We start from the raw sequence: 144,179 nt of genomic DNA on the forward strand, positions 1-144,179 counted from the left end.
GAGCACCTTTTTTTTTTTGTAATACATGTTGAATGAGATAATAAGATATGACGGATGTTCCCCAAAGCTGACAGTGTCCACATGAGCATTACTGAACCCTAAAACATGTTCCCTTTCCGAAGCTCTTTCCAGACGATCTGGTGCAGCAGCTGCGTGGAACATATTCGGTTTATTACAGAACCATTGACAGTCTGCACGGCCAAACATCCAGATTAATGGCTGAATTGAGTAATTAATGATAGTGACTCTCTATGCATGGTGCATTTACATCAAGTTGAGAGTGTATTAAATCATGAAAATAATGGCATCTGGACTCTGGCATAACAGCGAGAGAACATAATCCATTTGTCTTTCCTTTCATTTTGTCTTTGTGTGCCAGAGGAACTTTGTAATTCTGAAATAATAATTCTCGGAGATTTCATCTTCACCATAACCAATTAAATATTTCAGATCAAATATCTTTTGTAACCTTGCGGTCTCTACCCATCCCCGTTATAATTACAGATCATGTGCAAATAATATGAATAATTTGTTGTGGGGATTCTTTGCGTGACCTTTTGCCTGGCCGCACATTGCGTGTCCTTGAATGATCATAAATTAACTAAAGTAGCGTAGCAAGGTTAAAATGTATTTTTAGGCGAAAAGAAGAGCGAGAAAAAAGTTTGTTATTAAAACTTAAATTTTTTTTTTTTCTTAGGAGCTTAGACATTCGGATATTTAAAGGGAATCTATCAACTATACCTGCTGATATTTCCCTGTACCACCAATAAACAAATGCCAAACCACTGGAAATTACGCAAAAATATACAAATTTTATTAATTAAAACTCGTTTAAATGGAGTAAATACCACAAACAATGGTCCACGACTGATGACACATAAAACAGAAGCCAGCTATTGAGGACCACTACGGCTGGGTTCACACTGCGTTTTTAGCATACGTTTTGAACGGATCCGTTTTTTTTTAACGGACAAAAAAAAATAGTGTCAGCAACGTTTTTGTGTGCGTCAAAAAAAAGGATCTGTTTTGATCCGTTTTTTTGTATAATGGGAGTCAATGAAAAAAAGGAACAAAACGGATGCACACAAATGAATCCGTTTTTGCAATCCGTTATTCATCCGTTTTTTTTTTGGTTTTTTTTCAAAAAATGGATGAAAAAAACGCAGTGTGAACCCAGCCTACTATGGTGATTTAAAACCTAAATAAACAGTAGATGTGATATAAAGCAAGTTTGCAATTTACATTTATTTATTTATTTTTTATGTTAATTTCGATTGTGAAAGTTATAACGACAGGTACACTTTAAGGTGGTCATATAACTAAAATATCCGTTGGCTAAAGGTTCCCAATGACCTAGTTCGGCGATAGAGGATCCAACTAGTGTCCAACATCTCTGGGAGCAATTTATTTCCTGGAATCAGGAATATTGAAATCCAACATGCCCAATCGTACTTTCCCCAGGCATCCGCCGGGAAGATTCCGACCTGTTGTTTATGGTGAAAATATATCAAACCCTACCAGATAAGAGAAAGATAATAGAATATGGAGTTGTTTCTCTGTGTCCCTCAATGTTCTGCATACTGCAAGGAAGTAACTATGCTTTTTTGATGAGCATGGCAAATGTCTACTTACTTATGTGTTCTTAAGGACTTGACTACATGTACTGTATGAACCTGCAGTGTTTCTCCTCTTGGGGGAGAGGACAACAAAGAACAATGGAAACCTAATGAAAACACTGATTTAATATACCATGAGATTGATTTTAGTCGATATTAGTCACTAGAGGTGCACAAAGTGGCCAAACATGATCAATGATACCATTATGTGAATATTGTGTGAAAGTCCTAAGAACATTCTTTCTCCTAAGAGAATAAAAGATCTTTTATGAATAAAGGATTTTTCATCCCGAAAAATTAGAACCCAAAAAAATAAACATGGCAACTTCTTTGACCGATAACAGAAAATAACAGTCTGCCCATCAGCTGGCTAAAATGATCATTTATTGGTAAATTTCACCAAAAAAAAAACATTATTTGAATGTGTGCTGAGCTTAGATAGGGGTTTCCCAAGTCAACCACTGGCAGAAGAGGATGACCTTTCTACATTTCTTCAGAGGTTCCAGCAAAACTTGGACAAAGGCACTACTCCACCAGAATTTCCAGACACCCTTCTTATGGAGGTGTGCACAAAGAGGTGTTAGGTAATGTTCAATGGGGTCCGGCATAAAGTAAGCATACCCGACTTGTACTTCAGTCTTACATACATCCCAATTAAATCATCAGCTATAGTATTTGTAGAATAGAACCTTGGGGGGCAGTACATGACATATGTTGTCATTGGAGTCCTTTATCCCTGTGTCCTACCCCGGCCCATACCCCTTGTCCTTGAAGCTTGCCAGTATTATTCTGATTGTTTCTTTAGGTCTCAATTTAAAGGGGCAATTCATCAAAATGTTTCTCTTTCAAATCAACTGGTGCCAGAAAGTGCCAGAGATTTGTAATTTACTTCTATAAAAAATTCTCAATTACTCCAGTACATTTCAGCTGCAGTCCTGCAGGAACTGGTATTCTTTCCAGTCTGGAGAGCAGGAGAGGTGTTCTATGGGGATTTGCTACGGCTATGAACAGTTCCTGACATGGACAGAGATGGCAGCAGAGAACATTGTGTCAGACTGAATAGAATACACCACTTCCTGCAGGACATACAGCAGCTGATAAGTACTGGAAGGCTTGAGATATATATTTTTTAAAGAAGTAAATTACAAATCTCTGGCACTTTCTAGAACCAGTTGATTTGAAAAATAAAAATTACGGCGAACTAACCCTTTAAGTTGTGATCCTTTGACCTCTAATATAGCCACAGCTTCCATCCACATTGAAAATGATCTCATAAAAGTAATATAAATGCAAGGAAGGGAGACATTGTCAATGTCTAGACGGCAGACTAATTCTTACAAAAAAAATATTTTCACTTGTGCCAATGCCCTTCAAGAAACTTCTTTAAAATGAAACCCGCCACATCCTAGGTTACACAGATAATGCAGGCAGCTTATCTGTCACCTTCTGCATCTCCTTAACACATTCAGACTCTGCTTCGAGTCAAAAGATAATTACGCAAATTTATCACAATTGCCAATCAAGGTGCAATGAACGGGGCTCTCATTTCTTCCACAAAATTAGCTCCCGCCACATGCAAACATGCTGTTTTCTCTCCGAAAATCAATGTCAGGGAAATTACACCTTTCAACGAGATGCACAAACAGCCGTGACATGGCATGACCCGCCTGGCGGCACAGTTTAGAGTTTAACCCCTTTTGCAGATTGCCTGCATGCTTAGTGTTAATTTAACAAGTGGTGTCATTTTATCTGTGCGTATGATATTAACATAAAAATGCAGGATTATTCATCTGGTAATATGCAAGTTAATGAAATATAGATGTGGGGTCTAACTCAATAAATAGAAGGAATTCTTCTGTGTCACTGGGTTCATTCTGCTAGAAGCCGGGCTAAAGAGCTATTGTATTAGAAGGATGTTTCGCAAGACCAACTATTCAAGTGCAGATATAATCAGACTGGGCTGGTAAGAAGGCTGTGAGGTTGGGACTAGTCACATTGGTGATCCTACATGATGACAAAACAGTAACATGCCATGTACCTATGGGAGCATTACCTAGCTCATCCACTGGATAAAAGCTGTAAGGGTATGTTCACACTATGTTAAAAACAGAAAATTGCTGCAACAAACTGCAAGTGTCATATAGCATTTTAGTTTTTTTAGAATTTTTTTTTAAAAATGAGGTTCTTAGCAAACGGTTTGATCAAACAGAATGTGCCATCTCACCACGTTAAGGTGCCCTTCAGAAAGTTGGACCCTACACAAGCAATGGCCTCTCTCAGACTATAGGTCTTCATATCTGGGCATATAGGAGCAACCGAACTCTATGTAACACACCTACCTATAGCCTTGCATTCACCCAGCTCCTGTAGGTGTGTTACATAGAGTTCAGTTGCTCCTATATGCTCAGATATGTAGACTTACAGTCCGAGAGAGGCCATTGCTAGTGTAGGGTCCAACTCTTTGAGGGCACCTTAACGTGGTGAGATGGCACATTCTGTTTGATCAAACCGTATGCTAAGAACCTCATTTTTAAAAAATGTTTCTAAAAAAAATCTAAAATGCTAAATGGCACTTGCAATTTGCTGCAGCAATTTTCTGTTTTTGATTTATTGTTAGCCACAGCTATGTGCAAACTGCATAGTGTGAACAAGTGTTAGTATGAATGTGCGGGTTTAATTGCTTTGTTATGTTCACACTATGGAATCGGGGAGGAATTTCAAGCAGAGTTCACTCCACAGACTCCGCTTGAAAGTCTGCCTGTCCCATACATTCAATGGGATTTCTCAAGTGCAATCCGCCCAAAGAACTGACATGTCAAATCTTTGGGCAGATGGTGGATTGGGCTTGAGAAATCTCATTGAATCAATGGGACAGGCCACGGCCCAAACTCCACTTGAAATTCCTCACTGATTCATTAGCGTGAACATACTCTTAAGGTCACAATCTGTTTAGCAATCCCTTCAATATATATTTACATATGATCTGATTTGCTGTCAGCTACTGGTGTGTTTCTTACTCTGTTTCTTCTCTGCTCATTTTTCAGTAGTTAGGTCCCCCCAGTGGGTAGTATAAAGCCAATACCCCAGTGTAGGTAGTCTCCCTTTTAGGCAGGAATCACCCAGTAGATAGTCCTCTCCCCATAGAGAATATCCTTTAATGTAGCAGGTAATATCCCCACCCCCTCCAGTATATAGAAAAAACCCAATTTGAATCCTTCTGCTGGTAACCCTCCTGTTTACCAGTTCCCCCACCCATGGCCCTCTCCCCATCCCAGCTGAGAGCACTCCCATGTTGAGCACCTTATCTGTCAGCTAGCCTCCCTCACACCAACCCTTTGTTTCATTAAAAAGAATAAGTAAGTGTACATACTCACATGAGCTTAAGCCCTCCAGTGACATCTCTTGTGCGCTGCGCCCGAAAGCAGGGGGTGGGAGAGGCCTCTTGTGACAGTAGGCAGAATGCTGCATCTGACCACAAGAGCACAGCCCCGCATCTGTGAGCGCTCATCAGGATCACCCGCAGTTAAAGGGGCCAGGTATATTTAAGGAAGCGGGACACATGGGGGCTGTCCCGGGATGGCGGGACATGACTCCAAAATCGGGACGGTCCCACCGGATCTGGGACAGTTGGGAGGTATGGCTTCACTGCACAGGTGTAGGAAGAGTCAGGAGCATCTGCAGTCAGCAGGGGATCCCAGAGACAAAGCAGGAAGAAACCAGGGGAGCGTGGAGAGGTAAGTATAGTGACATTGATTGAGTACCCAAAAGCAAGTGGGGCATGGACAATGCTACAATGCTGTGTAGCCCTTGCTGTGCAATTTAGCCCTGCAATAGGATTTGTAATTGTGGTGTCCCACTAGGAGTGTTGCATTTACATACACCCTTTGCAATAATTTGTACTTATTGTATTATCATTATGATGAAAGTAGTATCACAGTTTACCTCTAGATGTTATGTATGAAAGCTGCACAGCTGAAGGATTGCAGAGCGTTATTGTTTTTGTGTGTCACCAGACTCTGTTGACCAGTAGGATTTCTGCTTTTCTCTCTTCTATCATCTCCCTTCTTTTTTCTTCTGTTGCACTCTTACACCCACTCATAGCGCACCATACACGCTAGAGAGGAAGTGAGTCACACAGGAGACAGGAAGAGAAGAGTCTTTTGTTCTGGACATTGTGGAGGAAGGACATGAGCCAGTTAGCTCTCCACAGTGGTCCCATCTGGGCCCTGGCCCACTGCCAGGTCCCCCTACCCAAGTCAGTCTTAGCTAGTACCCTACATGGGAAGGACGCAAGACCGCACGTCTCTCACAACTTTCTTATTAGTAACACTCCAAAGCACTATGCACTGTTAAACTTCTCTTAAGAGAGGTCTAGCCAGAGACAACCTCAACCCACGCCGTGGACGAGGAGAAGTCACAAAGCAGGACAGTATCCACTACAGAGTCAAAGAGCCAGGAACTGATCCGGACAGAGCAAAGTTGCAGTAGCCTATGAACTCTGTCTCGCAGCGCGGGTGTCAGCAGGAAACCCTCAGCATTCCGCTCATTCCAGATAACAAGGTCTGGGGCCTGTGTCACCCATTAGGAAGGTTCAGCTGAGTCTAGTGGGCATAAGATGGTGTGAAGACTAAAGTCAAAGTTCAATACATGGGCACAGGTGTTCTTCTTATTCTTCTAAGTATTCTACCTCATCCTCCAACATTCCAGCAGAGCACAGTACTACATGGGTTGAGACTCTCACTGCATCCTCCTCTCTGCAACTCTACTTCTTGCCACAACTCAAACAACACGACTATATCTTACACTGCACTTATACTACAGACCTGGTCATTCTATTACCAAGTGTTTACTTTGTCAAGTGTGTCTCAGAGACTTTAACTAAAGAAACCTTATATTGTGGAGCCTGTATTACCTGCTGCACATTTACAAGTAGTAAACGAACTCAACTATATCTTCAAGACTCTGTGATTATTCGCCACCACCGACACAGCATATACCGCAACCTTGGGACATTCACCCCTTTCTGTGGGTGGTGGGTCCTATCATCCGTGAAGGTCACTATACCACTCTGGCCATCCGTGACATAACCCCAAGGGACCCAGAAGCAACCCAGCAGGACACTGACCACAAGGAAAAAGGGTACAGCTGACCTCCTAAAATAAAACCAGGCGTGCCATCACACCTGTGTTCCTACCAGGCACTGGCGTCACGGGACAACAACTTAAGGCCCGGCTGTATCTCGGCCATCCACCATAGAAGTGGTGTCACACTACAACACCTAGCAAGTGACTGGCCACTCCTCCGATATAACATCACACCGGGGGTACACCACATAAGCGAGCACCAATCTAACAGATCAATCTTGCTTACCTTGCTAATTATGTCGTCTAATATTCCTATATAATAAGTATACATGTTACCTGTTGATGAACACAAAGCATGACCATGAACTGTTACTAATAAATCTTAGCATGCTTTGTCTACTATCACCTACAGGGTTGTTGTACTAGCTCGTATAAGGATATACAGTGTTAGTGTCCTTTTGCTTACTGCATATTTTTAAAAGAAAAAAAAAAACTATGGTTCACCTGCAGGCTGCCTAACCTTAGCACTGCAATGACCAGCCAGCCTATTCATGTGATTCCCTCTCTACTGACCTCTGACCTTGCTCTGTTTCCTGCACCTTCATTGTGTGTTACGCTGCAGATGAATACGACCGTTTTGCAATTCGCTGTCTGGGCTATCACTGTGCAGAAATAAGCAAAAATTCATATAAATTCTTTCAATAAAAGCTTTTTAGCATATCCTTGTGATATGTCATAACATTATCAGATGGATAACATTTACCTAGCTGACATTCTTGTGGATGAAAGGACGATGAGGCTCAGATCAAGGGATCCTGAAATGTTCTTTTCCCTCATTGTAATGTTATTGTGCTGTAAGTCTCTTTACCGCCTTCCTTCCTTCCTGTATATTGGGTAAGTGAAATCCATTTTGATGGAATTAGAATATAACTTGATTACTTTAGGTGTACGGGGCCCTTCTAATGATTCGTCATACTGGGCTGTAATGATTGAGTTAAGCAGACTTCTCTTTGACACATAAACAAATGTGTGCACAACGGCCGCGGTTCTGCTCGGAAATTATGGCAAACGTACAATAAGTGAGTGAACACAGGGGTGTTTGAAAGGCCTGAACAGCAGAATAAAATATCCATGGCACAATCCCAAGGTCTCTCTTTATAAATTGCCTCTGTCACTTTTTTATGAAGCATATTAAGAAACACTGGGAGCATAAAGTCTGTTCTCCATTTACTAAATTCCTGGAGGGAACATGCAGAACAGCAGACTGGAAAGAAAGGTCTGCGAACATGAAATACAGGAATAAGAGGCAGAAGGGGAGGGTGGAAAAGGAGGTCAAGGTAGGAGACTAGTGCGGCTCGCTAGGGGGATACAATCCGGCCCCTGTCTACAGAGAACAGGACGGCACGCTCTGCGGAGCAGACCTGTATATGAATAATAATAGGGTCAGTGCCGCATCACCTTGCAGTAAAATGGTCATGTCACTGTCACTGCCCTCTCTCATTTAGACACTTTTACTGCTCCCTTCAATGTATTCATAAATTATATCCTCTTCACGTCTTGGAAAAGGCTTGATACACAGCTACACCTATTGGAAATACATGACAGTACATTAAAGTAGATGACAATGGTTTCTATTCTTGTCTTTTGTACTTGGCCTTAGAGGTCAGTTCAGGAGCTACCATTAAATTTTTCTAAAGTTGGCCACCCGTCATGTCCTCAGCTCCTCTGTAGGTTCTTACGCTGAAAAGCATCCACTGCATTCAGTTTATAAGACATGACAGTCTTAACTGGGTTTAATGCCTGGTATAGGTGCCCCTATGCCCAGTTTAGCTTCTGTGTTTCTGCTACTGTCATTGGGTTTTTGTTTTTAGTTGGTCTGGCCAGTTAGAATAGTCACTTTTTTTACACCAAACTTAACTGCATACATGGTTCTACTTCCTCCATCATTGGAATCTAATCCTGGACTTGTCTAACTATGTTCCTGAACTAGCTGCTACTATATAACTACCCCTGCTAGATTTATCACTCCTAGGTTTATCCAGCTATGACTACTCTTTACACCTGGTACTTCACCTGTATCAATCTGACTTATATCTCCTATAACATGTATTTGGTTTTCATCCCATAAAAATTAATTGGAGTGTTCATTAAAACTTGACTTTCAAAATATACCATCACCAATGTAAATCAAGGCTAAATCATTGAGACTTATATTCCCAATGGGTACCTGGCATAATACTTCCTTACCGTGTGCCGTCCTTACTGGCACTGGAAATTTAGGTAACTATGAATACAACCACACAGCTTCAGTTTCCGTGCATAAGCCCTATTGGATCACAAGCCCCATGTTGGCCATCCTGGCTATTGGTTATAGAAGGGCAAATCCCATACAGGAAACTGTTCTTTATGTCCTATAATGTCCTGAAACTTCCCACATTTTGCTCTAAATTCAACAGGGGAGACCAAAAGGATATTAAAAATTCACACAAAGCATGGCACCAAGATATAAAATTATAGTAGACATGTATATATGTGGACATGTGGTCGACCACATTTTTGTGTACGCTAAAAAACAGGTGTGTTTTGATCCGTTCTTTTTGATAATGGAAGCGGACCTAGAGTCCCCCCACCCCCACCCCCACCCCCACCCCACCCCCATTGCATTTTGGTCAGTATTTTTCAACCAAAACCAGGGGTGGATTGAAAACAAAGAAAGGCTATGTTCACACACTGTTAAAATTGAGTGGATGGCCGCCATTTAATGACAAATAACGTCCATTGTTTTAGAACAGCAATTATTTGCCATTAAATGGCAGCCATCCATTCAATTTCAACAGTGTGTGACCATAGCCTTTCTGTTATTTCAATCCACTACTGGTTTTGGTGGAAAAATATTGACCAAAATACTGAGGAAAAATACTGTGTGCGAACGTAGCTTCAGTGTGTAATATTCTCATGCCATCCCAAAAAGATCCATAAAACAAGCCATTTATTCTTAGTCAGACAGATGTTGAAGACTATTACAATAGTAAGATAAACATCGTACTGGCACTTTACCATGCATAGGATTGAACCAGAAGCTACTTAGTGTCTTCTGGTAGCAGCCGCTTACTCATCTGGACGCCTACTACATTCTCCCAGCTGGTCAGGGGACCCATGGTGTTCACTGACCAGCAGGGAGAATGGAGTGAGTGTCCAGATCAGTCATCAGCAATTTTACCACTCTTCTATTGCGTGTGTGGCATAGTTTGGATGTGTCGATACCATGTGATCTCTGATTTCAGCCATTAGGAGCAGCCATTAGCAGTGTCAACTGCAGACAGAAGCTGGCTCCCACCTGGTATGGCACAGGCCAGATTCCCGATCCCACACCATACTCCTCCCTCATCTGACTCATGATGTTGTGATACCTCATGGGCAAGGGCTCTATTTCACAGGACAATTATCGTTCGCATAATTGTTAACGATAAACGATCCAAACGACCGCTATTGCGAAAGACCTGAAATCGTTCTCCCATTTACATGGAAAGATAATCATTACTTATGATCGTTCTTGCAGTCGTCTTGTCGTCGCTATTGCGTTTGTCACTATGGCGAACGACCGAACGACGTCTTATTCAATGCGAACGATTTGCGAACGAGCAACAATAAAAATAGGTCCAGGTCTTATTAAACGGTCAACGATTTCTATTCAATCTATTCTATTTCTATGCAATCTGTCATTACATTTTGCTTTAAAACAAGACAGACTGCATTTTCAATATGATGGATTTCCTGGCTATTGTCCAGTATGCTAACATGTCTCAAATGTGTCAAGCAAATTTCCACGTGTCCAGGTGTATAAAGTAGTATTTCTTGGGAATCCAATGAGATAAGAGTACAAGGCACTAGGCTTTAGGACACTTGTGCAGTATTTGTGCACTGTATGGCGATATTATTTGGACATGTTTCCAGCATCAGCACATAGTCTTTCTATAGCATCCATATGTCACCTTACGTAATATAGACTTCCTCAAAAGGAAATTATAAAATGTTAATGATGGTGACAGTAGTGAATATTAAGGCCAAATGAGCATATCTGTGCTTTCACACTAACAACAGATGAAGACTGACTAATTTGCAATAATAAGTGGTAAATGGTGACAAGATTGACATAACACACAGAAATATTGTAACTATATTACATTCATGTCCTGGAATAAATTGTCAGTATGTACATAGTATACATTGGGCCTCATTTACTTTTTCTCAACCCAATTGTCGGCACTCTGTGACTCGGTGCTCGTGGATACCAATACAATTCCACACGAACAAATTCCCGGCACTCCAACCGCACTTCAAATGCAAAGTGGTTTATCCATAAACAGAGGTGCACTAACATACACAGAGTCAGGACGCGTTTCGGCGTTACCGCCTTTCTCAACTGCCTAATACACACTGGAACGCTATCTCTACTTATAGGAAGTTCAACTCCTGTTGATGACGCATCTCGCTTCTAGTGCGGCGCTCCCCGATGACGTCAACCGTTGTCTTGACAACACATAAACAAGTCCATAAGTGCAGTTCCATCTGAGATTGGATTATAGCCACAACTAACAATGTGAACAAGAGTAAACACATGACACAACATAAATCACAATAAACATATAACAATAAAAATGTTAAAGATGTTAAAATTAGCCTACCCCACAAACACCTTAGTTTCTTATCATAACCTACAATAAATACATAGAAAAAGTTTTGTTAAAACCGTATATAAATATGGAAATACAAAACAGTACAAAAAAATTTTTTGATAGTACACAAAGTTATTATTCTTTAGAAAGACCAACAAGTATCATGACTATATACATAGAATGTCCAGGAACATAGTTTTCACATCAATGCTGAGAGCTCGTATTCACGATTTAACCCACGAGGCTCTAGAGTGCGCAAAGTGTGAATCCAATATGCCTCTCTACGGCGCAACAACTTTTTTATATCACCTCCACGCTTCGGTGGGTATACTCTCTCGATGATCTGGAACTGCAATTGCGAGACATTGTGATTACAATCTCTAAAATGTTGTGGAATGGGGAGTAGTATGTTACCGCATCTGATCGTAGATATGTGTTTTGATATTCTATTTTTAATCGGCTGCATAGTCTCCCCAACATAGAGTTTACCACACGGACATCTAATTAAGTAAATAACATTCTTAGTGTCACACGTGTGGTAACCTCTAATTTCAAACGATTTGCCTGTCTGGGGATGAAAGAAAAATCTGCCTTTGATTACATTGCTGCACTGAGCACAGCGCTGACATGGGTAAGTACCCTGCTTTCCTGGAGTCAATGTCATCTGTACACTTCCACTCTTTTTCATACTACTCTCTGCTCTCACCAGGGTACTACGCAAATTCGGGGGTCTCTTATTACAAATAAGGGGTGGTTTTTTGAACTCCTCTATCTGTGGATAAGCCTGTGTGAGTATATGCCAATGTCGTTTCACAATCTGGTCGACTTTATAGCTCAAAGGATGGAATTCTCTCACAAAAGGTATCCTGTTCCCTGACTCCTCTCTACTCTCTCCGTCATTTGTGGTCTGGACACGGCTAGCTTCCTCTAAGATCCTCTCGGGGTAACCCCTCTCCCTAAATCTCTGCTTCATCTCCTCTATTCTACTCTCACATGTCTCTGGATCGTTAACAATTCTTCTCACTCGTTGGAATTGGGATCTAGGAATTGATCTCTTGGTAGATGTATGATGAGCACTTCTAAAATGAAGGACACTGTTCCTATCTGTCTCTTTTCTAAACAAATCCGTGTCCAGGCCACCTGCATTGTTCTTTTTAAGCAGGACATCAAGGAAACTAACCATATTTCTATCCACTGTTACTGTAAATTGTAACTCTCCCCAAACTGAGTTAAGATGTTCCATAAACTCTACTAGGCTCTCATGTGACCCACCCCATACGCAAAAGACATCATCAATAAATCTCCGCCATATTTTGGCGTGCGTCTGAAATAACGGATGGCAATAAACAAAGTTTTCCTCAAAAAATGCCATATATCCATTTGCGTATGGGGGGGCCACATTCGAGCCCATCGCTGAGCCTCTCCTCTGCAGATAATAATCATCCTTATACATAAAGTAATTTTCATGCAATACCAGTTTCAGAAGATCAAGAAAAAAGATTTTTTGCTCCCTACTGTATGTGCTTTGGTCAAGTAACCACTCAGTGGACCTATACCCCTTATCATGTTCTATAGAGGTATAGAGACTTGTGACGTCTATAGTGACAAGCAAATCCTCTTCACCGATGTCACTCAAGTCTCTTACCACTCTCAAAAAATCGGATGTATCAACCAGATATGATCTGGTGGTTTTAACTAACGGTGTCAACACTCTGTCCAAAATCTTAGATAATGGCATCAGGACGGAGTCCACTGATGCCACTATGGGTCTCCCTGGTGGATCGATTAAGGTCTTGTGGACTTTGGGTAGAATATAAATCACGGGCGTGATAGGATTTTCCTTCCTTAAGTAATTCGCCATTTTAGTATCAATAACCCCTTCCTCCACATTAGCCTTCAATACACTTTCTATCTTACTTTGTATACCTAGGAGTGGATTACCTGATAGTCTCTCATAGGTTTCCCTATCCGCGAGCTGGCGCATAATTTCTCTGTCATAAGCCACGGCATCCATAATGACTATAGAGCCGCCTTTATCGGCCGGTTTAATAACAATTTCCTCATCACTAGCCAGCTCACGGAGGGTTAACCTATCTTTTTTAGATAAATTCTGGTTGACCTCAAATTCATTTCTACCTATCCTATCCATGATACTCTCAACCTGATTACGGACTAGGTGTATATACGTTTCAACCGGGTGGTGAAATCTCGGTGGATTATACGTGCTTTTTATTCGTAACCCAAACATATTAAGACTGAGGGCTTGACTTTCTCTAAGTGTCTCATTCATACTGTCCGTTGAGGCAAAGTGTGTCTTCAAACGAACGTTCCTGTAAAACCTATGTAAGTCCATGTCCAATTGAAAAGTGTTAAAGCGGCCCACAGGACAAAAGGATAAACCTTTTTGTAACAAGTTCATCTGATCTGCTGTCAATGAACGGGATGATATATTTAGGACTATTGATGTCTCCCTACCTGGGATCGAGTTGCTTTCGCCGGTCCAGTTGTGGCGGTGGTGGCGGCCCGCTCTCCTCGTCCTCCTATGGGATCCCGTCCCCTGCCCCTCCGAGAAAAAGGACGGCGTGCCCGTTGAGCTCCTGATCGGTCGCTGCTTGACCCCGAGGAACGGTAACCACCACCTGGCCTGTTGTATGACCTGGCTGCACCTGATGGATCCTGCCATCTATATACGTGCTTGGTTAAATAGTCCTCCGTATCCCGTATGAACTTGTCTTTCTTCTGGTCCTCTATATCTTTCCTGTAGCCGCTCAATTGTTGCTCAATATTCTCTTTCAGTTTAGACAATTCCTCTGCGTTCAAGGAGTCTTGTAGTTGTTGTTCCGTGGATTCTATTTCCGTTTTTAGCTCCTTGATCGCCTTATGTAATCGGTCTATCGTAAGTAAAATTATGTCCAAAGAACACTTGTTGATCAGTTTTTCAAAATTTTTACAATACTCGACATCATCAGTGAATAGGGTAGGTCTTAGATGGGACCTCAAGCCCCTCGGAATACGTTCCAATTTATGATATTCCGTGAGTGTGACCACATGTAATTCATATGAGATTAATTTCTTAGAATCTTTCAACAGGTCACGTCTTTTGTACTCACTCGTGGGGACTTGTAAAAATGCAGCAGAAGCGGTCGTCTGAGACAGTATGCGTGCTGTTTCCTCCTCATCAAAGTCATTTGTGCTTCCACAGGTGCTCGTACTCAAAATAACGTACTTCTCAACCCAATTGTCGGCACTCTGTGACTCGGTGCTCGTGGATACCAATACAATTCCACACGAACAAATTCCCGGCACTCCAACCGCACTTCAAATGCAAAGTGGTTTATTCATAAACAGAGGTGCACTAACATACACAGAGTCAGGACGCGTTTCGGCGTTACCGCCTTTCTCAACTGCCTAATACACTTTTTCTGCATCATTTACTTTTTCTATCATCAAATTAGCATTTTTTTTACTATTTTCTCAAGTTGTTTTACCATATTTACTTACTGTATATCCTCCGCCCAAAAAATCTCTAAAACCGACACATCTGTAATTTTATGCTATAAAATTGAAAAGTGGTCCTTTATGCAGAAAAATTACAAGGGGAACACACAATCCTAAGTGTTGTTGATGGTGGAGTACCACTTTAAAGAGACTCTGCTCATGTTGCCTTATCTGAATGAAGGATAAACTACTGATAGAACAACTGACCAGAATATTATATCACATACATTGTTCTGTACAGCCATTACCGGATATCCACATAAATAGCAAGTATAGAGTACCAAACACTATATTTATCTATTATGTATGGACACTCGGTAGTCCTCATTAGTCATGAGGACCCGCTTTGTATTTTGTATAGGCAGACCGCTGTCAATCTGTGGCCAATGAGTTCAGGGAGTGGCAAAGTTCTCCTGGAAATTTACCTGTTTTATGTTCCACAAATACCTTTCAGAAAGTTGTGCTGGCCCTGCTTTAGGTGAAGAAAATGCTTTTAATCATTGGTGGATAGTGTCAATGAGGCGGGGCTTCTCAGCCGTTAAGTTCAACAGCCAAGAAGCCCCGCCTTAGTGACACTGTCCACCAATGAACATATTGGTCACTATGGGCTTTTTCTTTGCACACCTTGGGGGACATTTATGAGACTTATGGCCGAGGGCGTGCACCAGGAAGAAGGCACAGGCACATTAACAGCTCCTCCTATAACTCCTAGTGTTGCAACTGAGCATGTGCGACCAGCAAGCTAAAGCTGAACTACAGGTCATACATTTGTCCCAGTAATTGGTGAGTGATTATATGATTGATTAGTTACCATAGATATTATTTATTTTTACTTTGCACTGCATACTTTCAAATGGAGTTAACTGGCAAAATATCCCTTTAAGTCTGTGAGAAATATCTCAGCTTTAAAGTGTTATTTCTATCTAGGTGAAGAAGTTAACAGAAGCGAGCTGATCTGCGATTCATAAGTTAATAGTGTCCTCACTTTGCGGTGTTAAAGGGAAAGAATCTAAAGCAATTGTGTGAAATCTTCCCCATAATGTCTTTTCACGGCCGTATTGTATCCATTTATGGTTTAAATGAGCACAAGAGACTTCATTTCTGCACTTTTGCCCTTTTAAAGGGCCTTTATTTGGCGCTAACCTGCCTGCCCTTACTTTGCATGGCTGTTGACAAAAGATAGAAGGAGATAGAAACAGATCCCAGGTATTGAATTGAAGTGCGACGGAGTTGGCAGAAAGGTCAGCGCTTTCAAATCGCGATGCCATTTGTCCCTTCGCTGCCCTCTGCAGACTCATACTATCTCTCTGCAACAAAGGATGGCATTTCTCTGCCGAGAATGGGATGAAGGTATTTTTAGAGATGTTATGCGCCACTAGAGGATTAACCATTCCAGCCCTGTATGCTGATTGTTTTGCATTAAGTAGGCCTGAAAAATGTGCAAAAATATATAAAGCTGCGGCTACAATAATATGTACACTGATCAGCCATAACATTAAAACCATTGACTAGTGACGTGAATCAAACTGATGATCTCCTAACAATGATGCGTGGTTAAATATATTAGTGAAGGAACGGTCATTTCTTGAGTTGATGCGTCAGAAGTGGGAAAAATAGGCAAGCTTAGGGTTCTGAGCGACTTTGAAAAGGCCAGATTCATGTCCAGTATCATGGGGCATTCCCAGCACTTAGTGGCTACTGAAAGAATACAAAGAACGTCCCACTACTACAATTGCTTGCTATCAGAGTGTACCTCCAAAGTGTACACCTGTTCACACTATATAGAGTATTTATAAAAAGAAGAGGAGTATGGAGGACTCTCAAGGGTAATAGGTACTATGCAATAATATCTCTAGGATAATATACACAGATAACATTGGTTTAATGATAATAATGTAAAAACAGGAAAAAAAATCATGAAAAAAAGAGAAAAATCATAAGAAAAGAATATATAAAGAAGTCTATGATGTATACTTGTAGAATGAGGCCACTATATCTGTAAACATTCTTTGGAAGAAAGTGTTTCAGAGTTATTTTGACACCAGTCTCAATCTCTTTGTGTATATAGATTATCTTGTGCTGTGTATATAGATCTATATCCACGCCAGTTGGCAATTGATGGTGGTAGCTTAGCGGTCTGTCGAGTAGTGTGTCTTGAATCTCCTCACAAACAGAAGTTTTCAAAAATGACCGGATAAGACATCAATGTAAAACATTGCTTATAGTCACAGATGCAGAATGTCAGGTCAGCGATCGCTTGCTCCTCGTTCCCAACTCACTGCCAGCGCTATTACATGCAATGATAGAGAGCGGGTAAGAGTGGGGGGGGGGGGAGCTGCCCAGACGATCTTTAGATTGTCCGGGTAGCCCATAGGGGAGAGCGGTGGTCTGCTGCCGCCGTTGCTACTACACAAAGCGACCGCTGCATGTCATGTCGGCTGATCGTTGCCTTTTAACACTAGCTATTACACCAATCGATTATCAGCTGTAACGATTATCAGCCGTCTTAAGCCGTTTGTTGATCACTTGGTGTTTATCTGTGCAGATAAACTTCTATGGTACAGCTCCAGAACATGCGCTATAGAGTAACATCTATTGAGCCCTGAGCGCAAAATTCTTCTGGACACAAAATTGTATATGTATGCATCACCACTGTGTATTGTGCAGGAGCAGGGTAGCTGGCAGTAAGCTACAGTACATACATTCTGTGGAGCCCTGCACCAGTAGTGTCGTGTACAGAATGTAGGAGAAGACTCCACAGCTATGGACTTTATCTAATGTAATGTAGAGACTATCAACTCACTGGAGGCATTAACCTAATAGAGGGAAAATTACTACCTAACAGTGGCATCTACCTAATGGAAGATTTATCTACCTACTGGGGCATCTACCTAATAGAGGGGGGTATACCTACTGGGGGTCTCTACATAATGGAGGGGTATATCTACTGGGGCATCTACCTAATGGTGAGGAATCTGTCTACTGTATTTACCTAGTTGGTGGGGGGGATTACTACTTACTGGTGGGATTTCTTACCTACATCTACCTAAGGGTAGGATTACCCATCTATCTGAGGCTTCTACCCAATGGGGGTTATCTACCTGCTGTTGGCATCTACCTAAGGGAGGCATTTTTGACCCTGGTGCTATAATCCCAAATTACACCTCCACTTACCACCATACAGTGCTAAAATGATAGTCCCATGCCAATCCCAAGTAATAAGAGTTTACTTGTTTAGCCTTGGTTTCCATATCTACATCATTGGCGTACTTTTAGCAGGCTTTGTGCTTCTATGTCAAGTCCTTTCACTCATCTGATTTCTTACCTTCCATACACTATAATGGACATAGCCTGTGGCGTAGCTACCATAGAGGCAAGGTAGACAGCTGCTCTGGGGCCCGTGGCGGAGGGGGGCATAGGGATGCACAGGGAAAAGAGGAGCTGTCCTGTGTCTTTCTGATTAACCCCTTATGTACTGCAGCAGTGTATAGGTGACCCAGTGTTCACATACACGCTGCAACACAAAAAAGGGTTAATAGGAAGAAGACAAGGAGATCTCTGCTTCACTGCTCTGATAACCTCTGGCCTCTGGCTGCTGCAATCAAGTAGGAAAATGTGCTCTATCCAAAGGTCAGGGGTTATCAGTGCAGGAGCAGTCAAACAGAGATTTCCTTGTCTTCCTTTTGAACTTTTTTTTTTTTTTGTGTAGCAGAACGTAAGAGAACATTGGGTCACTCACACGCTGTAGTACATGAGGGGTTAAGCAGAAGATAGTCCGCTCCTGCACCTACAGCTCCTAATGGGCCGTTATAGTTTAAATACAGTGGACTGACAGAACAAGCAGCCATTGGCTCTCTGCTCTGCCAGTAACAGGATTCTGCCTCTAGTCCCAAGAGATGTAATTTTTTGGCCACATTACCGAGATATATATATATATATATATATATATATATATATATATATATATATATATATATATAAAATATATAATATATATAGAGAGAGAGAGAGAGATGCAGTGCTTTGTGTTGTGCAAAGGGGAGGTGGACCCCTTACAGTTTTTTTCTATGGGGCCCCATGAATCCTAGCTAAGCCCCTGGAAATAGCCATGCTCCTCTATGCTAGCTCTCCCTAGCCTCTTCTCAGTTTCAAAACTTCACGGCTCCTACTGCAAAGCGGGAGGCAGCAGAAACCCCATAGATGTCAGTGTAATACCGAATACCCATTATATATTAGTTGCCAACCACTAACAGATAAAGCAGAATGCCCTCTGTTCCTTTTGAGTAGGAGAAAGAAGCGAGTTATAAGGAATATAAGAAAGCAATAACAATAAATAATAAGTGGCAGTAAGGATATCAATGAGGCACAGAACAGTGCATTTAGCTGATGGCATTGTATCGACTACAGATGGATCAGCAGCAAAAGCCAATGCTACTGCAGATCTTGTTTGCTTTTATGTTCTGTTTATTCGCTTGCTTTGAAGACAAGAAGCTAAGTATATGAAGTAATGGATGATTTTTATTTATTTTTTTGTACGGAAATGGAGGAGGCTTCTTCTGCTCTGTTGAGAATTCTTATCCCCGTCAAGCTGATGCCAAAATAAGCTTAAGGCGTTACATTAATGTGGGAAAAATGTCTACATTACTTCAGCTTCATGTAAGCCCAGATCAGAGTTGCTGGTTGCCTATTGCCAGAGCATATGAGGTTATTTCCCTACAGTAATCTTCCATCTATATTCACTGTTATATTAACAGAAGTGTAATCTGTAGATTGTGTGGATACAAATCTATAGGCACTTTTAAGTGTTCTTACTAAGAACTGATACATACGGCGAGGCTGCCAACAGTGATGTGGATGATGATGGAGGTAATGTATAAGTGTGGGGGATACCACAGCATGATATTGGGGTCCCCTTGCTTGCTGTATTTACATTGTACAAGTAAATTATTTTTTTATACTTTTACTGTTAGGCCATGTTCACACTACGTAATTACCGTAGTGATCACGGCTGTGATCACTACGGTACTTACGTAGTGCTGCCGCTGAGGGAATCCCAGCCGGAGCGTATACACATAGGGGGAGATTTATCAAACATGGTGTAAAGTTCTTACAGACTCTGAGCAACTGAGCCGGTTTCACTTTACATCAGTTTGATAAATCTTCCCCATAGTATACACTCCGGCCGGGATTGCTAGCGGCGCCGCAAGAAGCGGACATGTCAGATTTCTGCGGCTGCTATTCATTGAAGAGCGGCCGCAGAAAACCTGTCAGTTCACACAATGCAGGCTCTTGTGAGCAGCGGGGAATTCAGATGCGGGCGCACACTAATGCGCCCGCATCCGAACTCAGCGGCAGTAAAGATCATCCGGCCAGTACTGAAGTACCGGCCGGGATGATCTTTTCTGACACCATCCAGGTTATGGAACAGCCAGTCTCTTACGCCATGTGAACATGGCCTTATACTGTATTCAGTATGCTGTATAGTATATACCGTTGGCCTGTATTTACCACCCATAGCGTGTTCCTCCTGGCTGACTAAACCTGCCACTATGACAAGGAGAATCATTCCAGATAAAGAGTAAGTTAACCAGCACTACAGCCTCATCTATTTATTGCCTATGTGACACCCCTTGAAACTGGACCTACCATCCAATATTCCTAAAGGGTACAATGGGCAGCTTTCAGCCTTTGCCTCTGGCCAACCTTTTCATTACATCTCATTAGGCATAGTCAGGACAGAAGCTAGAGGGGCATTGTATCGCTGGTGGTGGGTGAGACATCTGAGCTGATGGTCTGCAAAGTCAAACTGGGAGCATTGTTTTAACTGGGATTAGAAGTAGCCTACCCAGCATTGTGTACACTATGGGGGACATGTATTAACGGGCGTACAGGGCTTTTTCGGCGGAAAGTGCCGATTTGCGCATTATTTTATTCCGATTTGCGAATAAAATATTCGCAAACCACAACTCACACAGGGCGCTATATACTACAAGGGGAGACCACAGGGGGGCTATATACTACTGGGGGGAGCTCACAGGGGGAGAGCACAGGGGGCCTATATATACTACTGGGGGACCTCACAGGGGGCTATATACTACAGGGGGAGAGCACAGGGGGGGCTATATACTACTGGGGGGAGCTCAAAAGGGGCTATATACTACAGGGGGAGAGCACAGGGGGCTATATACTACTGGGGGGAGCTCACAGGGGGAGAGCACAGGGGGGCTATATACTACTGGGGGGAGCTCACAGGGGGCTATATACTACTGGGGAGAGCACAGGGGGGCTATATACTACTGGGGGGAGCTCACAGGGGGGCTATATACTACTGGGGGGAGCTCACAGGAGGCTATATACTACTGGGGGGGAGCTCACAGGTGGGCTATATACTACTGGGGGAGCTCACAGGGGGGCTATATACTACTGGGGGAGCTCACAGGGGGGCTATATACTACTGGGGGGAGCTCACAGGAGGCTATATACTACAGGGGGAGAGCACGGGGGGCTATATACTACTGGGGGGAGCTCACAGGGGGCTATATACTACTGGGGGGAGCTCACAGGGGGCTATACACTACTGGGGGGGAGCAACAGGGGGGGCTATATACTACCAGGGCAGTCACCCCCTTTGTACCTTATATCAAAGGGCTGGTGAGAGAGAAAAAATGCCAGTTTTCCCGCTAATAAGCAGCAATTCTGTATGTAAATAGTTGAACGTTTGTGAATCGATGTTCAGCTCGGACCTTCACCTGACTATAGACCCCAGTAAGTGGACCTTCACTAAAAGTTGTTGAGTACCCCTGCTATATAGGATACTTTATGCAACTCACTGAGGCTTTTAGGGTTTTATGAAAGTAAAGTTTATTCCCTGTATAAACGAAAAGGTCTCTAACTTTGCAGTATACTTTCTGTTTCAATTCGTCAACATTTTCAAGATATGTATTTTATGTATTTGCAATCAGCAACTCCATACTAAGTATATAACTATGTATATGCAAAAAAGGGGTCCGTGGAGCCTCAGTTACGAGTCTCAAAACACGGGAATAGCCAGATATCTCTCTCTCCAGAGAAGGAAGCCCATTGGGGCCATATCTGGCTATTCCCGTGTTTTGAGACTCGTAACTGAGGCTCCACGGACCCCTTTTTTGCATATTCAAATTTTGTATGGGACAATCAATGGAGACTCGTAAATGAGTACTCCATTGGAATTTTTCACTGTTCTCCCTGAGTTCAGTGATTGTTGTGTTTTGTTGGTATATAACTATGTAACCACGTGGAACAGCATGCTTTCTATTGATTGTTAATGGCCTTGTGTTTTTTTAAGCTGTTTATCAGCAAAATCATGCGGCCATAGGGGATATTCATTAAGAGCTTCACAATTTAGCAGGAAAACAGCTTGCAAAACTGCACAGCCATTAACAATCCACAGAAAACTGCGTAGAACAGCATGACCCTATGGTATCAAATGAATGCAGCCGCCCGGCTTCTTCATGGGACCCTATACTTATATAGACCGACTTCTGCATGGGAACCTATACTTATATAGACCAGCTTCTGCATGGGACCCTATACTTATATGGACCGGCTTCTGCATGGGACCCTATACTTATATGGACCGGCTTCTGCATTGTGGGACCCTATACTTATATGGACCGGTTTCTGCATGGGACCCTATACTTATATGGACCGGCTTCTGCACTGTGGGACCCTATACTTTTATGGACTGTGTTCTGCATGGAACCCTATACTTATATGGACCGGCTTCTGCATTGTGGGACCCTATACTTATATGGACCGGCTTCTGCATTGTGGGACCCTATACTTATATGGACCGGTTTCTGCATGGGACCCTATACTTATATGGGCCGGCTTCTGCATTGTAGGACCCTATACTTATATGGACCGGCTTTTGCTTTGTGGGACCCTATACTTGTATGGTCCGGCTTCTACATTGTGGGACCCCATACTCATATGGACCGGCTTCTACATTGTGGGACCCCATACTTATATGGACCGGCTTCTGCATTGTGGGGCCCTATACTTTTTTTTTTTTTTAATTCTCAATTTTATTAAATTTTCCAAACATTAACATAAATAAAAAAAAAGAAAAACAGCAGTGTAAACCACACCCGTTAGGGTGGAACAATACTTTAGAGAAAAAGAACCCGATTAAAACATGACAACAAAAGCACCTGATATTTATGGTAATAAAGAGGCAATTTACACCACACAGCACCCTATAGGGGAGAGCTTGCACTGGTGAGAGAAAGCCTGGGGCACACAACTACCCAGGCGGGGACCAAAAAGGGGACCACTAGAGTAGAAGGCAAAGTTAAGGGAGAGAAAGAAGAAAGAATAAGAGGGAGAGGGTAGGGACAGGTAGGGCCGCTCCTCACTGAGCCAGAAGGGTCCGGTACTCTGCTGTAAGGTAGCTGTAAGGTCTTCCATATGTTTGGTGTCCTCAACTTTACGAATCCACATTGCTATACTGGGAGGATCAGGACGGCGCCAAAGGGCCGGGATACAGGCTCGTGCAGCGTTAATCAGGTGTCGGAGGACAGAGCGTCGGTAGGATTTGAGAGGGATGTCCGCAATATGCAAGAGAAAAAGCGCCGGGGAAAAGGGGAGCTGGCAATCTGCTAAAGTAGAGGAGATACGCCACACCTCCTTCCAGAAAGGTACCAGTACGGGGCAACTCCAGAAGGTGTGTACGAGAGTGCCTTCCTCGCCGCAGTTTCTCCAACACAGTGGCGGAACGTCCGGGAACAACCGGTGGAGTCGAGTGGGAACCCGATACCATCGGGAGAGTAGTTTGTAGCCTGCCTCTTGGAGGCGCGAAGAGATGGAACTGGAGTGGGTACAGGTAAGAACCCTGTCGACCTGGGCCGCCGAGAGGGAGATAGTGGGGCCTTGTGCGTTTTTTTTTTTTTTTAAATAAATAAATAATTTTAAAAAACCGCATAGGGTCCCCCCTATTTTTATAACCAGCCGGGTTAAAAACCAAACAACAGCAGCCTGGTAACACCAGGGTGGGAAGAGCCATTGGTTTAGGCCCTCCCCAGCCTAAATCTTACCAGCCTGCTGCCGCCCGGTCCAGGAGCGCCAATTTTGACGCTCCGGGACCACTGGCACCCGGCTCTTCCCAGTACCCCTGGTGGCATTGGGTCCTGGGGTAATAATGGGGGGTTAGTGTTAGCCATTTTATACCGGCTAACACTAGGCCCCGACTTAGTAATGGATTCTGTCTATTAGACGGCTTCCACTACTAAGTCTACAAAGTAAAGAAATAAAGACAAGACACAAGTTAAAAAAAAAATTTATTCAAATAAAAACACCCCCACACCCCTCATTGACCATTTTATTAAAAAACAACAACAAACAACCGCTGGTCATCGACGTAGTCCACGGAATCCGACGTAATCCCCAGGATACCGATATCTGAAAAACAAAAAGGGAGAAACACACAAAAAACACACAAACAGGAGCACAACACCCATCATTGTGAGCGGTGTTGTGCTCCTTACAGTATGCAGCATCTTTACAGATCGCTGCTTACAGTCTGGCCCCCAAGGGGTTAAGGGAGGATGTATTGAATCCCCCTTAACCCCTTGGGGGCCAGACTGATGTCAGACTGCACCCATCTCAGCAAGGAAGGGGTTAAGTGACCCCCCTTCCTTGCTGGGAGGGGTGCAGTGCTGGGGAGGGGGTGGGGAGAGCTCTATACTCACCCCGATGTTGTCTCTTCGCTGGTCCGCAGCACAATGAAGTCACTGTGCTGCGGACCCGCTAATTATATGTACGCTCAGCCGATCAGCCAATCAACTGAGCGCACATATAATTCTAAATGTTTCTTCTAATAATGCTATTGTGATAACATAATTAGAAGAAACATTTGATGTTTTCATTAAAGTAAAGTGATGATTAGTACAGAATGCTCTATTGCCGGCAATATGAATTAACGGCTTATGGAGCTTCCTGTACTAATTAATATTTAATTAATAAAACACATTTTCGTTTAAATAAAATCAGTTTCGTTGTTCAATAATTTAATTTAAACGAATCCATCATTGTGCAATTAAATATACTGTCAAAAAATAAATATATATAAATATACATTTATTTATATATATATTTATTTTAACAGTATTATATTTAATTGCACAATGATGGATTCGTTAGAATTAAATTATTGAACAACGAAAGGGACTTTATTACAAAGAAAATGTGTTTTATTAATTTAATATATTAACTATTAGAGGCATCGGCATTCGGCATTATTGCCGGCTATTTTTGAAGTACTCCGTACGGACCGCCTGTCAATCCACGGCCGCATTTCCAGCCGCAAACAATGGTCTTGTTCATTTTTTACGGGTCCGTTTACGATCGGGCCGTAGGCTCATACATAGTGTGCACTGTGCAGCCGTATATCGTATACTTTCCAGCGTACGCATGAACCGGAAAAATCCGGCCGATGATTTACCGCCCGCAATACAGCCGCACAGATACATAGTGTGAACCTAGCCTAATGCTATGTTCCCACAATGTCTTTTTATGAAAAAAAAAAACGGCCTTTGTTTGCAGCTAAAGCTACGACCGTTCTTGTGTTGCATTGAACTCAAGTGTATTGAACAACAGCCGTTGTTTGGTACAGTCATGGAAATAATTGACGTCTCAATTATTCCCGTCCATTGTGCATTGAAATCAATTTAATTTTCAGTGCAACAACGAATGGCCGTTGTTTGACACCCACTATAACAGCCGTTATTTGATAATGCAAATTGCATTAAAGTCTATGGACAACACACGGAAATAATTGACATGATCATAATTTCAACAGCCAAAGCAACGGCCGTCATAGTGTGAACAACGGCCGTTGTTGGCATTGACTTCAATGAAAATCATTTTATCATGAAAAGAAGGGCCATTGTGTAAAATGAAAACAACGGACGTTCTTTTCATAACAAGCATGTTGTATGAACATACTGTAGCCATGGCCGGATATGGGGGGGGCAAGCAGGGCAAATGCCCAGGGCCCCCATCCCCCAGGGGCCCCCTCCCGCAGTTCCAGTAGGAGAGGAGAGCACAGGCAGCGTCCTGCAGCGTCTGGCAGTGATCCCCGGCTGCTGCCATCAGGGGTCACGCAGAGGCTGCAGGACGCTGGGCTCGGTGTCTGCTCCGTGTGTGTAGCTCCCCCTCCCCCTCCCTCCAGCTCCTCTCTGCACGTGACTTCCTGCTCTGGTGTGGAGCTGTCGGGACGATGGAGGAGAGGGCTGCCGGGTGAGGATGACAGCCTGCTGCTGCTGCAAGGTACATGAGGGGGATGTACCACTACACCCAGCATGCTAGAGGGGGTAAGTATACTGTACATGTAGTGTGTAATGTGTATGAATGTAAGTGTATAATGCATGAATGTAGTGTGTGTTATGTGTCATGTGTATAGTGTGTGGGCTGGATGGTTTGTATCTGTATAATGTGTTTTCATGGATGTGTGTGTGTGTGTATATATATATATATATATATATATATATATATATATATATATATATATATAATGGTGTGTGTGTGTGTATATATATATATATAGCTGTGTGTGATTGGGTGAATAAATCCTCACTATACACTACTGGAGTGCCGTCCTCGTGTTCAATTTTTTTATATATATATATATATATATATATATATAATGGTGTGTGTGTGTATATATATATATATATATATATATATATTATATATATATATATAATGGTGTGTGTGTATATATATATATTATATATATATATAAAATGGTGTGTGTGTGTGTATATATATATATATATATATATATATATATATATATAATGGTGTGTGTGTATTAGCACTGCTGACTCCAAGTGTTGAGGTGAATAGACTGTATATAGGAGCTGCAGCCATTCTCTGGCCTCATCAGTCCTATGTAATTGCTGCAGGTGACCACTGAGGCCGCTGATTGGCTGCAGCTCCTATGTATATAAGGCAATATGGTGAGAAAAAAAATAAGGTGGTATTCAGTCCTTAGGTGGTGGTCACTGTATGGCGGTAATATTGGTCTGTATATAGAGTCATTATGTGGCGGTCACTCTTTGGCATTAATATTGCTCTGTATATAGTGTATATATAGTCATTACTGCCATAGATTGACTACCACATAATGACACTATATACAGACCAATATTACCGCCATACAGTGACCACCACATAATGACTATATACACTATATACAGACCAATAGTACAGCCATAGAGTGATCGCCACATAATATTGGTCTGGATACAGAGTCATTATGCAGTGGTCAATCTATGGCGGTAATATTGGTCTGTATATAGTGTGTATATAGAGTTATGTGGCGGTCACTCTATGGCGGTAATATTGGTCTGTATATAGTGTGTATATAGAGTTATGTGGCGGTCACTCTATGGCGGTAATATTGGTCTGTATATAGTGTATATAGAGTTATGTGGTGGTCACTGTATGGCAGTAATATTGGTCTGTATATAGAGTTATTATGTGGTGGTCAGTCTATGGCGGTAATATTGGTCTGTATATAGAGCCATTATGCAGTGGTCACTCTTTGGCAATAATATTGGTCTGTATAAAGTGTCATTATGCAGTGGTCACTCTTTGGCAATAATATTGGTCTGTATAAAGTGTCATTATGCGGTGGTCACTCTTTGGCATTAATATTGGTCGGTATATAGTGTATATATAGTCATTACTGCCATAGATTGACCACCACATAATGATATTGCCAAATTGCCGCCATACAGTGACCACCACATAATGACTCTATATATAAACTATATACAGACCAAAAGTACAGCCATAGAGTTACAGACACATAATATTGGTCTGTATACAGTGTATATAGAGTCATTCATTATACAGTGGTCAGTCTATGGCGGTAATATTGGTCTGTATATAGTGTATATAAAGTCATTATGGGGCAGTCACTCTATGGCGGTAATATTGGTCTGTATATAGTGTATATAAAGAGTCATGCGGTGGTCACTCTATGGCGGTAATATTGGTCTGTATATAGTGTATATAAAGTCATTATGGGGCGGTCACTTTATGGTGGTAATATTGGCCTATATATAGTGTGTTTTCTTCAATAACGGTATGGAGGTAATATTTGGTCCTGATTATAGTGATTTTTTTATTTTATTTTTTTAATGCAATTCATATAAATAGTTCTTGTGTTTACACCACTAGCGGCAGTCCTGGCATGTAGCGGCAGTCCCAGAATGTAGCGGCAGTCCCAGAATGTAGCGGCAGTCCCAGAATGTAGCGGCAGTCCTGCCATGTAGGGGCAGTCCCATAATGTAGGGGCAGTCCCATAATGTAGCGGCAGTCCCGGCATGTAGGGGCAGTCCCGGCATGTAGCGGCAGTCCCGACATGTAGCGGCAGTCCTGACATGTAGCGGCAGTCCCGACATGTAGCGGCAGTCCCGACATGTAGCGGCAGTCCCGACATGTAGCGGCAGTCCCGACATGTAGCGGCAGACCCATAATGTAGCTGCAGTCCTGACATGTAGCGGCAGTCCTGGCATGTAACCTTCTGAACTGAGTAAGGGCCCTAATACATGGAGCGAAAATTGTCCGAATCAGGACGCTATCGCTCTGAGAGGACACTGGGGAACATGATCAGGTAGTATATATCACAGACAAGGCCTGAGGACACCGGGGGACCTTAATCAGGTAGTATATATCTTTATTGTTTACTATATACAGCAAGGATTGCACACACATCACTAATGATATACTGTATATATACACATAGGGGGGGAAATTTATCAAACATGGTGTAAAATGAAACTTGCTCAGTTGCCCCTAGCAACCAATCAGATTCCACCTTTTATTACTCACATTCTAAGTAGGTGGAATCTGATTGGTTGCTAGGGGCAACTGAGCCAATTCTTCTTTACACCAGTTTGATAAATCTCCTCCATAGCTTTTGCTGCATCATAAAAGAGCCATGTAGTAGGCTCTCTAAGCGAGCTCCATTCTACCAGATTGGCGCTCGCTTCTGCGGAATATCAGGCCGTGTAATACGGCCTTAAAAGTGGCCGTATGCTTCCAATAACTGCTGGCTGAACAATCCTTCAGCTGACAATTATCTGTCCCATCCGGTCCCGTCCTCCCCATACACAGAAATTTGGCACATCTGAGTGTTCCTGTGTTCTCTATGAGAGGGGAAAGCCATAGCCATACAGATCTGATGCCGGCTTATCTCTCTGAGAACAAAGAGGTTGGGCGTTGATTTTCCATCAAGCTCGACCCCCTATGTCCACTGATATCATCTGTCAGAGGACTGTCCAGAGAGCCCCATACACCTTACACTGATGGCCGAACCCACCAGGAGCAACAGGTACCACCAACAAAAGAGTAACATGTATGGGGACCTTAAATTGTTGCTAAAATATTTCAGCATTTGGGGCCCCACCTTTAACTTCGCCCAGGGCCACATCTAGTCTAAAACCGGCCCTGACTGTAGCCAAATACAGAGAAGCATGATACAAAGCACAAACAGGGTCTATGCAGCTCTATAGTATGGAGCTAGAGACAGGTGCCTCTATACAGGCAGTGGACACATGTTCCGCCATGTTCATAAGTCATATGGATATTACAAATAATAATGCAAATAGAATTCATCTTTTCTTATTAAGGCTAATACTATGCCACCGATTTCCTACAGCCTATTTTCCAGCTGACCATGAAATCCTTTGTGATGGATTTGTAGGAACCACCACAGTGTCATCTAGTGTGCGATTACGGGTACTACACAAACATAAAATCTATGGCCGTGTCACATTGTGATTGCTGAGAAAATCCGATAGTGACTGGTGCTCCATTAATCCATTACTCTAATGAAAGTGACAATCTAACATCTGCATAAGCTGGCAGTCCGTGCCCTATCCCCGGAGCACAGAGAAAAGCCAGGACAAACATTGCCAGCAAATTATGCAAGTCGTTGTTATAGTCAGGAGCAGAGGTTAAAGGAGCGTTTCACGGTTTATCAATTTGTTGTCAGAAGCAGCGAAGTACGTATATCCTGCTGCTTTTATTACAATGGAGCCGCAAAGGGTAAGACTCTGCAGAAGGTAATGTGGATCTCATAGTACAGGTCTCCTTATACAAAACAAAAGGACCCTTTGGGCCCCCCTAAACAGTGTATGGCTATGTTCCCACTATGGGAATGTGCCATCCCATATCGGCTGTCTATTAATAATGATCACTATTTGCAGACGTCAATGCTAACAGGCGGCCATCTTTTCCCGCTATCATCCTGTAGTGGGAACATAGTCCTAAACTCCCCCCCCCCCAGTGGAGTCAATTCTATAGGACCACTCCACAGTTATAACATAGTTTGATCACTCTTCTTTTACTGAGCACATAAACTCTTACCGTCTTACCATTGTTGATCCAATGGGCAAAGGGCAAAGGTCATGCCATCTCCATTAAAGGGGAACTTCGGAAAATGCTCTCTGCTGCCACCTCTGTCCATGACAGGAACTATCCAAATCAGGAGAGGTTTTCTATGGGGATTTGCTACCACTCTGGACAGTTCCTGACATGGACAGGGGTGGCAGCAGAGAGCACCGTGTCAGACTGGAAAGAAAACACCACCTACCGCAGGACATACAGCAGCTGATACGTAGTGGAAGACTTAATTTGCAGATCTGTAAATTACAAATCAGTATAACTTTCAGACACCAGTTGATTTGAAAAAAAAAAAACATTTTCGCTGGGGTACCCCTTTAACCCCTTAATGATATAGCCAATTCTAGTTCGCTTTTCCCTCTAAGAGTAATCTGCTATTTTTCTAAAGCCATTCGGGGGGGGGGGGAGGAGGGGGGGGGTTGTTTTTTGCAGGACCAGTTGCATTTTCATTTTACAATATAAGGCTATGTTCACACTACGTATATGTCCGGCCGGGAAAAATTATTATTATATTATATTATAATTATTATAATTATAATTATTATATTTTTCGCGGCCGGACATATACGTGTAAAACTCCGGACGGGATTTACGCAAGTTGCGGCCGGCTACGTACGGTCCGTTAACTTACGCCCGTAATGTACGTACGCTTCCCGAGCGGCGTATGTAGCGATCTGACAGCGGTATTTTACTAGGATATCTTCGGCTAGCCCCGGACACCCCACAGAACCTTTTGGATCGGCAAATCAAAGTGTAAAAAAGAAGAAATAACCACTCCATACGGGACCGCATGTTACGCTACGGGCGTAAGTTACAGCATTTCTGTCCCGAAACAATGGTCTGGTTAATTTTTTACGGCGCCACATACGATCCGGGCGTAAGTTCGTACGTAGTGTGAACTGTGCAGCCGTAGATCCTATACTTTCCATTGTACGCAAACTACGTAAATCTCCGGCCGCTTTTTCACGGAGCCCGCTGCGGCCGGAAACTTAGTGTGAACATAGCCTAGGAGTAAGGAAAGCCTGCCTGGTGCCACTGTAAGCTTAGGAGGGAGTTCCAGGGACAGAGATGGGCCCGCCACAGGATGTAAGTTACATTTAAGTTACATTTTGCACAGCCAGATTCTAGGCTCTTACTTATGCAGTTAATATAATTATTTTAACATGTTTCAATACATACACAGAGCGATCCGGTGAATACTTTATAGGTCCACGCTCCAGCTTTCTTCTATGGCACCTGGCTCCCTGATGTCCCGCTCTGCCAATCAGTAGCTGCGGTGGGACAGCGCACTGATTGGCTGAGGGGGACGTCAGGGAGCCAAGAGCCATAAAAGCAGGCCGGAGTACAGACCGGTAAAGTATTCACCCTTCTGTTGCGAATATATAAACCTATTCAAAATTACAGTACCAGAAATGACAGCGGATTTCGCTGCAGTACTTGGGTTCGCTACGTGTGAACCCACCCTTAAGGCACACTACAGATTACATCCTCAGTAGCAGGAATATAAGTTTTTATTCACAAGAAACATCCAGTTTGCATGAGATTCTATCTGTCAGTTGTTCCCTTGATAAAGATAACTTCTACTTTAGCAGGTATACTGGAGTACAGAACATGAATTTAGTTGAACAGTTGAAAAGTTGAACTGTTGACTTTAAATATATAAAGCAGAGTTGAGTGGATGACCTGCTAAATAACGGCCTGTCCAATATGCACTCTACTGTAGGGGGTCCCAACAACCTTGGCTTGTGTTGCATACACTAAGGGCCCTATTCCAAGGACAATTATCGTTTGCATAATCGTTAACGATAAACGATTTCAAACTACCGCTATTGCAAATGGCCAGAAATCGTTCACCCATTTACATGGAACGATATACGTTACTTATGATCGTTCTTGCGGTCGTCTTGTCGTCGCTATTGCGTTCATTGCTACTGCGAACGACCGAATGACATCTTATTCAATGCGAACGATTTGCAACAATAAAAATAGGTCCAGGTCTTATTAAGCGATCAACGATTTCTCATTCGTCGTTATGTCGTTAACTGCTATTCAAACGAACGATTATCGTTTAGATCCAAACGATGTAACAATAATTCAAATGATAGGGCCCGTGGAATAGGGTCCTTAGAATAACGATTTGAGAAGAATAACCCTCCTCATGGCAAAGAATGATTGATCTATGCTGGAAGACATCGCAAGGCCCCAGGCTTGAACAACAGGGAAGAGTCCACCATCTGACTTTACCTTAGGACTGGGCAAGTTTCATCAGGGCACATCGGCAAAACACATAACTTCTCCAACTGCTGTAATAGATCTCTGCGGACTTGCAGGACTTGAGAGACGACTTAACCCCCTCAGCATGGGGTGTAACACTTCTCTTGGTATAATCAGGCAGAGTCTCCTAACCACCTTTTATACATCAAGGAGTGAACTCCCATTGGTGGTGAAGGCTCTGAGGAAGCTAAAGCAGTGATTGGACACATTTGGAGGAAACTAGTTGTAAAGCTGGGCAATTTAGAGAAAAAAACTTTAGCTAGGTGGCCTATACAGGCATTACAGGTATACAGTGACATCTACAGACCAAAATGCTGTATTACACCTTCACCAATAAAACTAGCTGGGACCAGTAATAAAGACATGTACATGCATTTAGCAGCACAAATAACAAGCATAGTTCTGCGACACTGCACCTGAAACAGTACTTAAAGGGCACCTGCTGTTACACTAAAAGAAAAACTTTTGACATGTCCTAAGAATACACAGATGCTGATCAGTATCTACAGTATGTGACCTAATCCAGGGCAGGTTTACAACTGTGGAAGTTCCAGGCATCTACTACTATTTCTGTAAAATAATATTTTCTCATGTTTGTTCTTATTTTCCAACTAAGCACCTCCTCCTTCCCTCTCAGCCAGTCTTAAAGGGGGAAACTTTGTAGCCGTGAACTTTATGGCCATGCAACCATGCTGACTTTATGTCTTACTGGGTCACAAAGCTCAACAAATTGAAGGGATACATGCATCTCTCTGCATTACTGCATGTCTTTCTTACAAGATTAGAAAAACTTAATTGCTTTCTTCCTAAAACAGCGCCACTCTTGTCCTCAGTTTGTGTGTGGTATTGCAGCTCAGTTCTACTGATGTGAATTGAGACTTCTATTGAAGTGACTGTAATACCACACACAACCAAAGGACAGGTGTGGTACTGTTTTTGGAAGAAAGAAGCTATGTTTGCCTGATCCTGGATAACCCCTTTAAGGATGAAGCTCAGAAAAGAAATGTCACTTCAAAGAAACCTGTCACATTTAAAAAGCGGTCTGATCTGCAGGCTTCATGTTATAGAGCAGGAGAGCTGAAAAATATAGTGTTGAGGAGTCAGTAAATTCAAAAGTCAATAAAAATTGTACTTTATTCATATAAATCATTTTTTATACTGAGCTTAAGAGTCCAGAGGGTGGTGCTACTCACTGATTGACAGCTATCACTGTAGGCATGCCCATAGAAGGAAGACTTACCGTTACTGATTAGGGCCGCCCACTGGACTTCTAATTCCAGAATAAGCAGGAATTTCAATAAATAATTTAATAACTCTTTTTTTAGAAACAACTACATATCAATCTGTTCTCCACCTCCTTCTCTATACCATGATGTCTACAGATTGTCAAACATGATCATGGTGACAGGTCCCCTTTAAAGAGGTTTTCCCATCACTTAAACTTTTTTTAGCTGATAGGGGATACAAAAAAAAGCAATTTTGCAAATGTTTTTGCCCCTTGATGTTCCTGTAGCAGTGTCAGCTCATTGCCTAGGTTCTCGACCACCACTGAGATGCACTTGGATGGTGGAGACCTTGGGAAGCAGTAAGTATAGTTTTACTCCCCCCTACAGTCTCCGATTGCGCTTGCATACTTCTCCAGGGTTTGGATTGTTCTTGGAGACATGTGTGAGCTCCAAGCTGGTTCACCTCCGCACTGATGCATCCCATCCTCATTCCCCCTTCCCCCCAGTTCCAAACCAGGAAGAGAACAGGGACTGTTGGATTCTCAGTAGATGGGTATAACATTTTAAAGAGGTGATCCAGGAAAAATGAACTTTTTTGCTATCCACAGGATAAGGGAAGAGTAGGAGATCGCGGAAGGTCCAACCTCTGTACCCTCTGCCGATCTCCGTGTTGGGCCCCGGCTTGTGTATTATAAATAGAGCTGGGGGTACAGCACCTGACCTGTGGTTCTATTCATTCCTATGCTGCAGATGGAAAGAGCCGAGTACAGCGCTCTTCCGGCATACTTGGCTCTTTCCGTCACTCCATAGGAATGGACCCACAGTTCTATTCATAATACAGAATCTGGGGCCCGATATCCTGTGGATAGGGAAAGCTGCTTTTAATCCAAGATCTGTCCTGGGGTTCGTTCAGCAGGTGATGCAGTTATTGTCCTAAAAAACAACTTTTAAACTTGCAGCCCTGTGCCAAACTGCCATGGCCTAGAGTATTTGTGCCCTAACTTTGCACCACCCCTCCGTCGCTCCTCCCCACCCTCTTCATCAATAGGAATGCCCCAGGCAGATTTCCTACTGTTCATCAGCAGTGTAAGCACGGTACATGGGCTGGATCAATAAGTCACCTGTGCAGTGTTCACTGCAGAGGAATAGGAAAAATCCTACTAGTGGCATTCCTAATGATGAGGAGGGTGGGGAGGAGGGATGGAGGGGTGGAGCAAAGTTAGGGCACAGATACTCTAGGCCAGGGCAGTTTGGCACAGGGCTGCAAGTTTAAAAGTTGTTTTTTAGGACAATAACTGCATCACCTGCCGAACGGACCCCATGACAGATCTTGGATTAAAATCAGCTATCTGACAGTACAAGTGGTTTGGGGGGTCAGATTGTGGGACAGAGTCGCTTTAAGGACTGTCTGAGTTGTAATGTGGCTATGACTTGTATATACCTAATTACAAAAATCTGCGTTGCCCTTAGCAACTATTCCAGCAATCATGTTGCAAGCTCCATTGGTTGCCATGGGCAGCGCCCTCCCAAAATCCTTCTAACTTTTGTGTGTTTTTTCGCAGCCCATTTCCTCCCCCGTGTTATTATCTGGCAGACATCTGAGACGATGGCTCCCGTTTATCCCCTTCTCTCCTCTAATACCAGCTGCTGACTAGACAGGTGTACATTTTCTTTTCACATGAAAACTAAACTGGCATCTAGGGCAGGGAAATATAATGCAGCAAATGAATGATTATTTTCCTTCTTTCACAATGCAGCATTTATATGCAGGTTTATTCCGCCCCATCCCCGTCCATTCACCGGACTGTCTGAGGCGCCCACCATGAAAAGACATCATTTACACATAATTTGCACGTTGCTAACAAAACATACCAACGTCGCCAGCAATGGAAGCGAGAGAAGGGACGTGTTGCAGGAATGTAAACCCTTTTCAGTATCATTAGATAGTCATGACTGTCTCCCTCGCTCTCTCCCTTCCCAGTCTGCACTTGTCATGGCTTAAAATAGATGTTTACTGAGCGGTTTCTAAGTGCAGCAGCGGAGAGGGTGGCAGGAGAGGGATTATAATTAAGTCTCACAAAAACAGGCTACATGTTAACCCCGCACACCGGTGCCCACTGGTAGCCTCCATTACACCGAGGTAAGTGCTCATTGTCTCTGCTTTATTATGTCCAACCAGGCTATAGATGGAAAAGAGGAGTATGGGCGCCTTGTGGTCTCCTAATCATACATGTAGATGGACTAGCTCTGAATTTTATCATGATGTCTGTGGTTTTAGATAGGACTGCAAGTCAATCCTACCGAAAGTTCTGACAATGTGCAAATAATGCAACTGCATAGAGATAAATGTCAACTTCAGTAGGGATGTATGGCTGTGGTCTCCTCATCATACACCTAGATGCAGTAACTCCTACAATTTTTTACAATTCACAATGTATTCTTTGCTGTTTTACATAGGACATAGGACTGCAAGTCAACTATGTTAGCTAGTTAGAGAGCGCAGAGTCGGGAAGAGTAGGGCTCAGCTATGTGTAGAGATGGGGGGGGTCTGAAGACTTTGAACATAAGTGTACGAGACTTTTTTTTCAAAGTTTTTATAATGACAGGGACACTTTAAGGGTATAAACCCACACGCCGTATAAGCAGCGTATTTACTGCTGCGATACGCAGCAAATACGCAGCAAACACGCAGCAAATACGCAGCAAAAACGCAGCAGATTATATCTAAATAACTGAACACAGCATCAAATCTGTACCAACAAATCTGCTGCGTATTTGCTGCGTATTTGTTGCGTATCTGCTGTGTATACGGTGTGTGGGTTTGTACCCTCAAGAGGTAAGCTAATAGTTATTATTGGCCTATTACTAAGACTATGTAAACAAATATCCATAGGCGACCATATACTACACATTTGGGATTCTATGGGTGATGGCTTAGCTTTGTCGTATGCTGACATATATCTCCAATGGAAACTTCAAATATCATGTGGACAGATACACAGTTAATACATGATCAGTGCTAATCCAAAACAGCTTCCCAACCAAATGCCGAAACCCCTGCAGGTTTGGCAATGGTGCCACCATAATGTGATGTGTTTGGGATAGCAGGTTAGTTGTAGTTCAGCGTTATTCACTTAAAGGGAATATGCCATGCCATGAGAGACGCATATCCCCTATCAACAGGACCACTGGGAACCCCATTCGTTATGAGAACAGGGTGCCATAACCTCCCTTCCCCCATTTGAATGGATTAACAGTTATACATGCATGCAGCCACTCCATCCACCTCTATGGTGCACATGAAGGTAACCGAGTACAATGCTTAGCTATCTATGTGAGGACCATAAAAAGTGAATGGAAGGGCATGTTCAACTGCAAGTCTATTTGAACAAGGGGATACGATAATCCGCTATTGTGATCATTAGGGGTCTCTTCACTTTCCCAAAGACGTGAGAGCAATAATCTTGTGAGAAAACCCCTTTAAATATAGTAGAAATACCAGGTTCCAGTTTGTTTTTATGATCCCTAAGGATATCAGCCATTGGACACTATACTAATATACAATTACACTATACTACTATATTACTAGCTATATGCCAATGAAGGGGTAATCCCATCTCAACTAGCAAAGTTAGACATGTAGGGCTGGTCAAGTTTAGCTAACATGCCTCCTTCTCCTATGCTGTTATTTCCCTCCCATTGGTAACAGCTCACTGTGTAGGTTACCGACCACCACTCTGCTCTAAAAGCATTGGTCTGGCTGGTGTATATAAAGGAATAATGTAGATGTATATTGTATAGATACTGTATAATATATCTAAATATGTATACTATAGCCATATATACACCAGCCATACCACTGCTTTCAGAGGTGGTCGGTAACCTAGACAACAAGCCTTTTTAAAAGGACTTCTTTTATACTTTGTTATGGATACTATTTCAGCCATGTTGTTTTATAAGCAGTGACCTGCTGTTTAAGCCACTTTATAGACACAGGGGTGCAGCCCAAAATGTATGTACCCAGCATTCACAGGGTAAAAGCATTAGCCTTTATTAGAACATCTTAAAATATCAAAGGACTAGTAGTTCCCTGTAACTCTGACTCATATCAAATAGTAAAGCTTTTAGTCATTGGATGCAATGTTGCTTGAAACGCGTCAGAATTACAGAGAACTACCAGTCCTATGATACTTCATGACTAGAGATGAGCGAACCGGGTTCGGGTTCGAGTCGATCCGAACCTGAACGTTCGGTATTTGATTAGCTGGGGCTGCTGAACTTGGATAAAGCTCTAAGGTTGTCTGGAAAACATACAGCCAATGACTATATCCATGATTTCAACATAGCCTTAGGGCTTTATCCAACTTCAGCAGCCACCGCTAATCAAATGCCGAAAGTTCGGGTTTGGATGGACTCGAGCATGCTCCAGGTTCGCTCATCTCTATTCATCTCTATAAATAAAGTTTAATGTTTTTGCTCTGTGGATGATGGATACAGTACAAATTAAAGTTAGAGCTTCCTTCGCTTGCTGTCCGACAAGCTTCCATGCCCCACTCATAATCTGTCTTTGATCGCTGGATATAAGCCTGGACATTTTCTCATTATCACTGTGAGCTGTACCTTGTTCTGTGCCAATAGGGATCAATGCTGGATCTTGATGTTCTGGCACTGTCATTCAGTATTAACCAGTGAAACTATTAGAAAGAGGAAACCGAGGACCCACATTATTATTTTATCTTTATAGTACTCGTCTCCAGATATTGGACAGATGGATCCTTTGGGCTTCCTTCCTGTGCACCCCTGAAAACAGCCTGGTGTCCAGAGCCCAGCACCAAATCATGAGTTCCTTAAAGGGGTTTTCCATTCAAACAAACGTTTTCATATGATGCTGCCCATGGTTAGAGACTATCACTTCCTTCCATACTTGTTATTATCTATTTAGTCTCCTTCCCCTAGTTCTCAGCTTCTGCTTTCTGCTAAAGACACAAAAATCTGTGTGTGACCTTTTCTCTATTTTTCCCCCTTCTCCCCCCTCCCTTCTGAGACAGCTGATGTAATGCTGGGAGGGTTAGGGCCCTATTCCACCGGACGATTATCGTTTGCATAATCGTTAACGATTAACGATCTCAAACGACCGCTATTGCAAAAGACCTGAAAACGTTCACTCATTTCCATGGAACAATAATCATTACTTATGATCGTAATTGCGATCGTTTTTTCTTCGCTATTTATTCGCTATTGCGTTCGTATCTATTGCGAACGACCGATGTCTTATTCAATGCGAACAATTTGCGACTGTTTTGCGAACGAGCAACGCTAAAAATAGGTCCAGGTCTTATAAAGCGATCAACGATTTCTCGTTCGGTCGTTAATCGTTAACTGCATTTCAACCGAACGATTTAACGATAATCTGAACGATAATCGTCCGGTGGAATAGGGCCCTTATTCTGAGGTCAAGTTGCTGATGAATTCGCTGTGATTAACCCTCCCAGCATTACAAAGAAGCTACAATGTTGAAGATAAAGCCAGTCAGGGACTTGTTTACATCATCCGTCTCAGAAGTGATGGGGAGGGAAGAGAAAAGCTCACACACAGGTTTTTCTGTTTTCAGCAGAAAGCAGCAGCTTAGAACTGAGGGAAGGAGACTGAATATGGGGTGTCCCACGATGGGTGTTACCCCTCGCAAAAGCCTGTACTCTAAGTAAAAGTGGTAATGAAGTAGTACCTAAGTTTTGCCACTAGATGTCGTTAGTATGTATGTCTTGTATCTAAGTATTGCATGGCTGTATTTATCAAGGGGTTATTGTTTTTTGTGCACCAATTAGAGCTCTTTATTCTTCTCCACCTATCTCTGTTCTCTTTCTTCTTTTGCATTCTATTCTCACCCACTCACGGCAGGTATAACATACCCTATAGGAAGTTGTAACATGGGGAGAGGAAGTGTAGTCACACACTTAGTCAGTCTTAGTTTGGTTCCTGTACAGAGATCCTGTACACAAGCCAGAATGGGTCCCTACAGCAGTCAAGTTGGGCCCTGGCTTATGCCAGGTCCCCTGTTAGAGGACGAGTCCAGTGTAGTCTAGTCTGTAGTGTGATAGTGGACAGACACACATGGTAAGCACAGACAAACTTTTCTTGAAAGCAGCACTTCTACTCACTATGCAGTGTTAAACGCTCACCGAGGGTAAAAAGTCAGAGATCATCCCAGCCCACATTGTGAACATATCTAAAGTTGCAGGACAGTATCCTGAAGCAGGAGGAACTGATCCGGATAAAGCAAGCGCAGGTGTAACCAGAAAATTCTGACCACTCTGCTCAACCTAGGTAACAAGGTCTGGGGCTTGTGTCACACTCATAGGACGGGTCACCCGACACTGGGGAGCAATAGGTGGTGCAAAGACAAAGGTCATAACATGGGCACAAGTATTTTCTCTACTCTCAAGTATTCTACTTCTAAAGTTTCAGCAGAGCACATTACTACTTGGGTTGGGACTCTTGTGACATCCTCCTCTCTACTTCTCTGAACTTACTATACTTCTCAGCACGTAACCAAGCTAGCACGGCTATACTACTTCTAAAACTCTCAGCACAAGTCTTGTCAGTCAAGTCCAAAGTATATTGTCAAGTCACAAATCTACTGTATACTACTGTATCAAGTATTCCTAAAGTAAAGAAGAGTTTTTTTTATGGTAACAGGACCCTTTCTGTGGGTGGCGGTACCAATAGTCCGGGTGTTTCACAATTCCTTTTTGGACCACCTTGATAAGCACCCAAGGGACACTCTCGCAGCCCGACAGGTCACCGACCACAGGGGAAAGGGTATAGCCAGCACCCCTAAACTAAAAGCAGGTGTGCCTCCACACCTGTGTGCCCACCTGGCACTGGCGTCACAACAGTATACCATCTGGCTGAGCTATACTCCAACCAACCACCACAGTAGTGGCATCACGCAGCACCATCTGGCAAGTGACCGGTCGAGCCTCACAGGAGTGCACCACAAATAGATAATAACAAGTATGGAAGGAATAGTTAGTCTCATCATGGGAAGCTATATCATATTAAAAGTTATGTTTGAATGGAATACCCCTTTAAGATGTACTTAGTTTTTTTTGTTCATGGTTGTATTTTCTTATTGTCATATTGTCTTCCTGCTGGAGTTTAGTTTTCATCACAGAGAAAGCTTAAAACTAATGGTACATGGAAACCCCTAAGTGTTACATATAGACCATATAAACCAACAAAAATAAAATATAAGGCAGGTTGCCAATGAACCGTATAAAGCAGCGTTTCTTGGTTCACAGTTTTTTTCATGGTACATTGGATTTGTTCCTTTTTACCCTTTTGACTTGGTTTACAACACAGATTTAATCTTTTTGATATAATAATGCAGCCTTTTTAGCTATTGTGTTCTACAAAACACCATGATGGAAACCCGACAGAAAAATCAATAGTCAAAGTATGGAATAATTTCATTAACCAGCTTAAACTCCTCCTCATATCCATCCCTACAACTGTCTCGCATTACTGGTCTGACCACTACCTGAGTAGATTTGCTGGTTAATGTTTATACCTATTTATACTGAGAAATGTTCCATTCTCTCTGACCTACATATTTATAGGCAGCAGTAAGCCCAAGAGAACCTGAGAGCCACAGCCTGTGTATGCCCATTACTCGGGGGAATGCAGGGAACATTACCCAAACATTTGATTGAGCAGATTGATATATAGCCTTGGGGAATTTGGTATCTTGTAATTAATTCTATTTAAATCCCTGCTCATTCTGGGTGTAGGAGTCCAGTGGGCGGTCCAAATTAGTGATTGATACCAATCTTTGTATGTACAGTAATTAGAGATGAGCGAACCAGGTTCGGGTTCGAGTCCATCCGAATCGAACTTTCGGCATTTGATTAGCTGGGGCTGCAGAACTTGGATAAATCTCTAAGGGTATATTCACACGAACGGTCTCGCAGCGAGATTCTCGCTGCGAGACTGGCAGGTCCTGGCAGTTCCCACAAACTATATACTCGCTGCGGTCTGAACGACCGCAGCGAGTATGTAATTCTGCCACCCTTAACCCCTTCTGCTCCCGGCCGGCTCCCCCGCTGTAAGCATACATTACCTGTCCTCGCTGCACGGGTCCGGCATCCTGCTCTTCCGCCCGGCCAATCAGTGTGTTGCCCAGCCGCAGCCACTGATTGGCCGGACGGGAGAGCAGGACGCCGGGCCCGTGCAGCGAGGACAGGTAATGTATGCTTACAGCGGGGGAGCCGGGCGGGAGCAGAAGGGGTTAAGGGCGGCAGAATTACATACTCGCTGCGGTCGTTCAGACCGCAGCGAGTATATAGTTTGTGGGAACTGCCAGGACCTGCCGGTCTCGCAGCGAGAATCTCGCTGCGAGACCGTTCGTGTGAATATACCCTAAGGCTGTCTGGAAAACATGCATACAGCCAATGACTATATCCATGTTTTCCAGCCATCGCTAATCAAATGCCGAACGTTCGGGTTCGGATGGAATCGAGCATGCTCCAGGTTCGCTCATCTCTAATAGTAATACAGAGAAGACTGTCAATCACTGTTAAAACCACCCACTGGACTCCTGAGCTGTATTAAGGTCCCACAGAATTAGGTATCAATCTATTCAGCATCTCCTGCTCTATAACATGTTCCTTATAGACTGCACAGCCTTTATACTCTTATAGTGTCCATGTGCAACTGGTAAAATCTATATGAAACATATTTAAAGTGCTGTGTCAGCATGTTCCTTCAGGTGACACTAACAATGGGTTAGCATCTTGGCTTGGTGCACCCTAGAGATGAGGGCGTTTGTCCGTGCCCGAACGCTCTGCATTTGATTACCGGTGGCTGAATAAGTTGGATGCAACCCCAAAGGTGCTATTAGACACCACAATAATTGGCCGAATCAGAAGAATGTCGCTCAGTGTAATAGACAATGATCAGCCGATGAAACGATCATTGTTTCTTTAGGCCCAAACCTAAAATCATCGTCCGTCAACCGTGCATCTTTACGTGTAATAGCAATGCATGGCAGGCAGCTGACGGTTCTTCAAACTATACATTACCCATCCACGCTCCAGGGCTCCTCCTGATCTCTTCTTCCTCCCCGGTCCCGCACGCTGCAGCTTCAGAGGGGCCTGTCTGAGCTAACAGGCCACTCAGCCAATCAGCCGGCCAGGAGGAGCCCTGGAGCGTGGATGGGTAATGTATACTGTTTGGGAAAGGGCTGCCAGGACATCGGAAACAACGTCCATGCAGCTCCTGCTAAGTGAATATCGAGCCGTGTAATAGGCCCAGTAAACGTTTACAGTATTCATCAGGCCATTGGTAATCAAACGCAGGACATTCGGGTTCGGACCAACCCGGTCACGTTCGAGGTTCGCTCATCGCCTATCAGACCCAATATGCCAGTCCAACTGGGGGGGGGGTTCAGTCAATTTAAGCTTCTCTTTTGTTTTGTTGAACACCGGTGGCAAGGTGATAAATAAAATCCAGCCTTAAGTCGCAATGCAAAACACGGAGATAAGAAACACATATTATTTTTATAAAAAGTATAGCTGTAATGAGACGGACCCTCAGGACGTTCAGTGCACAATACCACTGCCGCTCCACAAAACTAATAGAGAGATGTGATGAGGAATAGCGGTGGGATGGATTGGAAGGATTGCCCCGCAGTTGGGCTCCGTCTGGGTTTGCTCCGGCTATAATTAAAACCAATTGGTGGCTGGTTGCCATCACTGTGTGTCACTCCCTTATTATTTGGAGAAACACCTGTTACCAGGAAGATTAGTGCAGCTGTGTGATACAGATAAGTGAGCCTTTAAGTATCTTTCTTTTCAGCGAAAGGCATTGTCATCGAGATCACGTATAGAGAACATAATTAGGAGAAGAAATGGGAAATTAGCGGTTACAGAACAACTGTTTACAGACTTGTCTATTATTGCTGTATGGAAAGCCACAATATATCCAGGAGGCGTCTTTACACGCACCCAGAATGGTATTTTAAGGCGTAAGAACATTAAAAAAAAAAACCTTTATAATCAGAGCTTGATTATACATGACTATTAATTAAAAATAAATGATAAAACTTCCCACATTTGCGTTTGGAAGGCTATGCTCTCATTGCATCCCCAATAGCTGCCTGTTGTTGCCAACAATCCTGACAACATTGCGGGGGTATAGGGGAAGAAATGGGGTTTTGGCTACATTCAGATCACATTCAGATCACATTTCCTTACATCATTTTATTGGGTTTATTTTTTTAGATCAAGAACATTTTCTTCAAAGCAGCTAGTAAGGAGGACATAGCTTGTGTACAAGTTTAAAAATGTCCCACTTTAATCTTAAAAATTATATTACTCCTTGTTAGGTCAGTTTCACACAAGTTTCTAGGGGACTATAGGACTGAGGACTAGTGTTCAATAAGCACTGGGTGCTCTTTACTTGAGCAGAGCTTTTTTCAATGCTTGAGTGCTCGACACATAACAAACCCTATTAGGGTGCAAACTCACTGGGCAGATCCACAGATCCACATTTCTCGCTGCGAATTCACAGCAAGACTCGATGCAGGTCTCTGCCCTGTACAGTCTATGGGCAGACAAACTCGCAGCAGGATGCACATCCCGCTGCGAGTTTGTCAGCAGCCCGTCCCGTTAACCCCCCGGCCACCAGAGTGTATACATCACCTGGTTCCCGCTCCGGCTTGCTTCAGGGCTCCCGGTGTCTTCACATGCCGCTCAGCCAATCAGTGCCGGGGCAGCACACTGATTGGCTGAGCAGGATGTGCAGGGGACCAGGTGATGTATATGCTACGCCCTGGCCCCTAGGGGCCACTCCGCTATACAGATGTTGGATGGGTGCAGGAATCGGGGCAGCTGTAGGATGTAGTGGTCACGGTTTGGGCACGAGGGTGCTACAGCTGAAGCCGAGCTCCTGACCATGCGGGAATACTGGGCGTGCGATTCTTCGTTGTCCTTAGTCAGGGCACCAATTATCACACCAATGCCAAGGTTCAGAAACAACGGTAGTTGTGTATTTATTGTAACGGTGGTAACTAGTAGCAACAGTCTCTCCGGATGCAACCGGGAATAAGGCAAACTTGAATAAAGCAGAATAATGGGTGATGCTGCAATAGGCTGTGAGAGTAGCGTGCTGAATGATGGGAGTAGTAGTGATACTGAAGCAGAGATGCTGGGTGGAATGAGACTTGAATTGAATACTTGCTGTTGATGATTTGGGAAGATGATAATGAGAGGGGCTGAAGAATGACTGAAGAATCGATACACAGATGAGGATCTTGAGACTTGAGACAGGAACACAGCCAGTGGACTGGAGCAGCAGAGCACAACGCAGGCCTCCCTCTTTGGCAGGGAGAGAGAGGACTAACAGACAACCTATCCCCTTGATGGTAGGGAATAGACTGAGGTAGCACAGGAAGTCACATGGTAACCCCAGCCAAAAGCTCGATGACCATTGGTGTTACCATGGAAGCAGGGCACAGTCACGTGACATCCAGCCATTGCATCATCACACCATTAGGCATATACAGAGGAATATACATGAGAAGTACCATCCTTGAACACTAGGAGGCGACATAATACCTTTAGACACTGATACCTGAATTCACATGCAATAAATGACTGAAATGGCAGACTTAAATACTGAGAAGGGGGACACAATACACGCAGTTTGCAGTGGACCATAGCTTTCCAGAACAGAACTGTTTATAATGAAAGTGTGAGCATAAGAAGGGCTGTTCTGGGACACTGCATATACACTCCGGGGGGTGGGCTGCTGACACACTCGCAGTGGGATTTGCATCCTGCTGCGAGTTTGTCTGCCCATAGACTGTACAGGACAGGGATCCACAGCGAGAAACTCGCTACGGATCCGCCCAGTGAGTTTGTACCCTTAAAATAAATGGGAGAGTCGAGTATTTAACCAGGTGCCCCCCTGCTTGACATAGCGGAGGGTGTCTGGTTCACCTGAAAACCTCCGAAAGCGATAAACACACAATGGAAATAGAACGGAAACAGGAGAAGGATCATTTGGCCCACCATTCCTTACACAAACATTGTCCCTCCTCCAGCGTCCTCCCTGCCTGCTAAATGACGGCAACTGAGCCAAGCATCAGGTGACCCACACCTTTATAGACCCAAGTCACCTGATGCAGCTGGCCAATCACTGCTGTGCCAGTAGCCAACATGGCTACTGTATAACAGAATGTGCCAGGCATCGAGCATCAAGCAGTGCCGTTCAGCTCATTGCTCAGCTGAGCACTATGCTCAATAGGGCATGCTTGCTCAACAGTATTGGTGACCTATATAAAGGATAAGCAATTTATCGCTGATGCCCTGCACTACACTGTGAATAGGGCGGGTACCTCGGCGCCATTCATTTAATAGTGGTGGCACTTGGTAACTGCAGCTTTGCTCCTATTCACTTTGACCAGGTAGTCCCAGAAAACCTCTTTAATACATGAACATTTTTTCTCTTTATAAAGGTCACAAATCCCAATCTGACTCATGATCCAATCTAGGATCTATGATGCTGTTATTGCAGATCATTAGACCAGTGTGTAAAATTGGATTGAAAGTTAAAGTGTCACTGTCGGTATAACTTTTAAAACTTAAATTATCATTAGATGTGAAATTAAGCAAGATTGCAATTTACTGTATAAGATGACTTTTAACCCCGAAAAATGTTCTTAAAAGTCGGAGGTTGTCTTATACGCCGGGTATGGTCACCCCATATGGTGGGGGAGCGCAAAAACTGCCACATCCCCACCGTATGAGGCAACCACTATAAAAAAAAAAAACACAGTTAACTCACCTGGGGCCCGTTCCCGGCCTCCGTGTGTCTCCTGTCCCGTTCCCAGCAAGGCAGTGTGACGTTCACTGACTGCGCTGGGGATCCCCGAAGCTCTCCCGAGCAGCCGAGTGTCTCATCGGAAAAGCTCAAAGACGATCGGCTGCCGGAAGAGCTGCCGGAGAATGACAGAGTTTCCATGAACAGACGATAGAAAGCAATGTTGCCCAATGTACCGTAGGCCATGGAGAGCTGCAGAAATAGCTGGGGACAGTGAGATCACAAGGGAGGGGTTTTAGCTCCATACAACCCCCTTGTGTATGCCACTCCAGCCAACACCTAAATTGCTATAAAACAGGTCCAGTTTGTACTATAAGGGTGCGTTCACACCTACAGGATCTGCAGCAGATCTGCAGCAGATTTGATGCTGTGTCCAGTTATTTAAATGAAATCTGCTTCAGAAAATCAGCTGCAGATCCTGTAGGTGTGAACGCACCATTAAAGAGAATCTGTCAGCTGTATATCATGCTTAGAGCTGTAAACATGGGCCCTTAGGAGAGAAAACAAATGATAGTGAATCGCTGTTTCTAAAGTTATACTATAAAGCTCACGTGTCCTAGAGACTGTGCTGAGCTGCAGCATGCACAACTTCTCCCTCCCCCACCCCTGCTTGAACCCCCACCCCTGCATGATTAATGTACAGGATTTAGCACCCAGCACTACGCTTTGCACATCAATCATCTGGTGGGCGGGAGGAGAAGGAGTCCATGTTGTAACTAAGCACGTCCTGACACTTGAGCTTGGAAGGAAAACATTGTTTAATAACTCTGCAAAACAGCCAGCGGCTGTGAGACACGTATCTCCCTATCAGCTATGAGCCCATATCTGCAGCTCTGACCATTGATATACAGCTGACAAATTCTCTTTTACTCCCCAAATCATACATTTCCAATTCACCCCTTACCTGTGCACTTGTTCTGTATAGGTAAATCATTTTTTCCACCCAAATAATAAAGTATACAGGGACAAAGCCGTATTCTGAAAAGCATCTTAAAGAGACTATCTCAGGGTAGCATAAACTAGTGACAGAGAAGCTGAACAGAATGATGTATCACTTACATTGTACTGAGCAGCTGATTCAGCAATATCCTCCTGAATAAAAAGGACAGTAAGTAATCTTCTCTATTATGTGCTTATGCTCAGTAGTCCTTGATATTCATGAGAAGCAGAAAACTCTGCCCACCAGCTGCTGATAGGCAGTTATCTATCCATGCTGTATATAGGCAGTCACCTGTCACTCAGCAGCTGGAGGGCGGGGGGGGGAGGGGTGTGGCAAGAATCCTATTCTCCTGCATATTAGGAGAACGGCTGAGCAAAATGATGTAAGTAATACACCGATCTGTTCAGCATTTCTGTTACTAGTTTACGCTGCCCTCATTTACGGTGGAATAAACCTAGTGATACATTCCTTGAAGATGCTTAAAATCATTGTAATACATATGAGTAAGCTTGCAAATATCATTTCCACCATTGATTATAACGTCTTTTAATTCCATATCTAGCAGATTTTCGCTGCGCTATCAAACAAGTGAAGACAATAAAATCCACTGCTTTAGTGTTCCAGCGGCCTCTGTGGATTCACATGGGCACCTGGGCCCCTGACTGTGAAGCTCACACTGTACAATTAGAGATTTGACACAACAGAAGGCCAGGAGAAGAAGCAGATGTCATTTTTCAGCACACAAACAACCCTGCTTCTCTGTGTTTTGCAGAGAAATGTATAGAGATCATATATTACATAAACTCAATTGTTCCCCTGGTTGTAGAAATAATGCAGCATTTTCAGCACAATGCGGAAGGCTTTGCTGAGCTGGCTGCTAGGTATGACATGTTTATTGGATTTAGGCTTTAGAGAAATTAACAGGCAAGCATAATTGTCTGCTTGTGTTTAACAAGACAAAACATGAAAAAAAAGACCTGTACATTGAAATAATACACTAGACCCCACTTTTCTGATAACAAGTCTTTACAATACCCACTAGTCAGGACGGCCAGGTCATTGCCAACGTTGGGGGGTAAGGAAAATAATAGTAACAATGTCATTTCACTATAGAAAAAGTGGGCAAGAATGACATGATGATTGTCCTGTCAGTAGCCCATGTATTTATATACGTTTATGAAATGGGATTTATATGCAACAGTCCATTGACTTTACAAAGGTATTGTCATTAAAAAAAAGCTTTGACATGTCAAACCTTTTCATCGGTCGTGGTTACATAGTTAAAGGGGTTGTCCAGTGAAAACCTTTTTCATTCAGATCAACTGGTGTCAGAAAGTTATATAGATTTGCAATTTATTTCTATTAAAAAATCTTAGGTCTTCCCATACTTAGCTGCTGTATGTCCTGCAGGAAGTGGTGTGTTGTTTCCAGTCTGACATAGTGCGCTCTGTTGCCACCTCTGTCCATAACAGGAACTGTCCAGAGCAGCAGGAAATCCCCATAGAAATCCTCTCCTGCTCGGGACAGTTCCTGACATGGACAGAGATGGCAGCAGAGAGCACTGTGTCAGACTGGAAAGTAATTTATAAATCTGTATAACTGTCTGATTTTAAGTCTTTTTTTTTCCAGAATACACTATTAACTAGTCATTATATTGCGATAATATCCAGCATTTCATTCATACCAGTCCATGCACATATACAAGGCAGATAATTCTGACAGTTTTACAATCCACCAGAGGTTAAAATCACCTCATAAACTCATAAAATATTACATAGCAGAAGAATGAACCAAGGCTAAAAGGCAAATGACCAACATTTCCCATTCCTTTTGAAAGGAATGAATCAAATGATATTCTAAGCTCCATAGAAGTAAAATGGTCCATCTAATCTAGAGATCGCCATGGAGTGATGTTATGATACCAATTACCCTCTAAATTAAAGGGGTTGTCCAGGGAAAAAAAAAATTCTTTCAAATCAACTGGTGTCAGAAAGTTATATAGATTTGTAATTTACTTCTATTAAAAAATCTTGTCTTCCAGTACTTATCAGCTGCTGTATGTCATGCAGGAAATGTTGTTTTATTTCCTGTCTAACACAGTGCTCTCTGCTGACACCTCTGGCCGAGACAGGAACTCTCCAGAGCCGGAGAGGTTTTCTTTGGGGATTCATAGAAAACCGAGTTCCTGTCTCGGCCAGAGATGGCAACAGAAAGCACTGTGTCAGACTGAAAATAAAACATTTCCTGCAGGACATATAGTAGCTGATAAGTACTGGAAGACTTGAGATTTTTTAATAGAAAACCCTTTCAACAGATATTCCTCCTGCAGCATAACAGCTGACAGGTCCCTTTAAGAAGGCGGTGAGTAACACAATGGGGTGAGGAGAATAATACAACTTGGTAAACATGGGTGAAAATTTCTTTTTGGCACAAAATAGTCTCCTGCTCAACCATGCGGAGAAATAATAACCATATAATGATTATGCAAATATTAGAATACGCAATACAATTAAAAAAAAGTAATTAAAAGTAAGAATGGGATGAGCTGATTTTAATATGCAACTTACTATTACAATATGCGATATTACAGGAGCAGTAATTTTATCAAGGAGAAGACGCTCGGCTCCCAAATCTTCATCTACCTGTTCCAATTGTAAAGTTAATAAAAAATATTACAGAGATAAGACTAATAGCCTGAATACAATTGTCTGCCAGCCTTATTACTGGACCACGACATAAACCATTTATCATAGCTGCGGGAATCATGTGTGATGAATAATTTACTAGGACACTAGGCTTTATGTATACAGTATCACGTAGGGAGGGAAGATATAAGGACGTGATCTTAAAAAGGAACTGTTGAGAAAAAATCTTAGCAGATTTGCAATATACGCTCTCTATTTTCTTAAAAGTTTTCTTTGTTTAAATCAACAATTATACATATGGCCACTAGGTGTCTCCTTTCCAGTCAAAATGCAGTCTTTAGAGTGGGACTAGCCTTCACTGAGCGTGTATACAGCTGCTGTGCATTCACACTCAGTAGCAGAACATCCTGGAGGTGCCTGCATTGTATGGTCAGCTCTCCTCTCACACAGCACCAAAACTTCTGACCACACAGTGACATTATACTGACTGAATGGTTGCATAACAAAGAGCATTGTCTCCTGGTAAGCATGCAGAAGTTAGTCGCCCTCAGTTGATATATAACCTGCATGATGAGCAGGTGTCTTTCCTTGCATGAACTAGAACTTGCTTTGTTTAGCTTACGATCACAACCCCCATTGATTTCTTTAAAAAATAAATTCTTGAGAGGTACACTTTAATTCACAGGACCCTATAGAAGAACGCCCCATAGTGTGTTTTGTGTTGTTTATTTGTTTCAGATATTGTGATATTGAATAAATGTTTGCACTGTTGGTATATTGTTATTGTATCTATGCACATGTGTAATGTTGTTATCTACTGATTGTGTTAGAGCTGTGAGCAAGGATGCTATACGCACTTATGCCTATAGACATGAGCGAGGAGAGACGCGTGTGGCTGAGCACTTCTTTCCTTACTCTCTGTGCTCAGAACTGAGAGGACTGCATAGACATGAGTCCACCCTGGTCACATGACACAGAATGGGGAGAGAACACGTTTAGTGTGTGCACTCATTATAGCAATCATTTGGGGTCTGAATGCTGAGACACTGAACAATCAAAACTTTAGAAAGCTCTTAAGTTTTTTAAGAGTGACAGTGAATCTAACCTGCTGATAGTCCCTTAGTGGAAGAGGAAGATATGTGTCTTACCTTCCACCTCAGCATGGGTTCTGCGCTGTTAGTCGGAGTAGTCCTAACTCCGGGGCACTGTTAAAGCGAATGTACAATCAGGTATATTCGCTTTAACATGACCCACGGATAGATCGAAGCTGGCGCAGGAAGGCCGGTGTTACAGTCCATTTTTTGAACCGCGGCCCAGTTCCCGTGTACGGTGCCATTCTATCCACGGGTACCGGGCCGGGGCTAAAGCACTGAAGGCGGGTCGGCCTGCCCCTAGTGGGAGGAATCCCCTGCCCCTCTATGACGCGGCTCTATTGATTCTAATGGCGCCGTACATGGGAATCGGTGCCACGGTTCAAAAAATGGACTGTGGCACCGGCTTCCCTGCGTCGGCGCCGATCTATCATGTTAAAGCGAATGTAACTGATGGTACTTTCGCTTTAAGAGCACTGCTGCATCATCAGGCCTGCCTACTCCATGGATTATCATTAGAAGGAGCGGGCCCGATGACACAGCAGTGCTCCTAACAGTGCACCAGAGCGAAGATTACTCCGACTAACAGCGCGGGACCAGCGCAGAGGAAGAAGGTAACACACACATCTTCCTCCCCACCATCCCGGGTGATAAAGGGCTATCAGAAGGTTAAATTTGTCTAACCTAAAACACTAAAACTAGTGTATAAGCTACTGTACATATACAACAATACTGTAAAGTGTGTGTACTAGTAGATTGCCTGTGGTTTTTCTGCAGGTATCAGTTTGCTTATTGTTATTCCATTATACCTATCTTGCAGCAGTAAATAAGCTGTTACGTTAACCATTTACCTTCATGTTACAGAGACCATCATGACTTCCAGATATTCCTATCGCAGCTCATTGCTTAGGGGACCATTACAACGAGCCAATCATCCAATACTAAGTGTGTTTGAACTTGAAAAGATCCTATATACTGGGAAAACTATACGGAACCATGCGGATGAAGTGTGGCCAGGGCTCTACTTAGGAAATCAGTAAGTGATATTAATTGAAACATAGAATACACATTCTATAACAGTGTAGACTTGTAAGGGAACCCAGGACCTGGAAGACAAGGACAGACTGACAGTGTGAGCCCTAAGACTGTCCCTGCCTACTTGCCAGCCTGACCCTAGGTGGTTGGCTATAACCAATAGAATAGTCAAGCAGATACAGTTCAAACTGGACATAGCAGAACGGTACAAACACAGCAGGAAAAAAACGAGGTCAGAAGGACAGACAGAGAAGTCAAAAATCCAAGCAATCCAATCCAATATGAAACACTAGCTCAAGCTACAAGAGACTATTGCAAGCAAGGTCCCAGAGCACAAGTGGACTTCTTAAGAGATGCTTTAGGCCCAGTCCAGGGAGTGATTGGACCAGCCCTCTGACATCCAGACCACACAGAACACAGACTGACAGGAAAGGGAGATAAGTGGAGAAGGCAACTATCCATCACTCCTATTCTTACCCATCTTTAGCTAGCAGGAGAAATCAGATGGGTGTGGTGGAACCTGTCAATCACCACACAGCAAGTGCTTGGATCAGCCAGAGTTCAGACTGGTAGGAAACTTGCACACTGAATTGTGGCCAAAAGTGCAGTCTTAGTCATAGTATTTTACAGGTAGAGGACCGCACTGAGGTCTGAACAGGCACAAATATAACAAGACTCATACACATTTTTTGTAGTAATGGGAAATGTTGCTATATTGGCGCATTTTAACACTGCAATCTATCTGCCAATGTTTCGCAGTGGGCAACAAATTGCAAGTCAATTTGTAAAGCCGATTTGAGTTACATGAACAGCACAGCTGGAAGGGTTACACATTTATGTGACTTCCATTAACTTCAATGAGAGTAACACAAAATGCATACTCACCTGCTTCGCTGCTGTTTGCGGCTTCCTGCTAAGCCTCATGCTTTCGCCTAGCAGGGAACAAAAATTGTCTAAAACACTTAATAAATGTGAAACTCGGCATGTAAGCAGAATTGTGGCTTAAAGCGAATCTACCATCAGGCATATGGCTTTAAGTTTTTTTTACATGAATGCACCGGCACGGTCGTGGGGATTCCGGTGCCGCTGTCCTTTTTTTGAACTAATGCCCGGCTCCCGTGCACTGTACCAGTTTATTCCCTGGCACTGGCCCAGTATGAAGCACTGAGGGCAGTCCCGCCGGCCTACAGTGTGACAAAACCCCCTCCTCTCTGTGACACAGCTCCATTGATCATCACGCTGGGGGCTGGCGGGTCTGCCTCCAGTGCTTCATGTCGGGTATCTGAGATCCATTCATGTAAAAACTTAAATCCCTTTAAATTGATAACTAAATCTACCTCTAAATCTCGGTGTATAAGTAGAAGTCTGTTCTATATCAGCTATTATTTATTGAGTGGCTTCTTTTATTCCGAGTCCAGAGAGATAGCAGCCAATAAAGGTGAACTATGTCGGATGCATATCACCCACATCCTGAATGCTACACACAGTCGCTACAGAGGAGGAGAAGAGTACTATAGAGGGATGTACATTTCCTACATGGGGATAGATGCACAAGACTCCCCCACATTTGACATGAGTGTACATTTCTATCCGGCAGCAGATTTTATTCACCGGGCCCTGAGAGAAAGAGGTAAGATATATGTTTGTATTATAATAAAATGTCTGTACTTAGAGACAAAATTCACATTGCATTGTATAAAATAGGGATATTGTACAGCATTGTAGAAACCTAGTGGTTAAAGGCAGATTTTTATCGATTTACAGTATAGTGTTGGCCAGGGCTGTTCCTACCATTAGTCCAAATGAGTTTATTGCGTCAGGTGGTAGATTTGTAGTGGCAGCATGTTTTATGGAGTGGCCATAAATCTACACACCACTGACTATTGCCCTCAAGACTTGCATATGATAGATGGACACAGACGTAGAATGCAACTTTGCTGATATTGTTATATGCTTCAGACATCACTAAACTACCCTTTTATATGGAGCACAAGGTGTAATGGTAGTATGACCATGAATAAGATCACCAGGAGTAGTCACAATGCATTGATTCTTGTATATGTCAGGTGCTTTTATTCTTTTTAATTAGATTTTTCTTCTTTTGTCTCATCTGTAACACTCAGTTGTATGTTTTTCAAGGCCTCTAAAGAAGCCTATGGAGGAAAAGGCTATACCTAGAACATTTTTAACGTTTTTTAACGTTTTTTAACGCAAACTTCAAAATTCAATAAAAAAAAAAAAAGACACTGTACAGTTAGAGTTTTCAGAAACTTTGTGTGTGAATCTATCCCACTGATGGAAAACCTTCGGCCCTCCAGCTGTTGCAAAACTACAATTATCATCATACCTGGGCAGCCAAAGCCACATCTTTGGTTGCCCAGGCATGATTGGAATAATATTTTTCAGGAGCTGGTGTGCTGGAGGATCGCTATCACCGACCTATCCTAATGCTGCATTTGCACAGAACGATTATCGTGCGAATTTGCACGATAACGATCGAATTCGAACGATAATCGTACGTGTAAACGCTGCGAAGGATCAAACGACGAATGAGAAATCGTTCATTTTGATCTTACAACATGTTCTAAAATCGTTGTTCGCAAAAAATTCACAGATCGTTCCGTGTAAACAGTCGTTCGCCGATTTAACCAATGTGTGAGATAGGCTTAAGCGATCGCAAAACGAATTTCCATGCGATATATCGTACCGTCTAAACGCTGACCGTTATGAAAAAAAAAAACGTTACTCCGACATCGTTAATCGTACGATCGGGCCAATTATCGTTTCGTGTAAACGCAGCATTATCAATGCCTCTTTAGCCCAATATACTGCTCACTAATTGGTTTCATAGGATCAGGACTTAGACCCGGCCCTCAATGAGAGGAAATAAGCAGCGGGAGCAAAAGGCTTCAGCTGTCTTCTGCTCCATGGACAACCCCTTTATAGAGCAAATAAGGGGATAAAATAGAGGTAATAGAAATCGTTTAACATGTGCTATATATTTTTGTATTTAAAATGTTGAAATTTTTCACTAAATTTAGTTTTCTCTCTCAGGAAAAATCTTGGTCCATTGTGCCGTAGGGGTGAGCAGGTCGGCGACGTTGGTGCTTGCCTATCTCATGATTTACCATCGCATGACTTTAGTTGAAGCCATTAATACAGTGAAGGACCGAAGAGGGATCATCCCTAATCGTGGATTCCTCCGTCAGTTACTGGAACTGGACAGCGCCTTGAGGGGAAAGCGCTAGTGGCGTAATCCAACCAAAGTTGTTGTTTTTTTTACAGAGAACCCTGAAAAATATTCCATATTCCAAGACTGAGCATGGGTTACATTATGCTGTATGATGGGTATTTCCTTGCCTTGGTTGACATGATTGATCTTGGTTGAAAGATTTTAAAACCTAGGATTTAAAGGGGGTTTTCCATTTAAATTTAATAAAACTTTTTTAATAGGGATAAAACTAGAAAATAAAACCAGTTATAATACGAATGTTAGTAATTCAGCTTGGTTCTGGTGTCACATGTACTTACCTGTCCTCATTTTTTTTGTTGTTGCTGTTTACACAAAGATCCTGACCTCGCACCATAAGGAAATGACTACCTAGCGTTCTCACGTAATGTCATATAGTCTTTGTGTAATCACTTAGGGCAGACGTCATTGGCATAGTAGTACTGTAGTACATTTACTGTATATCAGGAAGAATAAGTTTATTACAAAAAGACAAATGCATTGACCCCAGACTAAAGCAGTTTAAATTGCCTTAGGGTGGCCATACACCTTTAATAACATTATCTCTTCTGTCCTCCCTATATGAATGAATGTTTGACATGGCCAAACATTCCTATATTTTATAGGAAGGGGTAAACCATAGCCAGATAGCTGTGGCAGTGGCTTATCTTTTTGAGAACAAAGGGGTCAGGTGGTAAAATTCCATCAAGCCTGACCCCTATCTCTACCGACATCATCTGTTGGTGGAGCCCATACACTTTATACCAAGTAGGGGGTTTGGACGACACAAGTATAAAGTGTATAGGGACCTTTACAATGGATACTTGTCTTATTGCATAAATTAAATCACCACTTTGCACTATGCAATCCTGCTCAATATCTAATAGAATCTTCAGGGACTGCTCACACATTGAGTCCATCCTCATTCCTGTGTACCTGGTTCTATGTACGGAGCGCACCTGCAGCTATAGCACTAACCATCCCCATCTCATTTAGTAATGGTGTTGGGACCTCTATCTTAGCTTCAGTGTTTGATCCGATCTCTGACCAAAATGGAGACACTAAGCCTTAGGATGGGTCAACAATTCTAGAGACAAATTTCCCATCAAATCATTTTAAATCTCAACTTTTGGTGAATTCTATTATCTGACATATTTAATGTAGCTGGTAGCTGTTGCGTAGGAATTAACATATTTGGGATTCAAGATTATACTAATGATGGATGTAACTGTAATATTTTTCAATTAAAACACAGTTTGAATAAAGTATGTTGCTTAATATATGGCTCTGTGATCTGTATACATGTAGTATTCTTATTCCTTGTTACATCCCAATATGTTTGCTTTACTGTAATTTTTAGATTTATTAAACATTGTGTAAAGTGAAACAGGCTCAGTTGCCCCTAGCAACCAATCAGATTCCACCTTTCATTCCTCACAGACTCTTTGGAAAATGAAAGGTGGAATCTGATTGGCTGCTAGGGGCAACTGAGCCAGTTTCACTTTACACCATGTTTGATAAATCTCCCCCTATATTCATATTTCAAGCACACCTTAGAGGAGTTTTCTAGGAATTTAATATCCTACAAGTATTAAAGAGGACCTGTCACCCCCGGTGACGGGTGACAGGCTCCTGACCCCCCGTGACAGGTTCCCTTTAAGCGAGGTTGCCAAACTGTTTGGGTTCAGCGGTATTCTCCAAATCTGAATGTTCGGCATTTGACTCCCAGCATCTGGAGAGGTTGGAGGCAGCCCTAGGGCTGCATCCAACCTCTCCAGACACCGAGAGTCAAATGCCGAACGTTTGGGTTTGGAGGATGTTGCTGAACCCAAACAGTTTGGCAACTTCGCTTAATACTTGCAGGATATTAAATTCCTAGACAACCCCTCTAAGGTGTGCTCAATGTTATAAAGCAAGACATAAACTTATGTCTATTGTCTATTCTGGGTTTAGGAGTCCAGTGGGTGACAGACAGCTTTCCCTGTATAAGTGTACATATCGAGATCAGTTACTGATTAGGACCGCTCACTGGACAATTCTACAGTATTTTCACAAACTACATATCATGCTGCTCAGCTTCTCCTGCTCTGTTACATGATGCCTGTATATCAGACTGAGTTTTCACCAGGACAGCTTCCCTTTAAGAACCCCATATATTTTAAAGGGGTTGTCAACACTTTGAGGAAAAAACAAAAACATGTCTGCTTTCTTCCAAATACAGCACCTCTCCTTAGTTTAGGTGTGATTTTTGCAGCTCCGTTCCGTTGAAGTGAATGGAGCTGAATTATAATACCACAGGACAGGGGTGGCACTTTTTTGTGAGAAAGTAGCCGTGCCTTTTCTATTCTTGGATAACCCCTTTAGAGAAAAGATAGTGTTGGCAGGAAAAGACAACTATCTAATTTTTATGGAGCTCCCACATTCACCTAACAGATGATGCTGGACTGGGAGGACTGGGTATGTTGGATTTGTGCTGGAATCTGGCAGCTATTTACCTCCACTCTCCCCATTAAAAAAATTTAATTAAATTAACATTTGGCTGATGTGTATGGTATAATGGGAGAGATTATGTGTGTCTGTCCCGCAAAGTATGCCTGCTCCCCTGCTAGTGTACATTTCAGTTACAATATAAACTAACGCCCTAGCATATATTGTAATAAAATGGCACCTAGGCCATGCCCAGTGTGAACAGAGGCTTATCTTATGTGAGCAGCTTAATAGGGTATAAGCAAAGAAACAGATACATGACACATTCAGCTCTGCTATGCACAAATGTGTCTAAATACTGGAGAAATAGCCATAAGTTCTACTGTATAAAAGATGTATTCATCTAGTGAGATAAATATATATATATATATATATATATATATATATATATATATATATATTATTTTTATTTTATTTTTTGCTTTGAAATAAATCTTGTATCTAGCTTTTTTAATAAAAAGATACAATTCCATATATAGGGAACAGCTTTCCATGGTAACAAAATATCCAACTTTGGGTACAAAGTATAACAAATGACCTATGATTACAACCGAGCCATGGTTACAGGAAGCAGGAGGCGATATGAAAGGAAAACTGAACCCTCATCAGGATATGGAAAGGCATATGGGAGTAAATAAACAGCTAAACATGAACCAAAGTATAAATAACCACTAGACTGCTCGGGGATTTAGTCTACCATTTATGAAGACCAGTGATACGCGTGGAATGTCAGATAGAGAGCCTCATATAGCGGTGTTGCTATCAGCTATTTATCCAGCTATCTTTAGGGCCCCCAGGGTTCCTTTAAGGTCTTCAGTCAAATACCACTGGGTCAAAGTAAACAGTTGTAAGGACATATTGGATTTCTGAATAGGTAAAGGAGTGTCATATATTTTTATTAACACATACAGAAAAAAATGTGTGGATCATTTGTCAGCTTCATTCCTCCTCATCATCATCATCTTTGTCTTCAGTTGAATCAGAGATGGATTTTGCATTACTTTAAGAAATGAATAGAACAATAAATTATAAGACTATAAAATAACATTATTGGTATGAATTAGTCTAAGTTCGCAACTTGTCATGTTTAAAGTTTACATTTTTACAATGCTAGGAGTATGTTTTCAAGATAACCCTTTCTATATTGCTTATTATGGCCTTAGACATCATAGGGCCTAGAACCACTCTCAGTATTGGTGAATAAGAGCTGCCCTCCCTCTGGCGGCCTAATCTGCTTATGTATTAAAGGGGAACTCCATTGATCTATTTTCTTTCAATCATCCGATTTCAGAAAGTTACATAGATTTGTAATTTGGTTTTAATTAAAAATCTCCAGTATTCCAGTATTTATCATCTGCTGTATGTCCTGCAGGAAGTGGTGTATTCTTTCCAGTCTGACACAGTGCTCTCTGCTGCCACCTATGTCAGAAACTGTCCAGAGCAGGAGAAGTTTGCTAGGGGATTTGCTACTGGTCATGGACAGAGGTGGCAGCAGAGAGCACTGTGTCAGACTGGAAAGACTACACCATTTACTGAAAATATAGGTTCCAGAATTTTCAAACACCACTTCAGATGCTATATCAAGCAATATAAGAAAATCAAACTTACGTGGATAAGAAACGTTGTACAAAAATGAAGACAATGATGAGTATCACAGGATAGATTACTAGAAAGACTATTAAAAGCCATATCCTTAGATTTTCAACCGCCGCACTGGGGCATTTGCCGCTGTTTTCTTCTGCATCAAATACAAAGCAAAAGTTTTGTTTAGAATGGGCAGCACATCCAGAGAAGTGACACATAGCAGCCAAGGTAGTCACAGAAATGCCCTGAAACAGCTTTACATTCTATCCTGCTTAGGAATTATAACTAGATAAAATCTAACCGTTATTAGAAAAAAAAAACTTTGACAAGTCAGATATTCTGATCGGTTGGGGTCTGAGGGTGAAGTCTGGGCTCAGTGTGTCATGTGACTAGGTCAGTCACATAATGTAATGTCTATGGGGCCGTCCAGCTCACACAGGCACAGGGCAGGGAGAGAAACACATGGCAGCACGGTCGTTTCCCCGCTGGTTCTCCTGATCGGTCACAGTCTAAACACACAGACCCCGACCAATGAGAACTTTTTACGTGTTCAGTGACGTGTGAAGTTTTTTTTCTAATAACTGCAGCTGAGTGGCTGCAACAGAAGCTTTATACAGGAGAAAGAAAGCTTTATTACCTGGGCGAGCAGCAGGCAGAGGAAGGGTGGCAGTCATCTGGGCGGCTCCCCGCTCGTGTGTAGTCACTGCTCTCTGCCTGTCAGCGCTCTCAGTGGGATGATTGACAGGAAGAGAGGCCCAAATTTCTCCTTTAAAGAAACTATTCAATGAACAATGGAAAGCACTAACCAGTATCATTTGAGCCTGATCTTCCGCCTATTTTTCCATAGGTACTGCAAAATGGTGGGCTCCAGCCAGCCTCACAGTAGCACTGGTGTTTATTATTGCAGACCTCAAATAGAAAAAAAGAGGCATTAAAATATTCATCTAAAGTCTACTTTTTTTTTTTTTTCTTTTTAAATCTGATTCCATGAGTCGAGCTGACATAGTGTAGGATCCGCTGGTGAGCCATATCTAGGCCATATCTTCTATTAAGCTGTATTCTGTATCTGAATTATAATGATATATTTTATCAGTCTCTGGGTGAAACAATAAATGGAATAAAGGTATAAAAAAACAGACATTCCTTTATTTTTTGTATCTAAACTTTTTGAGGCGAGGAAGTCTGAAGACCTATCATGAGCTGAATCAATGGGTCACTCTACAGGAGTAAATACCACCTGTGTACATGTATGTCCTTAACCAAAGAAGGAGATTTTTACTTTTGTTCACGTCTGCATCTTAATAATATAACCATGATCGGTATGGCAGATCTGCTATACACTTACCCCATGACCATGACAAGTCGTTTCCCTCTTGCAAGTTGCATTTGACCTGAAGATGTCGGTACATTTTTTATTGATGCATGTCTGAAAATATAATGTTGGAGAATGCTAAACAGAATATAACAAAAAAAAATACTAGATTTGTGTTTATGTCAGATTTTTTTACCTTATTTCCCAAAATTAAATGAATAAAATTTAAAAGCTGCCATATTACATACATATTTATAAAAAAAAAAAAAAAAAAAAAAAAAAAAAAAAGGGAAAAGAAAATCTACCGTATTTTCTGGGCGTATAAGACGACCCCTGACTTTTAAGCAGATTTCGCCTTATACACCGGAAAATGTAAACCCCTGCCTGACCACAGTCCTGCTGCGGTCAGGCGGGGGCTAACCGCAGCAAAATTTTAAAAAAAACAAACCTTTAACTCACCTGGGGCCTGTTCCCAGCATCGGCGCGCCTCCCGTACCATTCCCGGCGCATGCAGTGTGACGTAAACTACCCGGAGATGGAGATCGCCGAACCTCTTCCGGGCAGCCAAGCATCTCATCGTAGAGGCTCGGAGACGCGTGGCTGCCGGGAGAGCTTCGGGAGAATGAGAGAGGCTTCGGGAACTTCCTGCGCCTATCTCATTCTCCCGAAGCTCTCCCGGCAGCCGAGCGTCTCCGAGCCTCTACGATGAGAAGCTCGGCTGCTCGAGAGAGGATCCATCGCTGGCGCAGGTAGTGTACGTCACACTCCATATTCTCTCCATGTCATAGTGTACGTCACACTGCCTGCGCCGGGAACGGTACGGGAGGTGCGCCGATGTCGGGAACGGGCTCAAGGTGAGATAAATGTTTGTTTTTTCTATAGTGGTCGCCCCATATGGTGGGGATGGGGCCATTTTTGAGCCCCCCCCCCACCGTATGGGGTGTCCGTACCCGGCGTATAAGACAACTCCCGATTTCTATGAAGATTTTTCAGGGTTAAAAAGTCGTATTGTACGCCGGAAAATGCGCTATGCAAAATAATTCAGCCATAAAGAAGAATAAGCAAAAAAAAAAGAATAAAGCTACAAAATCCAGAGGTTTCCCATTACAATAAGTTCATGAATAATCCTCGCTCCGGTGCACTGTTAGAAGAACTGCTGCATCATCCGTCCTGTCCCTTCCATTGATTATCATAAGAAGAAGTAGGACAATGACGCGGCAGGGCTCCTAACAGTGCACCGAAGTGAGGATTTCTCCGACCGGCGCTGAGGAGGAAGGTAACACACATATCTTTCTCCTCAGCGTCATTATAAGGAGCTATAAGCAGATTAGATTTGTCTAACCTGCTGATATTTCCCCTTTAAAGGAGTAGTTCACCCAAAAATGTTTTCTTTCAAATCAACTGCTGCCATGAAGTGCCAGAGATTTGTAATTTACTTCTATTAAAAAATCTCAAGCCTTCCAGTACTTATCAGCTGCTGTATGCCCAGCAGGAAGTTGTATTATTTCCAGTCTGGAGAGCAGGAGAGGTTTTCTATGGGGATTTGCTCCTTCTCTGGACAGTTCCTGACATGGACAGAGGAGGCAACAGAGAGCACTGTGTCAGACAGGAAATAAAACACCACTTCCTGCTGGACACACAGCAGCTGATAAGTACTGGAAGACTTAAGATTTTTTAATAGAAGTGAATTACAAATCTCTGGCGCTTTATGGCACCAGTTGATTTGAAAGAAAAAATTTTTTGGTGCACTACCCCTTTAAGTTCTAAAAATTACTTTCTACACTGTGTATGTAACATATACCCATCTGTTCTCTTTACCTTATTTTCTCCACACTTTGTCCCATCCTTGCTCCAAAGAGGATCAATTATATGATCAGTCAAAAGGTCTCCCGACAGACAGATGTGATGTTTGGAGGTAAAGTAAGAAATGGCCATGTCTGATCTGAAAATACCTTTTCCATCTGATATCACACAGTGAATTTTTCCACACAATACATCCCTACAGACACAAAAGGAACAATTTATTTTTCAAACTCTAAATCACCAGTAGATGTGATATAAAGCAAGTTTGCAATCTACATTCTTTATCATGGGAAACACTGCACTTCCTGTTTTCTGACTCTCTTTTTCTCAAAGAGTCAAAAAACAGGAAGTCCAGTGTTTCCCAGGCCATCTGAAAGCTCACAGAGAGAAGGCAGTCATGTGATTGATGGACAAACTGAGCCATGATTCTCAGTACTGGTTTTGTGTTTTTTTAACCAGCAAAAGTCAAAAAATCTGCCCTCTGGAGACTGGACCTGGATTTCTGGTAAGTTCAGCTTTGTTTTCCAGCATGATAACAACAACAAAAATAATGAATGTATATTGCTTTATTTCACATCTACAGTTGATATAGATTTTGAAAGTTATAACGACAGTGACACTTCAAACTTTCCATAAATATTTACACCACTCCCCGATGAGAACCTAACAATGCCAGTATGAACGAACTGGCACATCACCCTGATGAGAGCTTCTGCCCTTTCATTTTAGCAATTAATGACAGCATCTGGACTCCCACCGATATCTTTGTTTAAAGGATTTATCCAGCATTAAAAAAACATGGCCACTTTCTTCCAGAAACAGCACCACTCTTGTCTCTGGTTTGGTTTGCTGTCTCTGGAAGAAAGTGGCCATGTTTTTCTAATGCTGGATAACCCCTTTAGGGTACAAACACACACGGCATATACGCTGCGTATTTACTGCTGCGATACACAGCAAATACGCAGCAGATACGCAGCAGATTAGATCTAAATAACTGAACACAGCATCAAATCTGCTGCGTATCTGCTGCGTATACGCTGTGTGTGTTTGTACCCTTAAAGTAAGTGGCCCTTTAAATGAGATACAAATTGTTACTACTTACTGTGGCTGACAACTTTTATACAATCCTTTGACTCCTCCACAATTTCCAAATCTATCTCCTATGACATTCAGCTTTTGGTAGCATTCCAAGTCTGCATTTCTTGAAGCTGAGAAAAAAAAAAAGAAGAAGGCCATGTAAAGACGGCCACACGAGCTAAAATTCTCTCCATTTCAGTTGAATGCTCAGAATCCCTGTTAGGTTTGTTAATAATAGTCAGCCCCAGTGGGCTGCAGGAGTATGAGCTTGAAAGAGCAATTCATAGATGATACCGGAATACCTGGAAGCTTGAAGAGACTCTGTCAGCAGGTTTAGGTTATCCTATCTAAGGGTAGCATAAACTAGTGACAGAGAAGCTAAACAGAATGATGTATCACTTACATTGTTCTGAGATAACCTCCTGAATAACATGTGCAATAAGTCCTCTCCATTATGTGCATGAGCCCAGAAGTCCTCAATATTCATGAGAAGCAAAAAACTCCGCCCACCAGCTGCTGATTGGCAGTTATCTATCCATGCTGTGTATAGGTAGTCACCTGTCAATTAGCAGCTGGAGGGCGGGGAGAGGGGTGTGGCAATAATCCTATTCTCCTGCATATTAGGAGACCGGCTGAACAGAATAATGTAAGTAATACACCTGTTAAGCACTTCTGTCACTAATTTATGCTACCCTCATTTAAAGCAAGATAAACCTAGTGACAGATTCCCTTTAATTCTAAACAAATAAATGTATGTTTGTTATATAATGGAACATGAGATAGATACCTGGACCAAAGAATTGCGCACATTGTATATCAATATTCTGACAAATGCCATCGAAGCAGACACTCCTGTTGCCATTACATGGGTTGCCATTTTGGTGGAAGACATCTTCAGGACAGTCTGCCATGGTTCCAGAGCAATACTCCTGTAAGTCACATTCATCTGATTCTTCTCTACATAGTGTCCCAGATGGAAGAAACTAAGTAAACATAGACAAATATGTAAGAAACCTTACTGAGGTATTTTACCTCTGTATGCTATGGTGGGTAAGGTTGCAATATAACCTAGGTGTCAAACTGTGTCCCTCCAGCTGTTGCAAAACTACAATTTTCATCATGCCTGGAGAGCCAAAGCTTTAGCTTTGGCTCTCCAGGCATGATGGGAATTGGAGTATTGCAACAGTCGAAGGGCCGCAAGTTAAAAGAGGTACTCCATCAAAAATCTTTTTCTTTCAAATCAACTAGTTTCAGAAAGTTTTATAGATTTGTAATTTACTTCTATTTAAAAATCTTAAGTCTTCCCATACTTATCAGCTGCTGTATGCTCTACAGGAAGTGATGTATTTTTTTCATTCTGACACAGTGCTCTCTGCTGCCACCTCTATCGGTGACAGTAACTGTTCAGAGCTGCAGAAATTTCCAAAGAAATTCTTTCCTGCTTTGAACAGCTTTGAACGGCCACGTCATCAGCTGCTCAGCCGCGATTGGCTGAGCACAGTTATGCTCAGCCAATCGCGGCTGAGCTTCAGATGACGCTGCAGAGGGCGGCCGGCACTCAGGAAGATCCGCCGGTCTCCCGAAGAAGACGTCACTGCTGAGGATCGGAGACCGTGGACGACACGAGATGCGGTGAGTATAATGCACCACACTTCCGGGTCTAGCGTGGGTGGGGGGAAACACGGGGAAGGGGGCCATTCACAGACATAACATACATTACAAAGTTGTATAACTTTGTAATGTGTGTTATTCTGTGAATAATTTTTTATCGCCGGACAACCCCTTTAACTATTCAAATGCCGCTGTCAAAGCTGACAGCGGCATTTGAATAGCAGCTGTGCCCCCTCTCCCTGGTGTCCAGTGGGGGATCTCCCCCCCGCGATGCGATCGCGGATGGGAGATCCGTTCTAATGAGCCGGCCGGGGCTCAGCGTCGGAATGATGCTGATCCCGGCTCGGCAATCTATTCAGATGGTCTGCAGCAGACCATTATAATAGAGCACCGATCTGATGGATCATTGCTCTATTATATACACAGGATTGATCTCAAAGGGAGATCAGTTCTGTGTATATAGAAGTCCCCCAGGGGGCTTCATATTACTGTAAGGGAAAGTTAAAAAAAAGTGTTTTTATTAATAAAAAATCCCCTCCACTAATAAAAGTCTGAATCACCCCCCTTTTCCCATTTTACAAATAAAAATAAATAAATAAATAAATAAACATGTTTTTTATCACCGCGTGCGTAATTGCCCGAACTATTAATTAATCAAATTCCTGATCTCGCACGGTAAATGGCGTAAGTGCAAAAAAATCCCAAAGTGCAAAATTGCGCATTTTTGGTCGCATCAAATCCAGAAAAAATTTAATATAAAGCGATCAAAAAGTTGCATATGCGCAATCAAGGTACCGGTAGAAAGAACACATCATGGCGCAAAAAATGACACCTCACACAGCCCCATAGACCAAAGGATAAAAGCGCTATAAGCATGGGAATGGAGCGATTTTAAGGAACTTATATTTGTTAACAATGGTTTTAATTTTTTACAGGCCATCAGATACAATATAAGTTATACATGTTACATATCGTTTTAATCGTAATGACTTGAGGAACATATATAACAACTAAGTTTTTCCATAGGACACACGGCGTAAAAATGAAGCCCCCCCAAAGAAAAATAATTGCTGTTTTTTTTTCAATTTCACTGCGCATATCATTTTTTTCTGGTTTCGCAGCATATTTTATGGAAAAATTCAGCCTGTCATTGCGAAGTACAATTAGTGACGCAAAAAATAAGGGCTCATGTGGGTCTGTAGGTGTAAAATGCAAGTGCTATGGCCTTTTAAGCACATGGAGGAAAAAACGAAAACGCAAAAACGAAAGTTAGCACGGTCCTTAAAGGGTTAATACCCCTGATTTAAATGAAGTGTATAGAATTATAATATTGGTTAACGTTTATGCCAGGACACAATTATAATTCTCTAATAAACATATTAATGGACATTTTGGGCAAACATTTTACAGCATTCAAGTTATTATGAACTTTCAGTCATGTAAATCCTACCTGGCATTTTGAGCAACAAGATCCGCTGTCACATTTGGCGTCTGGCTTCAAGGTGCATGTCCTATAGTCACAGCAAGCGTCCTTCCCGCACTCCTATTGGAAGATATTGGAATTATCAATGCGTTCACCAGAAAAATTGTGCAATGCAGTAAATTTTTGCGCAGTTAAATTTGTATACAAATCACAAGAAAAATCTAAAATTTTAGAGCAAACAAGCCATTGCTCAAAAATGTGCGAAAATTTTATGGCGAAACCTACGGGAAAAAAAATTCTTAAATCCCCCACCATTCTTTCTCAAATGGATCTCAGCATCACCAGCATAAGGGCTATTGGGCACCATTGTAGAATAAGGTCCCCTCCCAGAACCTATATTAATGAAGCGTACACAGTTTTGTAAGGGAAGAACTTGCCTTGGCTGCTTCCTCACTAGCATCCATATTACAGCCACACTTTGGGTAATTTAATACAGATGTATTATTATGTTAATCTAAGGGGCTTTTTACATGGGTGTGCAAAATTATCATGGGATTTTTTTATTTATTTTTTGTATTACTTTTAGTCCCCCCAGAGGACTTGACTATGCAATGTTTTTGATCCCTTGTATTGAACACTGCAATGTACTATGTTGCTACTGTTCTCCTATTACATCCTACCCATCATAGGGGTCTTTAGACATCCACAGGCTGCCATGTTAACCTTGACTGTTAACCCTAACCCTTGACTGTGTTGCAGGGGAGTAAGGTGATTAGATGCCATCATGCAGGTTCTAATAGCCTAGTTGCTGTCATCGGCATTATCTCCTGTGCTGGCCCCTGATGCTGCCTATAAGGCTAGGTTCACACTGTGTTTTCAGCATCCGTTTAACGGATCCGTTTTTTTTAACGTCCAGAAAAATAGGGTCAGCAACGTTTTTTGGTCCGTTTTGGTCCGCCAAAAAAAACGGATCCGTTTTTTTTATAATGGAAGTCAATGGAAAAACGGATGCACACAAATGAATCCGTTTTTTGCAATCCCTTTTTCATGCGTTTTTGCAAAAAACGGATGCGTTAAACGGATGCTGAAAACGCAGTGTGAACCTAGCCTTAGCCGCTGATAGAAGTTGGCAACCACCAAGTGTGACGTTCCATACATTCTTAATGCCACCATGATGGATTACAATATGTAAAAGGTAAAGTTTTATCATTACTAACCACTTCTGTTCCACAGTCACATGATTCCCCGGTGTCCAAAATTTGATTTCCACACAAAGAGGGATCCGCTAGGGGCTTTGTATTTGGATATGGATGTGTCAGGAGGCACGCAGCTCCTGTCTTCTGGACAAAACTATGGAATTCCTTCAAGCTGCAGTTGCTAAAAGTCTTTGAATTTGCAGCCAATCTGGGCAAGTATAAGAGCATTATATAAGTGTGAAAACTAGTACCATAAAGAGATAGACGTAGAGTATAGCATTTACCATAGTGGCAAAGGATAGGCATATAAACACAAGAAATGCAGAAACACCCTTTGAGAATATTATTCACAGAAAAAAAGCTATACTCACCTTTCAGCTGTCTCTCATGCAGTGCAGTCCCCACTCAAAAGCCTCCTGAGCACTGAGCACAGGGGGCTGCAGCCAATAACTGGCCTCACAGTCATAAGCAGGGCCGTATTTACCATAAGGCACCCGTGGTCCGGTGCCTAGGGCAGCACCTTGCAGGGGGGCAGCACCAGGGAGCAGGGGGACAGAAAAAAATATTTTTTTTATTTTTTTTGTTTCCCTCCTCCCGTTCAGACTTGCCAGTAAATCTGGTGTCTTTTCCAGGGGGGTGGGGGGTATGGTGGTATTGGTCAGGTCTGGTATCGCCAATAGGTGCGTGAAGATGGGGTGTCTTCAGGCTTAGTGCCTAGGGCAGCAGCAGCTGTTAATACAGCCCTGGTCATAAGTGCACGTCCATCAGAGACTCTGAAGAGGTGGCAGAGCAGGACAGAAGGCAAGCTGAAGGGTGAGTATATATTTTTTTTATTTGTCCTTTTATTCCTCACCCATAGCTAATTGATGCTAAAATACAATAGGATAATACCTCCAATAACTGTTTGGCTATGTTCACACAACGTCAAAAATAGAGAAAAAGCGGACGATTTAACTGACTGCAATGCAACGGACGGACGTCCAATGCACACAATGTATTGAATAACGTTGAATAACGTTTTTGCCACGGACGTCAAAATTATGATCATGGCAATTATTTTCGGACGTCTTTTGCACACAGCGGACGTTTTTTATTACTTGTTCATACTCAGTTTTTCTTTTTTCACCGTTCTCTGTTTTTACTATTAAATCCAATGGACTTTTCAATTAAGCCGCACCCAAAGGGGAATTAGTAATCCCAAACTAGACTAATGTACCAGCTAAGCAGCTAAATAATGTCCGTTATTTTAGACTCAAAATGACGGACGTAATTTTAAACTGAGCTGAAAAACGTGTGAACATAGCCTTTATCTACGTGTGCATATGTTCCCAAGAGGAGAGAGGGCAGTCCACTACTGTCAAAAACTTCTTAGCTCCCTTGAGAACAATAGTATTGAAATTTTTGATTCATATTTGTCCGTACACCAACCTTATACCCATATAACAGAACACTCACCTCTCTCTCTCCCTCTTTAGTCTCCGCCTACAAAATAAACCTGGGAGATAACAAAACCCTCCCTCAAAATGCTAAGATAAATAAAAACAGCTGAATTATTGCATATTGCCGGAGGTGTGGTGAAAAGAAAATGATGAAACCCCTAGTTTAGTCAGCCCCATTCTACAGCACACAACATACAGCTGCTAATACAAAACCGAGCTTACGGCATGTTGACATCCATAAGGCAAGGAGAAGCTGGACAGAAACATTCACCGGAATGATGATGATGATGTAGCATCCCAATATTGTGGCCCAATATGTGAGAAATGAGGCAGGAGAACTTTTCTAGAGACAGTCCTTCTGGAAACTGTATACATAAAAAGAATGTAAGATGCATATAATCTGCTGTTGTTACTAACATTACACCAAACCCTTAAAGGGGTGCTGAAAAAAATGTTTTTCATATAAACTGGTGCCAGAAATGATACAGATTTGTTAATTACTTCTAATAAAAAAAAATCTCAAGTTTTCTCTGGTACTTATCAGCTGCTGTATGTCCTGCAGGAAGTGGTGTAATATTTCTAGTCTGACACAGTGCTCTCTGCTGCCACCTCTGTCCATCTTAGGAACTGTGCAGAGTAGTAGCAAATCTCCACAGAGAACCTCTCCTGCTGTGTTGATCTGAGCTAAGCTAAAGCAAGGTGCTGAGCCTTAATAGTTTGCTTCAGGCATCTCATCAAGCAGCCACCCCTACCCGGCTTCTGTCCAACCCAACCTCTAGCTTGTGTTGCTTGTTTTTCCTGTGACCAACCGATCGCTTTGTCTATAGAACCCAACTCTGTAGTAGGCAGCTGCTTAGACCTAGATCTGAACACAAGTAAAATGTCCTACATTTTGGTGGTTTACATTAATTGACAATAATCGACTAAAATGCATATGGCCCTGACTACGACTACTTCAACCTAAAGCTGGTCATACACCTTCCACAGGTGTCTGACTGAAGAAAAAAAATGGTAGGCCGCTGCCCCATTCTGCCTGGGGAAAGGCAAAACACTAAAACAGGATCCCTGTGGTGATTGGTTTGTGCTACAGCTCATCTTTTCTGTATCGTAATCAAGGTATCTGTGTATTACATCTTAGAATTTGCTAAGATCTCCTAAATACAATGTAATCATCATCATATTAACAGCTACTAACAATAACCATGATAATAATAGTGCCGCTCATCATCATTATAATCATTATTGTAATCTTCATCATAATCAGCATAATCATATTCCTCATCATCATATAATAGGCCCTTCCTAGAAATGTGAAGATGTGGCATTGGATGCTATTTCAGGACTCCATCTATCTGTTTTCCATCATTCATATAAGCCCATCTAGGGATGACCGATACCGTAACTACTGCTCCATTGTTGTTAGAGCACATCTGTCCAAAATAGGTTTTTCCAGCTCCAGAATGTTGTCCGTCACTAAGAAAAAGAAAAAAGGGAAAAGGTTTAGCACCTATTCAGACTATGTAGAATGTGTTCTTTTTGGAGTAACATTAAAGGGGTTGTCCAGCGAAAATCTTTTTCTTTCAAATCAACTGGTTTCAGAAAGTTGTACAGATTTGTAATTTACTTCTATTAAAAAAATCTCAAGTTTTCCCATACTTATCAGCTGCTGATTGTCCTGGAGGAAATGGTGTGTTGTTTCCAGTCTGACATGTGCTCTCTGCTCTCTGCTGTCCATGACAGGAACTGTCCAGAGCAGGAGAGGTTTTCTATGGAGATTTGCTGCTGCTCTGGACAGTTCCTGTGTCGGACACAGATGTCAGCAGAGAGCAGAGTGTCAAAAAAAAAACAGGACATACAGCAGCTGATAAGTATGGGAAGACTTGAGATTTAAAATCAGAAGTAAATTACAAATCTATATAACTTACTGACACAAGTTGATCTGAAAGAAAAAGATTTTCACTGGACAACCCCTTTAATAGCTAGTTCAGGAGCCTCAGAAATGCAAACAAGAGCCTCTAACATGGCAACCTGTGCTATAGTGTTTTGTAGCTGGTAGAGATGAGCGCAACTGGAGCATGCTAGAATCTGATCGTTCGGCATATGAATACCGGTGGCTGAAGAGGTTGTATGCAGCCCTCGGGAGTCCTGGAAACATGAATACAGCTATAGGCCATAGACTGTATCACTGTTTCCAGGACACCGAGGCCTGCATCCAACTTCTTCAGCCCCCGGTATTCATATGCCGAATGATCAGACTCTAGCATGCTCCAGTTGCGCTCATCTCTACTAGCTGGTGCTATGCTTTTGTGTCCTGCAAAAAACAGGATATGTACAGAAAAACTATTTGAAGGAGAATGGTAATAGGGGACCCCAGGATCCAAATTACAAAACATTTTCTACTAAAATTCATTAAAAACATCTCAAAAACATGCTCACAAAGAAAGGAAAAAACTGTGTGTTCTTAAAGGGGTATTCCCGTCTGAAACTAATATAGCTATGCTTGTAGGCCTTGTCAAGTTAAATATGTTTGTAAATACAATCACATAGCAAACTTGTCCCCTTCTCCTGATATGCTGCTCTTTCCCTCCCACTGCTGACAGCTCGTTGTCTAGGTTACCGACCACCACTCTGCTCTAAAAGCAGTTGTCTGACTGGTGTGTGTATATATAGCTGTAATGTAGATGTATATATACACCAGCCAGACTGCTGCTTTTGGAGCAGAGTGGTTGTCGGTTACCTAGACAACGAGCTGTCAATAATGGGAGGTAAAGAGCAGCGTATCAGGAGAAGAGGACAAGTATGTTAAATGATTGTATCTGCAAAAATATTTAACTTGTGCCCTACAAGTATAACTATGTTAGTTCAGATCGGAATACCTCTTTAAAAATAACCCTTTAAAGAGCCCAAATAATAATTTGCAAATAAAGATACATTTTAAAAAATCTGCTGAAATTTGGATACTGGGGGCTGGAGTCCCTGTAGTACTATCATTCCCCTTTAAATACTACACCTGATGGTCAGGCCAGGGGACTCTATGCATACCCCAGTGTATACCAGCAATGCACTTTGGCAATGTGATGAGAATAGGACTTAAGATTTTAGGCTGTTATCAATGTCAATCTACAAGACTGATACCGTCAGAGGGAGCTGAACAGCAGAGTCAATACTTACACAATTAATAGAGGTAGATCAAAACGTCTCTGGGAGGATGGTAATCCTGACAGCCAATCAATGAAGTTCTCTAGTGTGTCACTTACACTATCCGCTATGACACATGGACTCGATTTTGTCCAAAGATCAACAGTAGATAGAAATACCTCCATTTGAAGTGGAACAAACTTCTAGAAAAGAGTATGAACAAGATCTCATTTAAAAGGGTTGTTCACAAAAAAAAAAAAATTCTTTGAAATTAACTGGTGCCGAAGATTTGTAATTTACTTGTATTAAAAAAAAGTCTCAAGTTTTCCAGTATTTATCAGCTGCTGTATGTCCTGCAGTTTTCTTTCCAGTCTGACACAGTGCTCTCTGCTGCCACCTCTGTCCATGTCAGGGACTGTCTAGAGCAGTAGCAAATCCCCATAGAAAACTTCTCCTGCTCTTCAGACTGGAAAGAATACACCACTTCCTGCAGGGCATACAGCAGGCTGATGGAAGCAAGTAATGGAAGCCTTGAGATTTTTTAATAGAAGTAAATTACAAATGTCTGGCACGTGATCAGACAACCTCATAAAGTCAATGGGGCATAAACGGGGACTGGTCCTCTTCCCCTTGTTCGCACGATTGGTAAGGGTCTGCACACTCAGACCTAGATCCATCAAAACTTTTGACAAAAAACAAAGAAAAAACTGTTGATGGACAAAGGGTTAATTCACTAAGTAAACATGGATTTAAATCCATTTATAAGGAACACAAACTTTCTGTTGCAGAACAAAGAAGCGTACTTACTGTGTTGATGTAACTAAACACTTGCAGTAACCTGGTGAGGACAGTTTGTGGACTGGGACCAATGACTTTGCACTGTAACAAATGTGAACAAAACTGTACACAAGATCTAATATAACATTGTCCAATAAAATATTAGAACTATAGGCAAGCTCGAATTGTTCATATACATCCGCCATATGTGGCGGATGTATATGTGATGAAGATATAGTAATCACAGCCTGCCTGCTGCACATAACCGGAGATGGTATAAATGGATGAGACACAGATGACATGGAATATCTTTTCAATAACAATGCAGTAAGCACACTAAATGCAGTCACTATGCAAATGTATATGTCATTTCCATATTGTATGACCATAATGTAAAAGGAGAACCATAGTTAGAACAACAGTGAAATGTAAACCCTAAGCACTCTGCCCTGCCTAGCTGTTCACCACATTGTACAGGAGCAGGGACACCTGCCTTTGGCAGGAGTCCCTGCTCCTGTACATTTTTTGGTGTGCAATTGCTGGGTAATGAAGGCACATCTGAATCCGGACCTACATCCGAAATTGATCTGAGAGTCCGATTTGCCAAATTCGACTAAAAGGTTTATATGATGTCCTATATAACTTTTGGGTCTAAGCTATAACGTTGGGGATAAGATTATAAGAACATGCCAAAAATGTAAATCTTATTCATGCCTATAATTGTATGAATGGGAATGAGCATTTTCAGCACTAAATGGCCTCATAGCTGAGAAATAATACTGCTAAACACTGAGCACCCCAACACTCGGCAGATACATGCAATGGGTAGATCTTAGAACTGCATTCTAATCCAAGAAGCCATTCACTGGAATAGGAGAAAGACCTAGCTAATGCAGCACACAGTATATAAATAATATATAATACCCACCGCTTCTATGGTTACAAACAAGGACACCTTCATAGATCGCTTCGTACGAAAAATAGGTGGTGTAATCTGAAAGACACAAACCATAGACTGAGAAGTATTGTTCACACATAATTATCAAGTTTCAATCAACTATTATAGAACATTGTTTGTAACCAGTAACGGGTTTACCTCTTAGGTTACACCACAGATTGGCACTGGGGACACCAGACAAACCTTACAATGCAGTTCCAGTTAGAGACTATAATAAGTTATTTTAAAGGGGTACTCCGGAGAAAAAAATATGTCTTCAAATCAACTGGTGTGAAAAAGTTATACGGATTTGTAAATTACTTACTACTATTACTATTTAAAATAAAATATCTCAAGTCTTACAGTACTTATCAGCCACTGTATGTCCTGCAGGAAGTGATGTCTTCTTTCCAGTGTGACACAGTGCTCTCTACTGCCATCTTGGTCCATGTCAGGAACTGTCCACAGCAGGAGAGGTTTTCTTTGGGGATTTACTACTGCTCTGGACAGTTCCTGTCACTGACAGAGGTGACAGCAGAGAACACTGTTTTACCTGCCCCCTAGGTCTTGATTCATAGATGTCTCCCTGTATTCAAAGAGATCTATCAATCAAATTTGGTTGGGTGGAGAGAATATCTTGGGTGACATAAAAGTAATGACAGGTTCCCTTTAAAGGGGTTATCCAGCGATACAAAAACATGGCCACTTTTCCCCCTCTTTTGTCTCCAGTTCAGGTGCGGTTTGCAATTAAGCTCCGTTTACTTCAATGGAACTGAGTTCCAAACCCCACCCAATCTGGAGACAAGGGAGGGGGAAAGTGGCCATGTTTCTGTAGCGCTGGATAACCCCTTTAAAGGGGTACTCCGGCCCGGCCGTATTTTTTAGATATGGCTGGGGAGGGGGTGGTTATGGATGGCGAAGGTTACTTACATCCCTGGTTCCAGCGCCGGGTCCCATATTGCGGCGCCCCGTACCCCCTTCCTGCGTCCACTTCCTGGTCTGAGCTGCCGCACGAGACGTGTCGTCTCCAGGCGGCTCAACCATTCTGCGGCTGTACTGGAGTCCCCCCTAGGAAGAGGCCTTGTCCATGTTGTGTGTTTTACCTCTTGCCCTCCCTCCTAGACTACTCTCTTCAGTGTCAAAGCTAGCTAGATGGCTCTTTAGTGAAGGCAGTAGCCTAATAAGCATTGCAGGAGAGTCTAATTAGGGTCCATTTACACAGACAGATTATCTGCCAAAGATTTGAAGTAGAGATGAGCGAACCGGGTTCGGGTTCGAGTCGATCCGAACCCGTACGTTTGGTATTTGATTAGCTGGGGCTCCTGAACTTGGATAAAGCTCTAAGGTTGTCTGGAAAACATGGATACAGCCAATGACTATATCCATGCTTTCCACATAGCCTTAGGGCTTTACCCAACTTCAGCAGCCACTGCTAATCAAATGCCGAAAGTTCGGGTTCGGATGGACTCGAGCATGCTCCAGGTTCGCTCATCTCTAGTTTGAAGCCAAAGCCAGGAATGGATTTGAAAAGAGGAGAAATCTCAGTCTTTTCGTTATGACCTGATCTCTGTTTATAGTCTGTTTCTGGCTTTGGCTTCAAATCTTTGGCAGATAATCCGTCAGATAATCTTTCTGTGTAAATGGACCCTAAGGGTGCATTGGAAGCCAAAGCCCAGAACAGACTATGAACAGAGAACTGGTCATAAAGGAAAGACTGAGATTTCTCCTGTTTTCAAATCCATTCCTGGCTTTGGCTTCAAAAATCTGTCAGATAAATCTCTCTGTCTAAAGGCACCCCTAGGAGTAGCCTACATCACAGACTGCCACCAGCCAATGCTACAGCTGTATACCCTAATAGTATAATATAGAATAACATTTATAATGCCAATGTCTGCTCTATATCTATGTTTTCCATTTATGACTGGGGGAACTGTTTAAAAAAATTTTAAAAAAATTTGATAGACATGTCAAATGGTCTGATTGGTGAGGAGTCGAGGCGCGAGACCCCCCCACTGATCGCTAGAACAAGTGGGGGAAGAGCTCAGCTTTCTGTTGTACAAAGTTTCCTGCCAGCTGCAACCACAGAACTGCACTGAGTCACAGTGTCTGAGCAGATAACTAAATCTGGCTGCAACGTAACACCATTAGCAAGGCCGTCATTCTCCAAAAGAACTGCCAGGTGTGAATACTGTGATTTAGGGCTCATGCACATGCCAGAGAGTGAGACATGCGTGTGGAGCCTGTGTGCCAGTGATTATAATGTTTTACCATTAGAAACTGTGACAAGTTTAACCCATATGTAGAGAAGGTTCAGGCTGTGTTCACACATTACAGTATTGTTGTGTTTCTTCATTTATAGGGGCTCTGCCATCTTGTCTAAACTGCCAAGTAGTTAGCATTAGGGGCATATTATACGGGCCCAATATTTTGCTTGCTTGCTTCTTGTTCCCTGCTCGCTGTTGGCGCTATTACAAGCACCGAGTGGGGAGGAGTGGGGGGAGCACTTGGAGCTGCAGGGTGGGACACCATTTCTATTTCATGGAACAAAGGCCAGTAGGCCCTGGCTATTGTTATCGGGGATTTGGTTCAAGGCAACGCTTAGCCCACATTGTGCATATCAGCTTATTGCTGCCTTTCTGCATGAGCTATTACACAAAACAATTATTGGCTGGAAGTATAAATATTAATTGCTTCGTGTAATACACGTGAACGATTATCATTCGAATTTTCGCCATAACGATCACATTTGAGCGATAATCGGCTCGTGTTAAAACAGCAAACTATCAGTGAGAAATCGTTCATTGTGATCTTTCAACATGTTCTCAAATGTCGTTGGTCGTTCGTGAGATGGGCTTAGGAGATCTTAAAAACGATCGCAATAACGATTTTTCTAACGATTTATACGTCTAAATGCTGATCTTTATAAAAACCAAATTGTTGCTTCAAAATCGTTAAACGATCAATTGGGCGAATTATTGCTTCGTGTAAACGGACCATTACTGGGCTTAATCAGATCATTTATCACATGAAAAACACCTGCAATGAAGTCTGGTAATGTTAATCACATGACAAAGCCTGTCAATTTAGATGGTAGAGCCCATAAAATCTATCAGGCTCTAATTATGTAAACAAAGAAATGTGGGAACACATGACAGGCGGAGTGAGTAGGTGTTCTAGCCCTCTGTACTTCAGGAGCTTGGGCCTTTTTGACACTTTGCAATGGACAATAAAAGTATTTTTGAAAGGTACCATGGGGGAGATTTATCAAACATGGTGTAAAGTGAAACTGGCTCAGTTGCCCCTAGCAACCAATCAGATTTCACCTTTCATTTTTCAAAGAGTCTGTGAGGAATGAAAGGTGGAATCTGATTGGTTGCTAGGGGCAACTGAGCCAGTTTCACGTTACACCATGTTTGATAAATTTCCCCCCATGTGTCTTTTTGCCCTAACAGCTTCAGGTACTTAAATGACTGACATGAAGGTCTGCTCAGACATAAATTTATTACAAAACTCAGGCACGACCAGTGTTTCCATAAGCCAACACTCTTCTCTTTATCAACCCCTTTAAAACTCACTCATTTTTCAGCATATCCAGACATGGTGCCATACCTTATCAATTGTTCTTAATGGTTTTAGAAGACTTCGCTGTTGACCGTGATCATTCAGGTTTGTGTCATTCTCAGATATGAAAATGGGTACATCTTCACTGGCCTCCATTTTATAGATTACATGGAGAGGCCCAGGTGTCCGATGTTGGGGCTCGATGATAAAGCTTCCATTTATGAATTCAATCATTCCTCTATAAACACAAAAAATTGCTTTATAATGTAAAATGTAATTACACAACCAGATCATCATCTCTGTTGTATGAATACATGAGATGGTGCACACAGTGCTATGGGTTAATACTATATGAGCCAGTTCACATGGAGTAAAACTGGTGGAATTATGCGGCGGAACTATCCACCACAGAATCCCGCCAGCCTCTGGGTCATACTGGCAGTCTATGGGAGGGCTCGCATGCCTCCTTTCTCCGTGCCTTTCCGCTCGTAAGAATTGACATGTCAATTTTTCCGAGCGGAGAGAGGAGGCACGCGAGCCCTCCCATAGATTGCCTGTATGACACAGAGGCCGCGGAATTCCGCCAGTTTTACTCCATGTGAACTGGCCCTATCTCTTTCTCCAAATTTATACAGAGGACATAGAAATTTATTATTATTATTATTATTAATAATAATAATAATAATAATAATAATATATTATAACAGATTCTGCAGTACTTTTTTTTGTAATGGATTGATAAGAAATCTGTCAGACAAGATGACACATATTCCACTCTAAGGGTACTATTAGACGGGCCGATAGGGGCCCGATAATAAATGTAAATGAGCGCCGATCGGTGCTCGTTTACAGGGCCTATTACACGGCCCGATAATCGTTTAACAAGTGCTGCAGGGACGTTGTTACCGATGTCTTTGCAGCCCTTGCTAAACTGGTATACATTACCTTTTCCAGGTCCAGGGCTCCTCCTGCTCCTCTTCTCCCCGGGTCCCGCGCGCTGCAGATTCAGAGCGGTCTGTCTTAGCTGACAGGCCACTCAGCCAATCACTGGCCACTAATGGTCTCTTTGCCTGTCAATCACCCCTGTACTGCGTGCTAACACGAGTGGCTCCCCGCCCAGATGACTAGTTGACACCCCTTTCCCAGTGTAATAAAACATCTGTTTCCCGATGTAAAGTTACAGCTGCAGCCACGGTTTTTAGCCTCGGGGAGCTGCACAGTAGATCTATACTGTGCTGCTGGGAACCATATCAGCACAATTGTGCTGACTGGTTCCCTTTAAAGCCATAATGCTTTTCTTTTAGATCATTTTACATAGAAAGTTAAATGCAAAGGAAAGTTTTATCATAGGACTCTTTCTGATAGAAAATAGTCCACTGTATACTCGCATATTGTAAGACAACTCTTCCATTTCTTCAGGATGATTAAAATTAAATTTATGGAGAATAGGGATGTGTGAAATAATATGGCCGCCATAGATTTTAAGAAGACGTTATGGTCAAAGAAAGTCATCTTAACAGGACACATACATTAAAGGATAAAGGGGGGGGTCTCTCAGTAGAACATGATTCATCCCCTATTAGGATGTGGATGCTATTTATTATAAAAATGAACCCACTAATTTCATTGCTTAATATAATAAAGAAGATACCGCAGTCCCAAACATGTCCTAATGGTAACAGATGATCCTGTGGATTCCAGAATCTGCCCAGAATAGAAGCAATCCCTCTGTAACAAAACAAGTTATATTGTTAGTCATGATTTTGTAGTAACCTAATGTATTTTGTAAGGGTCCATGCAAGGACGCAAATGAGCACCAATCAATGAGATACAAGGCACAATGAATTGCAAGCTGGGCCACACAAATGATCTCTATATCGTTCGTGTGGCCATTTCTATTTATTGTTATTGGGTGCACAGCTCTTGTTTACATAGAGAAATGTGCGATCGATAACAATGGATTTTACACCCGGTCATAAGCTCCAATCAGCTCTAAAGTGGGTGGTCTCCAGCTCCTCAGCTGATCGGCTGAATCAGCATTTCTAGGAATGCTGCACACTCCTTTTTTTTTTTTATGCAAAGAAGGATGAGAAACCGGATGTATTTGTGTGCATCCGTTTTTCCATTGACTTCCATTATAAAAAAAAAAAAGATCAAAAAAACTGATCAAAATGCATGTTGTTTTTTTTTGTGCACACTTTGTTTTTACAAAGGACTGCACAAACAAAGTGTGATCAGTGTGATATCAAAATATTGGATTATATCATGATACTGAATGAAAAAAAAGTGAAATGTTTATATATCAGACCAACCATTCTCTTTATGAAGTTGGATAACCTCGTGTCCACTTTGTCATCAATCAATACTTGAAAATCGATAGGCAAAAATGTTCTGCAAAAAAAAAAAAAATATAATATAAACATATAAATGTCATAGAACAGCTATATGTTAGCGCAATGTAAACAAGCTATAGCTCTCCTCTCCTCAGACCAACACAAGCCTTGTATGCACAAAATGTTAACAAAAATAGCTATTCTGTTGAATACAAAAAGAACAATTACCAGTCCTATTGTCCTATGGAGCTCCACATCTCAAGAGATCAAAAACAGCATCCACAAGTGCAAAAAAAAGTGTTTTTTATTCCATCATGGCAACGGCAATGTTTCAAACAAAAGGTCTTGGCAAAGTCCTTTTGGTTGAAACATTGAAGTTGCCATGATGGGATAAAAAGCACCTTATTTTTGCACTTTAACCCCTTAACGACAGAGCCAAGTTTAATTTTTCCCTCCTCGTGTTTAAAAGGCCATAGCACTTATATTTTTTCCCCTACAGACCTACATGATCCCTTATTTTTTGCTCCACTAATTTTACTTTGCAATGGAAGACTTAATTTTTGCATAAAATACACTGCAAAAGCAGAAAAAAATTATATGCGTAGGAAAATTGAAAAAAAAAAAGTGTGTTTTTTTTTCATTTGGGGTTTTTTTCATTTTTACGCCATTTGTCCTATGGTAAAACTGGCTTTTAAAAAAATAAAACTTTTTAAAGAAAATATATGTTCCCTAAAATTGCTCTATGACTATTGTTATAACGCTTTTATCCTTTGGTCTATGGGGTTGTGTGGATGTCATTTTTTGTGCGATGATATGTACTTTCTATCAGTACCTTGATTGTGTATATGAAACTTTTTGATCGCTTTTTATTACAATTTTTCTTATTTCATATTACTGAAAGGTAGGCTCAGGGACATATGGAAGTCTATGAAAGCAGCACAGGTGCATGGAGATGTTGCAGATGATGTCTCCTGGGGGTCGGGTTACCAAGTCAATAGACAGCTAACCCGGCCACCATAGAGAAGATCACATGTCCTGTGACTACAAAGGCAGGGCGCAAGAGCGAGATGAGCGTGGTCAGATTGGATCAAGAGTAGAGGATTTTAGACATCTAGGGGGAGATTTATCAAACTAGCTTAAAATAGAATTGTCTTAGTTGCCCCTAGCAACTAATCAGATTCCAATTTTAATTCATCGCAGGTCCTTTGGAAAAAGAAAGGTTGGTTGCTAGGGGCAACTAAGACAATTCTACGTTTACACCCGTTTGATAAATTTCCCCCCTAGAGCGGATAAGAATGAGAAAAAAATAGGGAAAGGGTGCAAGATAGGTTACAAATGTATAATAGGCATAAAGTAGTATTGGGAAGAGGGATTATTTAGAATATTGTTTTTGTTACCCAGACAACCCCTTTAAGGGTGAGTTAGCACTGGCCTAATGTGGGCGTACAGTATTTATGCAATTCCTGAGTCCACCATCTCACTTACTCTACAGTACAGTACAGTACTATACAGTAAACCCCAGTTTGTCATTCTTTTCAACTATACAGCTAACCTCCGCCTGTGACACAGGCAACAATAGCCACTTACTGCTTCTCCAAGGACATGGTACAAGGCTTCCCTTCTATTGTGATAAGGTAGAGCAGCGGATCCTGTGGAGGCAGAAGAAATACTGCATACATCATAGGGCAAACAATGAAAGTAAAGTGCTCCTGTGTACATATACCACTCACACGATACACATACGGCACATACACCACTTACATATAAACACACACCACTCACATATAGGACGTATTTTAAAAACATGCCACACATATATAAGGATGGGTTAACACTACGGAATCTGCACGGATAAGTTTTACCGGATTCCGTCAGTCATACCCACTCGCGGCGGTGCGCATCTCCACCCATGCCATAGACACCATTCTATGGCTGGGCCAATTCCACTATCCGCCGAAAGAATTGATATGTCTTTCAGTGGACAGCAGAATTGGCCCTGCCATAGAATGGTGTCTATGGAGCCAGCGGAGATGTGTGCCGATGCGAGCGACGGAATCCACTGGAACTTATTGGCGCAAATTTCGGAGTGTGCACCAACCCTAACAGTGTATGGAACTACGGCCATAGTGTATACACAGTGTATACACTGGTTGTCTGCAGCTGAATAATATAATTGACAGGACTATTTTGGGTAGCTGCTATTCAATGAACAGCGGCTGTACAAAATAGGCTGTGCTCACAGTGTGAAGTACAGCTACCGGCTTGCAGTCTGTTCCCGAACACCAGCTGGCCCCGAAGTATTGGGGGCAGGCCGCTGGCCCCAATTGTGACTAAAGCCCCTCAACTCTGTAACACAGTTCCATTGGAATCAATGGAGCCATGTCACAGAGGAGAGAACATATCGTCACACTGGGACCAGCAGGAAGCGGGCAGTGGTTCACAAAAAGTACTGCGCCACTGGCATCCCCACTCTAGAGCCGGTCTGTTAATGTAAAAAAAAAACCTAAGTGATGTACCTGCGTAGGAGTCCCTTTAGTATAATAGCTACTTCTCCTAGTTCCAGGGAGGGATAGAGAAGTGTGCCAAATACCACCTGTCTCCTCCCCCTAATTCAGTTACTGTTATCAGTCTCCTCGGGGGTGGGGCTTGATGGAGATATTTTTTTTATTTATTATTTCTTGGAGCCAATTAACAGCAACCCAGGCAAACAAAAAACAGATGATGTCACTGGAACTCGCCTGGGAGTAACCAGAAACTCCTGTATTCGGACATCTCTCTCTTCTGTAGACCATGTGTAACACAATAAATATAACAGGAAAAAGAAACTCACAGAACCCTCCGATAATGGTTTCACCTCTGTTATTTCATATGATGGAAGAAAGGAATCAGCACCTATTCACAATATAGTAATATTATTATTTCTTTTATTGTTTCAGCACTGTAAGAAAATGTTTAGCTTATAGATTTACAATATAGCAATAAATCATCTATAACATGGACAAGTCATAAGATAACGAGTATGATATGCTTTGTTTGTTTTTTTGTGCACAGCAGGAGAGGGAGCTTAGTGGTATAAGTGGTAAACCATGGGAGACATTATTACTATGAGGGGCCCAGTATAGGAAGCATTATTGCTATGAAGGCCACAGCAGGGAACATTATTACTTTGGAGGGCACAGCAAGCGGACCATTACTATTATGGAGGGCACACCAGTGGGCATTTTATTTGTGAGGGGCTCAAGAGGGACATTATTACTATGTGGGGACAGAAGGGGGCATTATAACTATGAGTGGCACAGCAGGGGGCATTATTACTATATGGGGGCACAGCAGGGGCATTATTACTATATAGGGAGCACAGCAACTATACTATATAGGGACCCCCCCCAACTATCTAGCAAAGTAGCAAAGTACAACAATCTTATAACATGTTAACCAGAGAGCCCTTGTCTTAAAGAAATCTGTCAGCTGAATTTCATGTTCCAAACTGTTGACACTGTTTGACAGCTGTTAGAAGTGTGAGACACTGTATACCTTTCATATATCCATCTGTGCCTTCTAAAGAATCAAAAAGGATGCCACCTTGCTCCCCCTCCCATCCCTGATTGACAGTCAGCTGGAAGCTTAAGAGTATTGACAAATCTGATTCCTGCCCTGTTCATACAAAATGTTTGCAGGTATGAGATTTGAAAGCTTCCAGCAGACTTTTTTTCGAGCAGGAATATCGATGGGAGGGGGAGCAAGGAGGCTTTACAGCCTCTGACTCTTTGCACACAGTACTTGGTTTCAATCTTCTTTATTAAAGCGAATGTACCTTAAGTGTAGCATATCAATAGAACCGCGCCGGAGTGGGATGCCGGTGCCACAGTCCTTTGTTTAAACCGTGGCCTGGTTCCAGCTTACGGCGCCGTTCTATTCCCCCGCGGGCTGAAGCAGTGGAGGCCGACCAGCTGCTCCGCCGCCAGTGGGAGGAAACCCCCGCCCCTCTATAATGTGGCTGCATTGATTGTAATGGAGCTGCGCCATTGAGGCTGGGGGTCTTTCTCCTACTGGGGGCGGCCCGACCTGCCTACTCTGCTTTAGTGCCGGGGAATAGAACTGCGCTGTACGCGGGAAACAGGGCGCGGTTCAAAGCCGTGCTATACATGTACAGAACTTAAAGTGAATGTCCCTGATGGTAAATTCGCATTAAAGAATGAGGTCTGCAGTACAGAGCAGGATGACGGCCTGTTTCATATTCTCACTCTCTGCACTGTTCTTTGAGGCCTAGATAGGATAAGAAGCCCTGCTATTATGTACAGCAAACAGCATTTTTAATAAAGAAGATTGAAACCAAGTGGTTTTGCACCACAATGAACATAAAGCCTTTAAGGAATAGCACGTGAAATACTAACATTATGGTCAGACATACATTTCTGATGCCAATGCCTTTCTGATACAGAATACAATGTGGTGACACAAAATGTAATATGAGTTTCTGGACAAAGCAATGGTATACGAATTTAGTGGTTAAAACAAGAGTCACAACCCATGATCCTATCTGGCACATACCTGCGAGAGAAAGGATTTGGTGGTCCTCATTGTCATCCCACAATGGTGGGTCGCTCCCCTCTATTTCCACATCTGTCGCAACTTGCTGCGTTGGTACCGCCTGAATCTTCACCCACTGATAGCACAATATGATTAACATTGGCAGCATATCATCATCTTCTATTCTATCAGTACCCAGCTATGTCTGTCTGGAGATACAGATGACTCGGCTATGCTTGATTTTAATGGAGGTGCGTCACCAAGGGGAGGGGATATCTTTACACTGGGGACGCTGCGCCAACTCAAGTGCATACAGCGGGTCCGTGCACAATAAGAAAACAAGAACCAGGCAGCTTTTTGAAAAGACACTGACAAGGTAGTGAAAAGAAAAAAAAAAATGGTACATGCAGTTTAAAGGGGGTCTCCACAGACCTTTCCCACTCCAGGATGTACATGTACGTTATGGTAGCCATGTTATTTGCATTCCATGACGTACATGTATACCCTGGTGCTTCTGCTCAGAGCGGACTAGTACTAGTTTTTGCAGTTTAACCCTATAGTTGCTGCTGTTGCCCGTACGGGGTTGACAGGAGGAGGGGACTCCCTACTGCCAACCCCAATGCGATCGCAAGGTTGCTGATGGCTGCCATGTCAGACAGAGGTCAGGTGATGACCTCCAGTCCTGCTATGTACGCCTGTGAGGTCCAGCCACATGCTATAACTGTCAGTGTAATAGTGACAGTTATCCTACACCACAGGACACAAGTACTGAAGCGTAATATCACAGCAATAATATAATAATATAATATAGCAATCAGCTTCAAGGGAGGGAAAATAAAAGTACGGGGGGGAAATTGTGATATAAAATTAAAAAAGAAATCCTAAAAAAGAAAAAATGAACTTTTTTTAATAATGCCCTTTATCATTCCCAAAAAGTGAAGAAAATGAACTGTGTCCTATTGAACCCTTATGTTATACATCCCGAACAGGAATATTAAAGGGGTTATCCAAGCGCTACAAAAACATGGCCACTTCTGCTCCACTCTTGTCTCCAGATTGGGTGGGGTTTGAAACTCAGTTCCATTGAAGTAAAAGGAGCTTAAAGGGGTTATCTAGTGCTACAAAAACATGGCCACTTTTCCCCCTTTCTTATCTCCAGATTGGGTGGGGTTTTAAACTCAGTTCCATTGAAGTAAATAGAGCTTGATTTCAAACCACACCTGAACTGGAGACAAGACAGGGGGGAAAAGTGGCCATGTTTTTGTAGCGCTGGATAACCCCTTTAATTGCAAACCACACCTGAACTGGAGACAAGAGTGGAGCAAAAGTAGCCATGTTTTTGTAGCGCTGGATAACCCCTTTAATTCATCACATCTAATACCTTGTGGCTCCCTGATGTCATGACTTCCTAGTAACCCTTACGCATGTGACAGGCAGTGTATGACACGTGTGCATAAAGAGGTTACACCATGGCAGCTAGAAACTAGTATTGTCCAATGATGGTGACATTTACATGACATCAATCAGGATCTATAGATCAGGGATAGGGAACCTGCAGCTATCCAGCTGTTGTAAAACTACAACTCTCATCATGCAGGAACTGCCAAACTGTCTGGGAACTGTAGTTTTTCCCCAGCCGGAGGGCCGCAGGTTTCCCATCCCTGATCTATATTGATAATAGTGTATATACGGGTGTATATACGGGTGTTATGTGGATGATTAATACTAACAACAACCAAAGAAATTAAAATCTTACAGCAATGGCTATCAGACATAGTGCCAGGACCAACTGTGCGGACATGGCTGCCATCCTAGGCGGTCACCACTGGTCTGTCACCAGTAAGCAAGTCACATGACCTAACTGCCAGGGGGTGGAGCTATAGGCATGTGACAACTGCAAAACTACAGTTCCAGACACTGACATAAAGCCTCATTGACACTATATCAGAACACAGACATGGCACGAGGATTGCTATCAGTATTGTGTGTGTCTTGTTGTTTTAGGTCTTCTAATGTTCTCGCCATCAGCCTTTTCTTCCATATTAAAGATACAAATATGTTGCTGCCCAGGATGAAACTAACAATTCATTACATACTTGTTATCTATTCAGTCTCCTTCCCCCAGTTCTGAGCTGCTGCTTTCTGCTGAAAACACAAAAAAAACTGTGTGAGTTCTTCTCTCTGTTTTCACCCTCCAGTCCCTGACTGGCTTTATCTGCAACTTTTTGTAATGCTGGGATGGTTAATGTGAGGTCAAGTTGCTAATGAACTCACTGTGATTAACCCTCCCAGCATTACAAAGTTGTAGTTAGGGACTTGTTTGCATCAGCCGTCTAGGAAGGGAGGGGGAGGGAAAAGCTCACAATAGTGATGAGCGAATACTGTTCAATCGAATAGATATTCGATCGCATAGTGAGATATTCGAATATTCGATATTCGTACGAATATCCTGCGAATATTCGATAAATACTCGATAAGCGTTCATATCCCCCAGCTTCCGGTTTCACCCTCCAAATGGTCAAATAGATGTTTTCACTAATCGAATACTTGTTCCCATAGACTTTAATGGGATCGAATATTCGAGGGATATTCGCACAAACATCGAATATTCGAATATCTCACTATCCGCTCATCAATACTCACACATTCTTTTGTGTCTTCAGCAGAAAGCAACAGCTCAGAACAGGGGGGGAAGGAGACTGAATAGATAATAACAACAAGTAGGAAATTAATTGTTAGTCTAACCATGGGCAGCAACATATGAGAAGTTTGAGTGGAATACCCCTATCTAGATGAAGGTCCACCCACCAAGACCCTGTCTACCACTGGAACATATGATTGCCCCCCGACTCTTCTGTGCATGACTGTGACAAGTTTTGCCTTTTAAAGGAGTAGTCCTATTTTCAAATGTAAACAAGTTGATCAGTAGGCAGGCTCAGACCAGGGAGCTGGGGAGACCCTAGTGAGCCATGAGCAGGAGATGGGGACTCCCTGTTTGGGGGCTTCAGATTGGACATATATTATTCCTCCAGCAGCACTGCACACTCCAGTCACGCTAATCACTCACTGCCCCTATATAGTGACCTGGGTTTCATCTTAGTCCCCATTCACACTACGGAATCAGCGCCAAGATCCTGTGCCGAAAACCGCCATGCGGACTCCTGCCTTAAATCTCTTTGAATGTAGGAACTTGCGCACCTTTACTGTCCGTAGAGGCAGGCAGTGACCAGGGTGACAGGCCCAGGCATGTAGCATGGACCATAACGGAATAAGGGGGTGCGACCGCTCCCGGAGCCACACAGACAGGGGGCCCCCTAGGTCACAGCAGGCTATACTGTCTGCAAAAGCAACACGTCACACCAAGAGATTAAAGCGTTTTGACGTCTCTGTGGTACGTCCAAAGTTTTTAAAGCGACAGTGATATTTGAGGTTTAAAGAGGTACTCCAGCACTTAAAGGGAAGCACACACCTCCTTTATGGAGGGCTTTGCATTAAGATCCCAGAACTCAGGCTACCAATTTTTCCTGTGTCTGTTTTCAAGCTTTCCCCAGAAACTACCAGTATGTATGTGTATATTCACATGAGTAGTTATTACCAATAAGTGACACTTGTGTTGGTTCTCTATAAATTATAACTAATACATACTTATTTATCTTTTAAGTTTTATTTCTGGATATAAAGACTCCTTTTTCTTGCTCCATTCTTCAAAGGCTTTTTCATAAATTTTGTATATAGCTATGGTGACCCCCATTCTAATCCACGTACTAATCATAGTATTAGTGAGCCAAAGAGCCCAAATCCATGAAGCTCCTAACAAACTGCTCCTGTGCTGACAATACTGCCAGCATCTAACCCATCTAACTTCCTAGCACAGTGTCTCCTAACCTGGTGTAGTCCAGCTGTTACAGAACAACAACTCCCATCATGGTGAACATTGTAGTTTTGCAACAGCTGGACAGCGACAAGTCGGGGAACACTAATATAAAGAATAAGGCTGTCATACTGAAAAACAGCCAGTAGAGGGCAGAAGACACATACAAAATGGTTTACTGCATTCCCAGTATATCTCCTCACAGCGCATGTATTCCATTCTCAAGCTACCTTCAAGTTTCTTATTTTGCACATTACCTTATATAAGTGTATTTATATTCATGCTTGTCTGGAACCATTCCAGTCTGATATTGTTGCAAATCTTAATAGTTAAAAAAAGGATTGTGGATGTAAAGAATATGAATAGAGTATAATATTATACTATACTCAACAGTATCCACCATCCACATATCAGATGCATGTGTGTCATTTAACACATCCGTTTATCTTATATTATAGGCCATGAGAGATGGATTTAATTTAACCTTAGACCCCCCCCCCCCCCCCCCCCCCCCCCCCAGTGCGTAGGTGCATTATTGCAGGACCTTAGAGTGTTCATGTCCCCCTATAGTAGACGGCTTCCTGTGTAGGTCCCCTTATAGTAGATGGCTTCCTGTGTAGGTCCCCCTATAGTAGATGGCTTCCTGTGTAGGTCCCCTTATAGTAGATGGCTTCCTGTGTAGGTCCCCCTATAGTAGACGGCTTCCTGTGTAGGTCCCCTTATAGTAGATGGCTTCCTGTGTAGGTCCCCCTATAGTAGACGGCTTCCTGTGTAGGTCCCCCTATAGTAGATGGCTTCCTGTGTAGGTCCCCCTATAGTAGACGGCTTCCTGTGTAGGTCCCCTTATAGTAGATGGCTTCCTGTGTAGGTCCCCCTATAGTAGATGGCTTCCTGTGTAGTATAGTATACACTCCGGTTGGGATCCCTAGCGGCGCCGCAAGAAAATGACATGTCACCGCTCTGCGGCCGTTGCGGCTGCAGAAAAACTGTCAGTGCACACAGTGGAGTGTGCGGCTCCGGTCGCACACTCCATTGTATGCAGCAGAGAATTTGGATGCGGGAGCGCCCTGAAAAGACGGAGGACACGTGATCCCGACACGGAGGGTGGGGGCCAGGAGCAGGGAGCAGTGTCAGAGTGGACTGAGATTTGATGATTCTCTAACTGTGCAGAAACCATAACAGCACCATAACAGTAACTATGACTATGTCTGATAGACACGCATAAGTCATCTATGACATCACATGACCTATTATAAATGATGAAACACGAGGCCGTGCCCACATCAAAGATGGCGTCCTCTGCGGCGGCGTGATGACGTCATCACCGTGCGCCCCGCCTGTGACGTGGCCCGGGTCATGGCGTGGTCTGGATGGCTGTGTGCTGCTTACTACTGAAGTGCCGAGTTTCGTTTCTCCGGATCCCTGTCTCCCGTCACCTCCACCGCCACTCCGCAGCCATGAAACACAAGAACTCCATCCCTGACCGGTGAGTGCGGGAGGGGGAGCCCGGGGGGCAGTGCGGGCGGCGGGGGAGATACCTGATGACTATAGGCGGCTGCCGGTCACACTATGAGGAGTGCCTGATGCCAGTCAGTGGTGACTCAGCTGGCAGACCTATACACGCAGCTGGCAGCCTGAGCTTAGCACGGTGGGCTTTAACCTTTGTGAAACTACAACTCCCAGCATGCCTGTGCAGCTGTTGTCTACCCGGGCATGCTGGGAGTTGTAGTTTGTAGCATGCCCCACTGAATGCCACCCTGATATACAGATGACAAGGGTAGGGAGGGACCATGTACCCTACACCCTATAAGAGGTATGCATCCCTCACAGGATTCAGCCTGTTCTTACTGCTTCCCAGCATTCCCTAGTAGACTGCCACCAGAGCTGTCCCTTGGGTACGGCCGGCCGGAGCTGTCCCTTGGGTACGGCCGGCCGGAGCTGTCCCTTGGGTACGGCCGGCCGGAGCTGTCCCTTGGGTACGGCCGGCCGGAGCTGTCCCTTGGGTACGGCCGGCCGGAGCTGTCCCTTGGGTACGGCCGGCCGGAGCTGTCCCTTGGGTACGGCCGGCCGGAGCTGTCCCTTGGGTACGGCCGGCCGGCCGGCCGGAGCTGTCCCTTGGGTACGGCCGGCCGGCCGGCCGGAGCTGTCCCTTGGGTACGGCCGGCCGGCCGGCCGGAGCTGTCCCTTGGGTACGGCCGGCCGGCCGGCCGGAGCTGTCCCTTGGGTACGGCCGGCCGGCCGGCCGGAGCTGTCCCTTGGGTACGGCCGGCCGGCCGGCCGGAGCTGTCCCTTGGGTACGGCCGGCCGGCCGGCCGGAGCTGTCCCTTGGGTACGGCCGGCCGGCCGGCCGGAGCTGTCCCTTGGGTACGGCCGGCCGGCCGGCCGGAGCTGTCCCTTGGGTACGGCCGGCCGGCCGGCCGGAGCTGTCCCTTGGGTACGGCCGGCCGGCCGGCCGGAGCTGTCCCTTGGGTACGGCCGGCCGGCCGGCCGGAGCTGTCCCTTGGGTACGGCCGGCCGGCCGGCCGGAGCTGTCCCTTGGGTACGGCCGGCCGGCCGGCCGGCCGGAGCTGTCCCTTGGGTACGGCCGGCCGGCCGGCCGGAGCTGTCCCTTGGGTACGGCCGGCCGGCCGGCCGGCCGGAGCTGTCCCTTGGGTACGGCCGGCCGGCCGGCCGGAGCTGTCCCTTGGGTACGGCCGGCCGGCCGGCCGGAGCTGTCCCTTGGGTACGGCCGGCCGGCCGGCCGGAGCTGTCCCTTGGGTACGGCCGGCCGGCCGGCCGGAGCTGTCCCTTGGGTACGGCCGGCCGGCCGGCCGGAGCTGTCCCTTGGGTACGGCCGGCCGGCCGGCCGGAGCTGTCCCTTGGGTACGGCCGGCCGGCCGGCCGGAGCTGTCCCTTGGGTACGGCCGGCCGGCCGGCCGGAGCTGTCCCTTGGGTACGGCCGGCCGGCCGGCCGGAGCTGTCCCTTGGGTACGGCCGGCCGGCCGGCCGGAGCTGTCCCTTGGGTACGGCCGGCCGGCCGGCCGGAGCTGTCCCTTGGGTACGGCCGGCCGGCCGGCCGGAGCTGTCCCTTGGGTACGGCCGGCCGTCCGGCCGGAGCTGTCCCTTGGGTACGGCCGGCCGGCCGGCCGGAGCTGTCCCTTGGGTACGGCCGGCCGGCCGGCCGGAGCTGTCCCTTGGGTACGGCCGGCCGGCCGGAGCTGTCCCTTGGGTACGGCCGGCCGGCCGGCCGGAGCTGTCCCTTGGGTACGGCCGGCCGGCCGGCCGGAGCTGTCCCTTGGGTACGGCCGGCCGGCCGGCCGGAGCTGTCCCTTGGGTACGGCCGGCCGGCCGGCCGGAGCTGTCCCTTGGGTACGGCCGGCCGGCCGGCCGGAGCTGTCCCTTGGGGTACGGCCGGCCGGCCGGCCGGAGCTGTCCCTTGGGTACGGCCGGCCGGCCGGCCGGAGCTGTCCCTTGGGTACGGCCGGCCGGCCGGCCGGAGCTGTCCCTTGGGTACGGCCGGCCGGCCGGCCGGAGCTGTCCCTTGGGTACGGCCGGCCGGAGCTGTCCCTTGGGTACGGCCGGCCGGAGCTGTCCCTTGGGTACGGCCGGCCGGAGCTGTCCCTTGGGTACGGCCGGCCGGAGCTGTCCCTGGGTACGGCCGGCCGGAGCTGTCCCTTGGGTACGGCCGGCCGGAGCTGTCCCTTGGGTACGGCCGGCCGGAGCTGTCCCTTGGGTACGGCCGGCCGGAGCTGTCCCTTGGGTACGGCCGGCCGGAGCTGTCCCTTGGGTACGGCCGGCCGGAGCTGTCCCTTGGGTACGGCCGGCCGGAGCTGTCCCTTGGGTACGGCCGGCCGGAGCTGTCCCTTGGGTACGGCCGGCCGGCCGGCCGGAGCTGTCCCTTGGGTACGGCCGGCCGGCCGGCCGGAGCTGTCCCTTGGGTACGGCCGGCCGGCCGGCCGGAGCTGTCCCTTGGGTACGGCCGGCCGGCCGGCCGGAGCTGTCCCTTGGGTACGGCCGGCCGGCCGGCCGGAGCTGTCCCTTGGGTACGGCCGGCCGGCCGGCCGGAGCTGTCCCTTGGGTACGGCCGGCCGGCCGGCCGGAGCTGTCCCTTGGGTACGGCCGGCCGGCCGGCCGGAGCTGTCCCTTGGGTACGGCCGGCCGGCCGGCCGGAGCTGTCCCTTGGGTACGGCCGGCCGGCCGGCCGGAGCTGTCCCTTGGGTACGGCCGGCCGGAGCTGTCCCTTGGGTACGGCCGGCCGGAGCTGTCCCTTGGGTACGGCCGGCCGGCCGGCCGGAGCTGTCCCTTGGGTACGGCCGGCCGGCCGGCCGGAGCTGTCCCTTGGGTACGGCCGGCCGGAGCTGTCCCTTGGGTACGGCCGGCCGGCCGGCCGGAGCTGTCCCTTGGGTACGGCCGGCCGGAGCTGTCCCTTGGGTACGGCCGGCCGGAGCTGTCCCTTGGGTACGGCCGGCCGGCCGGCCGGAGCTGTCCCTTGGGTACGGCCGGCCGGCCGGCCGGAGCTGTCCCTTGGGTACGGCCGGCCGGCCGGCCGGAGCTGTCCCTTGGGTACGGCCGGCCGGCCGGCCGGAGCTGTCCCTTGGGTACGGCCGGCCGGAGCTGTCCCTTGGGTACGGCCGGCCGGAGCTGTCCCTTGGGTACGGCCGGCCGCTGTCCCTTGGGTTGATTTCTGTGAAATGAACATTGTTTCTAAAAGAACCCCTTTACCTGGTCTAAAGCCAGCCACTTACCATGTTCCTTCTCTTACAGGTGGACAGAGTACATTCCAGTAGGAAAACGCATCCCGGGAACACGTTTTATTGCTTTTAAAGTCCCTTTAAAGAATGTAAGCTGAGAGTTTAGAGAAAGCAGTAGCCATTATGCTGGTGTGACTATATGACGCTGACCGTTCTGCCCTTCACTTCCAGATGTATGATCACAAGCTGGCACCTTGGCAGCGATTCTCCACATCAGATCTTATTCAGGAAGTCAAGAAACAAAATGAAGAACTAGGAATGGTTGTGGATCTAACCTGCACCCAGCGCTACTATTCCCCGCAGGTACAAGGAAACCATTCTCTGGTTGATGCAAGGCTGCTAGTCCTTACTCTCATACTCTAGCTTCATGAATTCTAAAATATGTAGCCTCCTCTCTCTGACTGGATGTAACCTGGCTGCTGACTGGTCACATACAGTAGGTGTGGAGCCTCCTCTCTCTGACTGGATGTAACCTGACTGCTGACTGGTCACATACAGTAGGTGTGGAGCCTCCTCTCTCTGACTGGATGTAACCTGGCTGCTGACTGGTCACATACAGTAGGTGTGGAGCCTCCTCTCTCTGACTGGATGTAACCTGGCTGCTGACTGGTCACATACAGTAGGTGTGGAGCCTCCTCTCTCTGACTGGATGTAACCTGGCTGCTGACCGGTCACATACAGTAGGTGTGGAGCCTCCTCTCTCTGACTGGATGTAACCTGGCTGCTGACTGGTCACACACAGTAGGTGTGGAGCCTCCTCTCTCTGACTGGATGTAACCTGACTGCTGACTGGTCACCTACAGTAGGTGTGCAGCCTCCTCTCTTTGTTCTATATAAAGGACCATTCAGAAGCTGAGTTATAGGCAGTGAGTCAAATAGACATAACATGAACCCTGGAAGTAACTCACTCACTAGTCATTCATATCTTACCTATATAGAGGAGGCTATGTATATATAGATATCTTGCTAGTCCTGTGTTTTGAGACGCTTCAATGAGGCTCCACAGGCTCTTCTTTTGCATATTCATGTTTCCCAGGGGGCAATGCACTTAGGATTTACTGCATTGAGCGCTTTCAGTAGCAGCCGGCAGTGTTGTTGTTTGGCTGGTCTCCCTGAGATCAGTGATCTGTTTCTCTAATGGCTCTACTAGGCATTGCTCCCACCTAGCCAGAATCCTGCTTCACACTGATGAGGAGCAACACCCCGAAACAGCTGTCTGTGGATGGTTACCTAGCCTTGGTTTTTCCCTTATATGACTTATATGGCCACTTAATATGGTGGATTTGGTGGTTTCCTTACAGGAGCCACCCCTTGGCTGGGTCCTTCCCGGAGGGATATCTGGCTAGTCCTGTGTTTCGAGACTCTTCAATGAGGCTCCACGGGCTCTTCTTTTGCATATTCATGTTTCCCAGGGGGCAACGCACCTAGGATTTCACTAGCACCCGGCAGTGTTATCGTTTGACTGGTCTCCCTGAGATCAGCGATCTGTTTCTCTTATGTATATATGTGACTGCGTCTCTCAGCTGCTTGACTGGTCCTTCATATTGTACAGTCGCATACAGGACATTTTTGCTTCATTGCTCCTAATTGGACAGCACAGTTGTTTGTTTGTTAATTTGTGATCTTCAAAAAAAATGTAATTGTCAGACCCACTAAGGACATTGATTAATGAGATTGTTGATCACCCAGCCCTAGCTGACCATATACAGGGCAGATCATGGCCAAAGAGCTATTTGTTGCCATTCCCTTTTACACTATAGGCCTATGGATATTATTTTCTGTGTTCACAGTGTTTATACCAAGCATAGGGTCAAAACAAGGTGTGAATGGACCCTTATAGAGGACCTACATCCTAACAGTTGAGAGGTCATACTCATGCCCGTGATCGGGTTAATCTTTGTGCTGATCTCTTAGCACATTTCTGCTGCAGATTCTGTGGCAAATCCAAGGTGTGTGAACCTACCTCCCAGCACCAGGCATCCCAATCTAATACTATACTGCCCTCTGGATACTGTGACTATGCTCATGGTATCCGTAATGCAATCTTTATTTTATATAGGTTTATGAATATATATATATATACGCACATAAAGTAAAACTTTAAATGTTCATTTTCTGTTATAGGAATTTCCCGAATCAATAAACTATTTTAAGATCTTCACCATTGGACATGAAGTGCCTAGCGATGACGTTATCTCCCAGTTTAAGGTGGCCGTGAAACAATATCTAAGTGATAATGTGGAAAATGGTAAGTGTGGCCATTCATGAGATGTAATACCCCTTAAAGGTATTGCTGATGGCTGTGTATTCTGTTGAGAATCTGTTAGTAAGACCATGGTGTCCTAACGGAGAGTCATATGAGCCTTGGATTACGAGCATAATTCGTTCTGTGGCCGTGCTAGTAATCCAAATCCACTCTTAAACCAAAGCAAATTCTCCCATATGAAATCATTGAAATGCAGACAATTGGTTCCACACCCCAAAATAATAATTTTTTTTTATATTGAATAACATGTAGAACAAATGAATCAAACAGTCAGAAACAGCTGAATATGATATTAGTTACTGTACAGTACAGCAATCCGCATGTGGAGTGTAATGTATAGTAAGGGCATAAACCTGAAAATACAGCAGCAGTTTGTAGATACAGAATGGAGCTTAAGATCCCCATAATGCAGTAGTGTAGTACAACAAGCTAGAATAGAGAAGCAGGACTACTGTCAGAGGTCTGTGTGGTCACATGACAGCAATGGGGAAAGGGTGTGTGTTCACCATGGAGCAATCAGGAAGTGAGAATCACAGAGCTGTGCAGGAGGACAGTGACGGAGTGTAAGTGCAGGCACATTATTCAGCAGTGTGTATAGCTGAGTGTAAGTGCAGGCACATAATAGCAGAAACGGAGAGGATGGGAAACACAAGGACTGACAGAGACTGCAGGGTGCATGGAGCAATGAGCAGGGCAGATGTGGGCACATTCATGCAGCACTCTGTCCGGGGAGAGAGGGGTTACAGCTATGAAGAGATTACCTCCATGGTCCTGTCCCCTGATGTAAGCCCCAGCCTAAAGTGGATCTGCTATGATTTGGAAGGTGAGGGAGATTTCCTGGGTCAGAGTACTGTGCTGTAGACCATGCTACGCAGTCCATGCCCCTCCCCCACTTCCCCTCCCCTTAAAGGACAACTCCCGCGGGACCCCAAAAAAAAAAAAAACACAGACACACACAGACACCATACTCACCATCTCTCCGGTGACGATCGCCGCTCGATTCGCCCGCCGTCCGCCTCTCCGTCGCCGCCTTCCGCCATCCAGCGATGTCTCCAACTTCCGGGTCCAGGGGATGGAAAAGGCTGCCAGTGCGCTTGCGCACCGGCAGCCTTTTCATTGGCTGGAGCGCATCACATGGCTTCCAGCAAGCTCAGCCAATCAGGGCTGAGCAAGCTGGAAGCCATGTGATGCGCTCCAGCCAATGAAAAGGCTGCTGGTGCGCATGTGCACCAGCAGCCTTTTCATCCCCATTCACTTTGCATGAAGACGCCGAGGAGGAAGAAGACCCGGACCGCCCCTCGGCTCTGACGTCGTCGTCACCAGATGCCGCCCCGGAGAAGAGGACCGTGACGATCGTAATAGGTAATGTATAAATTCCTTAACTTCTGGGGTGGGGGGTCGGGGGTCCGAAAGTGGGGGAAGGGGGCCAGGCCGGGTATTTAACCACATTACAAAGTTATATAACTTTGTAATGTGTGTTAAATGAGCAAAAAAAAATTTTTGTGGGAGTTGTCCTTTAATACAAAGCAATGCTCTTAAACCAAGTTACAATTTTGAAAAACTGTGAGCTGCTCTTGCAAAACAATCTTAATCCAAGTTACTCTTAAACCAAGGTATCACTGTACTTAGTGATGGGGGTGTGCAGTATAGACTGTATTACCAGCTTATTGAAGAGGTTTTTCCGTTGCCTTATCAGTGTTTAGGGTATCCTATCTCTTAACCCTTAGGTGACCCTGGACGTACCCGTACGTCCAGGGCCACCTCCATGTGTTCAGAGCGGGGTCGCGCAGTGGCTGCGCTCTGAACCGCCGCTCCGGGTGCCGCTCGTAGCTATTAGCTGGCACCGTCCAATCGCCATGCCCGCTAATAAAGTAATCGGATGCAGCTGTCAAAGTTCACAGCTGCATCCGATTACTTGTATGCAGCCGTTCCCTGGTGTCAGGTGGGGTGGATCGCTCTTCCGGGACGTCGTCCCAGAGGAGCGATCCACACATCCTTCTCCGCCGGGGCTCGGCACTCGAATGCTTCTGGCTGCAGCAGCCAGAAGCAATCAAAATGCCTTTCTCATTGATCTATGCAGCATAGATCTGTATGAGAGGTCAGAGTACTTATACTAGAAGTCCCCCAGGGGGAATAACCCTAACCCCACGTGGAATAACCTTAACCCCAGGGGGGCTCCTAGTATAAAAGTGTAAAAGAAAAAAATGTTATTAGTAAAAAGTCCCCTCCCCTAATAAGTCTGAATAGCCCCCCTTTTCCCATGTTTATTTATTTATTTTTATTTATAACATGTTTGCTATCGCCGCATGCGTAATCGCCTGAACTATTAATTCATCACATTCCTGATCTCGCACGGTAAATGGCGTAAGTGCAAAATATCACAAAATTGCACATTTTTTGTCACACTAAATCCAGAAATTTTTTTTAATAAAAAGTGATCAAAAAGTCGCATATGCGCAATCAAGAGACCGATAGAAAGAACACATCATGGCGCAAAAAAAGACACCTCACACAGCCCCATAGACCCAAGGATAAAAGCGTTATAAGCCTGGGAATAGAGCGATTTTAAGGAACGTATATTTGTTACGTATCGTTGTAATCGTAACGACTTGAGGAACATGCATAACAAGTCAGTTTTACCCCAGGGCGAACGACGTAAAAACGAAAAAAAAAAAACAAATAAAAGAAATGCGTTTTGATTTTTTTCTGGTTTCCCAGTGTACTTTATAAAAAAAATTCAGCCTGTCATTGCAAAGTACAATAGTGGCGCAAAAAATAAGGGCTCATGTGGGTTTCTAGGTGGAAAAATGCAAGGGCTATGGCCTTTTAAGCACAAGGAGGGAAAAACGAAAACGGAAAAATTGAAATCGGCCCGATCCTCTAAGGATTAAAGGGGTATGCAAGCTAAAGAAAATTTTTTCACTTAAACAGGCTTCAGAAAGTTAGACAGATTTGTAAATTATTTCTGTACAAAAACAAAATCTCCAATCTTTCAATACTTTTCAGCTGCTGTATGTCCTGCAGGAAGTGGTGGATTCTTTCCAGTCAGACACAGTGCTGTCTGCTGCCACCTCTGTCCATGCCAGGAAATTCCTATAGAAAACCTCTGGACATTTCCTGACATGGGACAGAGGTGGCAGCAAAGAGCACTGTGTCAGACTAGAAAGATTACACCACTTCCTGCAGGGCATACAGCAGCTGATAAGTACCGGAAAGCTTAATATTTTTTTTTTTCAATTGAAGTCATTTGCAAACCTGTATGACTTTTTGACACCAGCTGATTTGTAAAAAAAAATTCTGCTAGAGTACCCCTTTATTCTTACTGCCTAAGTGACGTCCACACGGGTTATTCTATATACGTACATAGGAGCTTCTTTTAAGAATGAACAATGAAATCCAATTATTTCTCCTCCGCAGATAAGCTGGTTGGTGTTCACTGTACCCATGGATTGAACAGGACTGGCTATTTAGTTTGCAGGTGAGGCGACCTTTTGCTGCAGCTCATTTTAGTGCTGATCAGAATGTTCTAGTAAGTGGAGCAGTATCTGGCAAATGGCCGAGTTCTCTGCATCCGTGGCCAATGTAATCATCTAACTTTTATTTCAACGTCCGCTAAAATGACATGTTGCGTTGGTACGTTGTGTTACTGCTTCAGGTTCTGTGCTTTGTCATGTGGCTAGATAAGGGGTAGGAAACCTGGGATCTTTAGCAGTTTCAAAACTACAACTCCCATCATGCAAGGACAGCCAAAGCTTTAGCTTTGGCTGTCCAGGCATGATGGGAGTTGTAGTTTTGCAACAGCTGGAGAGCCAAGGTTTCCTACCCTCGGGCTAGATCGTACTATATGATGTGGACCGATTTCTCAATCAATCAGTCCAAGCCCCTATTCACATCTGCGTTGTGGCTTCTCTGTTTTGTACATCTTATTTATTGGTCTAGATGCTTAGGCTTGCATCAGTTGCTAGAATTAAGTAGCTGAGTGTAGGGCCCCTCCAGTTATGCCCTGCTTTTCTGTGCTCTCCTATACAAGCTATAGACTACCTTCTGTGCCCCTTAGTAACTAGTTGGGGGACTTGGTGGCACCAGGACGGCACTAATGAAATGCTCTGCTGGGTCACTATAACAAGGACTTTCTCTTGTGGTTTTCTCTGCATGCACCAATAAATATCATAGCGGTTTGATGAATAGAAGTTGTGTCTTTTGTCATCTATTTATAACATGAGTTTTGACATTGACAGGTATTTGATTGATATGCTGAGCATGGAACCCGCTGAAGCCATAGAAAGTGAGTATAGTACAATGTGTACACTTTATAAGCTTTATATTCTACACAGATCTATACTTGGTGGTGTACACTATACATATGTTTGGGATTCTTGTTAGGGGATCTTTCTGTTGGTTAGAGATACTGCAGGCTATACATAGTCTGCAAATGCCCTAATCTTCCCAGCCAGTGTAATGACCTGCTGTAACATACAAAGGACAACTATATGTCCTGGAGGACATAGTACTCTCTGCTGCCACCTCTCTCTGTGGCAGGAGCTGACAGTAAATCCCCATAGAAAACCTTTCCTGCTCTGGACAGTTCCTGTCATGGACAGAGATGGCAGCAGAGATCACACTTGAAAGAATACACCACTTCCTTCAGGGCATACAGCAGCTAAGTACTGGTAGACTTGAGATTTTTTAATAAAAGATTTTCAAACGTAATTTGCCTAACTTAGAAAGTAAGAACAATAGTAGTAAGAGTAGTACAATGTGTACACGTTTTATTAGCTTTAAATTTTACATAGAGAGATCTAGTACACAGATCCATACTTAATGGTGTACGCTATACATATGTTTGACATTCTTGTTCTTGGATCTTCCTGTTGGTTAGAGTCTGCAAATGCCCTAATCTCACCTTTAAATCCTTAACATTCTGCAGCCAGTGCTGTAAGATACAAGGGACAACTGCACAACCATTTACATTCTAATGGTCTACTCATATGGACTACATTATTGACTTACCAGAAAAAAACTAGCAGAAAGTATAACCTAAGATTGGATTTACACATACAATACAGTACAAAGATGCTAAAGTCAGGCATGATGGGAGTTATAGTTTTGCAACAGCTAGAGGCCCAAAGGTTCCCTACCCCTACTCTTCTGCCTCCAGCTCTGAAGCATGCATAAGTATGGGGAAAGGATGCCTGTCTAGCTTCCTGCTCCATTGTGTTAGCAGCAATGAGTCTCCCCGATGGTAGATATGCACGTTCTGTATAAGGCCGACAGGAACGCTCACTGCCAATAATCAGCCTGTGTAAAAGCGCCAGCGATTAGCCAACTAGTAAGGAAATGCTCCTTCTCTGGCTGATCACATCTTTTAAACAGCACATAAAAAGATTGCCAGTATAAAATAAAGGGCCGCACAAATTCTCCTGCAGTCAGTGATTGTTTATGAGGTCTGTCGATTGAGTGAGTGTTTACAGACGGGAACCGATCCGCACTCACTAGCTGCAACAACAGGAACATTACAGGTTCCCCATCCCAGTGCCATAGGTTGGCTATGTAAAAGAGCACAAAGAACATCACACCTTTTTTTTTCTTTTTTGCAGAATTCAACAAAAGCCGTGGACATAGCATAGAAAGAAACAACTATCTCGATGACCTTTTACATGGCAAATCCAGGAGGTAAGTAACTGCAGTAAAGGGGTTTCCATACTAGAACTGCTTTATATACCCTGTTAGTGATTTCTGATAGGGGTTCTCTGTTCAGGATTCTCACCTCTTGTCCACAATAGACAGTGGTTACAAAGATCGTCTGTCTTTTATTAGCTACCTACCCTATGTATAGCTGCTAAATGTTATAGATGTGTCATAGATGCCTGGGTATGACAACCACTGCTTCTGTGGTTGTAGCAAAGGAATTGTGTTGGCTATACAAAATTCAAATAAATTTAAGTAAATTAAGGGGAAAATGCCTCTATCATTAACGTGATGCTGTCATTAAACAAACTTTTTGCCATGACCTAAAGTCATGTTAAATGTTTAAATCAGTCATCCGTTTCTCAGACACCCACAGATTGCTAAAACAAGAGGAGAGAAGTGCTTAGCCTAGTGCTTCTCTCCCCACTGTAGATATCTGTTATGTTCGCTTACTGGAAGGAGACTGGGAGAGAAGAGCTTAGCAGTGTGCTTCTCCCTGCTTCTTCTAGCTATTAGTGGGAGTCTCAGAATCCAGACCCCGACTGATCAGAACTTTTGACATATCTCTACCTCCTTCTTTTTAGGACATTGACGCTTTAATCAATTATTTTAGGTGTAGTGGGCTTTATGGCAAAGAAATGTGGGCTTGTCATGTGACACCATCGCCCCTTGTATAGTGGATTTTCATTAACAATCTTCCTTTCCTTATTTTTAAAGTAATGCAGCAATAGATATACCTCAAAGCCAGAATCTGCAGCACTTCCCAAATAGGACAGCTCATTCACAGCCACCTTCCCGTGCAGAGGCGAAGCCGTGGAGTCACAGGTAATGACTTGGTTTAGTAACCAGTGCATTTCTCTTACAAAAGTATGTAAACCTCACATCATCCATATGTGCGTGGTGAACCTCTAACTGCAAAACCCTGATAAAACAAATCTGCGTGTGAATACATGTTATACATGTTAGTTAGGAGTGTGTTTTCCTTCTGCATTAGCACTAAGTTAGAATAGATGAAGCTGATGGAAAGTGTACATACATCAGCACTGTGCACAGATCTGATTGACAGGCATCCACACATAACAGAGACTGTCCTTACAGGGTTGTTCCACTTTAAACAGAATCTGTCAGCTCCCGGCCCTACCTGAGGTGCTCACAGTGTGCTGTTGCTGGCAGTCCCCTAGTCAAGAATAATTAATGCGGTCCGGCCTCCTGCTCGCTCAGCTGTCAATCAGTATAAGCCAACGGAGGACTGTTTTGCAATCCGATATAGTTGAGTCTCTTAAGCTGTGTTGGAGCTGTGGTCTATGGGTAAATCATCTGGGCTCAGAAATTCAACTATATCTGAGTGTTTTTCAGACATAAACTGCCTACAGAGGACTGATCTGCAATCAGACACTGGCTGGCAGCTGAGCGAGCAGGAGGCCGGGCAGCATTGTGTGGCACCAATGCCGAGATACAACTCCTGTTTGACTCTTCATTACAGAAGTAGACCTGAGATTGTACATAATCCATTGCACGAACAAATTACCAAAAGGCACCATGCTCACTAGTATACTGCTGACTACAGCACACTGTTAGCACCAGTGGTAGGGCCCAGGTACTGACAGATTCCCTTTAAGAGCTTGCAGTAGCTACAGTGGGTTGTAATTTCAGAAATGGCCACCAGAGGGAATAATCTAAGAGCTGATTACAATGACCCTGCATTTGTCAAGCAGCTTCCATTGATGATCCAATTTTCTTTTCTAAAGCAATGCTGGATTAGATAAGCCTCAAGCCAAGCATCAGCAGCACGGCCCAAAACGGACCGCAAATCCCCAACCACCTCCATGTTCAGTGGAGCAACCCCAGAGTCACGGGTCATGACTGGTTTAAAGGTGCCAATACACCTTAAATTAAATTTGATGAAAGCGGATGATTGCAACCAAACCATCGTTCATCGGATAAGATTTAGCAACCAGCGATCGTTTGATCTGACCAATGACAGACTTTGATCCTTTAAAAAAAGAAGATGGCCATGTTGGAAATTCTCAGACGACAATCGGACCTTTCACTAAAGAGTATTTTAAAACTTAAAACGTTCCCAGAAAGATTATTCATCATCCTTGTGGGGTCGGTCTTAACAACTTTTCCAACATGTGTATTGTATGTGCAAAATGATCGTTCCTCAGATGATCCTTTGTTCAAGGGTTGTTCAGCCATCAATCTTTTTTTTCTTTTTTTTTTTTAAAGGGGAACTCCAGTGAAAATGTATTTCTTTTAAATCAACTGGTGTCAGAAAGTTATACATTATTTTTAATTTACTTCTATATAAAAAATCTTGTCTCCCAGTACTTTTCAGCTGCTGTATGTCCTGCAGGAAATGGTGCATTCTTTCCAGTCTGACACACAGCTTTCTGCTGCCACCTCTGTCCTTGAGCAGTTACAAATCTCCATAGAAAACCTCTCCTGCTCCGGACTGTTCCTGTCATGGACAGAGGAGGCAGCAGAGAGCACTGTCGGACTGGAAAGAATACACCACTTCCTACAGGACATACAGCAGCTGATGAGTCATGGTAGGTTTGAGATTTTAAATAGAAAGTATGAAAACCTCACATCATTTCTATTAAACTTTTCTCTGTAAAACCTTTTAAAAATAATAAAATTTTAACATATTGTGATGCCATCAAGACTTGGCATGTGAACACATCCTTAGTGATAATGCTGAAAGAAAACAACTAAAGTTAGAGCAGGTCAAACTAGAATACAGGACGGCTGAGAACATGTACAGGAGTATACAGCAATGTCAGTGCACCTACATGTTCACCAGCATGGAATACCACTGGTAGGGCAGATCTACTGGAAACCGTACATAACAGAGTGTCCTCGCAGGGATGTGTCACATTGTCACATGAGCTACCCCCCGTCCACCATCTTGTGACAATGACGTAGTCTTCTGGAGGCCGGCCAGACCGCTCTATCCGTCCCTCATGCCGGCCCCCCTCTGCCACGTCATCAGCAGCTCAGCCGCGATTGGCTGAGCTTAACTGTGCTCAGCCAATCGCGGCTGAGCACAGTTATGACGCGGCAGAGGGGGGCCGGCATAAGGATCGGATGGAGTGGTTCGGCCGGCCTCCCGAAGACTACGTCATTGTCACAAGATGGCGGATGGGGGTAGACACGAGATGCGGTGAGTATAATGCACCACACTTCCGGGTCTAGCATGGGTGGGGGAGGGAACATTGGGAAGGGGGCCATTCACATACATAACATACATTACAAAGTTGTATAACTTTGTAATGTGTGTTATTTTTTGAATAATTGTTTAGCGCCGCACTACCCCTTTAAAGGTAATGTAGTGTGGTCTGTGTCTAAACATTCTCAGTGTATACAGGAGCAGTGTCACGTGTGTTTACCAAACAGTTTTACTGGCACCATTTGATTTAAAAATCATGCTTTAGGGTGCATTCACACGTACAGGATCTGCAGCAGATTTAATGGCGCTGATTTGAAGCTGCAGATTTGCTTTGAATCTGCGCCATCAAATCTGCTGCAGATCCTGTACGTGTGAACACACCCTTAGGGTAAATTCACACGGGCGGATCCGCCGGGAGTCTCACGCACGAAATCTGCAGCTAATCCGCATTACACGTATTAATAATAATAATAATACATGTATTGCGGATTGGCTGCGGATTTCATGCGTGAGACTCCGGGCGGATCCGCCTGTGTGAATTTACCCTTAAAGGGGTTATCCAGCGCTACAAAAACATGGCCACTTGTCTCCAGCTTGGATGGGGTTTTGTTGCTCAGTTTCATTGAAGTGATTTGAGCTTAATTGCAAACCGCACCTGAACTGGAGAGAAGAGTCGTGTTGTCTCTGAAAGAAAGTGGCCATGTTTTTGTAGCACTGGATAACACCTTGAAGTGTTGCTGTCCTTATAATTTTCAAAATCTATATCAACAAGATATTAAATAAAGCATGTAGTATTAGCATTATTACTGTGCTTTATAACAAAGCTATACATACTTGTATCTAGGTCCAGTCTCCTGAAGGCAGCCTTTTAGTCTAGCGCAGGTTGGGGGGGAAAAAAACCAATCAAACACAAAGTCCCAGCCAGTACAGTATGTCACAGCTCAATGCATCTATCAATCACATGACTTCTCTGTGAGTGCGCCTCTGGTGTTTAGTCTCCTGTTTTTTTGTTTTTTTTTCCAACCAGCACAAGACTATAAAGCTGCCTCGGGAGACTGAAATATAGCTTTGTATTAAAGCATGATAACAAAAAAAAAATCATGGAGATTGTTGTCATGCTTTATATGACATTCCCTGCTGATTTTAAAAATTACAACAGTGAAACTTTAAAGAAGCACTCCAGGGTGGGAAATTGGACATAAAATGCCTTCTCAATATTGTCTAGCACATTCATCAAAATGTTCAGTTTCTGCAACGTTATCTAAACCCGAACGCTCAACGATAGATTTACCATGGCTGCAAGAGTTGGATGCTGCCCTAGGGAGTCCTGGAAAACATAGGCTATATCCATGTGTTCCTGCCAGCCATGGGAAATTAGTCGCTGACTGTTCACATAATGTTCCCGAACGTTTTGACAGCTCCCTCATCACTACAGCTCGCCACTGGTTTACCTGCAGTGTCATTTGTTTCATACCAGCTCAGTTGCATCCATACATTTTGAGCTGGTTCATCACTGAAGATGGGTTACGTGATTACAAGTCTAGGACACGTAGGATATTGGTCTCTTCAGAGAGACTGACTTCTTGTGAAGTACAGTACTAAATAATCTGATATCTGATCCCTCTTGGCAGCAGTTGGACCCGTCCCATCTCCATCAATCCCGCCGCTCCTTATTTTTTCTGGATGCCCTAAATCTATGTATACAGTGCTGCTGAACAGATCATCTCTGCCCTATATAAGAGACTGCAAGAGCAGTTATATAGTACACTAGTTCATACAATTACTAGCTGCAGAGTTATAAAACTCCCCTGACTCACTGTCTGTCTTTTCTGTATACATATTTTCTAAAAAAGTCCTTGAGATTCAGCTTAATAGGGGTTTTCCACATTTGTAAGATGGCATGGGAAGACTGGTTGTCAGACACTTTTTTTTTTTTTTTTTTTTTTTCATGGACAAATATGTAAATACTAAAGTGAATAAGAAAGGCAGAATACAAACCATTAAAGAAGTCCAGTGAAAATTTTTATTGATGTATTGTATTGCCCCCCAAAAGTTATACAAATCCCCAATATACACTTATTACAGGGAATGCTTATAAAGTGAAGCCTTGATGCAGTAGTAAGTGCAGGGAAAAAAGCACTTTATAAGCATTTCCCATAATAAGTGTATATTGGTGATTTGTATAACTTTTGGGGGGGGGGGCAACAAAATAATAAAAAATTTTGCCGGACTTAGTACAGATGCCGGTATTAGTACAGATACATTGGGTATAGCATAGTGGATCTACATACATTCAGTATTACAAAATTCAATATTAAGATATATTGTCACAATGCAAAAACTGAGAAGTCTAAGGGTCCATTTACACAGAAAGATTATGTGACAGATTGTCTGCCAAAGATTTGAAGCCAAAGCCAGGAATGGATTTGAGAAGAGGAAAAATCTCAGGCTTTCCTTTATGACCTGATCTCTGTTCATAGTCTGTTTCTGGCTTTGGCTTCAAATCTTTGGCAGATAATCTGTCAGATAATCTTTCTGTGTAAATGGACCAGCATGTTTCAATGATGATATACCTTCAAAGTGTTATGTTCACGTTACATGTTAGGATTCCCTTAGATGTTTATTGTCTGACATATACCCCTGCCATATATGCATACAGAAACATCACCCATTGATTCCAATTGTAAAATAATACATTAAATACATTTAAAGGGGTATAAGTTTTCATATGTTGCTGCCTATGATGGGACTAACAATTGCTTCCATGTTATTCCTTACTTGTTGTTATCTATTCAGTTTCCTTTCCCTAGTTCTCAGCTGCTGCTTTCTGCTAAAGACAGAAACAACTGTGTGTGAGCTTTTCTCTCTGTCTCCCCCTCCTCACCCATTCCTTCTGAGATGGCTGATGTAAACAAGTCCCTGGCTGGCTTTATCTGCAACATTTTAGCTGCTTTGTAATGCTGGGAGGAATAATCACAGTGAGTTCATCAGCAACTTGACCTCAGATTAATCCTCCTAGCATTACAAAGTTGCAGATAAAGCCGGCCAGGGACTTGTTTAAATCGGCTTTCTCAGAAGGGAGGGGGAAACGGGGATAAGAGCTCTCACACAGTCTGTGTCTTAAGCAGAAAGCAGCAGCTCAGAACTGGAGGAAGGAGACTGAACAGATAATAAGTATGGAAGGAATTGTTAGGCTTACCATGGGTAGCAACATATGGAATGTTATATTTGAGTGAAAAAAACCCTTTAATCACAGCTATTTAAAATGTAGAGGTTACCAGATGCTAAAGATGAATTCTGCTCTACACCATTCAGCAGAATCTGTTTTTCATTTGCAAAATGCATTACAATATGTGTGGTTTTTCTTGTATTCAGTAGTGTAGTGGACTATGCTCTGTGTATAGCGAAAAGCTAAATTATTCATAATGAAATGGGAACAGTGAAATGTAAATTAAGACGCAATGTGAACCTAGCCTAACATGCACTGAGCTATGTATGCTTATTCTGCATAGAATAGAAAGTGCTGGCAATTATACAGTAAGTTTCTTTTCATTGCCGCCCAGACAATCCCTGGCTGAGGGGAAAAGCCGCTGCAGCCAGTCATTTACTGAGTGGCCATGTCTGTACCAACCCCCAGCAGCAGAGACTTGTTTTATATCTGAATTTCTTTATAACACACCAATACGCTAAATGGGTCTTTACCTCTTGTGCAGCCACACCGTTCATGCTCCAGGATGGGGACCAAGGTTTTCAGGGCCGCCATTCGCACAGCCACCTTTGCATCATAAGCCAGGTCAAGCGATGGGACCGCGGCATGGGTTTTCACATCCCGGTGGGAGATATCCTAGGTGAGTTCTTTGCCTTGCACACAACCTGTATTGCAGTATTACCTTTCTACTGATCATTTCACAGGGCACCACACATGTATTGTGTAGTGTAGGGGGCCTGAACACGAGGTCTCATTTCACTTACTATACTTTCATCGGAATCTTAGGAATATTTTGAGTATATTTTCACCCTCTTTTATGATACTTACTGGTTACCTTCCTAATGTAGATATGCTTTATTTTATTTATAAACAAGAAGGTAAACTGTAGGGCACGCACCATAAAACGTGACTTTTATTTAAATTTATTAAAATCATCGTGGTACAGTCGGACAGCTAGGATGCCATATGGTAAACGTGACAGCTGTTTCGTGTGTGAGGACGATTCTCCAGACAAGCGTCAGCACGCGAAACAGCTGTCATGTTTACCATATGGTGCTGGCGTCCTAGCAGTATGATTGTACCACAATTATTTTAATCGAGTGAAATAAGTCACGTTTTATGGGGAGTGCCCTACCGTTTATTATACCACTGGACCCTTTACTAACATGGATTGAGGACCCCACTCAATGACTGGTGGCAATACATCAGCGTAATATCCCAATAAGACTCACATTACAATAGTGCCGATCTCTTTTCCTATGTTTCAGGACTGTTTTCTATGTTTTTGGGACTGCTTTATTTTATTTAATTTCTTTTGTATCCACTGTGGACCACTGCACCGTTCTATCATGGTTTTTTTATCTTATCTATTGATAATCCTTTTAGTTGACCCTTGTTTGTAGATTTTATTTCATCCCATATTCCCCATGATATTGCATCAGGTGCTGGCTGTAATATGCATGTGCCTGCACCTTAGTTACGTTATTTGTGCCTCTTTGCAGTCATGGTCCTAGGATACCTCAACCTGGTTTTCCACCGCCATATATGCCAGGTCCCAGGCACAGTTTACCACAAATGGAAGGTAACGCGCCCAATCATTTTAGGTAATGAAATTTACCAATATTTTATTCAACTTTCCATTCCGTTTAAATTACTTTAAAAGGGTCACTGAAGTTTTAAAAGACCTGACCAAAGAAACGAGAAGTCGGCAAAGGAAAACTCTTGATACCTTTAAAGTCTAACTGTATTGGTTGTAAAAAAAAAAACAAAAAAAACCTGTCACCATGAACATACTGTTTAATCTATTAAAATTATTTACTATAATTTTATAAATTAAAATCCCTGCTCATTCTAGACTTAGGGTGTTAATATTGGCTTCTCCAGCTGTTGCAAAACTACAATTCCCATTATGCCTGGACCGCTTTAGCTGTAGGGAATTGTAGTGTTGGAACAGCTGGAGGGCCTGAGCTTGACACCTGTTTGACCCCTATGCTGCGCTTACACAGAGCGATAATTCGCCCAATCGATCGTTTAACGATTTTGAAGCAACGATTTGGTTTTTATAACTATCAGCGTTTAGACAAATAAATCGTAAGAAAAATCGTTCTTGCGATCGTTTTTAAGATCGCTTAAACCCATCTTTTACATAGGGTGAATCTTTGAAAGAATTTTTAGCGAACAGCGATTTGTGAACATGTTGAAAGATAAAAATGAATGATTTCTCGCTTGTCGCTTGATCGTTTGCTGTGTTTACACAGAGCAATTATCGCTCAAATGCAGTCTTTGTTGCGAAAATTTGAACGATAATCGTTCCGTGTAAACGCAGCATTATTCAGTTCAATCCTGATGTATTTGGACCTCAGTGATAACTCTTAGGTTATGTTCACACTGAGAAAATCAGGCGGAATTCTGCGGCAGAACTTTCCTCCACGGAAACCAGCCGTGCTCAGTGTGTCATTGCCCGTCTATGGGAGAGCACGCTCCTCCGCTGCTGTGGCTCTCTGCTCAAAAAAGTGAGTGGAGTGGAGAGGGGAGGAAGCGGACGCGCGCGTGCCCTCTCATTCACTCATTGTAGGACACTGAGCACAGCGGGATTCCGCCGTGTTTGCTTAGTGTGAACATACCCTTAGAATTAGAGATGATCGAATTTATAGTAGGAACGAAGCGAAGTGCTTTGTTTCCTATCTGTATTTGCCGCATCAAGTCTGCTCCGCTGCCTGACGCTCCTCCCCAGGTGCTGGGAAAAGATGGATCCAGACCTGGGAAACGCCTCCCAGTTTCCCAAGACTGGATTCACGTTTTCCCAGCACCTGGGGAGGAGCGTCAGGGAGCGGAGCAGACTTAAAAGCCCCGCAGCCTGATGAGCAGAGAGGAAATAGGAACAAAGCACTTCGCTTTGTTCCCACAGTAAATTCGCTCATCTCTGCTTAGAATAAAGGAGAACGTATTGCAAACAATTAAATAAACCTTTATTTTATCATTGCCCCTAAATGGTTTTCTCTGGCTTACAGGCTCCATCTCTGTGATAAGTGTATGCCAAAAATGTCATTGCTTGCTCTATCAAAATAAACGGGTTGGCCCCTTTATAGTAAAATTGATAGTGAACTCACAGCACTTACTGACAGCAGCTCCCTGTGTAACTCATAGAGCTAAAATAAGACTCCGCTCCTCCAGGCTGTGCTGCCCTGCTCTGTGGTGATTCTGTCCATAAAATGGTGGACATGGAGGAACATGTGACCATGCCCTGCCCCCAGTGTACTCTATAGGCATATACAGGCTCAGTGGCGGACACTGGGGGCGGGTCACATGCTCCTCCATGTCGGCCATCTTATGGACAGAATGCAAGGCACACAGGGAAATGCTGTCAGTAAGAGCTGTGAGTACATTTGCTAATATTGTAAACTAAACAGTTATACTATAAAGTGGCCGACCCCTTTAGGTAGGTAAAGAAATAAAATACCATTTTTACAATAGCAGGCTCTCTTTTAGGTTAGACCTGTAAAAATGGCTTTTAGTTTTAGGCAAAGCTTCTCTGTTGTACAATGAAAAGTATGCAACTTTGTTTCTGTGTTTGACATTTTCAAGCTCTCTGCTTGCTGTCTGTTAATGGAAACCACCTTATTTACACATGAAATCACAGAGACTTTGCCAGCAATGTAAAACCATACTGCTTTGTAGTAATAGCTCACATCCTTGTGTATCTCACATCACATATACCTATTGACTAGTTACTGTTAATAATCATGATCCTCTTTCTTTTTTTCTTTTGCACAGCCATAGAGGTCATAATAGACAGAGGCACCATGCACAGAGACCCTTCCCTCATGACAGAGAATATGATGCAGTGAATGGCGCACCACCTCGCAATGGTAGACCGCACTTTTCTCAACAGAGAGACAACAATCCTGGCCATTATTTTCCATCACAACACGGTGACACTCCCTACCAGAGGTATCCGAGGCCGGACTATAAAAAGAAACCCAAGCAACAGTGGCAATAACAAGTGGCGGTGCTGCTATTATTATTATTATTATTATTATTTCATTGTGTGATTTTTTTTTTTTTTTGTCCAATCTCTTTTACAACTTGTGGAATTGCTGAGATGTTTAAGGGTAGCTTCACACGTACCATATCGCAGCGAATCTGCAGCAGATTTAACAGTGCGGATTTAATGCTGTGATCATTCATTTAGTCAAATCTGTGGATTTGCAGCAGATTTGTGATACGGTACGTGTGAAACTACCCCTAAAATTATTTTAGAGGGTCGTGTTAAAGGACTTGTTAGTAGGCCCATGCAGCTTAGTTTAGAGTGCCGATCTTGTTGATCAGTGCTTGTTTACTGACCCGACTACATAAATGGCTTAGTAATCGTAGGGCCAGGGCTGTATGAATGATCGCTATGTTGTTCGTCTGGCCCTTTGCTTTGGCCGCATATCTCCCTGTGTAATAAATGCTAAATAAAGCAAGTCTGAAGGGCCCGATCTGCCAATAAACAAGCATCTACATGTTTGGCAGTGTAACAGGGGCTGACATGTGGCTGTTTTGGATGAAAATCAGCCCAGGTAATAGTGTCTTTAGGAGAACAGACTTGATTCATTATTCGCTATGTTGCTGCTAATCTATTTGCTATGTACTTTAGGGTAGGCCACTTTGAGGGGTGGACTTGCCCTTATCTGACCTCATTACAAGCAGATGGAGAACATTTATATACACGCCTGGTAGTTCCCATCTGTGCAGAGTCTTAAAGGGGTTGTCCAGCGAAATTTATTTTCTTTTAAATCAACTGGTGTCAGAAACTTAGATTTGTAATTTACTTCTATTTAAAAACCTCAAGTTTTCTCATACTTATAAGCTACTATATATCCTGCAGGAAGTGTTTATTTACTTTCAGAAACAGTGCTCTCTGCTGACATCTCTGGCCGAGTCAGGAACTGTCCAAAGCAGGAGAGGTTTTCTATGGGGATTTGCTGCTGCTCTGAACAGTTCCTGACTCAGCCAGAGATGTCAGCAGAGAGCACTGTTTCTGAATGTAAATAAAACAACACTTCCTGCAGGACATACAACAGTTTATAAGTATGGGAAGAATTGAGATTTTTAAATAAACGTGAATTATAAATCTATATAACTTTCTGACACATGTTGATTTGAAAGAAAAATGTTTTTGTTGGACAACCCCTTTAATGTGCAGCACTTTAGCATGCTGTTCACTCCCCTCAACCCCCCCTCCGTATGTATGCTTGTGCCGTACACCGTATCATGTACTGCACACAAGCATATGTTTCAGACCTTCTCTTTCCGTTCATGAGTTCTCATTTATTTAAGAGTGTACTTCAGAAGGGGCTGTTATCTATGAGGCTTATGGTGCGTTTACACAGAAAGATTTATCTGACAGATTTTGGAAGCCAAAGCCAGGAATGGATTTGAAAAGAGGATAGATTCCAGTCTTTCCTTTATGACCTGATCCCTGTTTATAGTCTGTTCCTGGTTTTGGCTTCAAAGTGTGTAAACGCACCATAATGTTTCCAAGTATTGTAGGAATAGAGCTGCTGCTCCATTCTTTTGTTCTTAGGTTGATTAGCAATCACCAGAGGAGTCTTACAGCTGCTTATCCCACCCTGCAATCTATTCGGAACACATAAAAGCTTAGGCTGTGTTCACACTACGTTTTTGCAATCCGTTTTTTTTTTTGTGCAAAAAACGGATGAAAAAAACAGATGCGTGTGTATCCTTTTTGATCTGTTTTTCTATTAAATTCAATTTTAAGAAAAAGGATCAAAATGGATCAGTTTTTTTTTTCCAACAAACACAAAAATGAGGTTAACTACGTTTTTGTCTACGTTAAAAAACGGATTTTTTTATGGAATTCAATAGAAAAATGGATCTGAACAGATGCACACACATACATCTGTTTTTTTCCACCAGTTTGTTCGTTTTTTGTTTTGTTTTTTTTTAAACGGATTAAAAAAAAAATGTATTGCAAAAACCTAGTGTGAACCCAGGCTTAGCTGTACTGAGTTTGCACCACTTGTGCCAACATTGGAAGTTTTCCCATGGAATATGGTGTGCCAATCCTGAAATTCACTGCAATGCCAGTAATATCTTACCAGTATTGTTTCTACTAGTAATATGGTGAATTTCATCATTAGTAGGTATCTACTAACTTCTAACAAGAAGGGACCTTAGATCGGGGGTTGTGGAGGGTTTGCAGAAGAGAAACTCATCACATTTCCTTGAATAGGAAACCATCAGCCAACTTGTTAAAATATGTTGAAAAAAAAAATGTAAATAATTCTGATTAAACCTGAATTCTCAGCACTAGAGTTGACTGAAACAACAGTAAAATTTACGAAACCCAAATGTAATAAATAGGCCTTTATCTTGCTTAGCCTTACAAGAGTCCTTCAGATTACGGTCTGCAAAGAGACCACTGTGGATGCGATTCTAGACTCTGAGGAATTGAACTCTTGAAAGTTTGGGGGGGTGTTGTCTGTTTTCTTCCTGGTACTACAATAGGAACTGGCCTATACTAATAGGGAATAAGACTATTGTCAATATAAGACTATGACAGCTCTGTTACATTCTGGAATGCTGTGTTATAGCTTTACTATGGTTTCCAAATGTTAAAGCAGCCAAAATAGCAAGTCCACCTCAGCTCAAAGCTTATTTATTGCAGATTAATGGTGAAAACTCCCTTCAATCCGGTATCCAAGTGTTTCTGTGAGAGCATTGACACCTACAAAATACCATCGGTAAATATAAGTTCTTAAGATGCCCTCTTCATGACCAAAGGAAGCCGGGATACTTAGGGGTTAGGGCCCTATTACACTAAATGACTATCGGCCACACTTGTTTATACTTAAAGGGGTACTCTGGGCTGGGGTCATTTTCAGTGTACTGTCGGGGAGGGGTGGATATAGAAGCCGCTGGTCACTTACCTCCCTGGTTCCAGCGACGGGTCCTGGATTGCGCCGGCCCGTTCTCCCGTCTGGCTGCGGCCTTCTGGTCTGAGCTGCAGCTTGTGACGTCTTAAGGCAGCCATTTAGCGGTCGCAGTGGAGTACGTCACATCTCAAGCTGCAGCTCAGATCAGAAGGCAGCAGGAGAACGGGGCGGCGCGATCCGGGACCTGGCGCTGGAACCAGGGAGGTAAGTTACCGGCTGCGTCTATATCCACCCCCTCCCCGGCTGTACACTGAAAATAACCCCAGCCCGGAGTACCTCTTTAATCGTCTTTCAACAGGTTGAAAAATCCTGATCACAATAGAGAATGTCTGCTGCCCATTGCTCCATGCAATAGGAGTGGCAGCAGAAGATTGATGCTCTCTTCAATGGGCAGCCCGGACTATTTAAGGATCGTCCTGGCAGCCCCTCCTGCTACTCTCCGCAAACCCCGCCATAGCAGATGCAGCAAACAGGGAATGAGGAGTAATCAAGTAATCGCTTCCTCCTCTAGATCGTGCTGTGTAGTACGGCCCTTAGGAGGTATTCACATACATCAGTCTTTTCCATGAATTAGCCCGACATGACCACTATTCACCTAATCCACTGATGGATCTTTACATTGGTCTTTGCTCACAAAGTTCCTGCTGGCAATGTTAAACCGATCTGAAATTATAGGAGTAAAGAGTATTTTATGGGCCAGCCAGTAAAGGATTTAATAGAAATATCTCAGTACTCGTGTTTCTTGTCTTTCACTGTCCGTTCATATCCTGGGTGCCTACTTACCGTTCACATTATATAATTGTGAAAAAAATGTTAAAGGGGTTATCCAGTGCTACAAAAACATGGCCACTTTTGCACCACTCTTGTCTCCAGACTGGGTGGGATTTGAAACTCCATTCCATTGAAGTAAATGGCGCAAATGTTTTTGTAGTGCTGGATAACCCCTTTAAACCAATGCTCAGGTAAAAAATTGCAGTTTAGTTGAACTTTGAAACTCTCAGAGAGCTGTGATTTCGTAGTGCGGCCACTGGCAGCATGGTTCTTAGAATTTTACGTTTTACCCATATTAACTGTTTTGTCAGTAACCACCATGCACCACTCAACAAAACTGCAAAAAAGGCAATGTGAGAACACAACCTAAATGTTTCTTGTAATGTTCTTCATATGTTAAGGTGAAAGCCAACCTAGGCTAAATGCCAGACCCTTTTAGGGTCCATTTACACAGAAAGATTGTTTGCCAAAGATCTGAAGCCAAAGCCAGGAATGGATTTGAAAAGAGGAGAAATCTCAGGCTTTCCTTTATGACCTGATCTATGTTTATAGTCTGTTTCTGGCTTTGGCTTTAAATCTTTGGCAGATAATCTGTCAGATAATCTTTCTGTGTAAATGGACCCTAATGAAGACATATATATATATATATATATATATATATATATATATATATATATATATATAACCACAGGTAAATGATTCAATTACAAAAAAAAAAATATTTAAAGACTCAATGTTGCTGCAAAATAAAAGAATTATAAAACCACTGTATTGTTTGTTATTATAAGGATGCTGAAAGTTATTTATTTATGTAGCCACTATACTAGCAGCTACTATACTCCTGAGTTGGCCAGAGGGAGAGCGTCGGAGAGCAGGAGAGGTAAAGCTTATTCTGCTCTACAGATATCCTCTTTAAATGTACAGTGGCTGCTTGCACTCACTATTGATTGGTTTCTAGAGATATCTCATAAGAAAAAAAAAACAAAATTGTGAGAAATTTGAGTAAAAATCAATCTAAAACTTTACTTTTATTGTATGTAAAATTAGAAAATGAAAAATTATGTGCACTGAGCAAACTTTACCTATTCGGAGGCCATCAGTAATTTTGGTGTAGGCAGCGTAATCAAACAATCACTTCATGTCACCAGTTCATGAAATACATATACAGTTCATATGGGATTCTAAAGTGTGTATATTTACACTACATGTCCCAGCAAACTTGGCACTCAACTGATCGGACTTCCTGCGCTGTATTCATATTGCACTACATGTGCCAGTATATTGCAGTATACAAATAGTAAAAAAAAAACCACTCAAGTGGAACGATTAACTTCCCTTCTTGTAAGGTGCTGCGTCCATGTGGTGGTTCTTGGACCCTATGCGTTTTGTAAGCCACTTCTCTTCAGGGGTCCCATTTGCCAGATAGTTCAGAGATCACACATGTGGCGGCTGCCATTGGAGCCATGCACATGTAAATCTGGAACAGAAAATTGCAATTGAGTGCTAAGTTTGCTGGGACATGTTGTGCACTTTAGAAGCCTGTATAAACTGTATATATGTATTTCATGAACTGGTGACATCAAGTGACTATAAATGTACTGTGGCTAAGCAATCTGGCCAAAAGTCCAATATACAATATTAATGGCCATTTAGAAGCGTTGGTATTCCGGAAATCTGCTCCTTGACCCACATCAGTCCAGTCAGGGAAATCTATTTTCTAAATGCTCTTTTATGTGGACGGGTCATTAAAATCTGCTGTCCTAGTCACCTCTAGCATAGTCTGTGCCTTATGGATGAGAAGCAGAAAAAAAGAAAATTGTGCTTTTTTTAAAAAAATATTTGTGAAATGTCTGGTTACTGAAGTCGGAGGTTATGGGTCGGGAAGGTCCCGCTGCTCCACACCTGATCACATAAGATTTTCTGCATGAATCATTCCCTGGAAAGCACCTAAAAGCTTGAATTGGGAGCGGTCACACCGAGGAATGAGATGTCACATAGTACTGTTCTCATAAATAGGTGCCGCTATTTGAGTTATTGTAACCAAGCCTGTTTTCTTGTATAGGGCAGCATATGCGCTTTCTTTGTTTTGTCTCCCTGTGTGTATATGGCTAAATTGTATATAATATATATAATCGTGTGTCTATGTATTTAGTATTTTTTATTGTTACATTAGGTGACTTTACAGTAATGATAATTACTGCTGTATAACATCAATGTCAGACGGTAGATCAAGAACAGGCAGTGTGCTAGATCATGCCTAGGAGTCACTGGCTTTTGTAGGCCCCTGTCTGCCAATGTGTGATCACTGGCTGAATGCTGGGACAGTAAATAGGTACTCAAGGAAAACTTAAGTGAGTTAAAGGGGTATTCCAAGATAGAACTAACTTGTCCCCCATCCAAGCCTTTTTTTTGCTTCAAAAATCTGTCAGATAATTTGTCTGTGTAAACACACCGTTACTATAATGGTGCGTTTATACGTAACGATTATCGTGCGAATTTGCGCGATAACGATCAAATTCGAACGATATTCGTACGTGTAAGCGCAGCGAACGATCCAACGACGAACGAGAAATCCTTCATTTTGATCTTTCAACATGTTATCAAATCGTCGTTCGCAAAAAATTCACAGATCGTTCCGTGTGAACAGTCGTTCGCCGATTTAACCAATGTGTGAGATAGGCTTAAGGATCGTAAAACGAATTTTCCGTACGATATATCGTACCGTATAAACGCTGATCGTTATGAAGAAAAAAAATCATTACTCCGACATCGTTAATCGTACGATCGGGCCAATTATCGTTTCGTGTAAACGCACCATAAGACAGCCTGATAACTCATTTGAGACAGACCTGGTTGCTATGGAACACAGCTGTAGCCTTATATGTCATGTTGTCAGGCAGAAAGTTCCTAGCAACCAATCTGTCACACATTGCTCGAGGTAATGTCATAGCAACCAATCACAGCTTAGCTTTCATTTTTGAAGGGGTTGGTCGGTTGCTATGGGTGGCGAGCACAGCCCTGTATTACATTCACCATAACACTTGTTACTGCGTCTGTCTGCCGGTTGGTTAGTAAAGGGCAGCACATAGGTGAAGCCGGCTGTGTCATCACAGCTCATGCTGCTCGGTTGCCTGGTAACCGCTGCAATCAATTCCTGCCATAGGAATATTAATCTTGTTTCCTTAGTCCCAGCCATAATGCAGTCATCTGCTTCTCGACATGGATTAACATAAGCAAATACAATCTTGTGCAGCACTGAGAAGAATACATGATTATCATTCTCCGTCAACACATCCCCAGCCCATAGTTCAAACAGATTCCTATATGGAGGCGATATAACCATGTTATAACCATCTGTCAGTAATAAGACGTGGCTACCTGTAGTCGTCGCTGACCCCCGCTCCTCAAGTAGGAACAGGTCCCATTCCTATCAATACTATTCATATTCTACCAGTATAAGTCATAATAATAGAATCCTAGCAGCTACAAATTACCATATACCCTCCTGCGGGCAGACCACCTTCACACTACCGTAATATGGATGCATTTTTGCTTCTGTATTACGGACACAAGTCCAGGCCTGACCACAGTACGGGACATGAGACCTGTGACTTGCAGCCATAGGAAACATATTTGAAGGCTGGGTTCTCCATTAAAGGGAACCAATCAGCAGTGCGGGGATGACTGACAGGCAGAGAGACCCGTTAGGGGCCTCTCTGTCTGTCACTCATCGCTGCACTACGCACTGACAGGCAGAGAGCCATGACTAGTCATGTGCGGCTCTCTGCACAAATGACTAGTTGCCAGTACCCTTTGGGTACTGTATATAGGAACAGACAGTACACAGGAGGAATGGCACCCTGCTGTTTGGCACCGCTAGAACAAGGCAGGGAATCGGGGAAGTGATCGGCACTACAGTCTATGCAGAGATACCTATAGTGTCTGTGTAGATGAGGAGTATCAGGTGGTGCTCGCTAAATTTAGAGTTGCTCTTGCATATATACACAATCAAGATATAGAAAAGCCACGCTCACCGAGCCAATATAGGTGAAAGTTCTTTTATTCGTACAGCGTGGACATCACACGAGCAGAGCACGATTGATATGCTGATATGGTTCCCAGTGTAGATCTGAGCAGCTCGCAGAGCGTACCAGCCACCGCTGCAGAAGTAGCTTTACAAAGGGGAAAAAGTCGTTTTATTATGTCGGGAGAGGGGGCGGCAACCAGTCATGGCAAGTGGCCTCTCTGCCTGTCAATCATCCCCACACTGCACACTGACAGGTAAAGAGGCATGACTAGTCACAGATGGCTCCGCGCCCAAATGACAAGTTGGCACCCCTCTCCTGGCCTCACACAGCATAAAAACTTGTGGCCCTCCAGCCATTGCAAAAATACAATATCCATCGTACCTGGACACCCTTTGGGGGTCCAGGCATGATGGGCTTTGCAGTTTTGCAACAGATGGAGGGCTTCAGGTTTTGCACCCCTGTATTAAATGGACCCTGCTGGACGTTGATAAACCCCACCTTATACCTTTTTGCCAAATTGGCAACATACACCGCAAACATACAAGAAAAATTGGATCTGATTCTAGCTTTTTCAAATCAAATGATATTCATTTGATCCAACTCATAGAGGTAAATTATCTGCAAGGAGGTGCCACCTCCAGAAGACATCGGCCAATGGCATGGATATCGTAGACCCAGCCTGTGATCGGTAAGCACACTGCGGCATGTATAGCTAAATGTCATCTGTCAGAATTGTGATTATCGCCAGGGTGGCTAATAGTAATAGTTTGTTCCTGAGTGTGTATGGGGGTATAATGGCCTATGCGGCACCAGCTTTTACAGGACCGTTTGCGCAACCATTTGTAGACTCTAAGGAAGCAAAAGAGGCTGAATTTACAAGCGGAGTCCACATGGTGGATTCTGCTCAAAATGTATCCTTTATACACAACAAGGCTATAGTTTAAAAAATTTTCAACACGTTTATTAGCATGATTAAAAATCTACAAAAGTATACATATAGTGCAAGAATAATCCAGTAGAAAAAGCAACTCATTGCCAAAGTACTTAATGAATCATATTAGTATATATCCATAATGGTAAGCATGAAGATCACTATTAGCACACATGTAGTATACCCACATGGCCTCCCAGGCATCCTAGGCATAAATATACCCGACCTATACTGGTTCTAAGCCTTAATCAGAAGCATGCTTACCCATGGCAATGATGTCGCTAACCCCGACGTACGTTTCGCTTACTTCCGCTTTCTCAAGGGGTGTGTCTTAACTCCCGTCACTTCCACTATTTATAGTGGGCGCTGGGATTCCTTCCGGGGGTTGACGCAGATCACAGGAGGGGCCAGGAATCACGTCTCTTCCTTCCGGCCTACGTCACTGGAACGCACGCCCGCTGGGGGAACGCGTGCGGGCATGCGCACAGTGAACCTTGAGGCTGTTCCGGAAAGACGCCTGTGCCCAATTCTCCCACGATCTGCGTACACGGAAGGCATCAGGTACTAAGTACTGGGAGGCCATATGTTTACAAAAATGAATATAGGATCCTATCAAGGGACATATTTTTACCATCTAACAATAGATATAAAAATAATATGAATAAAGTGCAATATAGATAATGTAAATATATAAGTTAATCTCGTGCAAAATCAAAATATAAATTTTTTGTAAAGTGCATATGGTGCAAAAAATTATTATCACTACATATATAAAGATAAGCAATACAAACTGAGACAACATATAAACAATTCATGATTAATTATTAGAAGGTGCTAAAACATCATATGTCACCCTAAAGTGACAGTGCTAGTCCACATTGTGATTAATATGCCATGGTCAGCGTCCCCAAATGTCCTGATTTCACATTCATTTCTTTCCACATATTTTTCTCCCTTTTACCCGACCTTCACCATTTTTTCTTTCTTTTTCACATTTTTCCTTTTTCTTTTCTCCTCATCAAAACATAGGAGTCCCAGACTAACCACCGTTAGGATAACAAAAATTCAAAACATATAACAAGAATTAAAAACACACATTGTTTTAAAATTGGTGCACAATGAATAATTACAGAAATGAGACAAAACTACGCTGCTCATTTAAACCCTGGGGAATCAAACTACCTATCAGATGTATCCACCGACATTCCTTCTGAGCTAGGATCTTCTTTTGGTTTCCTCCTCTAATGCTGCCCACAATTTTCTCAATTCCTTTTACTTTAAAGGGTCACAATTGTGATACAATCTAAAATGGCGAGGGATTGTTTTTAGTGAGTTGACATCCACACAGTCCTTTGCTGCTAAAATTCCTATAACATGCTCCCTCACCCGGATTCTAAGTTCCCTTGAGTTGAGACCAATATAGACCTTGTTACATCCACATGTAGCATAGTAAATAACATAGCGAGTGGAGCAGGAAATATAATCCCTGATCGTGTATTGTTTTTGTCCGTCTACTGATACAAACACATTTGTCCGCTCAATATTTGGACATGCTCTACACTCGCCACATGGATAGCACCCGGTTCTTGGATTACCCCCTCCCAGGAATGGGTTTGTAATCTTAGGACTGTAGTGACTTCTCACAAGGAGGTCCTTTAAGTTCTTCCCTCTACGGGCTGTCATTAGAGGGGCTTCTGACACCTGTGATTGGTAAGAACACTGCGGCATGTATAGCTAAATGTCATCTGTGAAAAATGTGATTATCGCCAGGTAATGGTTAATAGTAATAGTTTGTTCCTGAGTGTGTATGGGGGTATAATGGCCTATGCTGCACCAGCTTTTACAGGACCGTTTGCGCAACCATTTGTAGACTCTAAGGGAGTAAAAGAGGCTGAATTTACAAGCGGAGTCCACATGGCGGATTCTGCTCAAAATTTATCCTGTCCTTTTTCCTCAATGGGATTTTTCTTGCGCTTCTGCTCTCCATAAACATGGTGATCCTTTGAGCGGAGAGCAAAGGCTCAAGAGAAATCCCATTGAAGCTATAGGACAGGCAGAATGACAAGCGGAATCCGCCGTGCCGACTCCGCTGGTAAAGTCAGCCTCTTTTATTGTGCATCTGTACTGGAGGACTGTGCTAGTTTGCATTCACATTTTATCAAAGTAGTAGAACGTGAATAGATCTTCAGGGCCTGAAAGCCATGCTGCCTTATCCCGACGCAAGTAAACATTCGCATGCTATGCAACATCCCCCCCCCCCCAACACAATTCTAATAGAAAATGGAATATAATAGCATTTATGACCCTACTGTGTTGGGATACATCTGGCCCATTTTGTAACACAGCAGTGAGCGCTGATCAGTTATGCAGGTTTCCTTATTTATATGCTAATACAGTTTAACACTACTACCTATTAATATGCAAATGTATTAACAATGTCTTCTTTCTTACACTGAATTATATAACTTATAACTGTATGTACAATAGCACTTGGCCTGTGATATACTTACCTGAATAATGTGTTTACTGGTACAGAGAGAGTTAGTGTTTTACTTGATCATGTAACCACAAAATGCTTGAGGTTTACTGGGAATGTATGGTTTTTAGGGTTTAGGGTTGTTGTCTTTTTTTTATTATTATTTTGTTATAGCATTGGTAGTGAAATAGTAAATTCACATGCAGCAGATTGTGTTCAGTGGTTTATTTGTATTGATTTTAGCAGCATCAAATTTTCAGCGGATATTCTACTGGTGAACATAACCTAAGGTGGTACTCCAGAGACAGACCATCATTTTATTTATTTTTTTAAGTTGTATTACTTTGTTATATAATTTTATTTTTAAAAATGTATATTTTTTTCACATATAGACTTTTGATGACCGGCAGCAGTAAGGGGTCACATGGCCCGCTATTATACAGAGTGATAATTGCTCTGTGTAGAGACATTGATCAACTATCATCGGCTGATCATGTCTTTTGGCCATGCTTCTGATGTCTGATGAATGTGTAAAGAAAATAATAAAGTTTATACATACCTGTCCACACTCCGTGGTGGTTCTGTCCACTCCCTGGTATCCTCCTGGCTTCTGTCCACTTCCCGTAGCGGCCAATGGAATCTCAGAGCCGCTCTCAGACAGGATAGCGCCACGGCCAGTGATTGGCTGAGCGGCCTGTCACTTCAGAGAACAGGTCTTCAGTTCTCGTGGCAGCAGTTACAGGAAGTGGACTGAAGCCAGGAAGACACTGGGAAGTGGACAAAAGCACCACGGAGCGTAGACAGGTATGTATAAACTTTATTATTCTACACCAAAGGCAAGGGCTGCACGGACATTGCTAACAATATATATATACAGCCTTTGCTGTATGACAGTCGAACCGTGTAATAGGCTCAGTAAACGAGTGCTGATCTAGCAGATCAGTGCTTATTTACAATGGCGATCGAGCCATGTATTACGGCCCTAAGTCCTGCAGTTCCCGATCCCCTGCTCTGTTCTAGCACAGCTGCAAACTGCTATAAGTGTCATTATTGCAACATCTCAGTTACATTACACAGAGCCAGGAGAGCAAGGACCTCTCCTGGCTTGTTCTACTGATCGGTCGGGGTCTGTACAGTCATACAGTTTGACAGTACCTATTCAGGGGGAAAACATCTGGACTATTCCCTGATTAAGATTTTTCTTTTTTTTTTTTTAATTTTCACTGCAACATGAGCAGTGGCTTAGCCACCATAGAGGCAGGGAAGGTGGTTGCTATGGGGCCCTGGAGGGAGGGGGCCCAGGGAAGATAAGAGCCTCCTGTGTCTTTTTGTTTAACCCCTTATTTACTGCAGTGTGTAAGTGACCCAGTGTTCTCTTACATGCTGCAAAACAAAAAAAAGGGTTAATACAGAAGACAATTAGCTCTCTGCCTGACTACTCTGATAACCTCTGTTCTCTGAGCTCCTGCAAAGGTCAGGGGTTATCAGTGCAGGAGTAGTGAAGGAGAGAGCTAATTGTCTTCTGTATTAACCTTTTTTTGTGTTGCAGCATGTAAGAGAACATTGGGTTACTTACACACTGCAGTAAATAAAGGGTTAAGCAAAAGGTAGTCTGCTCCTGCAGATGTATATAACCATAGGATTCTGCCTCTGGCCACAAAAAAACATTTTTTTGGCCACTTCACCAAGTATGTGTGTGTGTATATATATATATATATATATATATATATATATATATATATATATATATATATATTAGTGTGTAGGGGAGGGGGGCCCCATACATTTTTTTGCTATGGGGCCCCATGAATCCTAGCTATGCCCCTGAACATGAGGTATTTGAAAAAGACAAAATACTCGCCTGCCCTGATCCCCCACCTTGTCCCCTGCTTCTTTCCCCTTTTCTCTGGTTCCTGGGATGTTTCATTTTGGCAGCAATTGTCCGCTCAGCCGATCACTGTGGGAGAAGGGAAGGAATGCTGCCACTTCCAAACTAGCTGCAAAAAGATTCCCTTTAGTGTCCAGTTTAAAAGCAGCCAGATGGGCGTCATATAGAACTTTTAGTTAACTACTACTGGCGTCCTTCAGAAGTGGGAAGAATTCAATTCTTATGAGCTACCACCAAGGGTGTGCTCTCCTACCCAGGAGCTGTTACTATGTGGCTTCCCCATGACAAATAAAGCCCAGGCTGAAGGAATCTGAGAGCAAACTGCATTGTTCAAGGGTGTAAGGTCATCCATCTAGCAACAGCTCCCTCCCTATAATAATAGTTGTCTAGGTGGTAATAGATCAGCTGGAATATTATGTATGTGTCTCTTGTGTAGTCAAAAGAAAACACCTTCTCAGCCGGCACCAACAGAGTAGAAGGAATAGCTTCAGGTCTTCCTAATATCAGTTTGGCGGGATTAGGATTTATGTCAGGTGTCATTGTTCAATGCTAGGTGGCAAAGCTAAAGTCTGTTTATAGTGCAATATATCATTCGAACATATAATCTTCTGGGGTAAACGCTGACGTATGATGTTGATCGCATCTTTTGAGCAGATCTTAAAATCATTGTTAGGGTCCTATTACAGGGAGCGATTTTTAACGACTAACGATAAACGATCGCAAACGAGATTGTTTATCATTAACCTGCGCTCGTTCACCATATTACACAGAACGATAATCGTTAGTTACGATTACGATCGTTATTGCGATCGTTACTATGATCGTTTACTCTTTCTGATCCCAGCAAAACAATGAACAATGTGCAATTACACTGATTAGAGAAAAAATGTGGAACTTGAGCGAGCGAATGTGGAATTACAGCGAAGGATTAACCATAATTTTAGGGTCAGATCTAAATCAATGATCAACGACATAGTAATGATTTTTTGATCGTTGCCTGCAATTACACAGAACGAATATCATTTAAATTCGAACGATATAACGATTTTTCGCATATATACAACGATAATCGTCCCGTGTAATAGGGCCCTTAATCTTTTAGTGTAAACACTTGTTATTCGGCCCTTCGCAGGGAACAGTACATATTAGGATTGTAGATACAATATGCGACCGTAATTATCATAGTTTAAAGTAGAAAATTATTGCTTGTTAGCTAAACGAGCGCTCAAGCAAATTATCTGTATGTGTAAAAGGACCCTTAAGGTCCTATTATGGTGCGTTTACACAGGGAGATTTATCTGACAGATTTTTGAAGCCAAAGCCAAGAGTGGATTTGAAAAGAGGAGAAATTTCAGTTTTTCCTATATGAACTGTTCCCTGTTTATGGTCTGTTCCTGGCTTTGGCTTCAAAGATCTGTCAGATAATTCTGTCTGTGTAAACACACCCTTCTGGTGCGTTTACACAGACAGATTTATCTGACAGATTTCTGAGGCCAAAACCAGGAACAGACTATAAACATTGATCAGGTCATAAAGAAAAGACTGATTTCTCCTCTTTTCAGATCCATTCCTGGCTTTGGCTTCAGGAATCTGTCAGATAAATCTGTCTGTGTAAACGCACCATTACACAGGGTGCTTATCTGCCCAATCAGGCCAATTTGGGCAGATCAATAAAGACATGTAATAAAGACAAGGAGCCGATCAACAGTTGATTAGCTGATCAATTGTGCGTCGCTCTGTGTAATATGAGGTGTGTGGTCGGTGGCCAATAAAAGTATTTAGTGAATAATACTTACCTGCCCATACACCCTGGTGTTGTCTTGCCTTTTCCCAGCTGACCGGAGCCACTGCTGAAGCTTCTACACCCGTCTCTGAAGGTACAGGTCACACAGCCAATCACTGGCCGCTGGGCTTTCCTGTCTCGGCCAGTGATTGGCCGGTCAGCTGGGCAGAGGCAAGAGGACACAGGGAGTATGGGCAGGTAAGTATGTATTTTTATTACTTACTTTATAAAGAAAGATTTAACGATGTCCGTGCAGCCCTTGCCGCACGATAGTCGAGCTGTGTAACAGGCTCTGCAAACAAGCAGATCGTCGCTTATTCAGCAAATCGGGCTTCATGATACGGCCTTCAGAGTCCTATTAGATAAATCGATTTTACGTTTTCTCTAATTTATAAACATTTGTAACCCAACGCTTTGTAAAATGATTGTAAACTACCTGAAATCACTCACCAAAATACACAGAACAATAGTCGTAATAATGAATGATGTGCGCATACACCAAAAGATTTGCAAAAAACATGGCCACTTTTCCCCCTACTGTTGTCTCCAGTTCAGGTGCAGTTTGCAATTAAGCTCCATTTACTTCAATGGAACTGAGTTTCAAAACCCCACCCAAACTGGAGACAACAGTAGGGGGAAAGTGGCCATGTTTTAGTAGCGCTGGATAACCCCTTTAACAAAGATTTTATGGTCAGATCAAAAGATGCGATCAATGACACATGAATGAATTTTCGTTTGATGGCTGCCTGCATACAAATGAATGGAATATCGCTTAAATTCAAACAATATAACAATTTATCGCATGATAATCTTTTCGTGTAATGGGGCCCTTAGTCTCTTGGTCTGTCACACAGCTGGGGTCTCACTGAATTCAGAGTGGCACAGCCCCTTTAAGTAGCTGATCAGCAGCTCAAGGAAAATTATAAGGGTGATCTCACCTACTGCAATTCTGCAGATTGCCCTGAATTTTGTGCAGGAGTGCGGGAGGGGCGGTGGGGAGCTGCGGGGGGGGAAGGGGGGGGCTGCCCGGGTGATCGCTGATCATCCGGGCAGCCCACAGGATACAGCAGCGTCAGTCGCTTGTTTTTTAACATGTTGAAAAACAAGCGACTGCAACGATCAGCCGATATGAACGATGACGGCTGATCGTTGCACTCTATTCCACGGGACGATTATCGTTCGTAGTGGCCGATATCGATATTCGTTCCATGGTATAGGGCCTTAAGAGTCAGAATCCAAAACCAATACACAGGTATTTTACTGTAAAGCTCCGTTCACACTACGGAATCTGCACTGAGATTTAGTGCGGAACCCCCCACACGGACTCGGCGACGAATCCTGCCTTCAATGTGTTTAAAAGGAAGGGCTCGCGTGCCTCCACTCTCTGTGCCTCCGCTCTCCTCCCATTCAAACAGATAAAAGGCAAGATTCAGCAGTAGTGTGAACGGGTCCTAACACATTGCAGACTTTGAGCAACTGCCGTCCAGGCATGATGGGAAATGTAGTTTTGCAACATCTGGACGGCTGCAGGTTCCCCATCCTTGCTCTAAGCCGCAGTCTTTGCTGTAACTAGCAATGATATCTACAATAAAAATTCCAAATGTCTTGTACTATTTTTTAAGGTTTAATTAAGAAGAGTAAACTTACAGTAAATGTGTCCAAACCTTCAGCTGTTTATTAACACTGCCTGGAAAAGATGGATGCAGCCCTCTAGGTTTTATATGGCGATCAAAGATGTGGATGAAAATAATAATTGTCATTTCAGTAACCGTCTATTAGCTGTAGCAATACATCAAAGGACTGATTCACACGTTCAGTAATTTACAGAATTATACATTATGTCTGCAGTCTGCAAAAAATATTTTATGTGAATCTGCAAAAATCTGAGAATCTTTGTCCAGTTGCTTAGCTATAGGGGTTGCAGAGGTTAGCAGGCTCTTGATCATTTGGTCTACAAATGATGCGCAATGGTTGGAGGGCTGCTGGATGGATAATGTTACATGCTGGTCATTCCTATCTAATATTTGGCACCAGGGAGCAGGCCCTCTTACTTTTGGAAGGGCTACTTTGCATATTGTTTTTGCAGTGGAATACTACTGCAGTGGAGTACTAATGAAAAGCAAGAACCCCAAATCGGCTTTCTACATATAGGTAACTCTTCCTTTTGGAAGACTTTCTGGCTCTAATAATCCGTTTAAAGGAGCCAGTAGCGTAATTTGGTGGGGGCAGAAAGGCCGGCAGCTTCCGGGCCCACACAGGCAGGGGGCCCACTTAAGATTTGGCCAGTTAATGCCATCCGCAAAAGCTATTGTTTTTGCAGAGAGACTTCACAAATGTCTATTGGCTGTAGGTGGCCGCAGCAGGATGATTGACAAGGCGAGGAAAGCATTGGCTCTCCACCCTGCCAATCACTGTTGTGGCCACAGAAGGCCGTTTCCTCCCTTAGAGCTGTGGAACATGAGTGATGTCACTTGTGCGCTCAGAGAGCAGGAAGAGAGTTGACATGAGAAAACTACAGTACTGCAACCAGACAGCAGGTAAGTATGGCTTTTTCCCCTTAGTTATAGAGGAGGAGACATATGTGGGTGGGGCTAACTCCTGGGAAGGATGTTATCTATGGGGATTGGGGTATGGGATGTACTGGCTAACTGAAAAGGGGGTGTTTCATTTGGAGGTACAGTCTACTCACAGTGGTGGTGGTGGGTTGTCTAACCACCAGCAGTGGCGTAGCCACCGTGGTCGCGGGGGTCGCCGCCGCGACTGGGCCCGCCACAAGGGGGGCCCGCGGGGCCCCCCGATCAATCACTCTTGTGACCGCAAGCATTGTTTTGCTTGCGGTCACAAGAGTCTGGCTCCGTCTTTCCCCCGGCTTCTGCGCGGCTGCCGGGGGTGTCGCGTCTTACCCCCGGCAGCGCCCGCATCCCAGAACTCCCTGCGCGCCTTGGGCCCTGACTTCCGGTTTCCGGCGCGCAGGGAGTTCTGGGATGCGCGCGCTGCCGGGGCTAAGACGCGGCAGCCGCGCAGCAGCCGGGGACAGACCGAAGGCGAAGGAGTGAGGATCAACGTGGGAGCGCGATGTCAGGTGAGTTTTTTGTTTTTTTATCAGCCTGTACGGGTGGGGGGAAAGGAGGGGGCATCTATGAGGGTGGGGGGAAAGAGGGGGCCATCTATTAGGGTGGGGGGAAAGGAGGGGTCCATCTATGAGGGTGGGGGGAAAGGAGGGGGCCATCTATGAGGGTGGGGGGAAAGGAGGGGGCCATCTATGAGGGTGGGGGGAAAGGAGGGGGCCAACTATGAGGGTGGGGGGAAGGAGGGGGCCAACTATGAGGGTGGGGGGAAGGAGGGGGCCATCTATGAGGGTGGGGGGGAAGGAGAGGGTATCTATGAGGGTGGGGGGGAAGGAGGGGGGGCATCTATGAGGGTGGGGGGGAAGGAGGGGGGCCATCTATGAGGGTGGGGGGGAAGGAGGGGGGGCATCTATGAGGGTGGGGGGGAAGGAGGGGGGGCATCTATGAGGGTGGGGGGAAAGGAGGGGGCCATCTATGAGGGTGGGGGGAAAGGAGGGGGCCATCTATGAGGGTGGGGGGAAAGGAGGGGGGCATTTATGAGGGTGGGGGGAAAGAGGGGGGCCATCTATGAGGGTGGGATGAAAGAGGGGGGCCATCTATGAGGGTGGGGGGGAAAGAGGGGCCATCTATGAGGGTGGGGGAAGGGGACCATCTATAAGGGAGGGAGGAAGGGGACCATCTATAAAGGGGGGGAAAGGGGACCATCTATAAGGGAGGGGGGGAAAGGGGACCATCTATAAGGGAGGGGGGGGGGGAAGGGGACCATCTATAAGGGAGGGGGGGGGGGAAGGGGACCATCTATAAGGGAGGGTGGGGGGAGAGGGGGCCATTCATAAGGGAGGGTGGGGGGAGAGGGGACCATCCATAAGGGAGGGTGAGGAGAGAGGGGGCCATCTATAAGGGAGGGGGTAGAGGGGGCCATCTATTTGGGGGGGCAACATAGGGGGAGAGGGAATACACAGAGGGGGGCATATATTAGGAGGTCACATAGAGTCAGGCTACCCACTAAATGAGGGTGTAAAGGGGACAGTACAGATGTGTAGAGAGATGGAGATGGTGTCAGAGTGAGGAGACTAATATGTCTGTCTGGCAGATTCTGTGGATTCGTGGCTCGGAGAAGTTCTCATAACGGCCCAGGACGGATGGAGAAGAAGATGAAAAGGAAAGAACTCCGATCAGAAAAGACGTCTCCTGTGAGTCACCTGATATAACTGCACAGTAATGTATATGGTGTATAGAGCCTGTGTAGAGCTGGGGCCACCTCTATATGACTGGATGAGGTGATTTAGTATACTGGATTTGGTCAGTAACAATATGGTGGTGATGGTAGTGGTTGTGGTGTGGCGGTAATGTTTCCTCCCTATATACTGGTATTACTGGTAATATTGGTCTCAGTATACAGGATTTGGTCGGTAACAGTATGGCGGTAATAGGTAATATCTGTCTTGGTGTGTGTGTGTGTGTGTGTATATATATATATATATATATATATATATATATATATATATATATACAGTTGTACCTTGGTTTAAGAGTAACTTCGTTTAAGAGCGTTTTGGTTTAAGAGCTCACAGTTTTTCAAAATTGTGACTTGGTTTAAGAGCATTGCTTTGGTTTAGGAACTTCCTGTATTGGGTGGGAGCGCGAGTGGAGAAGGGGCATGGCCTGCATAGCGGGGTCTACAGCACTGTACTCTAAACACCTTCCAAATCATAGCAGATCCCCTTCAGGCTTGGGCTTACATCAGGGGACAGGACTGTGTGTGTGTGGGGGGGGGGGTAATCTCTCCATAGCTGTAACCCCTCTCTCCCCGGACAGAGTGCTGCATGTATGTGCCCACATCTGCCCTGCTCATTCCTTCATGTTTCCTGCAGTCTCTGTCAGCCCTTGTGTTTCCCATCCTCTCCATTACTGTACAGTACAGAATAATAAATATATTTGGGGTGTGGAACCAACTGTCTGCATTTACATGATTTCTTATAGGAAAATTTGCTTTGGTTTAAGAGTGGATTTGGATTACAAGCACGGTCCTGGAACGAATTATGCTCATAATCCAAGGCACCACTGTGTATATATATATATATATATATATATATATATATATATATATACACACACACACACACACACACACAACAATAGCATCACTTGGTCGTGAAAGGAGGGGGGGGGGGGCCCAAGTTGGCCTCTCGCACCAGGGCCCAGGAGACATTAGCTACGCCCCTGACCACCAGTATTACTAGGGAGATTATTGCTGGGGGAGGGGGTGGCTGCATGGGCAATACATACTGGGGGGATTACCTACATGAGATGGTGCTGGAGGGGATGCCTACATGGAGGATACTACCTTTTGGGGGGGGATTGCCTGCACAAAGACGTCTAAATACTAGATAGATGCACAGAGGGGAGTCTAACTTCTATATGAGGGCACAGAGGGCCCTAAATACTATTACATGGAAACAGAGGGAAATTGGAAATTATTACTATATTGGGGCACAGAAGGCCTAACTACTATATAGATGCACAGATAAACTGAATTTCAACATGAAGGTACAGAGGTACCTCACTACTATATGGGGGTGCACAGGGAGGGTCTATCTTCTATATGGAGGAACAAGGGGGAATAATCTACTATGTTAGGGCATAGAGGGACCCTGTGAAGTATATGAGGGCTAAAATTGGGTGTAAATACTACATGGAGGCATAAATTGGCTGCTCTTATATACCCTGTACACCATAATTATCGGGGCTGATTTCTCCTACATTTTTAATGTATTGTCATGTATTGTTTCTATGAATTATTAAAGTAATTATTCCATTTAGTTATGTTGCAGTAGTCTGGCTTTTTTGCATATAGAAAATTTAGTATATTTGCCTTGAACTGCATGGGACTATTTATTGCTATTACCCAACATTTGTACTATACATTTACTATATTAGTACTGCGGGAAAATCCTTCAGATGTTGCTAATTTGGTCATTGACCATCAGCTATGGTACAGTCCTCATGCTGCCCAATAGATATTAGACAGATATGAGATTAAGAAATAGAAGAAGGGATGGATGGATAATTAGAAAACAAACACTGCTTCATAGCTTCCTCTATGTTTTTTGTGGTATTACAACTTGGTCCCATTCTCTTTTAGTGGAACTGAGCTGCACTACCACATCCAAGCTTTGGAGGAAAGTGGCGCTATTTCTGGAAAAAGACAGCTATGTTTTTGCGAAGCTTGATAGCCCCTTTAATTTTTACATGGTTATATATGTGAAATATAGAAAGTCGTTTCCACTGTTCTCAGTCCCTGTTCACTATGAATATTGTGGTAGAAAATACCATTTATTATTCGGAAAGCATTGTCATCTACTGAGATTCCCTATGGGTAACATAATCGGTTGGGGGCCCACTGAGACTCACTCGCCCCTCCCTAGGCTGAACCCCTAGCTACGCCCCTGAAAGGAGCCAAGCATTGACGTGCATAGATACTACCTCCAGTAGATGGCACAAGAGAGCAAGCTCTTCTAATTCATGGCTATATAAGCTATAAGGGGAGGAAAGATAAATGTTCCCTTTAAAGCACATAAACTGTATCCCTTTGTTGCCTATTTAAATGAACATATATGACCTAAAAGACTGCTGATGTGTCTCATGAGAACCTAGTGTGGGATAGGAGGTATGCTAGCGTGACTGTCTGTAAGGGCTGTATACGGAACCATTTGCTGTGGCCCAGGTGCTGTATGCAGATGTTGTGGCAGCTGGTGGGCCCTTGTGTTTTGAGGTAACTTTGTCATGGTGGCAGTAATGACAATGATTGAAAGAGTTTCCCCGCTGCCGGCATGGAATTGACACATCACGCCAAGCGGGAAACAAATCCATTACTAACCTTCTCCGTCCGTAAGGTCCACAATATTGTGGACGTGTGAATAAAGCCATAGTCTTAAAAACTTAATTGCAATACAAAAGTATACAAAGGGACCGCTCACAGGTGCTAGTGCAGAATAAATAAATACTTGATTTAGACTTTACGTAGAGATATAGAAGTAGATAGAATAAGACTTGGTGTAGCGAGGGTAGTGTAGGAGACGTGTAGGGGCCCTTGTCTACTTAGTGCAGTACTCTGCCAGGATTGTAGTGTAGATACTTAAAAGAAAAAAATTCTCATACTCACGTATATATATATGATCTCTGCATATATAACCACCTTCTGCCCAACCAGATCGGTGACTTCCAGGGAGTACGAGTCCTAGGTCTCTGTCTCTAGGTAGAGCTAACTCCTGAAGGTTTCCCCACATAGTCGAGCGTAGTCAGTAGAATACTTTAGCTCTCAGAAACTTTGTTCTACTGGGGATCAGTCTCTCTTCCTTTCCTTTAGGGGGTGACTGTCCTGACATTAGGAAGGACCCCAGGTGTACCCAAGGGTTTACCCAGCTCATGATTACCCCACTTCTAAGGGTCTAGCCCTGCATAGCCCTGTAGTCTCAGTCTCTCATAAGAATAATCGTCAAGGGCTCTGGCCTAAGCCAGGTCCGCTTAGTCACTGCAGCAGGAATCTGTTGCTTTTGTCTGTCTTCCATACACTAGAACTCCTGACTAAACAAAGACCCAGAACAGAAGGCTACCTACACTTACATATAGGGTTGTGTCACAGGCAACAAGGAAGATAGAGAGAGCGTGAGGGTAGAAGGTCTGCACCTGTGATTGGTCAACACAACAGTTAGGCTAAACTTTTACATACATAGCAGCAGTGCACAGGAGAAATAAAAATGAGACACCTAGTGGCTGGAGTGGAAACCATGGCTCCTAGCTCTTGGAGTGGCACCTGACAGAGGTACTTTCACAAAGGTGGTATAAAACTTAGTACTGGGACACTACACATTCATTTGAGCTTAGCAAGTCAGTGTGAATTTAAACCTGGCTGCTTGAGGTCTGCGTAATTGAGTACATGGTAACATACTTGTCTTTTTCCACTGGAAGGAGAACTTGCAAAGCAGTGCTGAGAAGGTGGATGATGAGGGTAAAGAACAAGGTTTGAGAAATGGATATAGGATATAGGTTGTATGGTGCAGACTTAAAGGGAACCTGTCACCCCCCGTGCCGGGGTGACAGGCTCCCGACCCCCCGTTAGAGCCTCCTATACTTACCTAATCCCGCCGGGTCCCGCTTCTGGAGGTGGTCGGGTGATGAAGATCTCAGCCGCTGCAGCCCGGCGCGCGCGAGCGCTGGACTCTCCTGTCATTCTCTATGGGTGTTGGACTCATCTCTCAGCACGCGCGCCGGGCTGCAGCGGCTGAGATCTTCATCACCCGACCACCTCCAGAAGCGGGACCCGGCGGGATTAGGTAAGTATAGGAGGCTCTAACGGGGGGTCGGGAGCCTCTCACCCCGGCACGGGGGGTGACAGGTTCCCTTTAAACTGACACAATGAGGCTAAGGCTTGGGAATACCTGCTTTGCTGTGGGAGAATAAATACCCAGTCTTGGTACTATTGGTAATTAAACCCAGGGGAGCCCGAAACTGTGATGTCAATGCAGTGATATGTGCCAGTGTGGTGATGCCCCACTGTGAGGCGCGACCGGTCACTTGCCAGGTGGTGAAGTGTGACGCCACTCCAGTGGTGGTTGGTCGAGGCACAGCTCAGCCACGTGTTATGTTGCCAGTGCCGGTTGAGCACACAGGTATACTGGCACACCTGCTTTTATTTTAAATGGGCAGGCTATACCATTCCCCTGTGGATAGTAACCTGCTGGGCTGTTTGAGGGTCCCTTGGGCAATTTTCATGGTGGTCTGGAGTGGAGTAGTGACCCACCCGGACTATTGGCACTGCCACCCACAGAAAGGGGAGATAACCCAAGTAAAATATGATTACTGTGTTGATGCTTGGTGAAGAACCACAGAGTTCCGTTAAAATAAATATACTCTTGTTTACTGTGAAGATACCTGATGCAGGAAACTACAGTATACTTTTGTCTTGATGATAAGTTACTTTCAGACTTGAAAACAGGAACAGATCTGTACTGAGAGAGAAGAGGGTGATACAGCTGTGCTGGCTGGGTTGCGTGCTGAGAGGTAGAAAAGGATTAGAAGAGTAGAGAGGAGGAGAGTCCCAACCCAAGTAGTACTGTGCTCTGCCGGAACTTTAGAGGTAGAATACTTGAAAGTAGAGAGAATACTTGTGCCTGTGTTTTGACTCCTTGGTCTTCGCACCACTTATTGCTGATTACACCCTTGTTGTGAGATAGAGTGCGTAGGCTTCTAGCAACTTTGCCCTATCCTGATCAGTTCCTTTACTTCTTGTGGATACTGTCCTGCACTGTGTTACTCTTGTCCACAGCATGGTTTGAGATGATCCCTGACTTGTCCTCTCTAGTAGTGACTTAACACTTCATAGTGTGTAGTAAGGTTGCTTGAGGGAAAACTGTGTTTAGGTCTCGCATATACATGTGCTCTGCTCAATGTCTAGACCACAACTCTGAACTGGGGACCTGACAGGAGCCAGGGCCCAACTGGACTTCTGTAGAGAGCGTCCTAGTTTGCGCCCTTCCTCTACAGAATCCAAGGCAAGAAGACCTCACACCTCCTGTACCCATGTGACTTCCTTCCTACAGCATATGTAAACTGTGCTGTGAGTGGGTGAGGAGTGAATGTGTAACATGGAAGAAGAAAGAACTCTCACTTGTGTACAGATCCATGTGGTACATAAGAAAAACAATAACCCTTTAGTTCCTACAGCTGTGCAATATCTGAACATAAATACTTGTAACAACGACATCTAGTGGTAAAACTTTGGTACTGCTACATTACCCCCTACACTTAAGTACAGTCTTTTGCGAAGGGTGTAACCAATAGCAACTCCCGTGGTGGGATACCACACCAGTCCTGCTGGGAACAAGAAATGGATGCAATAGGAGACTGGTACCCTAAAAAGACTGTATAAGGGTGCGTTCACACCTACAGTTTCTGCAGCAGATCTGCAGCAGATTTGATGCTGTGTTCAGTTATTTAAATGAAATCTGCTGCAGAAAATCAGCTGCAGATCCTGTAGGTGTGAACGCACCATAAATGAGAATGTGTACTGCAGCTCTATTCATAGTCTATAGGACTGACAAAGAAATGAGCACTATAATATGGTAGCTTCATGAGTCCTAGTCACCCTGCTTCGGGGAAACAGTGTTTTCCATACAGATATTGAAGCAGGTTTGCTTAAAGTGAATGTTGGCTACGATTTGCGTTCCAAACTGCTGACACTGTTGGAAAGCTGATAGGGCAATGAGACACCTAGTAACCCTTCATATAGCTGTCTGTGTTTCCAGAATATAGTCAAATTCTCCTGTGAAAAGCGTCAGAGACTTTTCTAGGCCCCAGAATTGATACTGGCTAGAATACCTTCTTACCACCCACCCATTTGTGTCTCTGCTTTCAGCTGACTGTCAGTTAAAGGGGTACTCCAGCAGGAAAAAAAAAAAATAAAACTACTTTCAAATCAATTGGTGTCAAAGTTATATAGATTTGCAATTTACTTCTATTTAAAAATCTCCAGTCTTCCAGTACTTATGAGCTGCTGTATGTCCAGCATGAAGTGGTGTTTTCTTTCCAGTCTGACTCTTTGCTGCCACCTCTGTCCGTGTCAGTAACTGTCCAAATCAGTAGCAAATCCCTATAGAAAACCTCTACTGCTCTGGACAGTTCCTGTCACCGACAGAGAGAGCTCTGTGTCAGACTGGAAATAATACACCACTTCCTGCAGGACATACAGCAGCTGATAAGTACTGAGAGACTTGAGATTTTTAAATAGAAGTAAATGGCAAATCTATATAACTTTTTAAAACTAGCTAATTTTAAAGAAAGAGAAAATTCGCCGGACTACCTTTTTAAGCAGGGATATGGTTTTACGTCTAAATCCCACTGGGCAGACTCTTCTCTGTATACTATTTGAAAGACCAATACAGTTCTGACCGTTGTGGACTGCCTCATATACATTTTTTTCTTCTAGTATTTGTGAAAAAGTGGCGTCTGTTTATAGACACTACAGGAGGTACTATCACTGCTAGCTGTGACTTGCTGCTGGTTTGTGTTAAGCCACACAGCCATGGATCCCCACTGACCTCTGCACTTTGCTGACTAAAGTTTATCTCTTGTGATTATCTGCTCTCCTCCTCCAGGACACATCTATCACACCTCACCACCCTCAGCGGCCTCCTGGAAAGAAGCAGCAATTACAGTTACTATTTTATTTACTTTTCTAAAATCTGCAATTTTTATCAAATCTTTTTAAATATTTTTTTTACACCTTTATTTCCAGTGCCGCTACTTTGCCAATTAGCTGATTGGTGAGGTGCTGACAACTTGCCCCCCTGCTTACCAGTTATTGATAACCTATCCTGTGGATACGACAGCAGTAATTTAGCCTGAGACACCCCCTTTGAGGGAATATCTTATATAGACGTTTTGGGGGAGATTTATCAAACATGGTGTAAAGTGAAACCGGCCTAGTTGCCCCTAGTAACCAATCAGATTCCACCTTTCATTTTCCAAAGCGTCTGTGAGGAATGAGAGGATGAATCTGATTGGTTGCTAGGGGCAACTGAGCCAGTTTCACTTTACACCATTTTGATAAATCTTCCATTTACTCCCCCTTTTCCCTCATTTGGGATCCCCTCTGTGAGCCAAAACTTCGTAATAATGGTTCTCACGCTGGTTGACTAAAGGTGGCCATACACCTTCAATAACTGACGGCAAGGCCAAGCGATCCTGTGTTCTCTATGGGAAGAGGAGGGTTAAGCCACAGCCAGACTGCTTAGACTGCAGCTTATCTCTCCCAGAACAAAGGGATTAGGCAGTTATTTTTATTTTCCCCATCATGCTCCATACCTTTTATCCTCTATCGATGGTCAGGAGTGGCCCAAACAGTGCAAACAGCGGATACAGTAAACAAACATATAAGGCGTATAAGCTTGTCCAAGCATATTACCAGGTTGGATTTTAGTTTGAACAGCTGACAAATCTGCAGAAAATGTGTCATTGTTAGCCTTAGTTGTTACCTAGCTTTACTAGAATGCCACAAAGTGCATTTGTCAAGAGCTGCATCCTTATACTGCTGCACATGTCAGCCTCTTAAAGGGGTTATCCAGCGCTACAAAAACATGGCCACTCACCTCCTCCCCCCTCTTGTCTCCAGATTGGGTGGGGTTTGGAACTCATTTCCATTGAAGTAAATGGAGCATAATTGCAAACCACACCTCAACTGGAGACAAGAGAGGGGGAAAAGTGGCCATGTTTTTGTAGCACTGGATAACCCTTTTAACATGCTATACCACAGAATTCTCTTGCTTAGTAAATGTGCTGCCCTGTGTAGAGCTCTCCCATCTAGCGGGGGACATCTGTGACTACAATGTCCTCTTATTGTAGGGATTATTAGTGCATTGTTATTCGCTAGGAGCCTCTTTCCTGTTATCATGCAGCCATGAATGGCCAGTGACTTACGGCGAGATTACCATCACACTGGAACCGTTCTATTCTCCTTTTTATCAAGTCAATCATGGGAACCTATTAACTGGTTAAACCAATCTTTTGCTTAAAGCAGTCATGTAGCCCCCAGGTGGAAGGTGGGATTTGGCTGTGTCCATATCCTTGGCCTGCAGGTCTTTTGCTCCCACCATTTCCTTGGTTAACTCCTGCAGTACCTAACAAAGCTTTATCAAATGTATCACCTTGGACAAAACTAGAAACCTGAAGGACTGACTGTAAAGACTGAAAAGACCCCAGGGCCTGCCCTAATTTTTTCCCTTTCCTAATTGTGCCTCCCAATGTCCTTTGGAGGAAAACATTTATCTAATCCCTGGCAAATACATGTAATGGATGGCACAGGGTGGAATCTCTACACTAGGTACTAGAGATGATGGAATATAGAGTTTAGATTTAGGGATTGTCCGAACCGAGTTTGGTTCGGGTTCATACGAACCCGAACTCTCGGTAATGATTCCCGCTGTCTGCCCGCTCCGTGCAGCGGGCGGATCCAGCGGGAGGACCGCCTGGAAAACTGGGATACAGCCATAGCCATAGGCTGTATCCCAGTTTTCCAGGCAGTCCTCTCGCTGTACCCACCCGCTCCACGGAGCAGGCAGACAGTGGGAATCTGATGCCGAGCGTTCGGGTTCATATGAACCCGAACCTCGGAGGGTTCGGACCATCCCTGTTTAGATTCATCAAAAGGTTACTCATTCATTTCATTCTGCTATTAAAACTATTGTTGCTCTTAAAGTGATCAAATTGCACGAAATTAAAGCAAATGTACCATCAGGTATACCACTTTAAGATTTTTACATCAATAGACTGGCGCGGCACATGGATGCTGGTGCTGTGGTTCTTTTTTTGAACTATGGCCTGATTCCCCCACACAGCACAGGTCTATTCCCGATCACGGCCCGACCTAAAGCACTGGAGGAGGGCCCGGTGGCCCCCACTATGGGGAAACCCCTCCCCTCTAATAGAGCCGCATCACAGAGGGTAGGGGGTTTTGTCACACTGGGGGCTGACAGGCCCACCTTAAGTGCTTCAGGCCAGGCCGTGACCGGGAATAGACCTGCGCTGTGAGGGCCGCTGTTCAAAAAAAGGACCACAGCACCACCATCCCTGCACTGGTGCCAGTCTATTGATGTAAAAATCTTAAAGCGATGTACCTGTTGGCCTTATTTTCACGCTCTGTCATCTACAGACCCTATGGCGCATGAAGCTGCACAATATGATGCCAGAAGAGCCGAGAGTGTTTAAATCTTTGTGGGACTTTACTAATTCAGCCACACTTTGCAGAGTCCAGCCGTGTCCGGTAGTCACCTAATACCTGAGATAGGCTACATGCATATTTGTTACCATAAAGGTCGTAAGCTGCACTCTCGTCTAGTCTCCGACAAAGACAGACAACGATTGGCAGAACATGTTCACATCTCGGAGGTCACTGACCTCTGTGGGGAACAGATGTCTGGTGCATAGAGCAGCTAATATCTTTTTTTTTGTGGAATCCATATCTGGGAGAGTTGGGTGACAATTAATATGTCTGCCACTTATACGGATTTTCTACAGTCATGAATTTAAAAAAAAATTGTATTCAGTATTTCCTTCCCCAATTCTACTAAACAATTAGGTAGATTTATGCAGATCCATAGCAAAATTCACACCTTCTAATTATTTATATATATCTGTAGCTTATCTGCCCTGTATGAACATACCCTTAAAGGGATAATGGGCCATACACACTAGATTACTGTCAACCAATCCTTCTGACAGCAGATGTTGAGAGAAGGATTGGGAAACAGTTACAGTAATGCGCTTTGTATGATCTGCCAAGTGGAGTGGGGGAAGCGAAGTACATGATTGTTCCTTGATCCCTTTAGGTCAAATCTTGAATACTGTAATATAAAAGTGTGAGTGAGTTTTGTGTAAGGATTTTCATGGAGTTGCCCTTTAAGTCAGGTGTTGTAATTGGCGGAATCCCCCCTCCTAGACACGCCTATAGGAATTGAGGAATAGGCAGGACATAGACTGCGTGTGCCGAATAAGAAGGGAAGGAGGGCATCTGAGGACACGGGGATGGCAGGAACTGGCATCCGAAAATTACCTCATGCTGACTTCGATATGTATTGTCTGTGGTGAATGTGACCGTCTTAATCGTGCCGCCGCTGTTGTCTTGATGCCACTGTTTATTTTCCAGGCCTGTAATAATTGATTGTACAAGGTTTTAGAGGCACGGTGAACAATAATGCAGTGAAAATGGGTCACACCAGACCTATCTGTGAATGGAGTCTTCTCAGGTTCCCATGGTAATATTCAGCCGCTTTATTGAAAACTGATGCCGTGTATATGGCTGTGAGGTTCCGGGGATGAGATGCTTGAGCTGAGACGTGACATGTCTGAGGAATTAACACATTTCACTTTGTCGTCTTTTTTTTTTTCTTCATAAATTCGTGTGGGAGTTGAGCAGCCGTCCTCCTTGGCTCGCACGCTAAGATCCAGCTCGCAATCCTATTGTTATGATGATTACAGATAATTGGACAAAGAGTGTTTTATACACGATAAGAAACGAACGATACCATTAACCCTTTAAGGGCTCTCGCTAATTGTGACCTTCGGGACACAGCAGATTTTTCGGTTTTGCAGCCTGAGATCCGTAAACGTTATCTTTTGCCGTTTGGAGTCATCCTTTTTATTTTATTTTTTATTTCTGTATTTCAGGGGGAATTTTTTTTTTTTTAAATCACCACGTAAAAATTGTTTTGTTATAGTAAGATTACTACCACACTTAAAGGTGCAAACCTGAGAAGTTTTAGGGGAAGTTACAGAGCATATACTGTATGTTTATCAATTGAGAATTTCTGATTTTCTTACAAATCCTAATGAAGTGAGTGACCTACCTATAGTATTATGAATAAGGATTGGTGAGGATCACTTTAATTCTGCTTTTTTTTTTTTTGAGCCTATAGTAACACACGGTATTATGTTCAGTATCCTTTCAACCAAAATCAGGAGTGAGTGGAAAACAGAGAAACTGCACATCTTTCTTTAATAGTTTTTCTCTCCTCCACTCCTGATTTTGGCTTCAAATAACAAGTAAAATACTGGCGGAAACACTGGCCAAAAATACTGTGTGAACATAGCCTTACAGTCACCATATGACCAACTAGAAATTTATGAGGAAATGGGGAAATTTATTCTCTGATAGGCGTATACTTACATACAGCCAATTCACTAAACATTATGCAAGGGTTTGATGAATGGTTTGGTTGCATGCTTTACAGGTATAAGAACGGTTGCACAAAAGAGGAAAATTATAATGTAAAGGATAAATATCCCCACTTTTGTCCTTAACGTTACTTTCAGGTAATGGCTGCATGATACAGCTAACATCACGTTCTAACAGTGGAACTCCGGAGCTTGTTGTTTAACCTGTAGATGCTGCAGTCAATGGTTGCAGCGATTCCTAAGGGGGCTTCTGGGGGGGGGGGTCCCTTCTGTCCACCCATTGACAAGGTACTGTACTGCAAATAAACCGCTTCATACTACACCAAAAAAAAGTTACAATACTGCTGCAATATCAATTTTCTAACATGGTAACTAAATAAATATATAACATTATATATATATATTTATATATATATATATATATATATATATAGTATTTCCCCAATTGTAACAACCCATAGATAGAATGTAGTTAGCACTTTACATATAATTAACAAATGGAAGAACAGATTAAATTTTTTCATTTAGTCTTAATCTTCATAATCTGTACCTTTTAAAATAGTGCTACTTTAAATGCAGAGGGTCCTGCAGAGAACCAGCTCTTGTATGTTGTCACCTGACTCTTAGAATCTGGTCTGGAGGAAAAAAAAATAGCTGTGCCCTAAAGACATAAAAGAAGTTATCCTGGCTTTGAAAAATGTGGTCACTTTCTTCCATAAAAAGCCCCAATCTTGTCCTCAGTTTGGATGTGGGTTTTGCACTCAGTTCCATTGAGGTGAATAGAGCTAAATTGTAATACCGAACACAACCTGAGGACAGGGGTGGTGCTGTTTTTGCAAGAAAGTAGATGTCCTTTTTCTAATCCTAGATAACTCTTATATACTCACATTTGTTTTGTATAGTACAAAATATAGAAACTTGGAAATTTACTGATCCTTAAAACTAGTCAAATGAATTCACAGGCAATGGTGCTTCACAGTCGGAATATCATTGAGTACCAGTAAGCCTTGCTGGTACTGAACTGGTTTCCCATGTTCCAGATTTCCATGATAAATATATTTATTAGAACAGAAGGTGTGGGTTATTAGAAAGAAGTCAGATAGGACCTTTGCATTTGAATGGCTGAATTTTTTTTTATATTTTAATATTTCAATGATTTACAGGGCTGAAGTTGTTACTTTTATATTACTGCTTGTTTAGTTTATCCAGGGTTTCTCCTTAAAGGGGAACTCTGGTGCATACAATTTTGTTTTTACATTTCTTTAAGTTAGCTATACAACTAATTTTTTTTTCCCTATTGGAGGGACACTGCCACTCTTCTGCCACCACTGGCTGTGTCAGGAACTGCATGGGAACATATAGCTAGAACTGCTGCATACAGCATTAGGTTAGGTTCACACCAGCGTTTTACCCTCCACCACAATTCCACTTTTCTTTTCTGTTTTTATATCAGAAAATCGGCCATACTCCCAATTAATTTCAATAGATTTTTATTGCGCTCCATTTGAGTTGTTCTCGTTAAAATCAAAACATTGTCTGGGTTTCGTCTTTATGAACAGACATAAGATTGGTTCGTACACCAATTTTCTGTCTGTCCAAAAAAAAAAAAAAAAAGGAGAATGGATGGAAAGTGCACATCTGTTTTTCTGTTATATTATAGTCAATAATGGTGGATCTATATGGTAGGTATTTCCCTTCACGTCGGTTTGCTAGTTATCCGTCATCATAATTTTCTTTTTTTTTTACTGAGCATGCGCAGAAGTAAGAAG

At 43.5% G+C, this 144,179-nt stretch overlaps 3 protein-coding genes across 3 annotated transcripts; 2 read left to right on the forward strand and 1 right to left on the reverse strand.

Annotated features, from left to right (window-relative positions):
• Nucleotides 1-35,858: 35,858 nt before the first annotated feature.
• DUSP26 (dual specificity phosphatase 26) lies at nt 35,859-56,932 on the forward strand. The gene is made up of 4 exons (XM_069956782.1): nt 35,859-35,970; nt 52,253-52,424; nt 53,842-54,053; nt 55,478-56,932. The coding sequence occupies exons 2-4, from the start codon at nt 52,261-52,263 to the stop codon at nt 55,669-55,671; spliced, it is 570 nt and encodes a 189-aa protein (XP_069812883.1). The 5' UTR covers nt 35,859-35,970; nt 52,253-52,260; the 3' UTR covers nt 55,672-56,932.
• A 2,082-nt stretch (nt 56,933-59,014) lies between these two features.
• Nucleotides 59,015-86,725, reverse strand: LOC138803029 (disintegrin and metalloproteinase domain-containing protein 9-like). Its single transcript, XM_069986855.1, has 21 exons — nt 86,617-86,725; nt 84,882-84,996; nt 83,161-83,222; nt 81,918-81,979; nt 80,310-80,388; nt 79,649-79,725; nt 78,046-78,235; nt 74,428-74,493; nt 73,530-73,601; nt 72,756-72,925; nt 70,982-71,057; nt 69,807-69,949; nt 68,167-68,353; nt 66,977-67,069; nt 64,703-64,898; nt 63,941-64,046; nt 62,854-63,034; nt 61,069-61,149; nt 60,530-60,632; nt 59,748-59,877; nt 59,015-59,139 (listed from the first exon to the last, which is right to left on the reverse strand). The coding sequence occupies exons 1-21, from the start codon at nt 86,668-86,670 to the stop codon at nt 59,079-59,081; spliced, it is 2,304 nt and encodes a 767-aa protein (XP_069842956.1). The 5' UTR covers nt 86,671-86,725; the 3' UTR covers nt 59,015-59,078.
• A 3,311-nt stretch (nt 86,726-90,036) lies between these two features.
• DUSP11 (dual specificity phosphatase 11) lies at nt 90,037-111,841 on the forward strand. The gene is made up of 11 exons (XM_069956795.1): nt 90,037-90,217; nt 93,475-93,550; nt 93,633-93,764; nt 95,586-95,709; nt 99,145-99,205; nt 99,966-100,012; nt 101,325-101,400; nt 102,133-102,240; nt 108,301-108,435; nt 109,298-109,399; nt 111,570-111,841. The coding sequence occupies exons 1-11, from the start codon at nt 90,102-90,104 to the stop codon at nt 111,793-111,795; spliced, it is 1,203 nt and encodes a 400-aa protein (XP_069812896.1). The 5' UTR covers nt 90,037-90,101; the 3' UTR covers nt 111,796-111,841.
• The last annotated feature ends 32,338 nt before the right edge of the window (nt 111,842-144,179 follow it).

Source organism: Dendropsophus ebraccatus, chromosome 1 (genome assembly GCF_027789765.1).
Source record: "Dendropsophus ebraccatus isolate aDenEbr1 chromosome 1, aDenEbr1.pat, whole genome shotgun sequence".
Lineage (NCBI taxonomy): Eukaryota > Metazoa > Chordata > Amphibia > Anura > Hylidae > Dendropsophus > Dendropsophus ebraccatus.

What these genes read in the sequence shown, in the direction of transcription:
- DUSP26 (XM_069956782.1), top strand. Translation starts at nt 52,261, where the DNA reads ATGACTTCCAGATATTCCTATCGCAGCTCATTGCTTAGGGGACCATTA. An exon ending in GGGCTCTACTTAGGAAATCA is followed by an intron (nt 52,425 to 53,841) that starts GTAAGTGATATT and finishes TTCCGAGTCCAG; the next exon opens with AGAGATAGCAGCCAATAAAG. An exon ending in CCGGGCCCTGAGAGAAAGAG is followed by an intron (nt 54,054 to 55,477) that starts GTAAGATATATG and finishes TTTCTCTCTCAG; the next exon opens with GAAAAATCTTGGTCCATTGT.
- LOC138803029 (XM_069986855.1), bottom strand. Translation starts at nt 86,670, where the DNA reads ATGGCAGCCATGTCCGCACAGTTGGTCCTGGCACTATGTCTGATAGCC. An exon ending in CCAAATCCTTTCTCTCGCAG is followed by an intron (nt 83,223 to 84,881) that starts GTATGTGCCAGA and finishes TATTGTGAATAG; the next exon opens with GTGCTGATTCCTTTCTTCCA. An exon ending in ATCAGGCTCAAATGATACTG is followed by an intron (nt 59,878 to 60,529) that starts GTTAGTGCTTTC and finishes TATTTGATGCAG; the next exon opens with AAGAAAACAGCGGCAAATGC.
- DUSP11 (XM_069956795.1), top strand. Translation starts at nt 90,102, where the DNA reads ATGGCTGTGTGCTGCTTACTACTGAAGTGCCGAGTTTCGTTTCTCCGG. An exon ending in ACTGGCTATTTAGTTTGCAG is followed by an intron (nt 99,206 to 99,965) that starts GTGAGGCGACCT and finishes TGACATTGACAG; the next exon opens with GTATTTGATTGATATGCTGA. An exon ending in TTACATGGCAAATCCAGGAG is followed by an intron (nt 101,401 to 102,132) that starts GTAAGTAACTGC and finishes TTATTTTTAAAG; the next exon opens with TAATGCAGCAATAGATATAC.